The sequence below is a fragment of the Photinus pyralis genome, unplaced genomic scaffold, assembly GCF_008802855.1.
Source record: "Photinus pyralis isolate 1611_PpyrPB1 unplaced genomic scaffold, Ppyr1.3 Ppyr1.4_LG4, whole genome shotgun sequence".
Lineage (NCBI taxonomy): Eukaryota > Metazoa > Arthropoda > Insecta > Coleoptera > Lampyridae > Photinus > Photinus pyralis.
In genome coordinates this window covers 19,262,219-19,406,397 of record NW_022170511.1, presented here as the reverse complement: position 1 = coordinate 19,406,397, position 144,179 = coordinate 19,262,219, and the positions used below count along the sequence as shown (strand labels likewise).

General features: G+C 36.9%; 2 protein-coding genes across 2 annotated transcripts; one reads left to right on the top strand and one right to left on the bottom strand.

Annotated features, from left to right (window-relative positions):
* Positions 1-24,927: 24,927 nt before the first annotated feature.
* Positions 24,928-25,266, bottom strand: LOC116168140. The gene has a single exon (XM_031483809.1). It carries the CDS (start codon positions 25,264-25,266, stop codon positions 24,928-24,930), a length of 339 nt encoding a protein of 112 aa, XP_031339669.1.
* A 28,163-nt stretch (positions 25,267-53,429) lies between these two features.
* Positions 53,430-138,650, top strand: LOC116167896 (potassium voltage-gated channel subfamily KQT member 1-like). Its single transcript, XM_031483490.1, has 11 exons — positions 53,430-53,436; positions 53,731-53,821; positions 69,522-69,648; positions 71,008-71,183; positions 97,361-97,627; positions 113,486-113,725; positions 126,854-127,013; positions 131,130-131,265; positions 131,320-131,476; positions 131,537-131,659; positions 136,581-138,650. Exons 2-11 carry the CDS (start codon positions 53,735-53,737, stop codon positions 136,680-136,682), a joined length of 1,575 nt encoding a protein of 524 aa, XP_031339350.1. The 5' UTR covers positions 53,430-53,436; positions 53,731-53,734; the 3' UTR covers positions 136,683-138,650.
* Positions 138,651-144,179: the final 5,529 nt, after the last annotated feature.

The following is a 144,179-nucleotide window of genomic DNA, read 5'->3' as shown; positions in this document are numbered from 1 at the left end:
AAAGTTATTGTTTCATGTGTGTTGTTTATTATAAACTAACATTTGAACCGCATTAGTTACGACACCTAATGTCGGGACTGACCTCGACTCTCAGCTGTAGGCTTGAATTCTCTGAGATAAAGGACAAGTTACTTATCGCGAGGGCGAGATCCTGCTAACAAAACTCTCCGCTTGAGAATTTATGTGCGATCTATTGCGATTTACTGATTTCCACATATTTTGTCATTAGTTTGATTTGATCAGCAAACCATCCATCAAACAAAAGGGCTTCATTGCACTAAAGATGAGTCACCTGTTCCCCAACCAGTTCTTTGCTTTGAAAGTTGCTTTTAACCTGTTTTTATATCATCTTTGTTATTATCAATCAATTGCAACAAATTATCTTATTGACAACCTGTTGCTCATTCGATATTATTGACTATTAAAATAATTATTTTGTGTTTCTTCCCTACTGTACTTCAGGTAATAGCGCTGTTTATAATTAACGTAAGTGCCCTGCCATAGACTTTTGATCCTAAAGCTGTCTTCGATTGGAAGGGAAGGAAAACTGATATTGTAGGAATTCCTTCCCGTTAATCAATTAATAGCCGATTTTTGTTTCCCAATGTTAATCGCGAAAACGAGTGCGAAAGCGTGCAAGTTCGCCATACTACGATAGATAACAGAGACCTATGCCTAACCCCAAAATTTCAAGTAACAATAGGTGTTAATTGTATTACCAAATTTTGGAATTTTAATCCGGTCAATTAACTGAATATATTTAAGATGAATGTCTCCATTGAAACGTTAAGTTGTAGTTTAATAAATATAAACGTTGTAGTGTACTTAACCCCCAAGTTCTACGCTAACTTCACACTACAAGAACACGGAAATAAAGTCAACCCGGCAACGTGTTTAAAAATGGCCACCCTCTAAAACTAAACAAGATCCCGCTTAAATTTGAAAAGTTGCACGTGATCAAACATCTAAGGCGGTACCCCCTTACGTTAGTTGTAGAAAACGCTTTGACCTGAAGCACGGTAGGGAAGGAACGTAAAATAAAACACTCAGTTGGTTTAATAATGATCGCAATTATTAAGATTGTGAAAGCTCGGAAATTTAAGTCGAAATAAATTATATTGCAAAACTAAACTTTCAAAATGGTAGTTCACCGAATAAACATAGAAATAGGCTGGGAAAAAAAGAACTTGCCAATAAAAAAAACCAGCCGTCAAATTAATATCAAATTGTGTTGCAAAATTAATTGTTTGTAATGATGTGAATGCGTAACATGAAATTATAACATCACAAAAAGTAGCAGGTAAACTTCAAGAGGTAACATATAGGTTAAAAACAAGTTTTGGGAATTATGGGTCAGATAAGCAGGTACCAAGATTCTAAGAAAGGATGAAACACGCAGGATGTGACTCATCTTTGGTGCAATGAAATCGTTTTGTTAAAAGCAAGATGGAAAATTACATGGCCTTGTAGGCAGATTTAACTAAAACCAAGATATGTGGAAATTATTGAATCGCCCCTCATTTATCGCACATAGATTCTAAACTGAAGAGCTTTGATTGGCGTAATCCCGCTCCTGCAAGATGGGTAACCCGCCCCTGGTTTCGGGGTTTCGAGCCTGCTGTTGGATGTCGAAGACAATCACGGAATTAGGTGTCGTAACTCAATTTTGACTACAGTTTTTTACCATCCCCGTGACTGCTTCAATCACGGAGAAAATTGTTAGTAACAAACAAGTCAGTACATACATCAAACGAATGGGTAATTTCCACATATTAAAATAAAATGAAAACATATGAATGTTACTTCAGGGACAAGACCAAGTAATCAACATCAATAAACATAAATTAAGCAAACATTACACCAAAAACGTAAACAATTACTAACAATAGCATAACGTTATCACCTATGTGATTATGCATTGCGGTTAAACCAAGTAAATTTCAAAAACAAAATTTAATACACACAAAAAATATAAAATGTGGCAGACAAAACACAAATACTATATAAAGAAATGCAAAGATTACTACCTGCATTAAAAAAACACAAAATAGCAACAAACATTTATGGAGCGATGCGTTCACCACCGCCATTCAAGACAATATCCCCAACGTAACCCTCGTTCGTGCTTTTTAGATGGTGCAGGCAGCTTTTTCCCCACCTAGAAATTGCATGGTTGCCAACTCTTAAAAATGTATGTATCGTCGCAAGTCGTATATACAGGGAGGAACCTTTCAACGTTATCACTACTTTTTATTTATTTAACTGAGTACACTTAACCGTACTTAATTGTGTTACAGCAAATGATATTAAAATGGATCGTTCTTGGTATTGTTGAAAGCGCGCTTAAATAGCCCGAATTTTAAGACTAGTTCTAGATTTTTACCATAGGAAGGGACCGAGTAATTAATTTTTGAACATTATTAACAGTCCGTCGTGCCGGCTGGGAAAACCATCGGGCCCTTCCACAAATTTCCGAATTTCATAAAAAATTAGGCCGTCGTTTAGAGGGGACCTTCTTGCATCTTTTGGCGGGAACGTGTAAATTTGTACGTTGAATTTTCGCATTTTACGGTACAGTTTAATGTCAAGGTAAGCGTTTGATACGTTTCTTTCCGTTAATTACAAAGGGACTTTTGGGTTGCTCTTCTGCATATTTTTTCTTCGCAGTAGATCTTCGGAACACAAACCAACAGAAAACACGGTGCGCAGTAGGCTTAATAACGACGGATCTGATCACTTTTGAAAAACGATCACGTGATTCTAGTTAATTTCGTTACCTCCCTCGACTTCTTGGCATCGCCAGCTTTCACACGCATTTAACTGGTCGGGTAATCCAAGATCACCCGCCCACATAAAAAATCGAAAACTCAACCCCAACGGAAAGGACCGTTACAACCTATAAATTTTGAACCAAATGACTCACAAACCAATCTAATAATTATAATTACTCCTCAAACAGTTTCAGTACAAAGCTTTTTAGTTACAGCAGTGTATGAAGTTTCATTTACACGCATTTCTAAACAATGTTTACTAACTGCCTCGCTCAGGGTAAAATTTCAATGTCGTCATTGGCTTCTCCCCGTTTCCCTTTGTTTACTGCTAAAGAGAAAACCGCATCGCTCTCATTTAGTTACAGTGCACCATTTGTCACCGGAAATCGGCGCAACAGGTCAATTAGAGATACCAAGGACCAAGGAGTAAGTTTGCAATGTAGCTGAAGAAAATTTATTGGTTAGAATTAGACTAGTCGTAAAATAATAATAGAAAGTTTGGCATTGTTCCACATAATGGCCAACGAAATACTAGCAGAGTCATTGCTCTTTACAGGTAGATAAAAAAATGTCAGGCAAATGTTAAACCGGGAGTTTAATTACGTTTTTAATAAACCGTGATTCAAATTAGCCAACGTCGGACTGCAGTGACATTTCAGTAAATAATCCGGCAAAAGGACACAAAACACAACAGTTTCGTTCATTAAATCCCTCGCGTAGTATTATGGCAACGGTTGGGGGTTAAAAACTGTTTTACGTCATGCCTGAGAAACCAAATTAAGCCTGCGGGAATCAATCAGTCACCCAATCCCGACTACAAACCTTGCGATTAATGTTTTGCCCGCGTTTCTAACTTTAGCCGCATTAAAGACGAACATCCCTATCCGCGCCCGCTGAAAGCGTTACGTAAGTTTCCCGGTATAATTTTCCTATTGAATGAGAACGGAGACGCGATTTCATTTTCGTTCAAAATGGAAAATGAATATACCTACGGTTCTGTTATACGTGTCATTTTCCGTTGCCGGAAAGACTGAAATTTAGTAACGACCTACTTTAAAATTCCATCAAGTCAATTTTGTATACCTACCTTTCTAACTCCATGCACGGTTGTGCCGTTAAGAAACTTTGTTTATTTAACATATGACTTGCATTCTTCTCGCTGAAATAAGAAAATGAACTTTGAGTAATCGTGGAGCGCTATAAAGCCTTTACATCACGTCAAATCGCTGAAAAACTAAAATCGCACTGGAGATAATATTCTGTCTGAAAAATTTTGGTTTGATTGTGCCCTGGAGAAGATAATCGAAAAAAATTTATTCACTGCAATGTTTTCTTGTAGCTTATTCATTAAATCTCTACACGCTTACATTGTCTACCCCCCTAAAATGTACCGTCCTATGGTGAAACGCACAGTTTATTTGAATGTTTGAACGCCCACTCAGATCATGTGGGAAATTTGGTGTGGAATCGGTCCAGAGGTGTGAGCATCAGACAGACCGATGACAGACAAACATTGCTTTCTATATACTTATTTCTTAAAGTAATTAACAAATAATTTTATGAATGTAAATATACAAAGTAAAAAAGACTTTCTGCTTTAGCATAATTACATACTTCATTAACGGAATTTAATTAGACACCTCTACCAAAACTCATAATTACAATATTTCTTTTGAAAAAAAAAAGCTTTTGGTCATACCAAGTTAAATGTTACTGATTTGCGACCGGCCAACCAATCTGGTAATTGGAATTAATTAAAATTTTCATTTATGTAGTGGTGTGTAATTAAAAATCTGATTCTTTTGTATTTTTAATTCTGTGTTAGCTTTGCCATCACGGAAACTCCGTTTTGTGAAATAAATTTTTTCGTTGGTTTTGCATTTTTAGACATTGATAGTATGTGCGTCGCAATTACATCAACTATAACTCTTGCCAGGAAAGATTGCCGGTCACAGAACACTTGATCCCGATCTACAATCTCTGTTTTTCGTAAGGTGCTAGCGACTTCCGGGATAGTATCCTGTCAATGTTGAACGAAAAGACTTTTTGTTCAACATTAGCACGATCCTATTCCAGAAGTCGCTCGCATCTTATAAAAACATAGATTGTAAATCGACACAAGGTGTGCTGTGACCGGCAATCTTTCCTGGCGAGAGTTATAAGTATTTCTCCTAGAACGTTTGATATTCTCGGAATAGTGTAACGGATGTTACTAATTTTCCTTTTCCTCTACTTCTCGAGGGCGCGGTTCCTATGTTACTAATATGCCTCAGCCGCTCGTCGGTCAATAACCCTCTTCTGGCCTCAAAGATAAAGGGTAAAGGGTTAAATGAAAAGTCAAATATCTTTGTTCAAGGTTAACGGTTCTTATTTTTTCTTAAAATATCGCCTCTATGGAGATGGTACTTGGTTCTACACGTAATTTTCGGTCTTTTAAGTATCGCCAAGAAGACGATTCGCGCGGTACCGCACGGTTTGGTTGCACGAAACAAACTAGCGCAGTTTCGCGTCTAAGCTGCCCGTGGAAACACTTTCCGAGCCCGAATGCACTTGTATTTATACCCTCTCTCTTAACTATCTATTGTAATTAAGTTCAGCCGCCTATCCTATCACGACGAAACTTTTATAAGGTTTGCGCAGCTCTTTTACAAGCTTATTTGTTAGTTTGAACTTCGTACTGAACAGACCTATTTACACCAACTCTCCTTGCAGATATGTCATTATACTTTAGTGACTCTTTTAATCACCTTATCCTAAATATACATACATAAAGCAGATTTTATGATCCTTTATATCTACATGTGAAATGAAATTGCATTTCTAATAGCGATTATTACTTTACATATTCGGTCCTCAGTTATCACTGACAAATAGGGTTGAGAGCCACTCAATTTTTATCTTGACTATTCCAGTATGAAATTGAGAAGATACGATGATAGTAATAACAGTAACATCAATTCAGGTACCAAAAGAAATACTTACTGATTTATTCGAAATATCAAATCTAAAAATGAAATTGTCTCCACAATTGGATAGCGTATCCCACAAATACAAAATATTCCACCAAATAACATGACTCAATGAACCAAACCCCCAAACGAGAATGATGGGTTAGTAAATAATTGACTGTATCAATAACAGAAGTTTCCCAAACGGAAAATGAAATACGATCAGTAATTGTTTCGATAGTGAATCGTAACAATCTTACCTTGAATAAAGCTCGCGCTGTAGGGAGCTCTCCTGTAGCGAGTCCGACCCTGTAACGAAAAGAAAATCCACCCACAAATTCAGTGGTACGGTGGTTAACTAATTATTGCCTGAAGGCCATTGCATATTACTTGTGGCCGTAAGCCCAAAATTTAAGAGGCATTTAATTATACGCTTATTACACAGAAGTAACGGAAAGTATTCCTGGCTGGTAAAATTTCTCGAATGAATACAGTTTGTCGGCTGGTTACCTAATTGCCCAAGTGTCCAGATGGTTGTTAACTCCCTGATAGGATCGATACAGGTAGTACGCCCAATTAAATTGATATTCGCACAGAAACACCCTGGTACTTTTAACACTCTCGAGTTGGACTGGTATTGTTCAACAGGAAGGAAAAATAAACCTCTAAAAATACTACAAAAAATCGCCGTATTAAAATTCCAAATGCAAATATATCTTAAGTTAATGAGAGGGCGTAGAAACCAATTAGTTCTAATAAAGATGCTAACAATTATTAAGTTAGATATCCTATGTCTAAAAAGAAAATGCACCAACATAACGAAGCGTCCGCAAAATGCCTTCACTTACCACGTGTAAAAATTCCCATTCAAATCCTCAATAAAGAGATAATTACAAATCGAAGTGAACTCAATTTCGAAATCACAATTAAAGGATGAAGATAGAACAGCTTCTTATATAAAAGTACAACCGAACGAAAAGTTTAACGGAAAAGAAGCAATGGAAGTTTTCGCCGTCATTTCTGCGCCGAAATATTGTGTGGTTATTTTCCATCACTAGATGGAGTCGCTATCAAATCGCTTCAAATGTTACAGGTGTTCTTCGACAAGTAGTAAACCGTAAACAATAATAATGCTTCGTAATGGATAAAATAAATCGTTACAATATTTTCCATTTTTTTTCCAGGAAATGTGATGATGATATCTCCGAAATGAAACGTTGCATTGAAAATCTCTCAACGGTGCTTTGTAGTTCAAAAAGTGTCAACGAGGAAGGGATTTTTGTTTTCTTGTATCTGTTCAAATAACATCAGAAAAAAATAAAAACAAAATCGGCGGTTTTTTGGCATACTTTTTAAAATCGTAATATTCATACTAATAACTCTTTAATTGCACTTCTTTTCCCTATTTTGACCATCTCCATACCTTCTATGGTTTCCGAGATCTGCATAATAGGCATCCATATCTTGGACACAATGGATATTGAGGAAAAGTTAATTAAAGGTGAAATCCCAATAGCACATTTCCATTTTTCAGATTTTGAGTGAGTTCCGCTTGCGATAACATCCTCTAAAGCACCTCATTACATTCTTGAAGACTAATGGATTAATGGAAAATCTTGATAATAAATGTAATAAGCTGGTCGTTAAACGGTTTGCGGTAAACAAGGCGTTTAACTCGACACACAAATGCTGACAGCTTCTGAACCACTCTTCTACACAAATCTTGATGACAAACAACATTAACTCGATGAATGAAAACACGTATTGTCGGTGGCTATTCAGACGGTACGAACTTTTAACTTTGATAATAAGAGAACACAAGGCCTCAAGGCGTACTAAAATTGCTTCCTTTACTTCAACGCAGAGCTGGGTACTGCGCTCCAAGTGGAAAAAGCGCTTGGGAGCGAGCGAGCACTTTTCGGGGCGGCCGTTTGGTGCTTGATACACGAGCGTTTACTGAAAGTGCTCGGTGTTCGAGCGCTTTTTTCTGCCCGCGAGCGGTTTTTCTGCTCATGAGCGTTTATTTCCACTCGCAAGCTCTTTTTTCGCTCGCGAGCTCTTTTTCCACTCGCGAGTGCTTTTCCCGTTCCCGAGCGCTTTTTTCGCTCATCAGCGTTTTTAACCTCACTCAAGCGCTGAAAGATTAAGCGCCGCTCGCAAGGGTTTGTCCGCTCATGAGCACTTTTCCCCCGCGCTCGCAATAAACAGCTCGAGCAGTTTTAGGAGTGCTCGGAAGTCGCAAGCGGTTTCGCATTGCAAAACAACTCCGATGCTCGCGAGCACTTTTGAGAAAATTAGAGCGCTCGTCGCTCGAGCGGTTTTAAGAACACTCTACCCAGCTCTGCTTCAACGTGACTAACTTTTTCCGAATACGGGCAACGGGGGGCGTTGAATTTCTCATCTACCTTTCTTCCGTACAGAAAATGACGAACTGCGCTCGGAACTGCGCCTTTACTCAGCCAAATAGGGCGGTATTTAACGAAACACCCTAAACTCAAAACTTTCTTTGGTTTTTTACAAATAAAGGGCCAATCATAATTAGCCATGATAACTCCAACTTGGAGAGAACGCGTCTCCCATTATCTCTTCTAACAACGATAAAAAGACACGTGCGTTAATTAAATCTCGTCCAATAACGAAAACCCTTATCGCAAACGACAAGATGTGCCTATATTTTTTAAAACTAAAAATAACATTACAGAAATACAAATTCAAATGAAATAAACCAATTCGGTGCTCATTTGTGAATAACCGCTTCCGATTTACTCTACTAAATTGAAATACTATACAGGGTGTCCCGTCATTTCTTAGATGTTTAAGCCAAAATAACGTCTACCATAGGTTTTTTAAATTCAAAGTTGGTTTATTTTACTCAAATTGGTATCTCAGTGTTTGTTTCTGCTTTTAGAAAATTTGTAAACACATAATTCTTGTTTAAATTTTGTCGCTTTGTAAATGTTTAATTTAGATGTAACATCTGCTCAAATTTGCGTGTTTTATAAGAGGTTTTATTTGGTCGTTGCGATGAGGAGTTTTGTCGCTAGACGAAATTTAATGGAAATTATGCGGTGGACGGTTTGAGAGCGTGCACATTTCTTTACGCTACATTTTTCGGGCAGTCAGTCTATGTGTGTGTATAAACGTAATTCGTCAGTATTGTAATGAAGTGTCCAGAAGAAGTTAAGCAATCTTAATAAAAGATTTGTTATTAAATCGTCAAGTAGCAACAGTTTTTGAAACGTTCCGGAAAGTCGCCAAATTTTATCATCTAGTTAAACAAGCCAGATTTTGTCATCAAGCTCAGTGTCACCAGGAAAGAGCAAAGTTCTCGAAGCGTTCAGCGTTTGTGTGTCAGTTTTAGTGCGCCTGAATATCGCAAAATTGTTACGACCAGATTGTCTGGCTTATTTAATAACTGTAAGTAATTAAGATTTTTTTAATATTGTAATTGTCTGTGGAACGCACATGTGCGAGGTATGTGTTAAACAAGCTATAAATGCTTTTCTTTCTTGCCCCAGTTAATTTCTTTTATGTTTTGCGGAATAAAATTTTGTCTTTCTTAAAAACGGTGTGTTTAAACGAACCCAAAGTGCGACCCAAATAGAGTTTTCATTTCAGATTTTTCTATTCGTGCTTAAGGATTATGACGGGTGTTAATGAGAACTTCTGTAGTTAGTTCTTTGAAATTTTCGAGGCTACTAAGTCCCCCAAATTATTCACGTCTACGTGGAAAATAATCACAATTCTAAACTTAGGGTGGCTAGGTAGGTGTTATGTGGGTGGCTTAGTGACCGTTTGCCATCGCACATGGCAATTTATTGGGTGTATCGTCTCAATCTAAAACAGAAAAAGATAGTGCGGAATTAGCTGCAATTTCCCACTAAAACACGAAAACAAATCAAAAATATTAAATAGCACGACATATGTTGCTAACTACAGTTAACAGTTACAAATTTTTATTTGTCGCAACATAACTTTCTACCAGTGTTCCGAACTTTCATAATAGCAGCTTGCTGATGAAATCCTCTATAATGTGTAACAAAACTAGAGCGGTTGTTCCGTAAGCACTTTAGGCTTTCCTTCAAGAGGATTATTTGATTTCGGTACACGGCATTTCGCAAAAACGTACCTTAAGCGCAATTACCTGTGGAAATTTGACGTAATCTCATTCCGCTTCTGCCTCCTATAGTTGTTAACATATTTAGGGAGGGTTCCGATGTGTAATTTCAGTCGCTTCCAACCCTTTTCGCTCTACCATCAGTTTTCAGGATTATGTATTAATTGGCGTATCCGTATCATAGATTTATTTTGTTAGCGGAAATGTAGGTAATTAAGTTTTAGATTTTTGGAACTTGCAAATTTCGAAATGATGTACACGTGCCGGTGATTAATTCTAATTTCTATGTTTCGCTCAAATTTCGTAGGTAGGTACCTAGTGTGAGCGCTTGAAAGCGCTGATTTATGTTGTAGACCTACCCGAAACCACAAATTGTGAACCCTTATTACCGAAGGGTGGCGTGATGGTGATAAAATCGTTCCATTAATATACAGCAATTTTTTACAGGCAACATTATGAATTGTAGATTTAGGGTAGCGATCCAGACAGATTACTCTATTCAGTCGGAGGGGTTTTAATTGTGCTTTTGGTAGGTAAAATGTCAATACCTTTAATAGCGAATATGTTTTCCTCTAGAAGTGGCAAGTAATTTACAACCTATTTTGATTTGCAATCTGTCACATTAAAACGATTCGTTTATAGTCCTCCGCCGGTGCAACCGGTTTAAATAATGATTACCTATCACTGATAATGATTAGGATTGTATCATTTTTGGTAGTCAAAATCGATTTGTTGATAACAAGGAAGCAGATACTGGATTGAAATCATTTCTTCGAATCAGGTAGGTATTGTAAAAGCCTTGACTGTGAGCCACTCAAATCTAAGATCCGTAACCTCTTTAAACTCATTGCTTAAGACTCATGTTGTGCTGATTTGTTCATCCATTCACACGTTTTGTTGCGCCCATACGCGAAATGTTGATGAGATAAGCGCGAGTTCACGGACCGCCAACAGAATCCAATATCTTACAGAGAGAGTGGTCGTGACTACACGGACCGCTAACAAGGGTTTGCAGGTCATTAGAAATGGTAGAGGACGTTAACGAAAAAGGATTGGGCAGTGTGTCAAGCACCTCTGCAGATGGACCTTTAGAAGCATGTCGAGAAATAAATTACAACATCGATTCTAGAATCCACCACTAATTAAAAAGAAGAGGAAGGAGAAACAACTATTAAAAGTACAATTACAACCAAACTTGAAGAGCGAAGAAGATAAATAGATCCTAACCGTAGAAGCGTCTTTGGTAAATCAAGACATCTTTGAGGTTTTTTGTTTGTTTTCTCCGCCACAGTATGGTGACTATGGTGAATCTGGAACCGAACCTAAAGATGAAAGAGAGGGGCTACGTGTATTAGGTCGCATTCATTCTTCAACCAATGTTGAAGTCAAAACTCGAGTCACACTCGAAGCAAGCTATTTATATGCGAAGTGTAACGGGAGCTAGCTAACGCCTTCAAATCGCTATTGTAATACTAAGAAATGGCCTGTTCGATTTTTAATAGCACACATGGTTAGTCACGATTTTAATTAGATTGCGGTGGTTTGAACGATTTTAAGGGTGGTTTAAGGGTTTAAAAAAACCTGGTTCGTCCTTGTCTCATTCTTTAGCATGTTTCTCCAAAATTTTGTTGCTCTGATATTTTTTGGGTCACTGGCCGATTAATTGCGTTGAAAAAGGTGGCAGCGTCAGTCTGGCAGGAGATAAGCAGAATTAATGGGTTACACGTTTCGTTTCTTATGAGTTGGATCCATTTCGTGACGCATTCTGACAACCGCTTAAGCAGAGGGGTCCAGCAAAACTTGCAGGAGAGTACGAACGACGATTAGCCGCCATTTTCCAAGCACTGAAAGCGCATCTAGCTACAGAAGAGTCGCGTTAATAATCAAAAAGAAGGAAAATCGTGTTACAGCAAAATTAAATAAATCTAGCGGGCGCAAAGTAATAGTTTCAGTGTCTACAATTAAGTAAACGGACTGTAGTTTAATATTTAATAAATTATGACGTAATCTGGTCGTCAACTTCAACTGTTTTGTTCGTGGTTTAATGAACTTTCGTTATCAAATTTATGTTCGACGGGAGCTTCAATGGTGAGGTACGTGGTTAGCAATTTCTGAGGAAAAACCAATTCGCCTTTTTTAAACGAGTGCCAGATTTTTCTATTCAATGAGTTCCAAGAGGTATGATCGTTCTGCAATCGAGCCGGAGGCGCAGAAATGTTCGATATCATGTAAAATAAGGTAAAAGCATCTTTCTTATAGTTGTGTATTTAATTTATTACCGTAAATTTATGGATAAAAAGGTTTAAATTACTCTCTTTTTGAATAGTTAAAAAGAGGAACCCTTAAAGAACTCAGTTAGGTTATTTATGGATCCATCACGGGATCGGTAGCTAAAAGAGAATCAAATGAATATATAAATGAAAGGAGAAGTTGTTTTTTTCAAATTTATTCAATAATGTTGTGTAAACTACGTCATGCGGCCGTTTTATTTGCTTTCAGCAGCTATAGTAACGTTGGGTCACTCTGTATATGTTTAATTTCGATCATGGTATTTAAGTTTGAAGTCAATGTGACTTTGTTTAAGAATTATTTGTTGCTTAGTTTTGTTTAAACAATCGTGTAGTATTTTGATGTTATTTTATTGTGCATGTAGAAAGATTACGAACACTTAGAAATAAAATTTAAATCCGGCCATTGCGATAAGAAACTTGTTATTGCTGCGTAAGATAATTAGTTTGAAGATAAGGAGGTTTCGCCGGTAAGGAAACACGGTTTTTTTTGTGGACGTTGAAACGTAGCCACTTATTATTTTGCAGCATTTGAGCTATAACATTTTGCAGAAGTTAGTTCAGTGGCTTTAAGACATTTTTATTAATCCGTTTAAAGTGTATGTTTAAGTCGAATTAAAAAATTGAAGTTTACGTCGGAGTACTGTGTGTATCGGGTAGCTACCGCCTTTCTTTAAGGTTTTCGAGTATCACTTACGATGAGTTTTTTCCTACCATCAAAGAGCCAATCTGTAATTGCAAGGAACCCAGAGTCATCTAAATCGCAATTTAAATGCAATCAAAGAAGTGAAGTTCCGAAGAATCATCTGGTGTTTGTGTTGGTGCGTCATTTATTTAAAATCCATGTTACGACCGGATAATTAGGATTTTTAACACTGAGGTAATAATGTTTCAATCGATCGCTTGTTGCGTGGTATATGTACTCTGAGCCTGAGTGCCTACTTTTATTTCAGCGTTACTGATTGATTCTGTATAACAAATTTGTTTCATCTTTAAAGGTTCTATGTAGTGTTTATCGAGTCAAAATTATGACCCAGGAGATAAGAGTTTTCATGTTTAATTTTTCTGTTGGGTCATGCCAGGAATTTTTGAGACGGTTCAATTTAATAAAAGTAAGTTCTTATCGAGATTTTTCGTACTAGCGGATACTGGACGTGCCCTGGAAAAATTATAATCATTTCGTATAAAAGATTTTGTTAGCACCTGTGTTTAATTAAGCCGGTTGGACATATAGAGCGAATTTGATAGCTTTGTTGATTTTTTTTAGAACTGTCACCAAGGATGTTTCGGTGATTTCATTTCAACTAAAAAAGGCAGTTGTTCACTTTCTTAAAAGAGGGTGTTTACAAGCGAAGTTGTTACATTTCGGGAGTTACAAAAGCTTGATCGTACTATTAAATTTTGACAGTTCTCGTTCTTATCTTACAAACCAAGAAGCTATAATAGAGCCCGACGTGCATTCCTCATCGAATAAGAGCCTCTTTCGAAAATATGTCTTCGCAAAATTTGTAACGATTTACGTTCTCCATTACTAAGGATTTATTATTGTTAACGGTATATTTACTTGTTGAAAGATCCTCGCTAGGATCCTCGTAACATTTGAATAGATGGCTGCCTCTATTGTTGGAACGCAATTTTACCACGCAGTAGTTGTAGCTTGTTCACTTTCATTTTCCTCTTTCTTTCGTGAGCCGTAACAAAGTGGATTTCGTTTGAACAAACAGCTGAGGCGTTAGTTAGAACGCGTGGAAATCTAATTGCCATCATCCATATTGATTAATTTTTGGATTCTGGAATAATTATTGAACGGGTTCTCCTTTAACTCCGTACAGAGGATATAATTGCGTTTTTTTCTTCCTTATTGCGAGTATCGCCGTTTGCATTTCATTGTCTGATGCCACTAAAAATTACTCTGCGAAATTTGCCCCCAGATTCTTAGGACCATTTACTGTTCGCCGTAAAATTGGGTAGTTAACAGATTCTAAGGGAAAATCTTCTGGCACTTAGCAAGATCTCAAACCTTACATTGAACCCTATGATCACAGTTAGACGTTCTTGGATTGTTCGTTTGTTGGCGGTTTTGCTTCAAAGATTTTGACGTATTCTTTTTACGAGATTCGACTTTAATATTTATTTATGCTCCATATCTCTTTCTTTCGTTTTCTCCTTATTCTTCTGGTGGTTTGGTTGGATACAGGAGATGATCTCCGGATCGGAGCAACAACATCGGTTAGGGCATTTTTCCTGGTCATTTTCTCTTTCTTTTGTCTTTATCTTGTTTAGTGTGTAGGGGAAAGGTTTCCTGTGATTTTTAAGTAGGGAGAGAGGGGAGTTTTTCGGTTTCCTTGATCTTTGGGCAGCATTTGAGGGTGCTGGATCCTTTTTTTCACCCAAAACGTTTTCGTTTCGTGGTAGTTAGAGAAGTATTGTGTTGCAATACGTTTTGGTTTGGTGTTTTGGTAGTGTCAAAATACATAAAATGTGCAGGGTAATCTAAAAAAATATCTTGTTGAATTGTCTTCACTGTTGTAATTCTGGGGAAATTTGTTCCATATTTGCTACCAAAATCGACCTCGTAGCACCAATAATAAGGTTGCCAATAGTGCCAATTTTAGAACACACTGTATAGTGCTGTTTTTCTGAGCAAATTTGGCAAAACTGTTGTTTATTCTGCTTTGAAAGCAGTATTTTTCTTCGATTTCCTATATCGTTTTGCACATTATAAGTTAGTTGGCGTGGAAGTTTCCGACCAACCCCAATATTAAGGTGTTGGGAGTATTTCTAAATAAAATTAATTAATTAAAGTTAGTTGGCGTTAGACGGTTAACCGTAACACAAACTTTTAAATTCAAGTTTCAATGGTCTTCCCTTATTTAACAATTAAGAGTTGGTATTACTTTTTAAAAAACATCTACAAATCGATAAAACTGTTTGAATAAGATCAGTTGTAAGTGGGCCGTAACTTCCAGGAAATGAAATGAAAAATATTTATTTTTATACAACAGTCATAGAAAATAAATCAGTACAAGTACTAAAGATCCATTAATACTGTCTCGAGTGCGGTACCTTGAGAGTAATATAGTTACCATCATCAATCTTGGGAAATATTGTACGTTCTCTTAAGGAACTTAAGGTATCAATGGAACACAATACCTACATCTATAATTGGCGCAAGGATTTATTACTAAAATATCTTCCGGTATCCTTAGCTTTGCTTTCCTTCAGAAACTTTGCAAGACTTCTAGAATGACTTAAAATTTTCATTCTTATTCGCCACAGTTGCAGAGAACACTTTTGAAATTTGTTCCGTCTGTCATGTGCAATTCTATGCAGAGCAGGAAATTTACTTTCCCAAACTAAGTAACTTATTAAACTTATTTATAATGGAAAACCTACTTCCGTAACTCCAGCTACCACGCCATACAGCAAGTTTAACTGGAACACACGTTAAGTGGTAATACAACGAAGCGATTCGGTTTAATGAACGTTTTTATCGCCGGCAGAAAAGCTGTCGAAGCCTTCTCTTTCCACGTCAACCTTTGTTAGGGTTTTTTTGATCGGTTCCGCAAATAACTATTAATTGATTTACGATACGCTCGTTGTACGAATCGAATTTTTGTAGGAGCCTTCACGAAACTGTTAGACAAATGAACGTTGGATTCGAACAAAATATAATGAAACGGTAATTTACACTTCTTAAAGTGCTTTGAAACCGAAATTTATTGTCCTCTTTAACATTGGATGTATGGAGAAGACACTGATGGTAAAGTTTAAAAGCACCTGTTCCGCCTTAACGTCTAACCAAAGATCAACTTCAAAAGTTATTTTTGAACGTCGGACGGAAAGGTTCACTTACAACGCAGGTAGAAACATGAGTAGTAAGAGAAATATCTGAGCCGAATAGTCGCATCAGTTATATCTGCATTAGCATTTGACGTAGAGCACGAGGCGATATATGGAAACGCTGCTGATTAAAGCCCAGAGAAGCGCCAAGAAACTGCCAAAAAGTCTTATGCCTTCTTAATTAGGTTCACCAATATCAGATAAACAAGTAATCAGATAAACGGGTTGGCAGATAACAGCTTAAATGAGAAACAGACTCTGGTTATCTGTTTACTTGTTTACCTGTTTATCTGTTTACCTGTTTATCTAATTGCGGTGAATCGGTTTAGGAAGGCATAAAATACAGACAGCTTCACCTAATCCATAGTTGCTCTTGGAATTCCTCTGTACTGTAATCGGCGTTTCCATATATCGCCCCGTGTCCTGCGTCAAATGCTAATTCAGAAAAAAAAATAAAAAATGAAAATTTACGTTACAAAAAAATCTTATTAACTTCTCTATACAATTGAAATTCCCCAGTTTAAATCAACAAAATAATGATTACTGAATCTTAAAACATGTTTCCATAAATAAATTGATATTCCGGACAAAAATTCGCACGTATAGGGCCAAGTACAAGTAAAACATGTGAGGCAACTTTGACCTTGCATCAATTATACGTCGACGCCAAGAAGTGAGCACAGTTCTCGCATTCACAACCTGCAAATAAACAAAGGAAAACTTCCCAAGCCGCAGAGCTCGGTATATAATTAATTGACTAATGCCTGAAGGGTCTCGCTCTACTCGTAATATGCTTGTATACCAGGTACGTTAAATAATCGGCTAACCCCTCCAGAAGGAACAACATTCGCGTATCAAACTCGATCATAACTTAACCGAGATGTCAAAAATATTAAATAGGTACTAAAGTTAACAAATCACTTGAATGTGATATCATTTAACGCAGAAGGGGCAGAATAGTTATTAATTAATACGCTAAAGGGTTACGGAAGAGACACACTTGTACGTCAACAGAATTGTAGATAAAGCATCTCCAAAAATTAAGCTGGTTCTTACAGTTGAAATAAATTTGAATTTGAACTAACATTAAAACTAATCATTGAAACCCTAGAAGGTATCAAAGCTAGAGCTATAGGGATAATTATTATAGATGAAGCAATAATTGTCATTGTCATATAACAGATAACAGCCAAATCTAAACAAAAGGTACACTTGAATTGCGGAAAATACAAATGGTGGTACTTAGATAATCCAGAAAAAAACGCAATTAAATCCTCCCTATTGGAGTTTTTAGATGAATCCCTCCTAATTATTCCAAAATCGCTTCCGGCGTGGTTTAAGTCCGGTAATCACTGATCTGACCTGCGCTACAACTTATTTGTGAAAATGAGTAGCAATGCTAAACTCAACCTTCCAAAATTGCCACCGACACTTGACGATGCTGGCCTTCATTCCCTACGAGTGTACCTCTAAATCCAAGAGTGGATAGGAAACTCTGGAACCCCTCGAATGGGGTTGCAAACGAGATTTTGATTTTTGACTACGGAATTCGGGTCGAATCTCAAAGACAAATCCTGAACTGTTTGAGGGAAATCAATGGTAAATTGATCAAAAAAACCTGTAGTTCCAATAATTTGCATGAAATCTAGTTTTGTTGCTCAATTTAAGGGGGGGATAATGCTGTGTAAACAATATCGGTTTGGGATGTTGAGGTTTAGGTCCAGGCACTTGGGATGATACCTAATTATTAATCAAATGCTCATTTCAACTCATTAAGGGCCGGTTGTACAAAGGCAGTTTAAACCTCCCTTGGAATTAACCAGTGGATTATGGTCTAAGATTGGTTGAAATTTGATAAAACGTCAAATTTCAACCAATCATATGTCTTAATCCATTGCGTTAATCTAAACGAGGTTTAAACTGCATTTGTGCAACCGGCCCTTGAACAATTTCGTGAGATTATTTACGAATAAATACAGGACGATTTTGCGTATCTGTTTGTTGATTTATTTCACTGTAAAAGAAAGAGTTTTTTTTCAATTATGGTTCAGAAAAATTTCTGTTATCAAATTGTTGTGCTCATGCATTTGTGACAGCTTCGACTTAATTTATTAGGCGTAGCGTTTAGTTTATAAAGGATTAATGCAAGTTTCTAGATATAAGGGGGATTTTTAATCAGAAAAAGAACGTTTGTTTTCATAGAGTTGTTACAGTTTAGATAAGATGATTCCGAGTAAAGTTTGGCGTACGTGCCAGAGTACGCGTCCTGTCGCAAGTTGTTGATTGGTTCGTTTCCATCGAAGGGGGGAAGTCCGTGTAAATACAGGAGCCGAGTTGTTCTTTTAAGAAGGTTTTTTGTCAAGTTCGAGGACTTTTTGCCAGTTTCGAGGCTGAGTTGCGGCATTTTAGAAGAAAGTGCATCAAATTCGAGGCCCAGCTGCGTTTCTTTGAAGAAGTCATTTGTCAATTGTAAGGTCAGTCTGCCGACCTTTTTATAGAAAGAACTTGTCGTCACGCTTCAAGGGCAAGTTTGATTTGTTTTGAACTTTGAGAAGACACTCGTATCGACGTTTAGTATGGCAGAAATACTTGCCTCGTTTCGTTGTTAAACAATTTCGTCCAAGGGAATTGAGTGTGTACTGGGATTAGCAGTTTCATTGAAGATGCAAGTTAAATAAGTGTTTTAATTTCAGAATTCTTGAAGTGTTTTCTTAATATGTTCTGCAGTTTTTGAAATATTTTGCTCAAATTTGAATATAAGTCAATGGTAGTGACAATCTACAGGGTGTTGTTCTTCAGGGGTGATGTTCCATTTTCTACCCTTGAACTTTTTTTCGGTGCGCCACTGGTAGATTGTAAAATAAGAATTTAATTTTCGGATTTGTTTAAAAAATTTTTTGTATTTTGTAATGTTTTCGTATTTGCGACCGTTATAAGGTAAACAATATAGATCACTTTTCGCTATAAATGAATGAAGTAAAAATTTTAAAATGGTTCAATAGGCCCTGGATTTATTGGGATAATTTCTTGGTTTTATTAGTCTTGACAGTTCGCATTTGAGATTATATCTTGTGTTTGCATGTGTACGGTGAAATTATAACATCCTGTATATCGGTAACGAAGAGTTTGCAGATGTATATTCATATGAACTTTTAGTCATAAAATCAGCCAAAGAATTAGCCCCTTCCGTATTTACATCATGTTTAAAGACACCTTGTATATTAGGCTGTACATACTTGTTCAAAATAAGGCGTTTCATTTTTTTAAATACTGATAAGAATTTTATACTTCCTAACATCACTGACTGTAATCTCCTAATGACCCTCAACCAATGTGCTCAAATTCCATGTTCCGATCGCTTAAGGTATAGCAACCCTCCCTTCAAAAATGATTAATAGTGACGATGGCTTAGATGAAGTTTAGAATCGATAAAAACGACATTGTCGGGATTCAGTAAATCTAGATTTTAAACTAACCCTTGAACCCGACAATTAAAACCCTAAAAGAAAATCAAAGGTAACCCCTCTTTCTTGATAAACTAAAATGTACATAACCCTTAAATAAGAGGGGTGATTATAGATGAATGCAACAATCGTCGATTGAGATTGTAATACGAAAAATATCAGCCGAAACCTAAAGAAAAGGTACCCTTCAATAACGGAAAAGGCAAATACCGGTACTTACGATAACAAGAAAAAAACGCAATTATATCCTCCATATTGGGGTTTTTAGGCGAATCCGTTCACTAATTATTCCACAATCCCCAATTTAATGAATTCAATTGCCAGAGATTAATAAAATATGGATGATGGCAATTAAAATTCCATGCGTTCTCAACTAACGCCTCAGCTGTTGGTTAATGAAGTGTCACCCAATACGGTTCTCGACAGAAAGGAAGTGAAAACCGAAACGCAGTGCGCCCTAAAATTGCGTAGTTCAAATTCCAACCATGGGTGGAGTCATCTATTCAAAAGTTACGAGTATGTCTTAGAATTAGGTATGTCTTAAAAATGTTAACGAAACGGAACGAAATATGAACGAAATTTTCTGAGTGTAATTTTCACCTAATCTGATCCTCATTGGTCGGTATTTACAAAATAATAGCATGCCAAATACCTTTAGTATAGTTTGATTTTCTGTGCATTTTAAAGGGAGGTCTCTACTGTCACTGTTTTGTTCGACATTTTGGATTAAAATCTTGGGATTTGAGAAGGGTATCAAAATGGTTATCATATAATCTCCAGTACTTTGAGTTATAAGAGCTGAAACGAAGGAATATCAGAGACTTGTTATAGTCTCTGAGGAATATGCACTTCAGTTCAATTCGTCTTACATGAACATCAATGCTGTTAACCAAAAGCAATGCACTAACCAAACTTGGAATATAAGCTATGAACGGTTGCTGAATACGCTCCACTTAGATTCAATTACCTACCTACTTTCATAGTTTGAATTTCAATTAACGCTTCACGCTACTCCGTCCACCTCGGGGCGTAGATTTGTGTACATGAATACTTGGCTCTACTGCAGTATCTCTTCATGATGCGAGTTGTGTAAATTTTATGGTAGAAACATAATCAAAATACACGAGACGGACTTCCTCTTTCGAAATGCGATGAACTGACTAAATTTGCCTACATACGTCAGCATTTCCCTTCTGGGATATCGTCGTCGTTACCATTGAAGCTATACACAAAGACTTGTGCATTCGTCGGCACTAACATTATTTGATTTCAAACATTTTACCTTTCATCTAATGTGAATTACCAACTTTATAAATTATTCAACCGAAGTAGATAAAGTGTTAGATACTTGTTTGAATTTATAACTGTTCAAAGCATCACCAAGATACCCCTGATTTTAAACTCGCATTTGTTAAGATAAAGCGATAATTGTTTCAACATTGACGACTCGAGATTCAAAGATGAGAATCTGGCATTTAGGATTCAAATTTCCAACTTCTATCCAAAGAGACTATAACGGGAGCTCGTTAAGGGATTGTATTTGATTGTAATTGTACTCCATTTTCTTATTTTGTATGAAAATATGGCACTGACTTTGTAACTACGTTTGAAAGCTTGGGGCGCCATTGAGTCGTGAGGTATTGCGTCGTTGGTTCGGATTACAAGGAGATGCAGTCGTAGTTAGCGCGAGAAATGCTAACTCAACGGGAAATTACTCCACGTTGAGTTAAGTTGTTGCTGTCAAAGAATTTGATTGCACATAAAAATTAGTTTTTATTGGTGGAGAATGTTTGTGTCCCGGAATGGGTGTCACTCAAAAAGGATAAGTATTGGGAAGTCATGAGGTATTCCGCGATCAACTTTGAGCTAAGTGAAATCAGCCACCTGACTGCGCTAGAAAAGTTTGGTGGTAACCTTCATATTCAAGTGATAAACCTATTACGCTAAATCTGAACCATATTATAAACTATTACATTAATAATATAGACTGGTTCACTTTTCGAAGTTTTTCTGTGCTAGGAGCATTTCAGACAACATTTGGCCAACAAGGCTTTTTTTTACTAATTCGTACCTGCTGAACACGAATATCGATGTTGGCATATCGAAATCTGAACAAGGAGTTCAGAATTCAAGATGGCGGCCAATTTCCGAAAATGTTGATCTTTTCACCTTTGCGACCAATTTTTTCGATCTAAAAATGGATTATAATGTTATTCCTGACGGAGGTACGGCACGATAATAATAGTTAACAAATGTTTAAACAATGATTCCATAGTTTTTCCAACGTCAAAGTGCGTAAAAGTGGATAATTTTTTCATAGTACCTACTGTATGGCTACTGTTTAAATTTGTTCATATCGTGTAATTATTATATTATACGAACAATAATGTAAAGGTTTAACCCACAAACAATGAAACTGCGTCACTTTAAATAAAGTTTATTTGCGAGACTGGGAATATCATTGCGAAATACAAATAGCGGGAGCATTTAAACAGGCGAAATTAATCGTAATATTTCAAAGATAAATGGAATTATAAAAAGTTAATGCCAATGTCGCACTTCTGAGGCGGTTGATTGTGGGCAAATGATTTTTTTTATATTCTATGGACATTTACCGTCTAATTACATAATTTTGAATTGAACTTTAAGGAACCATTCATTTTACAAGACCGAGGAGTATTTTTCAGTCACCCATGTAATTGAAGCGTTAAAACGATGTAGCTTACTTTCGTCAAGCCAGAAGATGACGGAGTCGAAACTAGTCGCTCAGTCAAATTTCAACTTTGGTTTGGTGTTTTCATTAGTCAACTGGACTACGATTTAATTCACCTCATTTCGGGTAGAGTAACAAAATGGATATCTCCCTTTCAAGAAAATGGCCGTTTTTTAGTGATGGGGCACTTTAAGGGGTAAGTAAATAAACAGAATTGCACATTCACAGCTCCCTGACGTTTTAAAAATCGGGGACTGATCTTGAAGTTTGTGCTAATTAAGCGCGCTGCATTTGACACTAGACCCAATCTAATCAGACGAGGTTTGCTGCAACACATCTGATCAGCTACCGGTATTTATACTCACTCAAATGGCCGAGCTGAAATTTCCAAATTCGGTTGTTACATGGAATTTCGGATCAATCGCAAAAGGCGGAACAAACTGCACGGCCTTGCAGCTCAACATTGGGAAGCTAAAATCTGTTAGTCCCCTGTTTCCCCATGCGAGGACTGTCGGATGTTACAAAAATAATCCACATATCTCTATCGGAACAATTTGGAACTTTACAACTGTATGTTCGGCACCCGGTTTTCTTTATTGGTGGTCAAACGGCTCCACAAATCAAAACATTACTTTATCTTCTATTTCCCACTCCTAGAAGAAACAAATAAATCCGGAAGTCACGGTTTTCTAGTAACGAAGCGCCCAATTACTCGTCCATATATCGGGTGGTCACCAAAGTTGACTTCCTCCCTCAATGTTCGGTGCGTTCACCAACTCGCTACCACGAAGAGATTTTTGATGGGTGCCGTTCGATACGCCGCCGCAATTCCTATTGACATTTGGCGCTGTAGTCGTGTCTTGAGTGCTACTCCCCATACCTCACAGCTGTACAGCACCACGTTGTCGACTGCTGCTGAGAGCACCCTCCCTCTGCTTTCGCGCGGATCTCCGCAGTTCCAGAAGAGCCGCTTATTCTGTGCAGTCGTGCGGCTGGATTTTTCTATGGCTCTCTCAACATGCATGATGCACTTGAGATTTTTATGTATCCTCAACCCGAGGTATCGATGTGCCCTGTCCCGGCTACCTCCACCGCCACCTGGGGTAATCTCCTCCTCCCGGCTAACAGTGCCGCTTGGGTTTTTGCCTCCACTAATTTGGAGACCATGATCCTCCATCCAGTTTTGGATTTTGCCCGCCGCCTGATTTGTATCTTCCGCTGCCCAAGCGAGGCTTCTGTTGCAACTCACTATCGTCAAGTCCTCCGCGTATGCGCCACCAGGCAGTTAGACAACTATGAACAAATTTTATTATATTTTGAGGCACCCCCTCCCGATTGAGCGCCTGTAGTATGATTCGCGTGGGGATTGTGTTGAACGCATTACGGACGTATAGTGAGGACACCCCCGCCACCTCCCTAGCTCTCCACGTTCCCCCCATTGCCTTGTCAGCGATTGAATGTATCTTCTGGAGGGCGTCCTTGGTACCTTTCCCTTTCCGAAGGCCGTATTGCTTGCTCGATAGTACGAGGATTCCATTGAGTCTCCTGATTGAGATCCACTCGAGGAGCTTCCCTATATGACCTATAAGTGCTATTGGTCTCGTGGATCCCGGGTGATTCTTGGGTATTAAAACTACCGACGCTTTCTCCCGTGGTCATCACTAAGGTGAATGTTGGTCTCAGCATACCTGGCGCCTCGCGTGCGAGCAGCGCGACGAACTCCGGGAGGAAGTGGTCTGGTCCTGGCGCCTTCTTTCTGGACATTATCTTCGCCGCTTCTCTTATCTCCTCGTCGGGGACCACCTCAGCTGTCAACACAATCTCAATCAACAATCTCTTCCTCGGAACCGACGACTTTCTGCCTCCGCCCTAGTTTTCCGGATATAATTTTATATGCCTTGCCCCAAACGTCGTTGTCTAGGTCTGCGCAGAGCTTTTCAATATTTTTTTACTGCGTTCGATGGCGGTCTTAAATTCTTTCCTGCGGGCTCTGTACTATTGCTTGGTTCGCTGTCTGTCACCATCCGCCCTCCTGGCCGATCTGGCGACCTCTCTGATCTCTCCTTGCTTTGATGCATAGGCGTCTGGTCTCCGCTACTTCCCTGGTCCACCAGTACGTGCCCTTTCGTACATAGCCGGGCTTCAGGCATGACCTCCTCCGCCAGGCGGCGCATCACCCGATCCAGATCCTGCTGTGTCTGCGGCCTCTACGCCGTGGCCCTCAGGATGCTCCCCAGCTTCTCTTCGTCAATTTTGTCGGCCTTTCACCTGGTCCCGGTTTTTTCAGGTTTTTTACGGTATTCCGCGGTTCTCCAGCATCCAGGTTATATATGTGTGATCGCTGAGGGTCTCCTCCTCTTCGACTGTCCAGTCGCAAATGTCGCGAGCTATAGAGTTTCTGTCTCCCCTCTCGAATGTGTGGCGATTGCCCTCGTTCACAACGACGAGGTCCATCATTTCCACATCCGAGCCGCGCCTGTTCGTTGCAGGAGCTCCCCAAGAAGTGGATGCGGCATTTAGATCACCTGCCAGTATAACTCGGCCCCCGCTCACTCCTGTCATTTCTCGAGTCACCCCCTCTAGATCGCTCCTCAACTCTTCGAGAGAAAGAAAAGACACAAAGTATATCACTTAACTAGGTTGTTCTACAGTTTCGGTATTAGCGGGGCGCTACCTCCTACGTGTTGCTTAGGGACTAGCCTGCTGGCTCACCTGCCTTGTTGCGCCTGTCATAAGGGCACGACATCGTCCAAGGCTAGTGACCTTCTGCTTCGCACATACCTTCATTTTTTGTTATTCTGACACTTGTTCTTCAGATGTCCCGCTTCTTCACAGTTGAAGCAGCGTTTCTCTCTGGGCACATCTTCCCTGCACTTGTGGCCGTCTTCCTGTATTTCCCAGCACTTTCTGCATTTGATTATTTCCACCCTCTTACTCAATCTGCATGAGGCTACACCCACCCAGACCCGTTTCAACGTGTTTAGCTGGGCCGCTGCCGTTTTGTCTGCATATATGGTGGCTATTCTGATGTGCCCCTCCGCCACTTTCAAGGGTTCAAAGTCGACTTTGCCGGCTGCGCCCAGGACTCCAAGCACCGCCTCTTTCACTTCCTTGTCCTGCATTAGCTGGTCAATATCTCTTAAGGTGAAAGATCACCCTCTCTCCTCTTCTTCATTATCCTCGTCTCTCTCTGTAATGACGGCCTCCAGCCTGATTAACTTTCTGACGAACTCGGGGTACCTTCTGTTCTCTCTCTTCCTTCTCGGTACCCATGACCACATTCTCGCTGTCACTCTACCCCTCTCGGCATTCTCCTCCCTTGGCGGTATTCTCCACCACTCTCGTCCGCTGAGCGGGCTTCAACTATCAGAGCCTGTAACTCCACTCTTCTGATCTCGTCTGCCTTCATTTCTCTTTTGCACATTCCCTCTTCTCCTTTCCCTGTTTTCCTTCTGCGTCGGCGCTGCCTCCAACTGTGCCTTGCATTTCGATAAACTTCCTCACGTCTTCACTAGCGAGTTGCGACAATGCACTCCTTAATTTCATTGTTATCTCTTTAATGTCTTTGGCTGTGTTTTTACAGATCTTGCGGTCCAATTTCACCACTTTAACCTGCACCATATGGATCAACTGCAACACCTTTTCGTTGAGTGCCCTTGTATTTACGCCTTTAGGCGGGGGCAGACCCTCCGTCAGTAATAACCACTGCTTTTTTGGGGTTCCTATGCCATCCTTTCTCCTTTCTTCCTCCGGCCAATTGAGTTCCACCTGGCCAACATTACGCGGGGAGGTCGATTTCGCGCACTGGATTAGCCCACAACAATAGCTCCGCTTAAGGGGTGCGACAACCCCATCGAGTGGGGTGTCCCTGGACGCGGCTTCGCGAGACCGACCCAACGCCATCATAACGAACCCTCTACGATTTCCCGTTTGGGTTCTATGTCCCTATCTGTTGTTATCGCGCCGATCACGCGCTGTTTACTTAATACGAGAAAAATAGGGCGCGTTTCAAATGCAACCTCCCCCTCGAATGTGGTGTCAAACGATGCGTAATAAGGAGAACTACCCTATTGCCCAACCTATCGCCCTTCAAGTGGTTATCACACCAAAACTTATTCGGTTATCGCCGGCCTACCCCTGGAGCGATAAAGTTGACCCGGTGCGGGTTCGGCTCGTCTTGGCAAGGGCTTTATTATGCTACTATCTTCTACCTTGTAACTGTTTTCCTTCCGGCAGTCGGCGCCCACGTGCTCACAGCTCTCGTTTAATTTTGCCCTTAAACTTTAAAAAATCACAACTTGTTTTTGGTCCGATTTTAACGGGTTAACTTTTAAAATGCACCTCTCACTAGGTCGCTGCTTCCTGTACTGTAGGGGTCTATCAAACCGACACTGAAAACGTTGACACCCTATACTTACCGTTGGCAACTCTGACAAAAATCTACAAGCAGAGCCACCTACATTTCAAGTCGAAACGATGGACGTTTCGCGGCACCTTTGAATTTGGATGGCAGTCGGCTCGATACGGATGGCACGAATGAACTCCTACGTTATGCAATCGATTCTTATATGTGGTGGAACGTGAGACATAATCGGGAAGGGAATTGAATAAAAGACAGAAATTTAGTGCGTAATAAATGACAAGAACAAATAAATATATTACGCACTCAACAAGACTATGCCAGGGAAACCTTCTACGGGACAAAAACCCCGGCATAGGCCACACAAATACATGAAATAAATCACCTACAGCAATAAAATGCATGAAGAAAATACACATAAATAAAACATTGTATGATAAAAATCAGACAATCAAAACAAATGCAATTAAACAAGTTCATCAAATCAAAATAACACAAGACATCAGTGGAAAACATGATAAGTCAATTCAGTACAAAAACACATCAAAATACCTGTACGATCAATTGAGATAACACAATTCGTAAAATAATGAGGAAGGGGTTTAAAGAAAATCTTTTTAACACGTTTTTGTATTTGTCTGTTGCGGCTATCGATTTCGACCTAACTGGTCATCTTCAGCCCGAGTCGTACAATAATAAATTGGCATGTACATAGGAAACATCAAAATGGTGTGGCTCTACTCCAGCCTTCAGTTAACATAATTTTATTTAACATGCTCAAGCAAAACATATTTTAAATAGTGTAAATGTAGTAAATGTTAATGAGAGGGCCTCTACTCGCATTGCTAAGATACTAAGAACTGAAATCCGCACGAGACGAGTAGGCAACAGATACAGCGAACAATCAAACTGTATTAGGTACTTCCCTCACGGAATAGTTACGGATCAACCGAACATAGCAACATCGCACAGATAATCAACTCCTCGTGAATAACAGAAATAAATACTCGTACTTAACTAAACAAAACAATGGCATAATCACCCGTACAGTATAACAAACACGATTGATCTAACGGTACTCAAAAACAAAAGCATGGGGTACGTCATATTTATATCGCAGTTTATGCAAAATCAGCAAAATGTAAATACACCTTCAAAACACCCCCATCAAAATAATCAAGAATAAAAAAACCGGGAAAGCGTGATGCCCTCCGTCGACCTCGTCATTCTCCCCTAGCTTCCTTACAAAAATCCCCTAGTATTCGGCATCTGCGCAAAGCGGTCGATTGGTTATATACAGAGCATATCATATTTTTGTTTCAGATGTAAAGGTGTGTTGCCTAACCATAAGGGTGGATTATCACAGTACTTTCAAAAAGTTTTTAAAATCAAACACTCACAAAACACACTTTAAAGGCCGTAAGTAACCTTACCTAACCCTTAACCCTTAACCCAACTTAAACCTCACTTAACCTAAACCTAACCTAACGTAATCTAACCTAAACCTAATCTAATCTAACCTAACCTTAACCTAAACCTAACCTAAACCTATCCTAACCTTACTTAAATCTAACCTAACCTCCGAGGCCTTTCCGACGATACCTCTCACGCCTTCCTACGACTTTCCGTTACCGAAATTCGCATTTTAGCGACGACGAGCGCCGCGCCCCGTCGTCACTTTCAGTTGACTAATGTAAACAAACTAAACTACTAATCCTTAAAGAAAGAGTAGGGCATTAGTCTCAAAAAATCTTAATATAATAGTCGTCCATCATCTACTAGAGGCAGAAGCGCACACGACAGTCGAGGGCCATCAAACGCATTTCAAAATGGGTATTACAAGCTTGTTCTGGGAAAATAAGGATGTTAAGATAACAATTTATTCAATAACCTTTAGTTCATTCTTTACCATTCATTGCTTGTTAGTTCAAATATGGAAGCTTTACAGTTGAATGAAGTATTTGACCATCCAGCCCTCTCAAACTGGAGAGGATAACGATCTCTTCACGACGAGAGGAAATATTCTATTTATTTCGAGATTCTTTCTCAGTCTAACCGAGACCGATGTCAATCGAAATCTAAATGAAGTGTAAATAACACGCTCATGAATTCTGTTTATTTTTCGTTAATGAAGTTTTATAACGTCAGAATTTGTTGACGTTCGCTCTGCGGTTCTCGTTTACAGAGTTCTTTTAATAAATATAAAATTTAATTTGCAGCTCGCGGTGTCAGTTATGAGGGACAGAAGGGCTCATGAACTTTTTTTTCAATTTCATTGTTCCGAACGACTTCATCGACACATTCACGGGCAAAGTTATCTTGAAGTGCGCATTCACATTTACATGACGGTTAACATATTCAAATTTAAAAAGCAGCTCAAAAAAGATTTTTACCTGTTGTCGGAGAAAAGTTTGTATGCATTATTCAGGATCGTAAATTCATCCCGAACCGGTTTCTATGGAATAACTTTGTGCAGTGAAAACAACGTTTCTGTCCTACAAAGCTTTTTACATGACGTTTAAGTGAAATTATTTTTTTCTCCCAGAAACTTCTCGTAACCATTCGTCTTCTTTACACTCGTTTTGATATTAAACAACTCATCCATCATTTTTTTTATTTATTTATTCATGGTTTTAATTACGCGTGCAGTGGTTAGCGTAAAATAGAATGGTGCTTTTTGTAATTAAAAAAGAACAGCCACTGAGTTCATTAATTGTGGGATTAAGCTGTCAACAAGTATAAGCCTCGAGTGTCACATCCACTGTGTGCTGTGTAAAAATATAATTCACTTAGTAGACACATCGTTATTCCGTACGCCTTTAGCTGAAATGCTGATCCTGTCTAACTAAATTGCTATAATACCGCTCCCAATGGTTTTTTTTCATAGTAAAGATTGGGGGTAATATTGAAACGCTTTCACAAATGTTCGTTACCTTCGGAACCACTGTTACCGTTTTCGGAAGTATCAAAGCATTTATTCTTAAATGGTAGTATGCACAGACTTGCGCGGGCGCCATGATACGCCAGCCCGAAGGGACTTGGAAAGTGATTCGAATCCAGACAGCCAATCTCAGGCGCATGTGGAAGGGTAAAACCCAGCTTAATCTTACAAAGCCTGTTTGAGCATATACCCCTCACGCAGGCGGTCGATAAATAAAATAAGAAATCTTAAAATTACTTAGTTTTTTTAAACAATCTGGTCGTGAACGTTTTGCGTAATTCAGGCGCACTTATCAGACATCGCCGGCAGTTTCAAAAAACTTAACTAACTAAAAACTAGATGCCTCAAACTGGCTTGGCAAATAAGATGAGATACATTTTCGGTGGCTGCTCGAATGGTAGAAACTTTTAACTTTTAATAGCCGTTAGCCGGAAATGGAACCGACCGACATCATCGAGGTTTTGTTTGATTCGGATTCCTGGTGCTACAAGACGTGTATTTCCCTAAAAAAAGTGGGTGGCATTTTTTACCCCCAATTCAATAACTCCCTTACTAACGTGGGGGTAGTAAAAAGTGAACTGCGTCTTCAACAAAACAAATCGGGCCCACTGCCCGTAATTTAGCGTGAACAAATGAACACGCTTTTTACCATCGCAAAAACTAACAGCAGCAGTCGCATCGTTTTTACGTTGATTCCAATATTTAAACACCGCTTCCATCTCCTTCCGCAAGATTTTTCAAATCTACCGCCAATTACAATCAAACTTGATAATCTCCGAAGGAACGCATCTCCACTTTCCTCAGAACTAGATACACATCGTAAGGTCCGCTATCTCTTAACAGCCATAAAACACGTGTGATAATTAAATTTCGTCTGATAATCGACACTTTATTTTGCAAATGCGATAACATTTAATGGGTTTAGGCTATATAATATTTTGTAACAAAAAAAATTAGTTACCGGGTCAAACCAGGCTTTCCATGCTGGCGAAATGATTAGAAATTGGGGAAAAATAATTAAAACAGCTGAATTTTTCCGCGGGGGTTGAAAGGGGTGGAAACTGGTATTTTGCAATTTGTTGCAAAACTATTATTCTTAGGCGAAAATGTTCAACATAAAAGTTATAGAGAATAAAAAAATGAACAACTCTTGTATCTGCACTATTTACACATAACCTCCAATTTTCCTAGAAAAACCGGAAAAACCTTTTTTTAAATTTTTATTCTGAGTTTTACGACAAAAAGTCGTAGGGGTTTGAAATTTGGAGTAAAGATAGCTTGTTGTATGATAAAAGAGAAGACAATTTTTTTGGGCCCGTAAAGTTGAACCGTTTCCGAGATCTCACGATTTCTGAAAAAAACCTCTTTTTCAAGGGGATGAAAAATCTACTTTTTTTCATCGTGCAAAGGGGCGCAGGGTAGCAAAATTTTCGGGAAGACATATTTTAATAAACAAAAATTAAAAAATATTATTCCTATAGTAAAAATTCGAGAAAATCGCCAAAAACTGGAAAAACAGTTTTAAGATATATACGGTTTTTGACATGATAAATCAACGTGTTGGATTTTAATAAAGATTTTTTCGAAATATGTCTTGCTTCTCTTTAATGTTTGCTTAAATATTCTCTTTTGTTATCTTATGTCAACTGTTTTAGTTAAAACATCTTTACTATTTCTTTTTTCTGCATTTTTACCGCAATAAAAGGAATTCGAAATAGAATCTAAATATCTTCCTGATTATTGAACAATTTGTTTTTGTTCACTGACTCATCTTCCTGCCCGTTCTATAGCTGATGCAATTGCGTTAGGCCTGTTGATAAACTTGCAAAATCTGCAATAAGAACGTTAGTTTTACCGGCCAAAGCAAATGATAATGAGATGTAAAATCTGGAATAAACTTCGTGACTATTTTATTCATAATTCTGGTAAAAAACAGTTTTTCCGGTTTTTCTGAGAAAATTGGAGGTTATGTGAAAATAGTGTAGATACAAAAGTTTTTTAATTTGTATAACTTTTACATTAAAGATTTCCGTCTAAAATTAATAATTTTGCCACAATTTGCAAAACACCACTTTCCACCCCTTTCAACCCCCGAGATTTCACCCGCGGAAAAATTCAGCTGTTTTAATTATTTTTTCCCAATGTCTAATCATTTCACCTGCCTGAAAAACCCGGTTTCGCCCGGTAACTAATTTTTGTTGAAAAACAATTCTAAAACAAAAAATAGGCACTAAGATAACAAATTCAAGTAAAATAAACCAACCTTGTGCTTATTCGTAGATAGTCCCTTAAATATTCTAGAATGTTTGTGCTGCATGGGTTGTTCCCCTTCGTAGGTGTCCTGTTCCTTTACCAACTCGTTCCGACGGTCTCCCAGGTCTTCAACGCCCCTTCTAGGCCCTTTCAAATCAGAATGTTCCGCATGAACCACAGGGTGCTTGCAGCCATCCTCAATGCTTTGTTTTGGACGATCTGCATTCTTGCGACGTGTGATGCTACGGCCTGGCCCCACACGGAATAATTGAGCGGCTCTGAAGAGCTAGAATCTCATCCCCCGAACTAAAACTGGAACGAACAAAATTACGAGTTTTCGAGTTTTACCGGAATGGCGCCAATTGAAGCCTTGCCTTGGGCGCCTACATATCATGCGACGGCCCTGAGTGTGATGTCCTTTGCCTTCGGCAGACAGAATAACAACGGCGAGAGCAGGGATCCTTGGGGTACTTCGGCAGTCTCTATGCGCCTCTCGTAGCGGATGCGAAAGCGTCTGTTTCTGAGTTTGATGGTAAGATCTGGACCGTGGCTAAGGGGAGGGGGCTAGGGGGGCGCTCCCTAGCTTCTTCCACAGCAGTCCATTGTGCCAGAACTAGCTGAACGCCTTTGCGACGCCCAAAAAGACTGAAACCGTGCACTGATTGCGGTTGAAACCATCTATCGCGTATTCTACCTGCCCGAGTGGCCCTTCCGAAATTCGAATTACACGTCTCTTTTCCGATTGGTCCTGCAGTCTCCTCAGAACTACAACTTCCGCTATTGTGGGCGGTAGTTTTGTGGGAACGTGGTGGACTGGCCCGGTTTCTGTTACACAATAAAGTGCCGCAGCCGTAACATTGCATTCATAATGAGAGTGCCAGTCACGGCGAGTTCCTCGGGTTGGTTGTTTTGATGGTATCGGAAAGTTCTTCCTCGGTCATGGGCCGCATCCCTTCTTCAATCCAATAGTTCTCCGACTCCGTGCAGCGGGGGCGATTTTGCAGACTCTTCCAGAAAGAGTAATAGCAGGCGGTTATCTAAGTACTCGTTTCTTGCGGTCTTGGCCCCCTGAAGTTTTCGGCTCACTCTAGCGGATGAGACGAACACTAGAAGCGCGTTCTGCATCGATTATTCTCCGGAATCATGTTTCGGATCCAACCCGAACGACGGTCATACTCTCTACGCTCTCGAAACTATCTCGTGGCGTGCGAGTTTCTTAAACTCACCGCGGGCTTTTTTGTAACACGACGCGTATTCTTATCTTTTTAACACTCACCTTCTCACTTTTTGTAATTTTACAAACACGCTTTCAAAATGGTTGCTAATTGGCTTAATTGGATATCAAATATCTCACCCTTAAATTTCTGATTCAGACAGTGACGGTCAAGATCAAAAATCCTTAAACTCCAAACGGTCATTTACCAAATTTTGAAAAACACTCAAAATGAATTTTGGGCGTGAATCAATAAAATTATTCTCTCTTTTCGTAGTTAAAGGGTTCGAATGAACACACAACTTGCGAAATGTTATACCAATAAATTTTATTTTATCGGAACACATGAAATTAACAATCATAGTCCTGTTAAAATACAATTGGACCGCAATACTTAAAATTACTTACAGTTTTGGAGTCAAAATATCTAATTACAGTTCGAACACATAAAACACTAATTAATTTAACGGAATCAAATGCAACTGCCAACACGTGACACAAAGAACTTGGTTTTACAACTTTATTTCCCCGAGACAGTTGTAGTAGTGTTAATCCTTATCTTTCGTTGACACCAAAAACTCATTGACAACTTGAATTTGCCGTCCGCGTTCCGTACAAATTAAAGAAAACAAACTCGGCCTTGGATAAATAATTCTCGAACTTGATAACAATTGTCCCAGATATTTAAACGGTTTCCCCACTTAATTTGTCTACAGATTCATCAACCCATAACAACTGCATAGAGACGAAAAAACTAATACGACGAACTTAACCGCCGACACGCAGATTGTCACGCCACAATATTTCTTAGAATTTCCATATCTAAACACAGTTCTATAAACTAATACCATTTTTTTCTCAGTGATTAAAATACCGCTTTATCTAATTACCTTTATCTTTTCTATCGAAATCGAAAAGCCTAAGAAATCTTATCCAAGCCGTTACAAACGTATTAACGAGCATATTGGTAACGAATCAAATTGAGCTACAAAATTTCTTAATTTAAACGATTTCAAAAAATACTCTATCGTTTATAAAGAAAGTAAACAAACGAGACCTTGACTACAGGCTCGATTCGCAAAATTGTTTTGTGTTAATTCGTAACTAGACCAATTTGATGATATTAATATATATATATATATATAATCGAAAATTCCCTTATACCTTTCGGTGTTGGGATATGATATTAATTAATAATTAAATATCCGAATTCATTCCAAAACGACAACGTCCCAGACTGACATTGTTCACACAGCAATATGTATTCCAAAAAACTAAAAACTGATGGCGTGCGTGAAACTTAACTTGACTTCCGATTGTAATCAACTTTCCATCAGATAAAATTGTGAAATCCTACTCGTGGGGAAACAACAAGTGATTCTTGCTAATGAGACGCACCCTCTCGTGCATGTTTCTCGAAATTTCTAACATCATTTTGTTTTGCCAACTCATTCCACATGAAAATATTCACGTTTTATTATTTGCAACTAAATGTGTATTGTCGGAGGACGTGACCTTTCAAAATTAATAACGATAGAAAGCATAAAAATATGTGAGCCATGCCAGTTTACAATAAGAATGCCCCTACATTAATAACATTGTTACGTTTCCGAATTACCATACTAAAAAAATAGATGTGCCTGGGGAAATTGTGCGATATAACGCATAAATTATCCTGGCACCATTATACGTTATACCGGCTATCTTCACGGGATTCACGATTAGAACACCTTCACACGCAATATTAAAAACAACAGATCCTAGCGATTTTCTCGCAATTATATCTGCATAAATTACAATCAAGAAGCACGAAACTTAGACAACGGAGAACCGCTTGGGAAAGATTAGTTCTTCATTGTTACCGTGATAAAACTTATCCTTGGCCTTTGGATTCCGTGTGGGAAAATAATAAGAAGCGGGAATAAAATATGTTACGGGTCATAAGGTGACATTGCGTAGATATCTTAAAGGTAACATTCCATTATTTCTAAAAGTGGTTGATTAATTCACGTTTTAGAGAAACCGTATTGGCATAGACGCGATTAAAGTCACGCAAATTCACGATCGATCACTCCTGTATATTACGTTATTGATGGAATTGGGGTGCACAAATGCACTAATTCCCCATCAAAGGTTTTATCGGAGAACAATAAGTCGTCGCGTACAGTTTCAATCGTTTAATCACCTCCGCAGGTACGGTTGTCTTATAAAGGGAACAGAAGATTTAGGTAAGAGCTGAAGATTATCCGTAATTATCTGCCAGTCAACCACTCCGGTTTTAAAAGACATCCAAGTAAATCCCCTATGCGACGTGAAATTTATTGGTATTTAACGGTTACTGGCGGTTGGCTGAAAAGTTTTCAAATGTCGTCTACTTGTTTGCACAATTGGTACCTACTTCACAATGAATTGATACACGTTTTATCGTCTCTTGTGAAAAAGTGTTCGTCCATAAAACGCTGTTCCCTCGAGGAGCTCTTTTCCATTGTAAATTTGTTTCTATTTCTGTAAAACTGCTATATCTATTTATTCTTTAGTCGCTTCCATTCCATCTCACCACTTACTGAATTAGGAGAACTAAATGTAAGACGATCAATGAATGTCAACACAACATACACCTAAGTGAAATAAAGAAATAATAAATTATAAACTATTGGATATTCAGCCCTGTGGTGTATAACAAACGAACGTATTGGATTGGCGTATTTTGAAGTCTGAATTTACCTCGAGAAAGTAAGCATTCCCGAGCGATTTCAGAAAAACGTTATTTTGCGTTATTTACTATGGGCAAAATAACGTTTTATGAAGCTCCTTACGGGTAACATCAAATGGTAAATAAAGGTTGTGTTTGATCAGCATTAAGTCCCATGGTAAATAAGTAACTACCCGCAATCATTCCTCTTTTATCATTCCCAGGTGCCCCATAAAATTCCCTGGTTTGAGCTTGTGCTCTATACAGTGTTAGAGCGTTACTCGTTGCCTCTACCTTATAACAGATGTCGGCTAGGCTATGTGCAAAATTGCTAATGTACCGCTTCATACTAATAGTAGGCACATTAAGAATGTGCGAGTTTTGAGAAGATATAGAAGTCAATCGTCCAATTCCGTAGGTTCCAGTTTTGCATATCACTGCAGCTACAGATTAGATAAAAATGAGTGATTAGTGAAAAGGAGACGTTGGCCGTGAAAGTTGCGATGGTTCCGTTTTGGCATTGGCAATATAGGAAGAGAGACGAGCATCAGTCGCTCTTGCGGTTAGTCGTCTGCGAGAACTTTTAATGGCGACGGTAGAGTACAAGTTAAAAAGGGTATCCTAAGCAGACTTACTCCCGAAGCATAAAGATCGTATATTGCGTACGCACAATCACGATTGTGAAAGAGTAACCAAGAAACAGATTGTTTGACGAAATAGCGTTGTGACGCGGATATAACGGTAGGTGCTGCTTTAACTCAAACTCACCGCATGAAAAATTGAAAGTTTGAGATCTTCCACAGCGGTCGATTTGTTTACGGAATTATAATCTTCGATACCTCATTGCACTTACTATAGGGTTGAGCGGCACCCAGCTTCTTTAAATACCTTCCCTGTATAAAACTGGGAAGATGCAGGTGAAATATCAGTGAAAGTAAATTACCGAAAGATAGTTCCTCATTATGATGATAATTTGCAAAATATCAGTGAAAGTAAATTACCGAAAGATAGTTCCTCATTATGATGATAATTTGCACAGGAACGCCCTTGTAGTTGTTACACCTTCAAACTGGGACAGGTATTTTTTAGCGTGGGGTAAGAAAAAACCCTCTAAAAGTACTGCATAAAACACCCATCTCTATATCCCAATAGCACCTGGCTCTCATCCACGAGAGGGTGTGGAAACCAATTAATAACGAGTAACGATTGTGAATTAATTAATTTACGTCGACTCAACCGTCAGATATTATAGTAAAGGCGCCAAGATAACGCCATCAAAATGGCAGATTACTCACCACGTCTGAAATTCCCCATTATGAGATAAGTGTAATTCGAAATATAACCCTCTTCGAAGTCACAAAACTACAGGTGAATCTTCAAAGATAGAAAAGTTTCTTATTTAATATACAATCCACACCATTAGTGGCTTTCGACCAGCATGCCGAACGAAAAGTTAGTAAAAAAGAGAAAGTGAAAGGAAGTTCCCAGTCTCTGCGCGTCAAGTCTGTAGGTAGTGTCTTCTATCAAACCACTTTAGATGTTACGGGGGTTCTCCAACAAGTAATCATACCGTGAACAATAATAAGGCTACGTAATGAAGAAAATAAATCGTTACGGGGAATGAATATGGTTAATCACTGAGGTAGTATCTATTTGTGTTGGTGGAGACCCGCGAAACAATTTACCTACGTTAGTCGTATGTATTTCGGTAGGCGCTAATTCTTCGCAACGCATCCGATTTCTGCAAAAACTGCAATTACTGTAAATTAAATTCTTTGGTGACTAAGTACGTTTGGCTGCTTTCGGCGTAAACGAATTAATACAGGCATTTGCAGTATTGAAAAAATTTCAAATAAAATCGCGTTAAACCCCCCGAAAGCCATCGACATCGTAAGTTCGAACTTGTCCATTAAGTAATATCTTTGACCCTATGGAATGCTGAGATCACCGAACCATGGGTGTAAAACTATTTAATCTGGGACGAAATGAGCATCCAATTGTCAACATTCGATTTCCTGTAAAGAAACTGCACGTACCAACCAACGCCGACCTTGTCCTAGGGGAATTTTCTACTCGGCAGGAATGTTTGGATCTCGACGACATTTCCTAATGAACGGACTGTGCTTTTTCGGGGAATTTTTCGAAAGAAAGAAAATTCCCCTCCCTTATGTCATGGTTTTGTCCGTCTCTTCCTCGTCTAACTCAAGAACGAAAAGAGACAGCGATTTCAAACTTTCGCCAATCGATTTCTACGAGTTCAAGGATCGGCGCTATTGAACATGAGCCGAATCAAAAGTCTGATTTTCGAATACGAGCGGAGTGAGAAAAAATTCCTCCACTGAAAATCATACGCGATTCTTTGTATTTTGTTTGTATTTTGTTTTTCAAAAAACCGTAAGTTATTACGATAATGTGTAAGGAATCTAAAGTAGAAAATTAAGATTCCTAATTTTTAAATGTGTATTTGAACGAAATTTAACCGTGAGAAAGTCTTTGGTTTTTGAGTTAACTGGATATTTATTATCGTCATATCAGAGTTTCAGTTTATGGGCCATATTCCCAGTTTACTTGTGCATTACTAGTAAGAATGTTAAAATTTCAGATAAATGTATACCAACCTACGGGGTAAGTTTCGTGTATTTTTTTAAACATATTCAATCATTTAGTAAAATCTTGAGCGCAATCTATATTTCGATAAATTACCTACCAGTTATAACTTACGCACCTCTACTCCCACCGCGTACGGGCTTCTCGTTAACGAATTTGTTTAACAACGAAACAAGGTAACTAACTCTGCCACCAACTTACACGTAGGCACGCGGATCTTCTCAAATTTCAACAATAAAATCAAACTTGTCCACAAAATTAACAGACGGTTTCTTCAAAGGACGGCAACTCGGCCTCGAACTTGTTGAAAACCTTTTCTCTTACGAGCGGCACCCCTGCCTCGCATTTCGCATAAAAAGCTTCTTCTAACGAACCCATCCCGACCTTGAACTTGGCGTAAGGGCAGGGGCGGGTACTCCGGTATTTAAACGGATTTCCCTCTTCCAACAACTCGAAAATGTCTTAACCAATTAAGGACCCTTGGTAACTCGAGAAGCCAATCAACAACTTGCGACAGGACGCGTATTTTGTCACGTACCCAAATTTTTACTCGGAATTATCTTATCTAAATATAACCTTTTTACGAAAACAAACAGTTTTTTTTCTGATTAAAAAGCCACCTTACCAATTACATTAATATTTTATAAAAATAACGAAAACCCAATAAATCAAAATCGGAGCTGTCACAAATAAATTAACAAAACAAATTGATAACGGAAATTGAGATAAAATTTTTCTTTTAGAATGAAATAAATAAACAATACAGATGCGCAAAATCGTTTTTTTTTTTTTTATTCGTAACTAATACCACGAAATTGATTAAATGAGTTGTAATGAGCGTGTAATTACTAATTGAAAACACCCGCATCCGCATCCCAAGTGCCTAGACCTAAACTTCAATGTGTCTACCGAGTACCGTCATCGATTTTTATTGATTGGTGATGACTCCATGACCTACTACAGTAAAAAAATTAAAAAAATATATAGGTTGGGAAGTAATCAGGAAAAAGAATGCAATACCAGCATTTGGTCAAATCTCAGAAACAGTAATCCAAAAAATTTTTGTACTGGCACTTTTTGCAACAGATAATAAGGATTTGGCGATTAAGGCCGTTGACTTTGGACACAAAAAAGGTAAACATTGCGAAAATTCGTGCGGTTTCGGGAGTTTTGAGCTAGCGCCAGGTCACTCGAAAAACCTCGAAATATTGAAACTGTTTTTTTTTTGCAAATTTGGCCCAATTTTTATGTCCAATAGTTCCCGGGATCCAAAAATGGGCATTTTTTTTTAGAAAAAAGGTAAAACTTGCCTATTTTAAATATGTTTACGTACAATCCAGTGGCGTAGTACAAAAAATTGTTGGAAAAAAATGTAAGATATACAGGGTTTTGCATTAAAAGTATACCAACTTTCTCTCAGAAACGGTGGTCCTACGCTACTGAATTCTACCTAAAAATATAATATTCCCTTTATCTAACATTTCGAGTGCATGAAGAAAAATTGTGGTGCAGATGAATTGATAGTTTAATTTCGGTAATTGTTTAACAAATGTACGCGACGTGCATAGGACCAACTTGTGAAAATAAGTGCAGTAACTCCATTTAAAAAGATACACAGAGATGCATTCTTTTAAAATATCACCCTGTATATAATCTAAGATCTGAGATATGGTATTAGCATGCAGAGAATAAACTACGGGAAACCTTCAAAGTAGGTTGCCGATTCCTATCTTCATTTATACAAAAAGAAAAACTCGTTGCCGCTTAGTGGCAAAAACTAATCAAGTTGGTCGTGAATTTTCCCTCGCTTTTCCGCTATTATAATACAGCATTATATTCCTTTGGAGTTATACATTTATCGAGTTGGAAACAAACTAAGAGAGTAGGTATGTAATGATACAGCCTGCCATTGTCTTAAAGTTACTCCACTCAACGAGATGAAAGCATTGGAATAGCATTAGACATTTAACGTTTGCAAAGTGGGAGTTTTACATAACTTCGTTGTACAGTGTATTATGTAGAAACTTTACTTGAAAGCGAAAGAGAAGATTATGGTTTAAAATCAAGCTCATAATAAAAGTAATTGCCATCTTATGGTTGTGTCGTACAATTAATTAGGTTTGTAATTATCCGATTAACGCTTTTTTTAGTAATATTGTCTGTAGTGAAGCAGTTAATGAACTTAAGAGTCAGTGTCAGGAATTTTTTATACTGTTGTATAAATTACGGACTATTTGGTATCGGCACCTATAATAATGATGGGTCACTCTGTATGTGATTACTTACTTTTAACATTAAATGTTGGTCGCTAATTTGGAATAAAAACAACGTCGATCATATCATTTGAATTTGAAGTCATTGTTAATTTAGAATTATTTATTTAATGAAAGAATGGGATATCGTTTTATTGTTGTTATATTTGCGTGTAGAGTTTTGTAAAAGTTTATCTGATGTTATTTCCGGTCGTTGCGATAAGAAGTTTATCGCTCCGCAAAATCTAATTGAAGTTCAAGATAAGCACGCGTTTTCGCCGTATTGAACACAGGTGCGCAGATTATTGTTCGCATTAATTTGTTAAGGCAGGAGAAGTAGAAGTGAGGAAAGGGAATACTGTGTTAAATAGAGGAGAAACAAGGCTTTTTACTTGGTGGGCGTTGTGTGTGTTTGGCAATTTGCCGTTATCGATGCTTTTTGAAGACAGTCAGTCTTGTTTAACTGTAAAATTTTGTGGAAGAGTAGAGAATATTTATAGATTGAAGTCGTCGGAACAAAAGTGAATGTTTAAGTTGAGTGTTCAGTCTCTGTCTTTAAAAAGAAGTTAGTCAGAGTGTTGTGTTTATCAAGTAGTGATCGCTTATGTTGAAGCCTTTCTCCTCGTTAAAGGGAGTTTTTCCACCATCAAAGAGCCACTATTATATCTGTAATTTAAATTAAAATCTTGTTCTTTAACTGTAATATTATTTTAAACATGAATATTCTAACAATTCCCATGTCAATGATTAAAATACATGCAATACAAACGGATTCAGTTTGCCCAAATTTAAGAACACACAAATACCGATTTTCCTTAATAATTTTTTTAAACTTCAATCAATTATAAGTTACCACGATTTTATATCTTTTAATTCGACATAAATAGATGACTATTACTGTACCTCGCAAAAGAATGTCCTTCGATACTTTTGATACAAAACTGAGCTCAGAACGGTCTCGTTACAACGATAATGTTGCGGAAAATGAACTAATGGAATAGTAGTTTGGAACTTCCGTTGGCGAACTTCTTCGTTTTCGGTAAATCAAATGTTCTCTCGACGTAGTTTTTTGGAACGGTTAATCTCAGTTTATATAATATTACCACGACTGATCGTTGTTAATGTGTTTTATAACGGTTCTAAATGTATTTTGTATTACCGTAAGTTGAGAAATGTCCACCACACAAGATTCTACTTTTTAGTTACTTTATTTTTTTAATGCTTTTGCAATCTCTTTTTTGTTATTGTTGCATACTCGCCGGAATAACTTGGAAATAAACGCAAACAATAGTCAGGCTTGTGGCGGGTGTTACCTCATTTAACTCATGGAACTCTGTTCCTAGAAAAATACCACAAATTGATTTTATAATGCTCGAAAAGTGGCAACTTTCACCCGCACGAGAAGTTTTTCGCTGCTCGAAACGTAATCCAAGACTTTCAATCTGAGCCACACAATGGATTGCGCGAGTGGTCCAGAACCGAATACCTTTCACGTTTTTTCTATTGCAAACTCCACGGTTAACGCTACCGTGACTCAGAACCGAATGCCCAGAAATTGTTCCCAAAATAATCCCTTCCCAACCTTTGTTGATTAATTAACGTTTTTTTTTCAAAATGGCGTCTAACTCCAGTTAGGTTTCCATATAATTCCCAAAGAAAAGTTGAAGAGTAGTAGTTTGGTAGTAGGAAAACTATTAAATGTCCGTCAATCTCCACCACTGAATTTTATTAAATTTAATAGGGCACTTGTTTGTACTTTTTAATATAAGAGGCAACAGTAGAGTGAAATTTAATTAAATACGTCAATAACAAAAACAATCAAACCAAATTCAAATCAGGATTGTCCCTTCATAATCACACGAGAGTAGCTCTAGGGACCTCATTGATTATAAGGAAGGAAAACCTTCCAGGAAATGCATCGTGGATCTATAACATTCTAACTACGTACACAAAACCTACAAGATATCCTAAATTGTATCAACACCCTGTACATTAATCTTTAATGACTTTACTGACACCTGTGGAAAGGTCCACTTTAACTACCTACGTATTAAAACCACAACATGCCTTAATGCTCGACCGATTGGCGTAAAAAAATCAAATTACTTAACAAATTGTTTTTTAAATGGTTTTAGATATCTCTACAAGTGGGGGTCAATAATAATTTCTCTGAACTATCGACAAAATTGTATATTTGTGACACTAAACAGAAACACAATTACCTCTCCGTAAACGACTTGCCAGTCGAAAATGAATAATGCCGTGTCACTATTAACCTCAGTAAATTACGCCTCATTTAAGTAATATAAATGGGAGCGCGAGACAAAAGGCGATCAATTGAAAATTGCCTTGTTTTTGAACAATGAGATATTGAGACAATAACACTGTACCTATAAATTTACAATCAATACTAATCGCATTTTAATGATACCATTCAGATGGTACCTAACGCTTTTGTTTCACGTGGCGCACACAGGTTCTCGTCCTTTCTTTCAAATTTCGTGAAGCGGTTAAAATTAAGAAGGAAGAACAAAATTAACGTAATTTAGAGAATATTATAATAACGATCGTTAATATGAAACCCAATTTCCTTCAAGACCCAGGAAATTAAGGTGTGTAGGTTTTTAGATCATCAGTTTTAATTATGCCTCTTCGTTTGTAATTATGGAGTAATTGCACTCACTTTAGATTTAATTAAACTCTATTACTCTCCATGAGCTTAAAAAGCAGCGACCAATTTGAGTGGGACTACAATTGAAAGGCAACAAATTACTTTAGTATACTAGCGGTATAACGGAAATTCTTGAAAGATACTGCATTTTTTCATACCAAGGTGCCACTTGGTACAGTTGTTCCTTAGAGCCATTTAAACGATTTGACCCGAAGAACACGTGACATTTTCCGTGTGGGTAGATTTTAGAGGGGGTGGGGGTGATTTATTGTAACATATTTTTTTAAAACTAAATATGGCCTAGAGACAAGATCTGGGTGTCGATTTCGTATGATTTTAACCCGAGGAATTCAATGGTAGCGCCAGAAATGTAATCCGGATACCGGAAGTCCGTGAAAAGCCGCCATTTTTAGAAAATGACAGGACTTTTGATCGAATTATATTTTTAAGGCACACCGGGTCGTGTAAGGTGTCTAGACTTATGTGTTTGGGCTCAGAGAATTCATTTTTGATAACAAAAATAACCTACTGGCATCGGAACTGCATGAGAGGCTTCCGTACTGCACTTTATGAAGACGTCGCACGCGGTGAAACCCAAGATAATCCAAAGTTTTAATATATAAACTTATATTATGTTATTTAATAAAAATACACATTAACAAAACATAAGATATATTAAAACATGGGGTAAAAAATGTATAGGCCTATGAAGAATCACCAAGTACATCGCTGACCTCCTCTGAGATTGCGTTATCACCACTGAAAAGGAATTTTACATATAAATATTAAAGGTTCGGTAGTAAATTATATCGAAAGTATACAATATTCTTACCCTTTGTTTGAGCAATCTCCCATACATTTTTGGCATGCAGGGGAACATGGTAATCCGTGTCGCCGCAGCACGAGGTGGAGGAGCACATAAGGAGAGCGGCGTATGTCGCTGACCATATCTGGGGATGTGCAAACCAGGTGATGAGAAGGTCTACAAGTCCAGAAGGATGGGGATGGACTCATGAAGCCAAATGCAGGAAGGTTCTGTAGTCCAAGCTGCCACAAGTATGGAAGGCAGTCCGTGTTCTGGACAGGTGTGCCTGCGCGACAGGCTGCGAGACCCATCGGTGCAGCTGCCGGCGACACGGATTGCCATGAGATTACTCAAACAAAGGGTAAGAATATTGTATACTTTCGGATATATTTACTACCGAACCTTTAATATTTATACTGAGTGAATATTCCCAAAATGAACATAGGGAATTAACCTGGCAAAAGGGGTTTTTGTAGATAGTTGCTCCCCATGTTAACTTAGAGGGTTGATCATGACACCAATCGAAAGAAGATTTTTTTCCTCGTCTAATGATATACGAATTAGTTCATTTTCAGGTGTATTTCTCACTATATTATCAAAAACTCGAGAAATCCACTTACCAAAATCATGTTTAGCCATGACTAAGACAAAAAGCAGATTCAAACGTCGAAATCAATATCAGTTTATGATAACTGGCATTAATTTTTGTGTAAAATGCGGTTCACTGAAGGAACAGTATTTATAATAAACAACGTTTACATCAGCGGAAATATTTACTCTAGTAGGGGAATGGGGGGCAAAACCGGGTAGTGAGGCAAAACCGGGTAGTGAGGCAAAACCGGGTACCCTGCTTTTCGCGGTAATGTGATGCTGCCATCTTCTAAATAAAATAGTAACTTAACTGTGTCACGTTGACAGTAGTACACTATATGAATTGGAGTCATACAGATCAGAGCATATGGTGTATATTGTGAAAATTGTGTTTTTAAAGGTGAGTGATCTTATTTTCACTCCTTTTTATACCGTTAACAATTAACTAAAGGAGTGCGTAATCGCATTTATATTGTTAAAACACATTTAAGTAGGATGTGATAGGTAGTTTTAATGCAAAACCTGCGACATTTTTCGCTTATAATTTTTTACACGCGATATCAAATAAAAATGGATGCATCGGGGCAGAACCGGATGGGGCAAAACCGTATAGTACCCGGTTGTGCCCCATTAGGAAATTTGAATTTCTACACCGATTCTATCCACAATTTTTGTATCTTAATTTTACTACTTTTTACAGCAATCAGTTATTGTTTCACAATGTACCCTTACACGAAGGCTGCACAGGTTGGCTAGACGAAGATATAGACAGTTTTGAATGCATGGACTGTGAATAAACGATGTCCGGTTTTGCCCCATAATCCATACGGTTCTGCCCCGTGGGTAGGGGCAAAACCGTATTCTGCAAGTGAATATATATCATTTTTTTTCTTTATTGAATGAATTTATTTTCATAGTTAGTAAGTATTATATCATTTTATAATAAGTGTATATGATTACAACAAAGTTTTGAGTGGAAAACGTGTACCATTAATATTCAGGAGCGCTATTCCCTTAGATACCCGATTTTGCCCCCCATTCCCCTTCGCGATATTTATTTTCCGTGCATGTGAAAACCTATTTCAATTCGAAATTTCCATGGATTAACATGATTTTGATAATTGGGTTTATTGCCGAATTTTTGATAAAATAATGAGAAATACACCTGAAAATAAGCTAATTCGTATATCATTAGATGAGCTCCTTTTGATTGGTGTCATTACAAACCCTCTAAGTGAACATGGGGAGCAACGATCTGCAAAAAACGTTGTTAATTTCCTACGTTCGGTTTTAAAATATTCACCCGGTATGTGAAATTCCTTTTCAGTGGTGATAACGCAATCTCAGAGGAGATCAGCGATGTACTTATAGTGATCCTTCATAGGCTTATAAATTTTTTACCCCATGTTTTAATATATATGCTTTGTTAATGTGTATTTTTATTAAATAAAATATTACCAATTTATATAGGTATTAAAACTTTGGAATATCTTGGGTTTCACCGCGTGCGACGTCTTCAAAAAGTGCAGTAGGAAAGCCTCTAATGCAGTTCCGATGCCAGTAGGTTATTTTTGTTATCATAAATGAATTCCCTGGCCCCAAAAACATAACTCTAGACACCGTACACGACCCGGTGTGCCTTAGAAATATAATTCGATCAAAAGTCTTGTCATTTTCTAAAAATGGCGGCTTTTCACGGACTTCCTGTACCCGGATTACATTTCTGGCGCTACCATTGGATTCCTCGGGTTAAAATCATACGAAATCGACACTCAGATCTCGTCTCTAGGCCATATTTAGTTTTAAAAAAAATGTTACTATAAATCACCCCCACCCCCTCTAAAATCTACCCACACGGAAAATGTCACGTGTTCTTCGGGCCAAATCGTCTAAATGGCTCTAAGGAACAGATGTACCAAGTGGCACCTTGGTATAAGAAAATGCAGTATCTTTTGGTATACCGCTAGTACTACTTCATCTAAACGTGCTTTCTAAAAAAGCGCTAATGTATAGGAAATTTGTTTAAGGAAACAATCTACTAGATAATATTTGGATTAAACTGTAGGAGATCGAGAAGTGCTTCAGAGAACTGAGAATAGTATTCACGAATTATCTTAGAAATTGGTCATTATATTTGCATATTTGACAAGAAAAACTGACGGAGAAGGTCTCGGAGTTTCGCAAGCCACAGATAATCCAATAGAGAAACGAAAATCTCCAGGTTCTACCACGGACGGTCACTGGCGAAAAACAGGGAAACAATAACAACTTCCCAAAACGGGAACGAAAACAAGAATTAATTAACAGCATCTACACTGGAAAACGACACAAAGGAAAGCAAACCTGTAAACTGTAATGAAAAGTGTGAAATTAACGGTGCGGCGAAGTTATTGGATTACGCTCAAAACTAAAACTTCTTTAATTAATTTATTGCTCGGCTCTCTGACATCGTAAAAATCTGGAACACGACTTAAACATCTTGATAATTTATCGCGCTTCCAATGACACTAAACACAGCGTAACCAGATGCCGTTTGCGCTGCAATTATTTATTTATTTATTTATTTATTTAACCAGAAACCATACAGAATAAAAATTCCAATTACATGGCACTGGGGCTCTGAACAAATATTAGGGCTTAAGATCTAATTTTATTTATTATTGAATTTAGGGGATCGTGAAAAAAGTCGATATCATTAACTGAGGATAACTTATTTAAAGTGATCAAGATCTTAATAAGTGGGGAAGTTGTGTTGTTAACTACAAAAATAGTATTATTTTGCCTCAGCTTAACAAATGGTACCTTAAGCTTAATTTCTTGCAGTAATTCGGAAGAGTATAACAAGTTGTGTAAAATTTTGAAGACAAAAATTGTGGAGGCAATGTACCGTCGGGTTTCTAACCTCGTTATATCTAAGCCGAAAGTACTATTTAAGTAATTAAGCTGGGTACCGTAAGAGATCAAATGTGGATAATTTTGGGTTGACCTAAAAAACATTACTCGGATGAACTTTTTCTGCACTTTTTCGATCATGTCTGAGTATTTGAGAGTTTGAGGAGACCAGATACATGCAGCATACTCAAGCTTGGATCTAATAAACGCATTATATAAGGTTAGCATTGTCTGTATATTCGTGAAATTGAGTGTATTTCTGATAACGAAACCAAGAAGTTTGTAACACTCATTTGTTAGGTATTCAATGTGTAAGTTGAAGTTAAGGTTGTTATTGAAAAACACGCCCAGGTCCTTAACGGAGGTGACTCGTAGCAAGACCTTTCCATTCATCTTATAGTCAAAAAGTAAGGGATTCTTCGATCTAGTAAAAGTAAGGACTTTACACTTATTGATATTTAGTTTTAGTTTATTTTTGATAGTAAAAGTAAGGACTTTACACTTATTGATATTTAGTTTTAGTTTATTTTTGATACACCACTTAATTACTGAGTTAATGTCCTCTTGAATATTTAAACAGTCACTTGGGGATTGGACTTTATTAAAAAGTTTTAGGTCGTCCGCAAATAGTAGTGCTTTCGAGTTTTTTTATCACTCGCGGTAAATCATTTATGTATAAGAGAAACAGAAAAGGACCAAGAAGTGTTCCCTGGGGAACGCCTGATGAGGGATAAAATTCGGCTGAATACACACCATTGAATTTCACTCTTGTTTTACGGAGAGATAAATAAGATTTCAAGAATTTGACGGTCGGATTACTTACGCAATTTAAAACAAGTTTACGGAGCAAGACTTGATGGGATACTGTGTCAAATGCCTTCGCAAAATCTGTATAAACACAGTCCACCTGGGCTCTCTCATCCAAGGTTGCTGCTGAGAAATGCGTAAACTGCATTAAATTGGTAATCGTTGATTTGTTCCGCGTGAAACCGTGCTGTTGATCTGCAATTATACTGCTGAGATGGGAATAAAGTCTAGTATAGATCACTCTTTCGAAAATTTTCGCTATTGCTGGTATAATTGCAATTGGGCGATAATTCTCAACTAATTTTCGGCTTCCACTTTTGTGAATTGGTGTTATTCTGGTGCATTTCCAAGCTTCAGGGAATGTACATGTTTGCAAAGCTAAATTAAATAGATGTAGTAAGGGGGTTAGCAATAAAGATGCACATGCTTTCACGATGTAGGGTGGGATTCCATCTTCGCCTATAGCCGACCTCTGTTTCAATTTTTTAATTGCTTCCAGTATCTCGGATTCATGTAACTGAGTCAAGTGCAATTTGGATAGCACCAGGTCCGATTCCACGTCATCTTCCGGGTCATCGTTCCTCTCCATAGTGTAGACTGACTCGAAGAAGGATGCAAAGGCGTCCGCAATGCTTCTGGCGTCCGTTAACGAGGTGTCTTTGTACTCAAAAACTCCAGGTAGTTGACTATTCTTCCTCAACGACTTGATGTAGTTCCAGAATTTATTGGAATTCTTCCGCAGATCCATTTCAATTTGATTAATGTACCTCTTATGAGCAATGCGGATCATTCTTTTGAGTTCTTTTCTGGCTTCAATGAAGTCTTCCGATTGGCCCTGTAACCGAAACTTAAATATTACATCAACGTGTAATTATACTTATTTAATTATCCGTATCAAAACGCGCCCAGTAGCGTAGCGTTACAGTCAAAGTGGCCAACTAATTCTGTATCTGCTTTTGTGACAAGAAGAAAAGTCATCTACAAGGTGTGCCATAGCAAATTTACCCCCCCCCCCCAAACTCGGCAAAAAGCCTAAATCAGGTTGATTTTGTATACCGAGGGATGCCAATTTTTAGGCAAAAATAATCCTTGCAAGGTAGCGGTTACGACCGCCCACATATTTCTAAATGGGACGAAACGGTCAAATGAAATGACCCATAATTTGGAAGGGATTTTCGTTACTTACCAAACCGTTTCCATTATTGTTTTAAATCGGTGATTTAGTTACGGACCAATCACGCTTAGTTTCACAATTTAAAAATTAATATAAGTCCCAAAAAGGTTTAAACTAATGCTCGGGATGATCACAAGTAACTTCCGTACCGGGTGACCCAATAAGACTGTTCCTCGGCCATATGTCGAGAACCGTTCGTCGTATGACTTAGGGGTAAAAAAAATATTGGGTAAATCGGTCATGAAGAATCGCTGGAAAATGGCTACCAGAGAGCGTAGCTGCCATCTAAAATTTTAAAATTGTATAACAGTTTGTTTCGTTTGGTCGTGTCCAGTGTGCCAATCTTCATTTGTGTAAAAATTTCATCTTAATTAATTATAAGGATCTTCACACATTGAAGTAAATATTTTCTAATTGTTACCCAATTTTGGAGACGTTTTTGGTTCTCGTGGTAATATTTTTGGAGTTTCGCCAAGCGGATTTTGGAAGCACATTGGTCATCGGCTTGATACTTTGGCTCGTTTACGATCTTTAGAGGTTTGTACATCTTGTTTTGTTATTCCCAGCCCTTATTGGTAAACTATTATTTTTAGCCGATTTTTACTACCTACCAATTTGTACATTTTTCGTCTCGTCCATCATTGTGAGGGAAACGCATAGCTTTACCATCGACATCAACCCGTATAAGGAGGAGCCCTGCGCCCCATTCATCGCAGAGCCATCACCGATCATCCCCTACAAGTGCGTCCCTGTCGTTCTCTGCGTGGCGTCACCAACCCCAATTGTGGAACGGTATTCTACAACGAAAGGTCAGCTGTTTATTACTTGAACCTTCCCGACTACTTTGCAACGAACCATCGAATCCTGCATCCACGTAGAGACACCCTTGCCATTTTGTTCCCTTCCTCTCCTTACTTCCTTTCAGTTCCTTTGTTTTGTTGTAATTCGTGTTTTAATTTCAACAATTTATCACTGAACACTGGTCACGTAAAGAAAAAAAAAACGATAAGTAAAATAAAAACATCGTTGTGCTGTTATTGGTTATGTATTACTTTAAAACCGACAACCCTTCTGGTTGGTCGGACGATTAGAACTACTTTTTTTGGTTGTGCCTACTGCACCGAATTATTATTTTTGTACGTTTATGATTGTTAGGCAGTTATCAAGGTAGCCTGTTGTTTTCTTTTTGGTTCTTAAAAAGGTAGAATGCCCGAGGTGAGGTACGTTTTTAGTAGCCCGTGAAAGAAAGGCCTTTGTTTTACCCCCGCACTAATTATTTTTGATTTTCATTTTAAACGCTCTAGACCCCAAGCGTGAGGATCTAGCGGCACTTGCTACTGCAAGAGTTTATTTTATTTTCATTATTTGTACGTTTGGAACTTTGATCTAAAATTTTTATTAACCGTTCAAGATACAGCGATCCCTTGATATTATAGATATACAGATCTTTAAATTCTATGCATAGCAGCAACTAATTTAATAAACGACCAGTTCACCCCCAATAGTTCTTTTTTTTTGGATTTACAGGTATGTTGTTGTGTGTCCTTTTATCTTTCAGGTTCTGCGTTTCCTGTAGGTATCTTCTTGCATTTCCAAACGTAGTGGCGCTACCCTAGTCAATCAGAACCACGCGAATATATCTCTGAAATCTGAACCGCCTCGCTCCTGCATCAGAGCTAGACCGGAGCAATACCGGCATTTCTTTTTGCGCCCAAATGAAACCGTTATAATTGTATTTTCCTTAAATTTCGCATAATAAACTAAACATTCTTTTTTCACATTTTTAAAGAGAACCAGTTTATCTATCATTTTCATAAAAACAAAAACTCAGTTATTTCAAAAACAAAGATGGTGTGGGGCGTTCAATTGTTTTCGCAATAACCTGCTTTAACTTCTTAACCGTTTGACCGATTGTAACAAATTTGGTATTGTTGAAAAGAACATTCTTTGGCGAATAAGAATCAACCAAAATATAGTTAATTTAGTTGAAATCCTTCCGCCAGGGGGCTAGATTTGACACTATGACCAAAAATCCTAAAAAAATCAAAAAAATCAAATGGAATGATATAACTTTTTCTTTATGAAAAAGTAGCCAAATAACATCCAAAGAGGCCAGTGAAAACCGTTTTTCAAAATCTCGTTCCTAACCTCAAATATTGGAAAAATAAGATTAATTAATAAATAAAAATGCTTAAATTGGAAAAGCACCCTACACTTTTAGGTTGGCCTTGGAAAGCTAAACAAATGAAACTCGATGCATTATAAAATAATAACAGCCGTAATTCGTAAATTATTCTGCTGTGTTTACATTCAGAAAGTGCAGTTTTTTGAATTTGTAATCTTTTCTAAAATGCCGATTTCTAACCAAGAAGCATTTAATATGCTGGCGATATATTTTGAGTGTTTTCAAAATGCGACCATCGCTGCCCGCATCTTCTATTTGCATTATCCGAATCGACCACGAACCATCGCCGCCAGCATATTAAATGCTTCTTGCTTAGAAACCGGCATTTTAGAAAAGATTACAAATTAAAAAAACCCCACTCTCTGAATGTAAACACAGCAGAATAATTCACAAATTACGGCTGTTATTATTTTATAATGCATCGTGTTTCATTTGTTTAATTTTCCAAGGCCTACCTAAAAGTGTAGGGTGCTTTCCCAAACAAACACGGGAAATACGTCAAAAGTAAATTTAAGTTACAAGCATTACTATTAATTAATTAACTAAAATCTCATTTTCCCAATATTTGAGGTTAGGAATGAGATTTTGAAAAATGGTTTTCACTGGCCTCTTTGGATGTTATTTGGCTACTTTTTCATAAAGAAAAAGGCATATCATTCCATTTGATTTTTTTATTTGTTTAGGATTTCGGGTCATAATGTCAAAACTAGCCCCTGGCGGAGAAGGATTCAACTAAATTAACTATATTTTGGTTGATTCTTATTGCCCAAGGAATGTTCTTTTCAACGATACCAAATTTGTTACAATCGGTCAAAGGGTTAAGCAGTTAAAGCAGGTTATTGCAAAAACAATTGAACGCCCCACACCATCTTTGTTTTTGAAATAACTGTGTTTTTGGTTTTACAAAAATGATAAACTGGTGTGGTACACTTTAAAAATGTGAAAAAAGAATGTTTAGTTTATTATGCGAAATTTAAAGAAAATGCAATTTTAATATTTAAGATGACAGTTAATTAATTAATTAATTAATTAATTTTACAAACTATAACCGATTTACCCAATAATTTTTTTACTCCTCTAAGTAATACGATGAACGGTTCCCGAGATATGGCCGAGGAACAGTCTTATTGGGTCACCCGGTACAATAGACCTTATTTTATTATAATTCGATCAAAAGTCTGTCATTTTCTAAAAATGGCGGCTTTTCACGGACTTCCTGTGTCCGGATTACATTTCTGGCGCTACCATTGAATTCCTCGGGTTAAAATCATACGAAATCGACACTCAGATCTCGTCTCTAGGCCATATTTAGCTTTTAAAAAAATGTTACAATAAATCACCCCCACCCCCTCTAAAATCAACCCACACGGAAAATGTCAAGTGTTCTTCGGGCCAAATCGTCTAAATGGCTCTAAAGAACAGCTGTACCAAGTGGCACCTTGGTATAACAAAATGCAGTATCTTTTGGTATACCGCTAGTACTAAGGGTCTTCGAACATGAAAATCACGAATCTGAAAAGATTAACGATTATCGATGTCATAATACTTAGAATATTAAATAAAATCACTATAAAATATTCGATTTTGAACTGAAATATATACTATTAAATCCGTTTGTTAGAAGAAATCAATACTGCCTATTTTCTTCTTTGAAAAATTAGTGGATCTGGAAACAAGCATTTATATCAGTTTTCTAAATAGCTCATAAAATGGAGACCATCCTTGAATTGGTTTACAATAGTGGGAGATCATTAAATTTATTAATTTCCTTTTGGAATTCTCAAGTTATTGTCGTACCGTCTTTGTGTTATCCGATCGTCATGTTTACAATGGTACCCGGCACAAGATGGTATACACCTCGTGACTGATTACGTATAATACAAAATAACAATGTAGCTGTGTTGTTATCCGCATTGCGATCGAACATAATATTTTACGCGGTTTAAATAAAGGGTATAATTTAAGTTTACGTTTTACATCCCCTTTTAGACGTCGAAGGTTGTATTGTGTATGAGCGCAGCGACATTTTTACGCCCCCTTAAATAGCCATACCGTTACATTAAAACCCCATTTGCCATAAAATATCTTGTAAATCCTTATTTTGTTGGCGGATAATAGCACTGTATCTTTCTTTTTGTTTCAGGTTTATGCTAGTCCTCGTGTGCCTCATATTTAGTGTTCTTTCTACAATCGACACGTATGCAAATTTCGCAAACGAAACACTTTTTTGGATGGTAAGTTCATTTACGTTATATTTATCGATCGCGCGCTAATTATGCGGTTTGAGCGAGCCGGAGGAGCGTAATTTGTTTATGGCCGCATTTCGAAATAAACTTCCATACCGGCATTGCTTGATTGTCGTAATAAATGAGATTAGGTCAGAGCTTTACTCTGCGATCATTTGCATAATCCTATTTTTATGTTCAGCTCATTTTTAAGGCGTTGAGAGAGATTTGTGATGTGACGTAAATACCTATCGATATAGGACAAGTATTGGAAGTCTTATATACTCGCCGAGATACTCGCACGACCAACGACTATTGAGGATGTAATTTCGGTTTTCCTTTAAATAGAAACAAGAGCTTACTGCAAAAGCTCTCTACTTTACAATTCCCTTCTAACACCTTTTTGTTTGTGGACGTAGCGGGTGTTATTTGCGAAAGGGTCGAGCGAGAACATGATGTTTGTACAATAAAACGTGAGCTGTATATTAATAATTGGGCAGAATAAAACACAGACTAGCTTAGTTATTTCAAATTATCAAATACAGTTAAAAGGCTCAAAGCCTCGCTTTCTTTTGTCTAATCAAAATGTGCTAATTATTATCCCAAACTGGAAACATACATTGGATTTCTGAGGAAGGGAACCAAAAGATTATAATTTTAGGTAGGTACAACTGAATAAACACTTACCTTTCTATGTGTTTTAAAATGGTAGCATTCAGTTTCATTCTGGTTTCGAACAAGTTCCAAAAAAAGAAACATAGCATTTACCACGAGCAGAATCTGTTCAGAAAACTTAAATAAAAAATCAGTGGATATTTGATATTTTTGGCATCTTCTTGAGGATATTTAATGCTGTTTTCGCTGATATTGGGTGGTGTTGTCTTTGTAACAGTTGTTGCTGGTTTCAACTGTTCAACTACTACGTAGGCCACACCCCCCAATATCTGGAAAAAATGAATTAAATATGAAAAAAGTTCTGGCCCGAATGACGAAACTGATAAATTTGTCAACCTTGTTCCACTTGTTCTGCGACCTGGTTCATGGCATGGTGCTCATTAGGCAATGCAATGTTCGTAAATAAGACCAGCTTGCAGTTTAATTTCTCACTGGCAATACGACATCAAGAATGCCTCCAATCTTTGAATATAACCCAATGCTGTATAACGAGTACTTGAGTTGGCGCTGCATTCTCTCAAACCCACTGAATAAACAGCCAAATATCTCAATGTAAATTGAATAAATAAGAGCTTGAGGATCTTCTGCGGCGGTTCGTTCGGGGCAAATGATCTTCAGAATCTTCATTACACTTACCAAGGTTGAGCGCCACTCAATTTCGATCTTATCTCTCTCCCCGTATAAAATTGTAAAGATACGAGGGGATCAAAAAGAGTACAAGTCAATTCAAGTACCAAAATATATACTTTATTTTTACTCAGGTATATCAAATCAAACTCCACGATGGTATAATAGCGCACACAAAAATATTCAAATATCAAAACTATAAATTACGTCACACAAAAAAATCTTAGCTACTTGACTGTACCATTGAAATCTCCCAGTTTGATTCCCCCCCCCCCCCCCCCCCCCCGATTGAATTTGTTTACTGAATTCTAACACCTCAATCCTAATCCCTAAGAAAGGCAACGAATACCTTGTGACCTAAGAGAGACTGCGCAACTCAATATTTAAATTCAAAACTTTCCCTCCCAAACTAACTGAATCCCATGGCACGTTATCGTCTAGACAAAGCTACTTAGCCTGAATAACAAAATAATAGGACTACTTATTACTACATATTAAATGCTTCTTGGTTAGAAATCGGCATTTTAGAAAATATTACAAATTGAAAAACTGCACTTTCTGAATGTAAACACAGCAGAATAATTTACAAATTACGGCTGTTGTTATTTTATAATGCATCGTGTTTCAATTGTTTAATTTTCCAAGGCCTACCTAAAATTGTAGGGTGCTTTTCATTCGCGCCATCGACGAATACCGGAAATACGTAAAAAGTAAATTTAAGATGCAATTTAAGCATTTTTATTTTAATTAATTAATTTCATTTTTCCAATATTTGAGGTTAGGAACGAGATTTGTAAAAACGGTCTTCGCTGGCCTCTTTGGCTGTTATTTGGCTACTTTGTCATAAAGAAAAAATCAAAACTAGCCCCCTGGCGGAGAAGGATTCGACTAAATTAACTATATTTTGATTCTTATTGTCCAAGGAATATTCTTTTCAACGATACCAAATTTGTTACAATCGGTCAAACGGTTAAGAAGTTAAAGCAGGTTATTACAAAAACAATTGAACGCCCCACGCCATCTTTATTTTTGAAATAACTGAGTTTTTGTTTTTACGAAAATAATAGATAAACTGGTTCTCTTTAAAAATGTGAAAAAATGTTTAGTTTATTATGCGAAATTTAAAGAAAATGCAATTTTAAAATTTAAGATGGCCGTTGGTCATTTTTAGAACTTGAAAATATTTTCCAGGGATTCTTCATAAAGTTTGTAAAATGAGTAAAGTTTCGATTTCGGATTAGCGCTTTATTAACGCACGCCATCAGTTTATATACCTTTGCCGTTCTAACACATAATAATTGTGGTAGAAGGCAAGTGGGTAGCCAGTTTCGTCACCGCGGGTGGTGAACTAAGAAGGACGCTCTACGTTAAAGGAATTTTAAATGCAAATACATGCACCAAAAAAAGATATCAATAGGTAAGTCATGCTTTGGCGCGGCTCGAGATACGTCACTGCATTGCGCTTTTAAATGGACGTTTCCCGAGCCGCGCCAAAGCATGACTTACCTATTGATATCTCTTTTTGGTGCATGCATTTCTATTTAAAATTCTTTTAACGTAGAGCGTCCGTCTTAGTTCACCACCCGCGGTGACAAAACTGGCTACCCACTTACCTTCTACCACAGTTATTATGTGTTAGAACGGCAAAGATATATAAACTAATGGTGTGCGTTAATTAAGCGCTAATCCGAAATCGAAACTTACTCATTTTACAAACTATAACCGATTTATCCAATAATTTTTTTACCCCTAAGTCATACGACGAACGGTTCCCGAGATATGACCCAGGAACAGTCTTAATGGGTCACTCGGTACAACTCCGACCACCATGCACATGTTTTTTGTTCCTTACTCCTTATGAAATTATCACCATATAAATCAGAAGACCGTACGTGGGAGTTTATGGTTCGTAATTTGTTTAGCATATTAACTACAGAAATCCAATAAAAGGATTACCATCAAACGGAAACCTTACTCATTGCCATGCATTCACGAACCATAGAGATTAGTAGAGTCGAAGTACTTGCATTTTTCACAAGACGCCTAAACTAATATTCTCAATTTTCGCAATACCGTTTTTAAATTCCAGGCCAGACAAAAACCAAAGCTGCTTATTACGTTCCGTTATGTTAGACATTAAGGTCAAGGTTAGACTATAATCGAGCAACTTTGTTTCATTGATTTTTATGTGTACAGAATGACCTGTTCCGAGTATTCGAATTAAACATTCAAGGAACGACAGTAATTTATTGGTCGGCAGCACTTACAGGCGCGATAAAATCATGTCAAGTGTTACGCCGCCGTCGAAATTATTTTAATTAACATTAAATATTTAACTGGAATAAAGCAATCTAACCTTAAAACTAGAGCTTGTTGCTTTTCCCCCGGAGAAATAATCCCCGAAAGCGTAGACCCGAAATGTGTTTAAATAATTAATTCACAGCAACAATTTTTACAGTACATCCTTCGGTCGGCGCATTCGGGAGTTAAGTAATTTTTTTCGGTGAATTTAATTTTGAATTTTCAAGGAGGTAGATTACGTGACGTACTTCTTTGACGGAAGTAATCAAATTGGGGTTAGTGCGCGAAACCTAACTATATAGGGTAATCCCAAACTAAATTTAAACTTCCAAATGTCACTATCATGAACTGAAAGCGCCTTTGGGGTGTACAAATTTCAGGTGAGGTCTGAAAGGTTTTCGATTCCCGTAATTAAGTTTTTACAACTCAAAGGCACCTAAGGAGATTACATATACCTGCTGGTTTATTGGTATATATTTAGCTGCATGTACTTTGTTCTGTTCCCATTGAATGCATAAACAATTGAGAAAACCGTCATAATTTCTAGCTTACTTTGAGAACCGTTCATTTCTGTTTTCATGCTGTATAAATTAAATATGTAATTAGAGAAATTTTCCGAAACCATTCCCTTCTTCTGCTCAGGCACAATTTGTATGCATAGAATAATAGATTTGAATCGTATGAAAATAACATTGCGGCTGTTAATATAAATTGCTTCGAATTCTCAAATATCCATTTTAATAAAGAAATTATACACCTCCAGATTTATCACGAATCGTCATTATTTCTCAAGGGTAAGATTTAAGGAACAAATGTAAAGGTTTAGGTACGTAGGAGGTAGTGAGAATTGTAACGGTCTCTTAAAGATGCTTTAAAATATATTATAAATACCAAGAATTTGTAAAGAATCTTTTCATATATTTTTTCTTTATTTTTAAATGCGAGAGGATGTACCGAAAACAGAGCAAGTATACCCAATATCCTATCCAAACAGGTGTCGTCATTCTTGACCCAGTTCTCGAGAAAAAAATTGGGAACAGAAACGGGACTTTTTGGTTAGCATTTTGGTGAAGACAGTCAGTCTGGTGGTTGTAAAGTTTTTATATAAGATATTGTATTACGTCGTTAAAAAAGTGAATGTTGTATCCACCACCAAAAAAACCACTTTGCAATTGAACTTCGTTTACATCCCTGTTTACATCCAAAATCAAGCGCGGAATCAAGTCAAACATAACAAATGAAGATTGTGAAGCAACATCAGTTGGTGTTTGTGTTTTTGTTGTGTTTTAAAGAAAATCGCAGTTATGACCGGATGATTAAATAATTAAAACTTTATTTAAATTTAATTTGTTTCAATCGCATGTCCGTGATATTTGTTATTAGACCCTGAGTGCCTTTGTTTCTTACAGATTTCTTAATTGTTTTTCTGTCGAATAAATTTGTTTCATCTGTCCTTTGTGTTTATTCAATCCCCAATAACCTAGGATATAAGAGCTCTCAAGATACATTTTTCTATTCGTACCTAGGCTGCCGAGTTTCTCCAATTAATATTTATCCATATCGAGATTTTCGTCGTGGCGAATGCTAGGCCTGCCCTGGAAAAATTATAATTATTTTGTGTAAATGTTGTTAGTACCGAGTTTAGTTGAGCAAGCTGGATAGGTGTTTATGTAGACGGTTTAGTGCCCGTTTGCCACTGCACATAGCAGTCTATACAGTGTGTCCCAGGTAGAACGCACCATAGGGAAACGCCAATGTGTTTGTTCGCTAAAGATCCACGAGGCCTCTGAAATTATCATTCAGCGTCCTACTCCAATCTCTTTCTAGCATCAGGCAAGCGCAATAACGCTAACTTCAAATACATATCAAATGTCTCGTGGCTCCTTCAAAAATACATTAAATCTGGTTTGCCTATGGTCCATTCAACCTGGGACAAACGATATATTTATTACGGAAATACTAGCGAGCGTATTTCATAGCTCATAAATTATAAGAATAATTGGATGCCGTGACAAAATACACAGAATAACAAGTGTGCCTATTGCTTTATGTGGTTTTAGGAAGTGGATATTTTTGGTAAAGAAAGCGTTCAGGGGGTAGTCAACCACATTCGTTGATAGGAGAAAGATATCTAAACGTTAAGTTTAGACGCATTTTATCAATTATATTCAGGTAGCACGTACTATCGAAATACTCCACTACAAGGTAAATTCTTTTCAATTAAAGTTAATTAATTGAATTAGAGATATAATATTTGCAAGTAGCTATAATCCTATCTGTATATGGTCTGATATGAATAAATGCAGCAGATGGGGGCGTTGGTCAGGGACAGACTTAATAAATTAAAGTTAGGGGTTACAAATTTGAGTATGTGCTTTTTTCATAATGAAAATTACGCCGCGCATTTGGCTATCGATTATTTTTTATTGGAAACGGAACTAAGTTTGCTAATTACGCAAGCTGCTAGTAAATTATATTAACTTAGCATTAACTATGCATTGAAGTATTTCAAAGAAAGTTGCACTGGTTTGAGGTGGGTTTTAAAATGTTTACTACGGTTGACGTTAAGGTCAAGTAGTGCTTTAAATATTGGTTCTGTAAGAAGTCCGCGTCCCCGTAGTTAATAGGTGCTGAGTACTGTCATTTATGCGTTCGCTCGTTAGATCGAAATTAAACGCGGCACACGGAGCCCTCCTAAATCGGTGGCAGAAAACTCGGAACAATTGTCTAAGTTTGAAAAAACCTAACACGTTTAAAGGCACCCAGGTGTTTTGCCATCACGATAAGTTCTTTTATGCATTTATAAAGTTTGGTAGAAATTTGACTATAACCTGTTCAGATTATTTTATTCAGATGATGAGCTACGAAAAATGCAATCCCTTGAGTCTAAAGTTTTCCAAATGACAAAAGCTCGAAACTCTTCAATTAATTGCGCCGGTATAAGAAGTCATTTGAGTATTATGGAACTCCCGTACGCTTTCTAATTGTCTAGGGAGATTGATTCTTCAATAGCGCATTTATTGTAAAATGTTTGTGTGGATTGTAAATGAAAAAGAGTTTATTTCCAAAATGTTAAGTATAGAATAAACCTAATTAACTCTTACGATGTCTTTAATTTACCTTGAATCTGTGTTACTGCTGTAACTCAAAATACTGCAAGATACAACGTAAAAATCTACGATCACACTATCATCTAGGTCTAGGAGGTCTCAATCTGAAGAAGGTGAGTGGTGTAATAATCAACGTAATTATCCGTCCCTCTAGAGTACACAACTCTCTTTTCTTTCTCCACCTTATGAAATATATCATAAAGCCAGAGAAGCTCTAAAGAGCCACAGCAGATGTAAGAGCAGCGGTTCCAGACTCTTCCACATAAAACCAGGGAATATCACATCCGGTCCTGCCTTCTTAAATGGGTTTAACGTGTTCATCGCCCATCTCAGGGATCGCTCAGTAACAACCTGGGGAGCTTCTTTTCGGGCAATTGACCTTGCACTGGCCCGGTTAGCTCCTTTTGGTTAGCCGAAGCTGCGTAGTCCCCAGGACCCAATTTTGACTACTTTTACAAATACTTTCCTTTTGGGGTGAACTAGTAAACAAGGTGCATGTATGCTCCGCAACCACTCCAACACAGCACAAATTTCTCTGAATTACTCCAATCCGTGACAAAATTAAAGTATTTTAAATTCATTTAATCAATGCTAAATGAAAAGAATTTCTTTTCATACAGTTTTAGATTCATTTAATAATGGCCTACGATGTGCTACTATAGTGCTCCTCGAAGATTGCCGTTACGATATTTTAAGTGTAAAGCCACCCAAGACTTTTTTAAAAAATACATATACACGAATCGTTAGTACATTTGTGTACTAAAAGATCTAAAAGATTGCGACCTAACGTTTTCCCGAGCAAAATGAAGTAACTTTAAATTTATAATCTTAATATTTCTTTTTTTATATATATAACTCGGCATCCGCAAGGTTGACTTAAAATTAGGTCAGATGGGCAATACAGCAGCCTTGGCCACTTCTCCAATATTTCAATTCTGATTAACACCTAACATAATTCCGGCACCAACAAAAAAAAATATCATGGAAACTCTAATCTGGATCGCACTTACATACATATGAGCTCAGAGTCATATTTACACATACCACGCATGCAAGCGATCGATGAACGATTAATTAAAAAAATATTAATTACTTACAGTTTTCAAATAATCCTGGTCGTTATCTGCTATTTTCTAGCGCATAAAGAAACAAAACACTCGCTGACAAACTCAAAATTTCCTCTTTTCTATTACACTAACTGGCTTTGTTGAATTCCATGACTAAATCTTGTGGCTTTTGGGGCGTGAACTTTCAACAAAAAGAGATTCTTGTAGAGAGGCCTCACTGTGCAATAAGCTGCTTGGTTGACACACACACTCGAACTTAATTTTTCCGAATTCGGATGAAACGCTTTAAATTTCTCAAGATCTTTATTAACTCACTTCTTTCTTCCATAAACAAACTTCACTATCGAAAAGACGAACGCCGTCTTAACATCTAACAGGCTGACTGCCCGAAATAGTGTTTAAAACGTGATACTGTCGGACCACCACCCAAAAAGCTTCCGATATATGGCAAAATGCAAAAAAGTCATATTTTAAACGTCCACCACCAACGAAGCCTCGTTTATCGTTATATTTTCGTCTATAAAGCATCTCTTCCACTTAAAAAAACTCCTTTAAGATTTCGTAAACAAACGCCAGTTTCAAACTAGCACCAAGAACACTCGTTTCAAACACCTTTGTTTTCTTATCAGCGATAAACATGTGCTTATCTTGAAACTAAGTAACTTTCATCTTACGCAGCGCAGTAACAGCTATTTTTACCGCATTGACCTTTCAATAAAATGCGCAAATACGATCAGATAGCAAACATGATCTAAAATAAACAATTACAAAAGCGAAACAAACAAATTACGCCTTTATACTAATTCTAAAGAAAAAAACACTGAAATTCAAATGCACTCCATCCTTAATCAAAATAGCTGACTAGAATTAACTTTAAGAATTGAAATTACTAACATCCAGCACGGTCCATCTTTATTGCAAGTGCCGAACAGTGTGTGATTGCTTTTAATGAAATCATGGGAGGGGACACTTTCACGTAAAACGTTGGAGTCGCAATATCGAGCACCAAGCAGCACTAACTTACCACTAACGATCGTACCTGAGTTTTTTGGTCAAATTATTTTAAGTGGGTAGGGCTGAATTTGTTTCATGAACGTATAGTATTACATTAGTTAGTTCAGAATCCGTGGAAACTGCACTAAGCTGGCGTGCAAGTTCTTAATTTAGTGGAATCTTTAACAGCCGTTTAGGATTGGTAGTAAAAAAGATACTAACCAATGAAAATTAGGCATTGCCATTGCCGGTGTGAAAAATGACTTCGTAATTAAAGAGGCGGTCGTTCAGCTTTGAAAAATTGAACAGAATGAATCTCTCAACGAGCGAGAAGAGATCATAGGTCATAGGATTACTATTATGTGAGAAACCGAAGAGGAAATATAAAATTCTTTAAGTCTAGAGTTGCAAACTTAAATAAAGATCTCCTTTGAATACGTAAGTCAATGTGCACTGACTATTTGTCGAATTTTGAGTGGGTAGGAAAATTAAATGCAATTTTTCAGGCCAATCTCACAATAATTTTGCAGAGTATAAAACGCATTATTAAAAGAAGCCCTATTCATAATTTTACCGGTGACAGAAACCCAACATAAACTCTAAATTGAAATAATATTTATAGCGCATAATAAAATAATCTAGACAGGAAGAATTAAACATTGTAAACGAGAGAAACTAATTTAGAGCTGACAACACTTGAGCGGTAGAGAGGTAAAGTCAGGAGATAATTTGATATTTAAATAAACCGCACACTCTTTGAATGCTCCAAGCCGTACTCAAAACGAAACAAGCTCTAAAAGACGTAGATTTATCATTGAGGAAAAGAACGCGAGCTAACGTTAATTCGATAAAGAAGGAATGGAAGCAGAGAAATCAAATTGGCCCTCCCTGCTATTTCTCAACGCTTTGTTGGAATACATCACGTCAAGATCTACTTAAAGGTAAACTGTAAATTGACATGAGGATTTCGGCTTGTTTACGTTGAGATGAACCGTGGAGAGGGTGGTAACATTTCAAAGTTCAAAGTTAGTTTAATATTAAACATATTGACAGATTGTCTACTTCAAAGGTACGTCTACGTATTATATGCATAAAGATGAAATTAATATGATAATAATGAATAAATCGTTTTTGTCCGTCCATACGTATGCTCATAGGAACCTCGTACGAATTTTTTAACTTCTGAAAAGATATCACCAATTTTTGTTGGTTAAGAAACTTGTTCTACAAATCTCTGAATAATGTGCTTTCTAACACTTGGACCACACGTACTTTTAAATTTAATTTTTAGCATTCTATTATTTTATTACTGCTTGAAATACTTGGCCGGTCAGATGTCAGCAAATTATTGTCTTATGAGCATTTCATTTTCTGCCACGCCGTGTGTTATTTTTTATGGCACTCGTCTACGGTTCTTGCCAACAAATCTCTATGGAAAACCGCGTTTTGTGGTACAATATACTATTACAGGTTTGTAAAGGTCTGCACGTAAAACAAAAGACATACGTGATACAGTGGAAAACGCTTACACTTTTTCCTCAAATACTAACAAATTATACGATGAAAAACTACCTCTTGTATTGCCCCTAGCTTTTAAACTAATAAATCTAAATTATGAAAGTTTCCTCTAAGGGTGTAGTGACAAATTCCGCCAAATCAAAAGACGTGTTCAAAGTGAATATTTTCCAACCGCTTTTTAAGCCAAAGTCAGTAATTAATTTTCTTTAGGAACTTAGGAAGATATCTACAGATGTCCTTTGGTAAAAATTCTGTTCGTAGCAGGAGTCTGAATTTGGAAGGGTGCGTTCTGCAAATCTGTAACAGATAATAACGCAACAAACAAATTAAAGGGGGTAGTGAATCACGCTGCACATAAAATATTGCGAAATATCAATGATAACGTCTGACACGGAGGCAATCGGATATAAAAACTGTAATTAATATACAATAAGAATCAATAATTCGAATGACTTTACACTAGCAAAAGCAAAATTTTGTTATAAACGCATAAACGTGACGTTAAATTCAAGACCAATACTTTACGATGCACAATTAACTAAATTTCCATCCAATAGCAGTAAAATATGATTAATTCGAAATGTAAACAAGCTAATATAAGCAAATTCTTCGGAGTAAACTAACAACGAAATCAAAACAAGCATAAATTATGTACAACTCTTGTGCAGATAAAGCGAAATAGCTTAGTAAATGGATGGATTGTAAGGTATTAGCATGATATCGATTTTTACTTTCTTAGTAGATGATTAATGGGCAGGGGGCTCTTTACACATAAATATTTAAAGGCCGCCCAGCATAGATTCAAAATCCTACGACACTCCATTTCGCAAATATTTAAATTGAAAGCTTTGACATCACCAATGGATATGTCCCGTCCTGATGTTCCACTTGTATTGCCTTTTATGAGTACCCTTTCCGACACTTTGTTGTCCAGGTATTTTCTTCGACTTTACCAATAGATATGTCACGTCCAGTCGACTCATTTTGCTTTTTAGAGGACTTCCCTTCGACAAACCGTTTTCGAGATATTCGTTCTTAAAGTTGCAGTTCTAAGAACTATTTTGAAATCTCTAGGTATAAATTTGGATTTGGTATTAATTCAGACAGAATGAAGTAGATTCACGTGGTTAATGCAAATTAATGTGGTCGGTAATGTAGGAACTCCATCTTTCGCATGACGCGCCAAAACCAATCCTCGATAAGATCGACGTAAAAGGTAATCCAAAAGAAAGAACGACGGGAAACAATAAGAAAACTGCGAGGGAAATTAAACGTAAGCATTGAGTATTGACAGACACCAAGAAGAAAGAAAGAAACCACTCCATAAATAAATATGGTAAAGCCAAAACACTAATCCCATTAAAGGTAGACGCGAAGTCAGAAAAGTAACGGCGTACGAAAAGAAGCATTTGCATCTAACCAATGCGAAAGCAGAACCTTTACTGAAGAGGAAGAAGTACAGCGAATGCGTAAGGCCAAATTAAAGGAGAAAGATAGCATTAAGTATAGACAGCTACAAAGCGTGCACTCTAGCAACAAGACAAAGAAGCACTCGAACGGCCTCGGGCGGCGACACAAAGAACTAAAATAATAAGAAATCTCTATTAAAACTAGTGAATTAAAAAGAAGATGGCGTAAGGATATCAAATAAAACGCCGAATTTAAATTCTGGTCACAAAACAACGAGTTCATCTCAATGCTGAGCGCGCCGTATTGTTCTTTTGTACTTTCTATAGAAACTGTTTTGTACTATCTATCGAAATACTCACTACTCTTTCTCTGGATTGTCGGGAGACAACTAATTACCATTGTAATCTGTCTCATTTTAATTTATCTTCGATGCAAAATTCTAAGAAAACCAATAAACTAATATGTGCAGATGTAAAGAAAACTATCCCATTATGTTAGGACACATCTATAAGATGCAGTCTACTAAATATAATCGCCTATTTTTCATTTATACTATCTGTTAACATATAAAGCGAGCAATTCACCTTTCATTTGTTCGGGGGTTATTGTTTGAGTCCGAAAGGTTACTGTCCAGGCATTATTTATCCGAGGGTTATTGTCTCACAGTGGTGCACCTAGTTAAGGGATAGGGTGTAAGTTGCCCGGGGGTTTGTGTCTTGTAGAGAACTTCGCTTTTTTGTCGATTAACCGTGATCTCTGGGCCATCAGGGCCGGATTTAGCATGGGGTCATGTGGGCCCGAACCCATAGCCGAAAATTCTTAGGGGCAGCAAGAAACCAAATTAGTGAAATACTTCTACAACACTATCGTGGGAAAATAACATAACATCTTAAGAAATTGAAGTTGGAATGTTATGCACACTCTTCTCAACTTAAAAGTAATCATGAGATATGGAGTAACATTGTATTAACTGTGAGTAACTTTGTATTAATATTGTAGAAAATTTAGGGCTTCTTCCGAAAATTTTTGTTGTTGCAAACGCTTAATTAAGGTGCCCTCTAGCCATTTTTATCAGTTTCATGATGGTACCTAGGGCGCTTAATAACGTCACGTAACCGTTAGATTCTCTGAACTTTCTGAAACACGATTCAGTGGTTACATTTACATAACGTATATTATTAAAGGTAAAATTAGATATAGCCCCATGATCAACTCCTGTTGATGTAATGATGCGGAAATATTAATAAAAAAGAGTACATTTCTTTAAAGATTATTTGTTCACCGATTGTCATGGTCCGAAAGAAAGATAGCGTGGTGCGCTTCTGTATCGATTTTCGTAGTCAACGAAGTCACTATTAATGATGCCTATCCGTTACCGTTCATAAATGGGATTTTGGACCGCCTGCGTCAAGTCCGCTGTATCTCCAGCATCGACTTGAAACAAGGGTATTGGCAGATATCGCTGACCAAAACCAGTTGACCCATCAACGCTTTCACCATAGCCGGCCGAGGACTTTTCCACTTTAAAAGTTATGCCCTTTGGGTTACATTCCACACCAGCCACGTTCCAGCGTCTCTTAGACCGTGTGATTGGGCCGGAAATGGAGCCCCGAGTGTTCACCTAGCTAGACGACATCATCGTGCCGGGGATCACGTTCAACCACACTGAGAAAATATGAGGGAAATTTCCCACCGTCTCCGTTGGGCCAGTCTCAAAATCAATCCCGAAAAATGTCATTTTTTCCGCCCGTCACGGAAACATCTGGCCACGTTGTGAGCAATGGCGGTCTCCAAACCTAAGCCGCCATAGAACAATTACCGACTCCGCACAACACCAAAGCCGTCAGGAGATTTCTTCGGGTAGCATCCTGGTACCGCCGTTTTGTCTCGAATTTTTCAAACATCGTAGCCCCATTGACCAAACTCCTCCGAAAACGCGAAAGATGAAGGTGGAGTGAAGATCATGCCGTATTTTCTCCAGGCTACTCAAATTTTTCCCGTGAACTTGTTTTCCCGAATACTTTCCACGGTCAACAAGAACCTACGAATCCCGATACTCATACCGACGTGATCTCCGAAATTTCAGAGCACCGTACCCGTCTAGATAATCTCCAGGATGTGTTTCAATTGGTTGCAAGGACCGTTTTCCAAGCAGGCAAACCATTACATTTTCCGACACCGAGAATTGACACCACATTAGGGGACTTGGTTCTCCGAAAAGATGATCCCCTATCCAAAGCTTCCATGGCGACCAGCTTTGCCAAACACCCGGTATCTCGAAGTGTTTTAAGTTGGCCGCTTCGATACTAAGGTGTTTCTGAATCTACTTATTTGCTGTAGGAGACGAGGAGTGCGTTTTCATTTTTGTTTAATTGTTTATTTATCGCCGGTACCGCAAGTTCCTGTAGGAATATTTAAATTTGCAGATATCGGAAAAATATGGGATCGATATCAGACTTCAAGTTTTTTAAGCGCGTTTCTTTTGAAATAAAGTCCAGCTCAAACGGGCGGGTTTTTCTGTAACTGTAATTAATTACTACTAATTATACTTACGTGCTTTGCTGGATGGAAGTTTCGGAAAACGGAGTTCTAATTGACACCCATTGTTTCTTGGAATTTAAATGCAATCGGCAAGGTCGAGATAGCACGCTGCTATTTGTAAACGCACGGCCTTCGAGTCGTAAACAACTTTTCCATCCTGGTTTTTCGTATACCGTTAGAAAACTGAAATCGATTAATCGGAAATTAACGAACCAAAAACTTAATAAGATTGATCCCTCTTCTTCTCTGGCAAAAGAGCTTTCGGCGGCGATAAAAACAATTTAAATATTCCTACAGAAATGGTTGCAAAACTGAAAAATTCACTACTTAACTTACTTGCGTTATCGGCGGTGAACAAATAATTAAACAAAAAAAACACACAAAAAACTCACTCCTCATCGCCTAGAGCAAATAAGTAAATTCAGAAACTACTTAGTAACGAAGCGGCCAACTTAAAACGCTTCTAGATACCGGGTGTTCAGCAAAGCTGGTCGACTACACAAATATACGGTGTGATTATAACTTGGGGTTTGAACTTCAGAGCAGAAAACAGGTGCTTCGTTACATAGGTTACGGTAGACCAGTTTTGTTATCATTCCTGGCTGTTTCGGTGGGATGGGCCATGGTGCCATATTGGTAATGGGAAGGTAGTGGTATCAATTGTGAATGTGCGCAATGGCGACGGTTTTATGATTGAAATTATTAATTTTAGTCTAAATAAACTTGTCTTAAAATTAATATTGCGCGCCTGGGTGCTCAGTGTGACCCATAGAAAAGTACAGAATGTTGAAACATACGCAGAATTTTAGTACTACGAGTACAACTTATCAAAATAAATAAGACTACGATAACTAGATTTTAAAACACAAAGTAATTGCTGTATTTTCACAATCACTGCTTACAATTTTTATTTTACAAATAATCACTCGGTTTGCTCAAATTAACAAGAGATTCAAAATTACTGGGTTCAAAAACACACATGAAAAAAATTTTAAAAAATTACAAAGACCTTAAATCTAGAATCAAACTTTCTCCAACGCTACCCAAACCAAATTTATTGTTCATTAAACAACCCCGCCAGACGGAAATTGAGAAGAAATGTGACCTACTTCTTAAGCACTTGTATGATTTTTACGGTATGCCAATTGTTGAATTGAGACGATAATTGCAAAAGGTTTGCAGGCTTTGTAATCAGTTCGTTAATACTACTGCATTAGAGTGTAATTTCTACAAAGCAAACTTCAGTATCACTATTACATTAACACCCATACATCCTCGCCTACAAACCAAAAATAGATTTTAGTGACACAATAACCTAAAGGTAGTTAACAATTCTCGAGTGTCACAGGTGTTGAGGTAATGTGACAATAAGTCATTAATATCGACGTTTTACTTGAATAATTATTGTTGTACTAAGCACTTTTACACAGAAATAGGATTCAATTATCGTATTTTCTTTCTTTTCAGGAAATATGTCTAGTAGTTTTCTTCGGAGTCGAATATATCGTACGATTATGGTCGGCGGGGTGTAGGTCGAAATACATGGGATTTTGGGGTCGTCTTCGTTTCATTCGGAAACCCATCTGTATTATTGGTAAGTACCGGCTTCTCTTTATTAATTCTAAAAACAAACGGTGCTTTTGCGTTTGTTGGTTGCGGAGAAGGTTAGCCGTTTCTAAGTGAATGTGGTTTGTGTAACTTTCATAAATGTTATTAAAGAGGTCCATTAGGAATTCCATTTCGCATAAATAAATTAACAGATAAGTTAGTAAATGTTTGATGTGATATCAAAATTTGTAGTAAACAGACGCCATTATACACGCTCTGAAATCGTCATTAAGGCCTTAAGTTTCCTGTCATTAGTTTTCTGTGTAATTAATAGTTATCGACCCTTTTATGGCGGCCACCTGTTTCTTTAGTATCTGTATATAAGATCTCCTTCCAACTTCCGAGTGAAAACGATATGGGGAAAAAAGCTATGTTCTTATTTATGTCAATGTACCGGATGATGTCGGCTAAGAATTACGATTATTAAAAGATTAAACAAAATTTTGCATTTGTACTATTCCTAGTCCCTGCCCGCCTCGATATCTGCTGTTTTCACTTTAAAGGCATCTACTATGATCACTCGAAGATTATTCTCCGCCGCTCAGATAACTCACCACTTTTTAAAAATGACTCAGGAAGGCAGGAGTAAACGTGACTTCAACGCAATTTAAACTTTGAACATTTGTTTGCACCTGTCTAGGCCCAAGAGTTTCAGAAGCCTTCAAACAACCAGTGCAAAACCTCGAAGTGCGTGTCTTTACGATTTTCAGCGATTACAAGCATTCAATAAAAAGTCGGGAAAATGCAGTCTTAAGCAAGTATGGTACTTGGATCTCACATTTCTCTACGGACATTAAATACACCAGCGGCGCCGAAAATATCCCTGTAGTTGCAGCATCACGAATATGCAACGTCACTTCTACCATAGATTACACTACTTTGGATCAAGCCCAAGAGGTCCACGCTCAATCACAAAAGTATAGACTGTTGCAAAGTATACGTTTTCATATTCCTCATCTGTTATCAAACTAGCAAAGGAAATCGGCTTTACATAGGTACCCAAGTCCTTCAGGAAAATCATCATTTCTGTAACCAATAGCCTGTCCCATCCTGGAATAGAATGCAGAAAGGTGTTAGCCAAGAATTAGAATATAAAAGCAATGAATTTAATAATTATATACTTGATCACAACAATTTATCCCCATATGAATTAAGTCTACTATTAACCAAGGTAAATGCTTTGATTATTCTGACTCTAGTTTCTCGGTTTAATAGACAGAGATAAAGATGCTAATGTTTTACAATGCCGTTTAATTAGAAACGTGGCCAAAGTATTTTTTTTATCGTACCAGGGTACGTAAGCCTTATTACTAGGATAGTCATCTGAAAATTGTTTTTGTTTCAGATTTAATTGTCGTAGTCGCGTCGGTCGTAGTTCTAACAGTTGGTTCAAATGGTCAGGTATTCGCCACCTCCGCCATTCGAGGTATTCGATTTTTACAAATACTGCGAATGCTGCACGTTGATAGACAAGGAGGAACGTGGCGTTTGCTTGGCTCCGTTGTATTTATTCATCGACAGGTGAGTGTTGATTATTTTTCTTGAGGTAGTTGTTTTTATGCAGACCAGAACTTGAATTATATCAAACTTTAAATAGGAACTTTCAAGTTGTACAGTGTACACCCTAAACATATCGGAAATAATGATTTAAGCAACGCAATTGTTTTTGTTGTATTGCCATTGTATAATTGTGTTATATTATGGTATAATGTATAAGCAATTGTGGTATAAGTAACTAGATATCCTCGAACTCCAGTCGAGAACCGGCTGGGAACTTTCTTTACGAAATGGGATAATTCGAAGTACCAAAAAGAGAAGTCTGAGAAGTGCAGTGCAAGCACTCAACTCAACTCAACAATATTATAATTTATACTCAGTGACATGGAAATTGCAACACCAAGAAGGAGTTGGAATTTTTTGACCAAACTTGGCAGAAACGTTTAGCTACTAAAAGGTAACAATTGATTAAAATTTCATTCATATGGATCAAGTGGTAATGGCTTATTTGACAGTTCTTTCATTTTTTTCTAGTATTCTTATATCGTGTACGTTTTGCGAGATTTTGTTCAGTTCTTATTGTTTTCGCTGTTAATCGTTTCTTTTGAGGCTGTGAACATGCCTAGATACCTACGTCAAAGTGGAAATTACCGCGAATTAAGAGAAGTTGACAGGTGTCGTATTGTTGGTTTGGGCGGAGGTGGTTTTTCGTTCACAAAAATTGCAAGTCACCTTAACCGAAGTCAATCCACCATACCATGATTCGTTGCAATCGGGCATGGATTTGGGAAGGGGCAGGATCGTCGTAGAGAGGAAAGGGAGGGGGCAGGAAAGGGTGGGGGGCGAAAAAGAACAATTGAAGTGCGGGATCGCCATCTTTGACTTATGGCAACAAGAAACCGATTCTCTAGTACCAGGTCAATTGCCGACCAATTGTTAGCTAACGAAGGTCGTCCTGTAACACATCGAACGGTTTACCGCAGAATCAGAGCTTACGACTTGCAATCCTATCGGCCACATCTTTTGTTACCATTAACAGCTCAACACCGCCAGCAGCGTTTGGATAGGTGTAGGTTGCGACTGCACTGGAACCTAGAGTGGCATAGGGTGGTTTTCAGTGATGAATCCCGATTTTGTTTGGGTATGCATGATGGCCGTATGAAGGGCAGCCGAAGACGTGGGGAACGTCGCAATGTTGAATTTTCTGTTATGAGGCATGTGCACTAAGCTGTGGGGACTATGGTATGGAGTACTATAACTTATGGGAGTAGGGCTCGTTTGTTATTCATTCGAGGTAATATGACCCCCCCAGCGATATGTGGATGACGTGATAGAACCCGATATTCTTCCATCTCTTCAGCAGTTGGAAGACCCACTTTTCCAGCAGGATAATGCCCCTCCCCACATTGAAAGACGTTCTATGGACTTATTTGCACATGATAATGTCAATTTCTTGCCATAGCCACCCAGATCTCCCAGTATATCGCCTATCGAGCAAGTTTGGGACATTATGAAGAGAAGACTGATGAACTTACCGCATCCTCCGCAGACGCTGCAAGCTCTACACAATGAATTAGAGGTTACTCACAGTTGCTTGGGACACAATACCTCAAGAGGAAATCGGCCGTCTGCTAAAATCGATGCTACGAAGCGTGAGGGAGTGCGTAACCAATAGGGAGGGACTACTATTATTATTAATAAAAATATGTTTATATTTCATCCTTTTTCTTTTAAATTTTAATCAATTGTTACCTTTTAGTAGCTAAACGTTTCTGCCAAGTTTGGTCAAAAAATTCCAACTCCTTCTTGGTGTTGCAATTTCCATGTCACTGAGTATATGAGAAAAATCTAAACTCAGGGTTGTTCTCGTCAAATTCCTCCCTGCCGTTGGGCGACCATTGTAACGGTTTCTTGCGTTATAATGAAAATTGCTACCTACTATCCCCTTTACTATAGTAATTCGTAAAAGTAAAATGAACCAAGCTGGATGATTCTCGTGACTTATCAGTGAATTCAAACTTAAATTATTTTCCTCTAGATTGGCCCACGTATGTATACAGTTTAACTTTAATTTCTTTTTGTTTTTTGAAACCGGAGTAGATGACCTCTTTAAGAGTTCGCCTTTGACATTTAACTGATATAAATCCGAATTTGTACCACCCCTACAGTAAACGGTTCTGTTTTGAATACAAAAAAATGGTTACCTTAAGCACCCAAAGCTAAGGACTACCCAGAGGACTACCCCTTGGTCGTTTAACCGTGAAGTGCAAATTAGCTCCACTAGGTTGATTTAAATAGTTGAAAAGGACAGCCGATGCAAAATCAAGGTATATCTTTCACCAAACCATATTTTCATTTAAACCTTTACGCGTTCGTATTTACTGTAATAGTTTTGCACGTTATTCCAAGGAAATGAGGGTCGCCAAGTATTAATTCGATTATTAGAGCTGCACATCAATATATTATAAAATACCCTGTAATAAATTACGGGTGGTCACTTTAACTACGCTAACGGCTCGCGGCTCCACAAGAAATTTTTTAACATAAATCAGGTACACCCTGAGCTAAATTACAGATGGATGACTTAACTTCACTCACGACTCATCGCGAATTGCCTTTCCGAACTCCCAACTTTCCACTACTCAATTCAACGTGGAGTAATTTCCCGCTGATCTTACAAAACCCAAGCCACATAGCAGTCTAGATAACAACTGCAATTTAAACAAGAACCAAGACGTTTTCGCGACACTGTGCCACTTTTTTGTGAAACTTTTAATCCCACAAACAGAATTAATCTAGTTGCGTTTGTTTCTGAGATACAGGGTGAAAACGAGAGGTTTAACTTTTTGGGATGTTACCACCCATATAAGATAGAAAAAAGGTACAAACTGCCTATTCTAAATATTTTTACACAAAATCCAGTGGTGTAGTATGTTTGGGCCACCTTTTCTGAAATTTGACCCAACGTTGATATTTTTTATATGCAACATCCTATATACATTAACGTCAATTTTTGCATTCTTTTTCCTGATTACATTGATGTATCACAACCTATATTTTGGTTTAATTTTAGCCATGAACCAAAAATGAAACCCATATTTTTTAGGGTTTTGAAATAGTGGGCCATGGATTTATGAAGATGTTTTTTTTATTGTATTCATGTCATCTAAAAATTTTGAAAAATATGGTGTATAATATATCATTATATACAAAAACACAGGTTGATACATCAGTATAATCAGGAAAACGATAAATGTAAATAATTGACTGTGAAATATACATTTAAAAAATACCAACATTGGGTTAAATCTCAGAAAAGGTGGTCCAAAACATTTTTTGGCTACGCCACTGGATTCTACGTAAAAATATCTAAAAGTAACAGGCTTTACATTTTTTCCCAAATCCCAAAAAGTCAAACTTTTCGTTTTCACCCTGTATCTCAGAAACAAACTAGCTAGATTGATTCTGTTTGTGGCATTAAAAGTGGTACGGGGTCGCGAAAATCCCAAGTCTCTATCATTAAAAACAACTGAAATATACACCGCAGTCTCAACTAAAATAGGACACACGGTACAAAATCGAACAAATTTAAGTAAAATTCGAATCAAATAGTCACGGACCACTTACTTTTTATGAAGCAACTTTCTACTGAATTGCTCATTATTATTAAATTGTAATTGAGGTACCCTCAACATAATGTACGTCCCCTAAATTCCAAAATTAGCCTTTCTTCTTTAGTTTTTGTTTTAAACGACCTAAAAAGATGGATCTCTACAGTATTACCCTTACAATAATCTCAACTATAACGCTTTGGTCCGACACTTAACATTCCAATGCGTAGAAAATAATAAGAGAATTACTAAATTCTTAGTTGGTGAATCCCTACAATATCAAAAAAGAAAACTTTTAAAGGAGGATGAAAACCTGTATGCCAAACTTGCTTAGACTTGGTGTTTTTATGATAACAAGTTTTCAGACGTTCGATTTCAATTCTATTTTTTGCGGGCTGAGGAGTGCTGAAAAAAGGCTAATGAAGGCACGCAAATTAAGGCTTTTGGGGGTTTAATTCTTAAACGAAACGTGTAACGGGGGCCCTTTAATGGCGTTAATTTTTTTCGAATTATTAATAGTCAGTAAGTTCTTAATAAAATTGGGGATCTGTAATTTTTCGGGTCACTGGTTTCCTTGTGCGTTGACCGATTAATCATAATAATAATAAAGATCTTCATTATGATTATACGGTATACCTATAACCAATAGTAACCTTAAATTGACTATAAGGCGAGGTTGATGAAGCGGCAAACTCGTTTCCTGTTCTTCCACCTAACCCATGAATTCGGTAGCATTAAAGAAAAAAATAGAAATATATAAATCTCATATCGATGATAACATTAAAAAAAGATAATAAATAACTAAAAATGAAAACAAAAATACACTCTTCACTCGTAAAATCCTTACACTCAAATATCTTAGATCTGCTCTGCATTCAGTTTTTCCTTGACAGAAGAAAGGCATTATACATCTATACAGGGCCCTTTCGTGGTATGAATTTTGAATGAATTTTTTTCAAAATCTGATAGGGCATAGGTACCCGAAAACCTATTCAAAGACGTGGCACCCATCTATGTAACTTTTATGGTTGCTGAGAAAAAAAATTAAAGAAAAAATCCAAATTTCACCACTGCTTTGGGGTGCTTCCCAAAAGTAACACGTTGGACCCTCGGTTTATTTGGAAAAAGTGCATGTCCTGATCCCCTCTATCACCCAATTTTTTCACATGCGGTCATGTAACACCCTGTATACCTTCACAATGTAAAAGAGCGCTTGAATGTTTCCATTGGGTATGGAGGTGGAGGTTATCTTGCCATCTACCCGTACTTGCTCCCTATCGTGTTTGCGACCAAGGAGAATTGCAGATGACTTTCCTGGATTGATTTGAACGTAATCTCTCTCTGATATTGGTATATGTGGCTTAGGAAAGTAAATGGTGACAGTATGACGGGCGGTAAATGGTAATACTATCTTAATTTGTTAACACGTGTCCAAAACAATCCGGTCAAGATTACGTATGATGATATTAACTACCAGTATCCAAAAACATCGATCGAAATCTTGTAGCTAAATAGGAAGCTAAATTACCAATAAGAATTGCGACGTAGATACGTTTACGCCATTTAAATTCTAGACATTCCTGCTCGGCGAAAATCTTTAGCGGTGATTGCATACGTTCACCCTTTAATTAGAGAATTATTTCCCCTACGTACAGATAGATCTAAGCTCTCTCGCTCGGGATTATTTAATCGTAAAACGTGCGAATTCGCGTTTGCAAAGACGACTTGATTGCAAATGCCTACGGCTCGTTATGTTCTTTCATAGTTGAAGTGATAATCCTAGATAGATTCCGATGAAGCTCGCCCATTATCACTTTTATGGCGTGAAAGGTTTACTGCCTTTGATAATACGAAACGTATTGGGAGTACAAAATTGAAACGAATATTGAACACAAATAGCAGGCTTCCCTAATAAAGCTATGCACGTTCGCGTACCCAAAGGTCTATGATTTTATGTAAAACTCTCATGCAATGCTGACTACCCATACGTTTTGGTAGCACTAACAACGATCAGTACTGATTCTTCAGTGTCCATTGCTTAATAGCTTGCTTTATTGTACAAATCTTCATCATTAGAATTAGTGCGAACTACATCAGAGGATATCGCGAGTGGAAAATCTTCTCAGTTTTCTTAAGCACTGACTAATTAGCAAATTGAAGCGTTGTTTTTACGTAATGCTCTAGAAGTTCTTCATTGATTTTAATTAGAAACTAGAAAATGATAAAGTGGCAAAATTCACTTGTATCTACAAAATGTTACTTGCGGCCCTTTCTACAACAATCTTAAAAACACACATCCGTTTCCTCTATCCAGGTTATCACTTCATAACATGTTCCGTAACCCAGGCATTGCGGATTATTATGGGCCACGTGAATTATCCTCCTTATTCCAAGATGTCCCGGAAAAACGCTAGCGCATTTTTTTTCAAGCACGCCGCGGCCGTGGTTATAGAGCTGAAAGAGTAGAGTGAAAACTCATGTGGTTCTATATTTGCCATCTTCTATAATTCTTATTCTGGCGGTTGAACTTATTTTGTAGATCCTGACGCTAGTTATTTGGAGGGGTTCTGCATTTTATCCGAGAGTGGAGGTTATATACGAAGTATGTCCGGAAAGAATTGCGATTGATCTTTACCTGGATACAAGAGGGCCCGTAGATCACTATATAGTTTACAGAGGAAGCAGTAGTGAGGACCGTCAGTGAAACGAGGTGACTAGCGGCAGTTGGCTCCGAAACTTTGGAGTGAGTAAATCAAGATTTTGGTGAGCCCTATCTAAACCTGTCGTGGAAAACGTAAGAAAGTGAAAATGCTTTTGGGGCAGCGTTATTCGATCACGTTTCAAACCTGACAAAACTCCTACAAAGACTTTTGGTATGATTTGTGAGTCTTATAAAGACCTTGGTATGTCACGAACAAAAGTTTTTGGGTGGCAAAAAAAGTTCAAGGGTACAAGAGAAGAGGTTGAAGATATGGACGCGCTGGACAATCCTAAACAAGCCGATCTGACGATAAAATACGTGATCTTTAGAACACTGACCGTCGTCTAAATGTGCGACTGATTGCTCAATAACTCAATTTTTCTAAAACGATTGTTCACGATATAGAGACATGTCGTGTGTGGCACTGTGGCAGTTTCAGAAGACATGGTTGAACGTTTGCAAGAGAGGATCCATATCTTTTAGACAAAACTCCTGAATCAAAGCGACAGTGTGCGGAGTGGCACACCAACCGGTTTCCAAAGCTAAAGAGAGCAGTGATGAGCAAGTCGGGCGTAAAATCTATGCTGATTGTTTTTTTTCGACGCCAAAGGGTTAGTACACAAGGATTTTGTACCTGTTGGTCAATCTGTCAATGGTAGCCACCCTAGAGCTCTGACCAGTGCCCAGTGACTCTTTTTTTTGTTCCCCCGCATCAAGAGAGACCTGAAAGGACGGCGTTTCGAGTCGAATCAAGTGGTTCAAGACGCATCGATTAGGTGCCTGAATAATGGTCGATTGCAGAGTTTCAGGGTGGGCCTATGAAAATTGTAAAAATCACTGGCAGCGTTATAGTGATCCCCAAGGGGCCCATTTTGAAAGATGCTGAGTCACTATACGAAAATGCGAATATTTTTTTATGTTGAGACTAATCCCGATATATTCCGAACACACCTCGTACTTTTGTTTTACACTTTTACGTGAGCACAGCCATTTTGACTAATTCACCTGGTCATCGTGTACCTTCTGTATAGGTTTCTGCTGTCACCATTTTGTCCTGCAGCCACTGGGGCAACGAAAAATTAACAATATTGGGATGCTCCCTTCCGAAGGGCCGGATCAACGACAACTTCCGTAAACCGTTATCGTCATCATTGGTTAACCATCTGTCCCATTAAGGAGATATGTACCTATCTGCATTTCTTATAATCTCTGTCGATATAAAATCGAGTTGGAGTAGGTACACTACATTCTTTCCGAAGTAGTATACAATTGAGACTCGTAAACTACACTAAGGCGGATTACACGTAGATCAAGGTCCTTCAGACATTAATTGATTAATTGGATATCGAGTTCTTCGATTTTCTAGGACTGATGGACGGAACGTTGGAGTTGAGCTCAGTGCTGGCGTCAACGCCCTACATTACTTCAGGCAATTTATACTTATTCTTATATTGTTACTTGTACTTAGCGTTATCGCTACGAATTTTTGCTCAAAATATCATTTTACTTCTTGAGATTCGTTGCGAGATTATCCGATCATTATTAAATCAGGGGATTTATCAATTTGACGAATTAATCGGGGAGTTATATATTTGAATTTTAACGTTATCTTGTGGAATCTATGGGAATATATTGTACCGTGATATTGGGCCTGTCGCTCTCACAACTGTTGCAGGAACCCATTTTTATTGACCGCTGTAAGTCCTACTATACACTGTGTGTGAGCGAAGCAAAATCAGGATGGATTTGATCCCAGTGTATTCGTAGATACAGGATGAAAAGCATGTATGGTGAAGTATATTTCTAACCTCACTTCACCATACATGCTTTTCATCCTGCACAATTCTACAAATATTCAGATATAACGTATCGCCTGATGACACACTAGTTAAAATGGAGCAATTCATCAACAGGTTTTGCCATTTCCCCGACGAAATTGGTGATAATTGAGATTTTTGCCTAAATTTAGGGTTGAATTCAAAGATCTCCCTTTAGAATTACTTACACTTTAGGCATACTTAACTTAGTAGGTAATATTTTGGTATTCAAAGAAATATGAAAACTAAGTGGTAATTAGTAAAGTGTAGCGTAAGTAATTATCTTTGAATTCTACCCTTAGGTATCATCCCAAAGTGATTCTTTTTTCCAGTTGGGGAGATCTATATCTATCAAACGAACTTGCGAGGGCCCCAGTACCGAGATCTCTTTCGCTTATAAGGGCGGACGGATGAAAAAACGCTTATAAGGGCGCATTTTATTTTTTGATAAATGGTGATACCAGTCGCTAATATTTTGTGCAGAATAGATAGTTGCTGATTTGTTGGTATACCCAATGGAAACAAAGCTTTAATTTTTACACCAACATATATGACCCTTTGGTCATTTGCTGGAATACATAATGGCATCGATGTTTAATTTTAACACAGTCATAATATGATTGTAACTACTAGAAAAACAATTGTGGCACTAGTTATCAAGTGTTCAAAAACTATAGTTTTAGGTTAATTATTGGAATAATAATTGATATTCATGTACGATTTATACACCGATCAAAGAAACTTTTTCGCAAAGTTTTTATGCAGGGTGTTAAATTTGAGTCGCACCTGAAAAAGTGGGGTGATATAGGGGACCAAACACGTTTTTTAAATGTTTCGTTTTTGAGATGTAAATTTTCTTCCGAAATTGCTTCCCCAAGATGGCGGACCACAAACTGAGTCCAGAAAATAATTCTGATTTCGACAACATTTGGTATGTGATGTTTAATAATTAACATGAAAATTAGTAATCTGCAATTAGTTTTTGAAAATTACAAAAAATTCCGATTGAAATTTCTTGACTGTTTAATTACACAGTGATCAGAATTTCAATATCATGCCATTCTCGATACGTTTTCGATGGTTTTCGTGAAAAAAAAACACATTGTTTCCCTCTATAACCCGATTTTTGTTGGCACAATTCAAATGAAACTCGCTATAGTATTAGGTGCTTAAGATACAGTGATATTTATTAATAATAATAATAATAATAATAATAATAACAAAGAAACACCATAAATACAAGTAACGCAACATGCACTACAAAGACAGGTCCATCCAATAAAGTTACACGCCCTAGCACATTTAAAAAACACAAAACTCCTTCTTCACAGAAACACACCACATTTTCACACCCACTCGTATTCAACCGAAACGCAAAAACCTTAACAGAACTACAGGCTCACAACATACTAAAATATCTCCAGCAAAAACCCAAGCAACCTCTCAAATACAACCTCAAGAACAAAGAAACACCATAAATACAACTAACGCAACATGCACTACAAAGACAGGTCCACCCAATAAAATTACACGCCCTAGCACAGTTAAAAAACACATAACTCCTTCTTCACAGAAACACACCACATTTTCACAACCCACTCGTATTCAACCGCAACGCAAAAACCTTAACAGAACTACAGGCTCACAACATACTAAAATATCTCCACCTAAAACCCAAGCAACTTCACAAATACAACCTCAAGAACAAAGAAACATCATAAATACAAGTAACGCAACATGCACTACAAAGACATGTCCACCCAATAAAGTTACACGCCCTAGCACAATTAAAAAACACAAAACTCCTTCTTCACATAAACACACCACGTTATCACAACCCACTCGTATTCAACCCAAACGCAGAAACCTATACAGCACTACTAGCTCACAAAATACTGTAATATCTCCATCAATAACCCAAGCAACCTCACAAATACAACCTCAAGAGCAAAGAAACACCATAAACACAAGAAACGCAACATGTACTACAAAGACAGGTCCATCCAATAAAGTTACACGCCCTAGCACAGTTAAAAAACACAATACTCCTTCTTCTCAGAAACAACCCACTCGTATACAACCGAAACGCAAAAACCTTAACACAGGCTCACAAAATACTGCAATATCTCCACCAAAAACCCAAGCAACCTCACAAATACGACCTCAGGAACAAAGAAACACCATAAATACAATTAAAAAACACAAAACTCCTTCTTCACAGAAACACACCACGTTATCACAACCCACTCGTATTCAACCCAAACGCAAAGCCAAAGAAACACTTACACAATAAACTCCATTTAATAAAATTACAGGAATTATTATAATGATTTTTTTGTTTTGTTTTCCTCTTTCCTGATAGCGTTGGCTATTGTGCCCATCAATAGGTATGTTGGTAAGTACGAATTACATTATCCCTAGATGTCCAATGTACGTGTGTGATTTTTTTTTTTTTTTTTAATGACCCTACATAACTTCACCAGACACAGACACAGACACTAATCGTTACTTGATTTTAATCCGTGCGATTAGTTAACCAGGCTAGACCTGAGTTCTCACAAGAAACACCGATAATAATAATAATAAAATATGAAGTTACACTCCCCAGTAAAACAGACATAACAAACTTTTGGAAAAATATGTGGAGCCATGAAAGTAAACACAATGATAAAGCATACTGGATCGAAGAAGAAGAACAAATACATGGGGATATTAAAGAACAAGAAGATTACATAGTAACGGAAAAAGAGTTAAAACAAACAATTAAACAACTACCAAACTGGAAAGGTCCTGGTAAAGATAACATACATAACTTTTGGTACAAACGATTCACGATCCTACACAAACACTTAACAGCACAGATAAACAAAGTCATCCAAAATCCTACAGAATTTGCCACATTCCTCACTCAAGGCATTACATACATCACACCAAAAAACGCTGAAACACAAAACCCAGCCAACTACAGACCCATAACGTGCTTACCTACCTTATATAAAATAATCACAGCCACACTATGCAGGAAAATAGACACACACCTCACAAACAACCACATAATAGCCGAAGAACAAAAAGGATACCGAAAACACAGCCAAGGATGCAAAGAACAACTAGTAATAGACTCGGTCATCATGAGACAGGCAACAACAGATAAACGTAACATATGCACATGTTATATAGACTACAGGAAAGCGTTTGATACCGTACCACACAGCTGGCTAAACAAAATCATGAACATATACAAAATAAATCCAACACTACATCACTTCCTCAAAACAATCATGCAAACTTGGAACACACAAATACTTCTTGCAACAAACACAGAACAAATAATAACAGAGACGGTAAGAATCAAGAGAGGGATATTTCAGGGCGACTCTCTAAGTGCGTTATGGTTCTGCATGTGTCTGAACCCACTCTCTAACATACTGAACAGAACTAACTACGGCTTCAAGATAAAACACGATAAACAAGAAGGACACAAAATCACCCATTTGCTGTACATTGATGACATAAAAATATACGCTGCAACAAAATCACAACTGACACAACTGGTAAAAATAATAGAAACATTTACAAAAGACATTAATATGGAATTTGGGATCGAAAAATGTAAAGCCATGCACATAGAAAGAGGGAAATTAACCGAAGAAAGCGAACCAGAAACTTTAAACAACGAAATACTAACAAACATGCAGATAAATGAAACATACAAATATTTAGGCATAAATCAAAGCACGACCATTAAACACACATTAATCAAACAACAACTAAAGGATGAATACAAGAAAAGACTCAACCAAATCCTAAAAACAGGGCTTAATTCAAAAAATCTGTTCAAAGCTATAAACACATACGCAATCCCTACTCTTACATACTCGTTTGGAATTATAAAATGGACAGATACAGACCTGGAAAACATAAACATCTTATCACGAGCACAACTTACTAAATATAGAAAACTACATCCTAACTCGGCAAAAGAACGCATCACCATTAGCAGACGAGAAGGAGGAAGAGGTTTAATAGACATAGCTGAACTACACTCAACACAAATACAACACTTAAGACAATACTTCCACAATCAAGAACACCCCATTCATACAGTAATTACACGAGCAGACAAAGGCTACACACCCCTCAACCTTCACGACACAAACATCACACATCCACACTATCAAACAACACAAGACAAAAAGGAACAATGGTTACACAAACAACTACAAGGTAGACACCCACACATACTACAAGACGAACACATCAACACGCTACAAAGTTACAAGTGGCTACAAGACGGGATCATACAACCAGAAACAGAAGGTTTTCTAATCGCAATTCAGGACCAAGTCATAGCAACACGAAATTACAGAAAATATATTCTAAAAGAAGACATGGAAAATGACAACTGCAGAAAATGTCATATAGGAAAAGAAACAATAGACCACATCACCAGTGGTTGTAAAATACTAGCAGGAAAGGAATATACAAACAGACACAATCTTGTAGCAGGCATAATACATCAGGCACTAATACAGAAACACAACACCAATATTGAAACACAACCCTACTACACATACACACCGACAACAGTCATAGAAAACCAAGACATAAAAATATATTGGGATCGAACCATACACACTGACAAAACAATTACACACAATCGCCCAGACATCACATACACAGACAAGCATAACAAAACAACATACCTAATCGACATCAGCATACCAAACGACGACAACATTCACAAAAAACACCAAGAAAAAATTAAAAAATATACACCCCTCGCACAAGAAGTCCAAAGAATATGGAAACAGGATAAAGTCTTAATACTTCCCTTTATAATATCTGTTACAGGTCTCACACACATCACATTTACACCAAACCTAGACAACTACAACTACCACCACGTACACACACACTAGCACAAAAATCCGTCATCCTCAAAACATGCAATATAGTGCGATCTTTTCTACACTGGCCATAAAAATAGCAATAGGTATCAGTGGTACTTGGTGTTGACACCCGTCCACTGACATAACTCCACAAAAGTGTGAAATTTAAAATAATAATAATAATAATAATAATAACCAGGTCATTAATACACGCAACTATAAAAAACACATACATAAAGACAAAACAGTGACAAACGATTCTTGTCGACTCTGTTCACAAACATCAGAAACAATCCAACATATAATATCGGCATGCACACGACTTGCACAAACTGAATACAAACATCGACACGATCAGGTAGCTAAAATCATACATCAAAAATTAGCACTTAAACACAATCTCATAACAGATAAGACACCATACTACAAATACACACCACAGATCATACTTGAAAACAACACACACAAATTATATTGGGACAGGACACTACTCACAGACAAAACTATCCACAATAATAGACCAGATATTACACTTATAGATAAAACGCAAAAATGCATTTGTATTATAGACATTGCCATACCCAACACTAACAACTTAACTAAAACACATGCAGAAAAACACCGCAAATACACCGATATAGCTATCGAGCTTAAGACGCAATGGAGAATGAAATCTACTGTTATAGTTCCCATTATTCTTAGTGCTACCGGAGTTATACCAAAGACAATACACCACAATTTACAACTATTAGGTTTGGACAAAAACACATACAAACATTTACAAAAAGCAGTCATTATCAACACATGCCATATTGTTCGTAAATTTCTAAACATAACACAAGATACTACATACAGAAATGATCCACAACGTATACATGTAAACAACAGCACTCCCTCACAACACGGTACACAACATACTGTAATATCTCCACCTCTAACCCAAACAAACACACAAATACAACTTACCGAACAAACAAGTACAACAAATGATACAACATATACTACATTCAGAGATTCACCTCTGAAGCAAACCACATTATCACGACCCATTAGTATTCAACCCAAACGCAAAAGCCTAAACAGCACTTTAGACTCACAACATGACACACAACATACTGTAATATCTCCACCCTTAACTCAACCAACCACACAAACACAACTTCCTGAACAAACAAACGCAATAAATACAAGTAACGCAACATGCACTACAAAGACGCCCTCACCCAATAAAGTTACACGGCCTAGCACAGCTAAAAAACACAATACTCTTTCCTCTCAGAAACACACCTCGTTATCACAACCCACTAGTACTCAACGCAAACGCAGCAACCTTAACAGCACTAGAGGCTCACAAAATACCGTAATGTCTCCACCAATAATGCGAGCAACAACACAAACACAACCTCTAGAACAAAGAAACACCATAAATACAAGTAACGCAACTTGCACTACAAAGACAGGTCCACCCAATAAAGTTACACGTCCTAGCACAGTTAAAAAACACAAAACTCCTTCTTCACAGAAACACACCACATTATCACAACCCACTCGTATTCAACCGAAACGCGAAAACCTTAACAGAACTACACGCTCACAACATACTGTAATATCTCCACCAAAAACCCAAGCAACCACACAAATACAACCTCAAGAACAAAGAAACACCATAAATACAAGTAACGCAACTTGCACTACAAAGACAGGTCCACCCAATAAAGTTACACGCCCTAGCACACTTAAAAAACACATAACTCCTTCTTCACAGAAACACACCACATTGTCACAACCCACTCGTATACAACCGAAGCGCAAAAACCTTAACAGCACCACAGGCTCACAAAATACTGCAATATCTCCACCAAAAACCCAAACAACCTCACAAATACGACCTCAGGAACAAAGAAACACCATAAATACAATTAAAAAACACAAAACTCCTTCTTCACATAAACACACCACGTTATCACAACCCACTCGTATTCAACCCAAACGCAAAGCCAAAGAAACACTTACACAATAAACTCTATTTAATAAAATTACAGGAATTATTATAATGATATTTTTGTTTTGTTTTCTTCTTTCCTGATAGCGTTGACTATTGTGGCCATTAATAGCTATGTTGGTAAGTATGAATTACATACTATCCGTAGATTTCCAATGCGAGTTTATTTTATTTTTTTTTTTTTTTTAGAACCCTACATAACTTCACCAGACACAGACACTAATCGTTACTTGATTTTAATCCGTGCGATTAGTTAACCAGGCTAGACCTGAGTTCTCACAAGAAACACCGACAATAATAATAATAATAATAATAAGCAGACATAGGAATTTACGTGTATTGTTTTGCCCTATGTCTACTTTTAAATGACAAAATCCCTTCTGAAAGGCGCCTAATTTTATCAATCCTAAATAACTTCTTAAAACAAATAAGATCTGGCTATCATACTAATTAATTTGAATATTGTAAGAAAAACAATGCATTTAAAATCCCTATGTCTTCGTCATAATTAATATAACGGTAGATAAATTCCATCTTTCACTGAGCAACGTGTCAATTAATCTAAAACTTTTCCTTATATATAAAAATGTTCAGCCCGATTCAGACGTAATTGTAGAAGTTATGATTGTACCCCTTTCTACGGGCCTCTGAATCCTCAAAATCTGTTCTACCCTTATTATCTGTCATTGTAGAATTATTTCTTAATTTTTTCAAGATTTTTCAGCTTGCTACAAACATAATTGCAGAAGTTATAATTCTGCTCCTATCGCTGAAGGGTTGCGTTGTAAACTTGTAAAGGGTCTCTTTGCAGAAGTTGTTACGTTTGTCATGAATTTTTGTGACCATTTTTTATAAACTTATAAGGAAATAACGAATAAACTAGATTTATCTGAGTTACTTAAATTCATAAATTGGTATAATTTAGCTGGCCATTGTAATATTTGCGAATACGAATCCGAATCCCAAGCTAACGTCAGCGCCATTAATTTAATTGGTTGATTATGTCAACTAGCTACGCTGTGACTCGTTCATTTTTAAAAGGTTTTTCTAATGCATCTTGATGGCGGATATCGTGCCTGTCGGCGTAAACGCAAACTACATTTTTAAAATAGATTCCATTAAATCAACTCTTTTCCGGTGAGGTATGAAATTAAAGAACGCCCTTTCAATTTTTGCCACAAAAGCACTATCATGACAAGCGCGGAAATGGGTTATTCAATTAAAGTGAAATCGATAATCGGGCAATTTTTGTCCGTGTGTGTGTAGCGTGTAAATGTCACTCTCGTTACTACATTCGAACTGATAAAATTGGGAGTTTTTAAATTCGCGACTGATCGACTTGTTGTAGGTCATAGCGACTGGGGTAAATGAGGAAGCATTGTAGCGACGGCAACTAAATCCTCTTATGCATGCAGTCTCCGGATTTTGCTCGTTATGGAAATGCGCTTACCGATTTTAGTGCAACAGAAATTCAATGGTGATTGCGGATAATTTTTGTTTTATTAAGGTTACCTATCGATAACAACCAAACGGAAATTAGACGTAGAGCTAAGGTAATTTCCTGTGGAAAACAGGCGAATAACCCAGAAGTAGATCGTTAGTCGGTGACTGCACAAAAACTTAGTTTTTTTCGCAATTCGATTAGTCTTTTACTTCCAAACACTTCGTTTAGCAACACAACGAGGAGCAGTGTTTTATTTCAAGCAATTCTCCACGTACAGGTGCCACTACAAATATTAATCAGCTAGAAGTAATTAATACCATCAACAATTTAATATAAGTAATGTGTCATCAACAGCGACCAAATAAGACATTAATTCGGTAATGCATATACAGTGTGTCCCAAATCGGGTGGGATTGCATGGGTAACTTTGTTATTATTAAAGATAGAGAATTGGTTAAATGGGCAATGTTTTGCAGTTTTGGATGCTTATTTAAAATTCCCTTATGGAAATTCAAAATGTCGCATAGGTTCGACGTAAATTCAAAAAAACTAAAATTGGTCATTTCCTTGAATGTCTTATATCAAAGCTGCAAAACATTGCCCATTTAACCAATTCTCTATCCTTAATAATAACAAAGTTACCCATGCAATCCCACCCGATCTGGGACACACTGTATATTCGAAAGTAATTCGAATTGTCGCACTGACACCGGTACTGCAATAACTACGACAGAGCTGGGTTGCTAAAATGGCAGATGGTGAAGTGGGGAATACACATTCGTCGTTTCTTCTGATCATCAAAATTGAAGCGAGTTATTAAATCAACAAGAAATATTTTATTCCAATTTAAAAATGCCGCTTCTTTTTATTTAATGGTAGTTACAAAATGCAGAAAAATACTACTGGAAATACTGAAGTCACAAAAAGTGACCAAAAACGCTACGAAAGCACAATATACTGCTGTGCAATGGCGTGCGGTGAACTTATCACCTACAACACCTAGCTCAAACAAAACAAAATTGAAACTTTTTTATCATTTCTCCTCGTACACTTTCGGCAAGTGCTACCAAGAAAAATCCCAATATTGAATAGTTCGGGAGACTCACTGGCCTCGATTGTAAAGAATTGTCTCCAATTTTGATCAACACCAGAAATAAATCTGACATAAACACCCTATCCGGGTCGCACAATGGGTTCAAATAAACACACAATTGATTGACAACGACAATTTATTCCGAAATACATTAAATGAAATTTAAAACAAAATTCCTGAAATAAAGGGAAGCTGACAAAGCGTATTTTTACAAATGACGTTCGAAAATGAAAAAAGATTTTAAATTACTTACAGATTTTTTTTAATGATCCTAATAATCTGGTCGTGAATGGTTTGCGATATTCAGACGCACTTGATAAACAAGTGAAATAGATTCTCAACGGCTACTCTCTGATTGCATTCATTTTTATGCTTATCTACTGTATGTCAGGAAATTTTCGTTTTCAAGGCAGTGGCAGGAAAACTATACCGAACTAGTTTTTCGGCCCCCTGCTCCTTTACCAGTCTATTAATAAAATATTACTACAAAGTTTTATATGGTTAGAAACGTTATACTTAAAACGACTATTTCAGACTCGGAAATTAAATTTTCCTTCGTCAGAAATACGTCATTTTCCTGACTTTTATGTAAATAACTATTTTACAAATAACGGCGCGGTTTGACCAAGTTACCAGGGGACTCAAAATTCACTGGGTTCATAAATACACGTGACAAAATTAATAAAAACAGTTACAAACACCGTAAATCTACCATGAAACTCTAACTTTCCGAAACACAGCACCTATACAAAATCTTATCAACATAAATTTAATGTGCATCAAACACCAAAGACGAAAAAGTCTATTCAAACGTCAAAAAACAGTGATTGAGCTGAAAATTTTCGACCAAAACTAACAATATCTTTTAACACACCTGCCCATTTTATACAAAAATTAAGCCTAACAAATAATCTCTAACACCTGCACATTGTAACAACTTAAAATGTCTCACCAAATTAAATAAATGCAATAATTTGGCATTATCTGGCCCACATGTTAAACAAAAACGTACCATCTGTGGCGTAATCAGGCTTTCCAAGGTTTTTAAACGAGGTAAAAGATGACAGAGTGTTCTATTTAAAAAAGTGAGATTTTTTAATATGAACTTTGGATCTACAAAGAAAACACCCTGTCAATTTATTTGTAATTGTTTCATAGTAAATGTAATATTTATTTGGCTTTTACTTTCCTGAGGATAATAGTCTGAATCAAAATTTAAGTAGTAATTTTGACAATAAACGCACGCTTGCAAATGCGAAAACTATAAGTTCTTCGTAGGTATATGAACGATTATAATAAAAAAGTCGTACAGTTAGACGTAGAATTGCAAAATCCATTTAAATACAGGGGGTTTCTGTAAAAAAATGTACTTATTTAGCGCCCTACTTTGTGAACACGCCGTGTATAATTCAAAATATTTTTAAAATGTGGAAAACATTCAATCAGATTATAATACAAGAGCACTCGTTGACTCACCCTATACTGTATGCTCCTAAGACATTAAACAGAATGAATCCAAGCATTTGCCAGTTGTCGTCGACCCCTAAAAAGCTTGCGTCCTGATTTTCGTATGAAATAGACTGCTTGGATCGAAAAAAAATTGCCGACGAGACACTCAAATTTTCAAAACCTAACTTGATATTGGATTCGCACGCAAAATTTTAGTTTGTGTAATTTCTTTGTTTTTGAAAAAGATCGTTCACGCCACAAACCGCATCGTTTTGAATTAGTTAATGAAGACCAAATAGATGTGCGAAATGATTTAAATTGTATGAAATTTGCAGGTGTTTTCTTTGTGTTAAATTGTTTATATTTTACCATTTTGATAGAAAATGGACAAGTGTGATTAAAGTTTGTGTTTTTCATCAGAATTTTTGTTGCCCGGCCGATAATATAGAAAAATTAATTATGTATTTTTAAGTTGAAGAATAAATAAAAGTAATTTTTAGCTTAGCCTGATGATGGGTTCATAAAAAACAAGAAAACAATAAAATATTCGTGGTTCTTTTTTATACATTCTTTAGATATAAAAGTTCATCTAGATCCGAATTTAAAAAAACATACGTTCAAGGGTTTTCAAGAGGAATCTTTCAAATTCGTCGTGAGAGTTTAGTGTTTTTAAAAGCCTTTAAGAGCATGCTGTAGTTATTTATTATATTAGACGATAAAGGGATATTTTAGCCATTAAGTGAATTAACTCTCACAAGATGGTTAGTTTCCCTTTATGGCCGTGTATAATACAAAACTTTATTATACTCGTATAACGGAAGCTATATAAATCACTATAAAGCTGACAGTATACGAATTTTGAAGAGCATTTAAGAGCTCTAATGGTCTAAGCTCTTTAAAAGCCTTAAAAAGTGTGTAACAATCGCCAATTGTATTTAAAGGTTTCCAAAAGCCTTTTCCTTTCCCGATTTTCTTTCTTATTAGTCTTCAAAATCGGTTTCAGCAGCCATCTACTAATAGACTTCATCACCCTTCACTAATCTCATGTTTTAAAAAGCAATGACCAAAAACCTCCACTAGAACCCTCGGCGTCATTTGTTCTCAGGTTTCGCCACGAAACGGGTCCAACTTGTCAAAAATGGTCACGTATAATCCATTAATTCTACCTTATCTCCCGGCAAACTGGCGCAACCAACTTTTCTCACGTAATTAATCGGACAATACCGTTTCCGGAAACCGTTGACCCAAAAAACAACATATCGACCATATTTTAGTAGAACCTGCCCTATACTGAGACCACTCTGGTCATCTTATAATATTCAATGCTAAAACTCATGCCTAATCAGTCTCAAGAAATTAGCCTCTAATCCCTTAATTTGAAGAAATCGCCCTGAAGAACGTTCCAACTACCAAAATCTAATTAAAATTCATCGATAGATCGTAGATGCCGAAAAAAAACTACAGCTCAAAACTTACAAAGAAAAATATAACATAATCTTCCCTAAACTCTTACGATTTGCCACTATTAAAAGGTATTACTGTTTCAGTAAGATCGGAGCAAACATAAAAAATTACTTCTGCACATGCGCTCACGTAGCTTTTCACATATTTAATTATATAATCAATCGATTTGGCCTTATTGAAAGGCGCTACTTAAATTTCATCATGATCGGTCCATAAATAAGAAAGTTAATGCTCCGGAAAAGTAATAGAAAAAATTAAAAAAATTCTGCATCGGCTGCGAATCGAACCTGGGCCGCCCGCTTGGCAGCTACCCTAACAATTAGACGACGACGGCTTTAATAGATATGGATGGACAGATTATTTATAGAAGCCTTTTTTGTGTCAGTTTTCTTGCAAAACCAGGCATAATCAAATGGTCAAAATTTCTTGATAAATCTGAGGGACGGATTTGAAAAATACCAGCAATTAGACTCCGATTGTGACAAAGTTCAGGGTCGTAAACTATACTTCTTCTTTGATATAAATGTAGAAAACTGTTAGAACTGTATAATTAAAATATATAAAACAGTAGCGTAGGTAATCGTACAAAGTACGCACTTCAAAACAGTTTTTTGTGTATAAAGGACTTAATTATAACCTTTACTACACAACCGTTTCTTGCCTCAGTATTCAAAGACCATCATTAAACACTCAGTAAGGCAATTCTCCAACAATTTTAACTCCACTTCTTATACAACGCAGTTTCTACGCTCTTCCGTTACTATTCAATTACCCACATAAATCCTAAATTCATATTCAAAGATTTTACCAGACGACGACGCGACGTATCCCTAAAACCCACAATCGGAAAAATGAGGTTTTTCTTACCGCTTGCTTTACCCAACAACGGAACTAATAGGTTTTTTTCCCTTACAGTAATAACTTTTCGTAGACGTTGAAGTGGAGGGAATTGCAGCGGATATCTTGGTGCATAAAGGAGGGGATATCGCGCAGAAAGCTTTTAAAAGCGTCAAGCTTTCGGTGGATAACATGGTTTTAACGTGCAATGTAAAATTTGGGCGGCAGATTTGAATTATAAACAAGCTCAAATGGACTGTTTGTAAACGAAAGCGCAGGCATCGTAAATCAGCAGAGTGAGTGTAATCGAACATGCACTAGGGTGGTGCTGCCGCCACGGCGCGGCGTTTTCGTGTAATTACCGTGGCTGGCTGCAGGTGTTTCAAAAATCGAACATTTTACCTACACCGCGTCAAGTATCGGGGTACCTATTAAAAGACTAAAGAACTAAAATTCAATTGTTAAGCAGATGATGAAAGCTTTACTGACGCATTTGGTGCTTTTGTTATGGTTCTTGGTGTCTGTTAGGTAGTACCTCAACGGCATAATATATGCTTCACTATGTCCAGATATGGTGTTACATCTGGGCTGTATGATCGATGTGGTAACTCTCGAAAGCCGGTAATAGCTAGCCTTCTGAACTCTGCAACAGATCAGTTTTTGTTCCTCATGAGCTCTGTCGTTTTTCTATAAGGGCCTTCGTACTTCCATCTTCAACCGGTCATATGACAACCATTTTTCTTAAATATATGGTCAAGCGGACCAAACCAAACGAAACCTTCGGGCTTAGGTTTTTCTTATTCTTTCAATTTTTTCGGTTTTGTAGACCTTTTATATTCTCTCTGTTCTTAGCATTTTTCAGATTTATCACATTCTAGCATTTTCATGTTCTTTTATTCTAGTTTTCCTTTGGTATTAAGATTCTTTCAAATCTTTCATGCTTTCAGTTTTAGATTTTTTTTGGTTTTTCAGTTTTTCCAGTTTCCACTGGATTCTTTTGTTGTTTTTTTATAGTTCTTCCCATATCAGAACTTTAAGATGTTTAGGATTCTCGGAATTCTGCTTACATCTTTGAGATTGTTAATATTTCTAAAGGTCTTTTTCTCTGGTTCTTCAGATTTCCAAGACCTTTCGATGGTTTTGTTACCCATATGATTTTCTTAAATTTTTCGGTTTCTTCAAATCAGAGGCTGCTCATATTCCTAATTTTCTTCGAATTTTTTGATTACTCCAATATTTATCTATACATTCGTTTGATTTTTCATATTTTCCAACTTGATTCTTATGATTCTGCGGATTCTTCCGTCTCTTCGAACTCTGTATTGCTTTATTTCTTTCATTTCTTCAAGTTCTGTCAATTGTACTCGTTAGGCTCTTTGAATGCTTTACTTCAAACCCACCAGATCCTTTAAGATCCTTCAGAATTTTCCTTTCATCTTGAAATTATTCAAATTCATTGGATTCTTAAGAATCTTCCGATTCTTAAACTCGACCGATGCTTCAGATCGTTTCAGTTCCATCAGATTCGTAAAATTCTTGGGATTCTACATTTCTACCGGTTCTTCAAATTGTTGATACACTTTAAATTCTTCACCTGCTGCATCGCGTCTACGTTGGAACTATAAGAGCTAAAATTAGTTTACTTGGGTTTTTTAAAAGTTTTTGAAATTTTCTGATTTATAATTTCCTAAATAAATTCTTTATCAAGGGAACGACTTTGGGTGTTTGGTCACAATTGCTGGCAGTTTTGAATGTTTTAAATTTTACATTTTATTTAAATTGTGTACATTTTTTGTTTTTTTTTTAATTATTAGGAATTTTATTTTATCTTCAAATGTTAGTGTCTTTAATATTTCTGAATTTTTGAAATGTGTTTTTTTGTTATTTCGTATTTCGTAACTTAGTTCCTTGGCCACAATTTCATTTGAATTTTTTTTATTTTTCTACATTTTTTGGTTTCTAAATTTTATATAACTAGATACATACTAATTTACAATTAATTTACTACAAGTAACTCATTATACATTTTAGAAGTTTTTATTTGGATGTTTGGTTAAACCAATTTTATAGTGGTTTTCTTTTATTTTTCCATTTTTTTGGATTTGTTTTACTTTTTTTCTAAATTTTAACTTTAATCTACCCAATTTATTGCAGTGACTTGTTCCAAATTGGTGGAATTTTTTCTTGTCTACTGTTTTTGTAATTTTTGTGTACACATCTTTTATAATTTTTAGTAATTGTAAATGTTTTTAAAGTGCGAGTGTCTGTTTTTAATTTTACACAATTTTTGCAACTTTCGTAATTGGTTTGTTCATTTTTTAATTCTCTTCGTACGCTTACCGAGTTTTCTAATCTTGCTGGTTTCCCTGCTTTTTCATGTTTGCATTTTTAATTATTTTTAATTTTTCGATTTTGAATTTTTTAGTTTTGTATATTTTTGTACGCCGTTTCTTTTTATAAATTTGTGTACCTAATTTCTAGTGACTTCCCCCGTGCAGAAACTAATTTTTATACATTTTTTGATGCGTTCGAATTCTTGCAGGTGCCATTTCTCTCATTTTTTTTTTGACACATAAAAGAAATAAAAGAAAATTCCTGAAAGAAAAAAAGGCTTACAAAGTTTGTTTGGACATAATTGACCCTACGCAGACGGTCGACAAATAAAATAACAAATCTTAAATTACTTTTTTTCTTCATAATACAAATAATCTGGTCGTACAAGGATTGCGATATTCAGGCTCACTTAAACTGACAAAAAGGCTCGCGGACAGCTTCAAAAAACTTCACTTGTTTTTGATAACACTGAACGTGTTGATAAAATCTGACTTGTTGAATAAGATGTCAAATTTTTTGTAGCTGTTCGGGCGGTAGAAACTTTTAACTTTTAAAAAGAAGAAAACCTTAAAAAAGCCTCGTTGCGCACTAAAACTGCTTGATTTTTAAACTCGACAAAATTTGTTTCGTAATCGGACAGCACGTGTTAAAGTTTTTAAACCACTTTAGTTAACTTGCTTCTGCACAAATTTATTTTAAAGAGTGATTAATTGCGTTTTCAAGTAAACAAATACGACTGACTGCCCGCGCTCTTTAACCGTCGCAAAACTCAACGGCAGAAACAGCAGCAGCTTCGTTTTTACTCCAGTATTTTGGAGAACGCCACTTCTACCATAAAATTAACTGCTTCTTTATGAATTTTCAAGTAAATCACCAATCACAGCAGAACACGCCAAACTTCGAAACACCTGAATTTTCCCGTTATCCGCAAAAGAACACGTGCGTTAATTAGATTTTGCCAGATAAAACTCCATATCGCAAACACCCAGATGTACCCTTTTTTTTAATTAACGCAAATTTGACCAGATGTATCATCTTATATAAATTGAAAAATTTACAACAGCGATAAAACTAACACTAAGATTCCACAATCTAACAAATTTCTCAGAGGAAAAACAAACACTGAAATGAAAATTCCAATAAAACAAACCAAATCTGTGGTTTCTCGTAAATAACCCACCGGATTGCACTCAAAAAATTGAAGTAATTCTCATATACAAGGTGTCCCGTCATTATTTTTGCCGTTTAACCAGAAATAACGTCCAAATGACGTTGTTGACACACCAATATACAAAATCGAAGAAATTTAGGACCATAATGGAACGTAACTTTACGCGTCGTAGAAACCCAAATTTCCATTCAAATATTTAATTTACGGATAAGGCCGCATTTCACGGCAGGTTGTTATTGTTGTATTCAAAACGTATGGTGGTACGGTGGAGGCATTTTCAAAACTGTACATTAAATTTAATAATAAATATTTGGATGATTTTTTCTCTAAGTAGGGATCTTCTTCATCAACAGATCAGACGCAAACATTGCAAAAAAATAGTTCAGAATAACTAAAAGGGTCAAGGTCGGAACGGATATACCCATCCTTCTTGGCGCTTCTTATGATTTCCGAGGAAAGAAATGAGAAAGGAAATATCATTCTGGGGCCCTCGTTTCACCCTGTATAATAACACTCATGCTTTCTACTATCAAAAACGTCACAAGGACGATATATAAGTAAGTAGGGTGTCATATACCGTTTAGTGATTTGTTTGGTTGAACAACAAGGTCAAAAATTTAGAGAGAAAAAAAAGCTGCACGACAACTTTTCTTAATTGACAAAACTCCCAAAGGTTGACGAATAAAAAATCAATACATTTTTTTTTATTTCACGCGATTGCACAAAATTACGCAATCAGTCGGTAGACGAAACAATTATTATCTGTCCACAATAGTAACATGCGGTGGCCGGACTTAGGTCACGGTGAAGTTTGCGACTTGGTCGCGCCGGCGGCGATCCGGACGCAGTGATGTATTGCATTGGTTGTTATGTGGGTGGCCAGGCCTGCGACCAGCGACAGCGACTGACTTGGCTATTTTATTCCGTTTGTATTAATCAATCAATATTCGTATATTCGTGAGAGGCGATAAAAATGTCACCATAGCCAGTCTATGCGTAAATGCTTTACAAAGGTTAGCAATAAAGAATTTACATTACAATATATATGTACAACGGACTACTAGCTAAATTTTGCAAGAAGGGTTCGCAATGCGGTAAATAATTAATGTGACGACAATTTCAGTTGCAAAATCACCCGGTTAGCGTAGTTGCTTGTTCATTAGAAATATAATTTCACTAAACTAAATGTTGCAAAATTGATTTTCTTATAATTAGAAAGTTTCTGTGCGTGATGGCCGACTATATCCATCCGAATTTGATATAATTCAAGTGTGTTGGCTAGGGCAAAGCTGATCGATGGATGTAATTCTAAACTTAATGTAATTAACGTGACGTAAGTTTTATTATTGATAGTCGTAATCACTAATGTTCGTTTTTCTGTTTCAGGAATTAATTACAACGTTGTACATCGGTTTCTTAGGCCTTATCTTTAGCAGTTACTTCGTGTATTTAGCGGAAAAGGATGCGGGAGAAGGAACGTCGGGGGACGGAAAGAATAAGGGCGACTTTTCGAGTTACGCCGATGCCTTATGGTGGGGCGTGATAACAGTGACAACAATAGGTTATGGTGATACAGTTCCAAAGACGTGGATGGGCAAAATAGTCGCGTCGTGTTTTAGCGTTTTTGCCATCTCGTTTTTTGCGCTTCCAGCTGTAAGTGCTTTTATAAATCGCATTATGTAATCCATTAATTACGGGTACGAATTGATTTTCTGTTCTTTGTGCTATACCAAATTAAAGTATATCAAACGTCCCCTCTGTTTTGATATAAGTACGCTAATATACATTGAACATGTTTTGAAGATGGCTGACACAAATACTAGCATTTTAATTAATTCATCGATTTTGAGCTTCGTGTTGATAAATTCAAATGCGGAAAATGGAAGTTGTCCGTCATGTACAACTCAACCACCTCATTTTCGAACATTTTGGTGCACAAAATATCCATTTACTGTAGGTAGAGCGAATATGACATTAGGCATTGTTATAGTATTTTACATTATTAGCCAGGTAAGTGAGTTTTTACTGGCGATAGGAGAAGGCGAGACTGGCGAGCTGTTAGGCGAGCCTGTCATCTCCTAGAGCCAGTAAAAACTATTACCTGGCGTATAATGTACAATATTTTATTTGTTACTCATTTGTAAACAATAGTAAACGTAAATAATTAGTTCTTAAATTGATCTTGAAGAAATGTCTACAATATCATGTGATCCATGTAACAGAGACGTCGCATTAATTCTGGCCAATGAAATTACTAGATTACTAACTTGTAAAATTTTTACAGGTCTGCTGTCAGTTTTACAAGTCAGTAGCGTTTAAACATGCCGTTTACTCGTTTGCGTTTTGTCTTGTTAATCAACGTTTACAACTGAGTAACAAATAAAAGTATTTATACAGGTAATGCCGTACTAGGTCACTGGTCCAGTAGTTACGAAAGCTCAATACACTGCAAGGTTGATCATCGCAGCAATAAGGGTTCTCAAACTGTCGAGCGCAGTAGTAGGTAGGTAAAGATAAGTTTATTCGTAAACAGCAATTAATGTACAATTCAAAATTTTCAACTGATTTCACGCACAAACATAAAACACAAAAGACGGGTTTAATCGCAATCGTTTGTGTCGAATTAAGGATCAGCACAACCCACTATACACACACACTTTTTGAATAATTGTGTCCCTAATCTTAAGTATAATATTAATTAAATTTTATTCAATGTGAATATTTCTGTAAATTATTGTTCAATAGCAAAATATGGTTGTGCATGTTGGTGCGATACGCAAAGCGTCACTGCATATTCGCCAAACATAGGTATTGCTGTGTGCACTGATCCGGCCAGAAAGACCGCACACAAAATACCAAAACAAAAACCTAGCTAGCTCTTTACCTTTACTTATTAACACGGCACAAAACTTCTCCCCAGCACAGAGGAGAAATTCGACTTCTAACATATAGTGGGTCAAACCCAAGGATGCTATAACTCTCGCCAGGAAAGATTGCCGGTCACAGCACACCTTATGTCGATCTACAATCTATGTTTTTCTTAAGATGCGAGCGATTTCCGGAATAGGATCGTGCCAATATTGAACTAAAAGTCTTTTTGTTCAACATTGACGCTTGCATCTTTAGAAAAACATAGATTGTAGGCCGGGATCAAGTGTACTGTGACAGGCAATCATTCCTGGCGAGACGTTTATATAATATAAGGATTGCTCGATCAAAGGTCGAACTACAACCCCCCACATATCAGTAATAACAATCTTGAACATAACAAACTTAGCTTTAAATACAAAATATCAGTACATATGTACGCTCTTTACTAAGGTAAATGATACACAAGTGAATCAACTCTCCTCAAACCAGACACCATTTTTTAAAAAAACGACGCCCCTTTTTGGTACGTGCGCTTTTGTTGCATGAAGGCGCTTCTGAAAATCGCTTGCTACTTGTGGCGCTGCAAATCGCACCGTGTGAAGGGGTCACGCTACCAGCCGCTTCAAAAAACGCCTGGTAAGAAGGGGCTCTAAACAGCTTCAACACAAATAATCCAAAGCGAAATAAATTCTTCAACGAAACGTAATACTGCGTAAACTCAAAACTCAAAAAAACTGTTTTAATTTGGCCGCACTATGGCCCTAAACTTAACATAAAGCTGATTTCAAATCTTCATCGAAACGTAACTTTTCTCTGATTGTGGCTAAAAAGCTGATTTAAATTTTCAAGGAAACGTAGTTGTGCGTTGACTGTGGCAAAAAGCGACGCTTTTCTTGTTAACGTCCTATTTACGACAAAACCCTTTCGCAAATCAAAATTATAACAACCATAAACCATAACAATAACCATAGCTAGGCCTGATGATCGAATTTCGCCGAAATCGATCGCCACAGAAAATATAAAATAAGCGTTATAACAAATTCGATTTTATTTACCAGTTATAACAACCAATCATACACAGTTGACAACAAAGCCTATCCCCTTAACGTACGTTAATAGACCAATGACGATGATTCCTTCGAGAGTTATACTTAAAAAACCTTTTCAGCTAATCAACCGACAGACCGACTGACCGAACAGCCAAAGTGAATATATGAGCGCTACTTTTTTTCAAAAACGCGCCAACAAATTACACAAAAGTTGATCAATTTTACCGCGCAGTGCGTATAGATTTTTATTTTCTTTCTGCCGAGAGCCGTATCAGGTTCCACTTCATTAAAAACCAACAGCTGAGGCGTTAGTGAGAACGCGTAGAATTTCAATTGTCATCATCCATATTTTATTAATCTCTGGCAATTGGATTCATTAATTTGGGGATTCCGGAAATATTGTTAGGACGGATTCACCTACAAACTTCAATAGGGATGATATAATTTGTGTTTTTTGCTAAAAGTGTAAGTACCACCATTTGCATTTCTTTAGGTTGTCAGGCTGTCATCTGCTATACCACAATTTTCCATCGATAATTGTTGCTCCATCTCTCTTACATAAGAAGTATGTACATTTTATCATATCAACGAAGAGGGTTACTTTTATTTTCTTTTAGGGTTTCAATTTTTAGTTTTAATGTTAGTTCTAATTTAATCCAAATGTAACGACCAGCTAAGTTCGGAGACGCTTTACCTACAATTCTGTTGACGTACGAGTGTGTAACCATGGGTTAAATTCACCGTTGCCTTCGAGTCTCAATACCTTTGATATATCTTCCGGTGGTGGAGCGCGCGCAACAATCACGGCGATCGCTGCTTCTGTATGGGAACCACAAAATATTCTTAATGCTTTTATGCTCCTACATCCAAAAAAGTGTAGGTACTCTGTAATAATATGTAATGACAACTAGTAAAAAAAATCCCCCCTTAACCATGCAGAAGTACGCCACTGGCCCCCAATTACGCAGATTGGTAGCAAACTTTTTATAATTTTGGATGCTTTCTTTACAGAAATTTTATGTTGAAGTTATATTCAGTATTCCAGATCAAATTTCCACCCTGTACTGTGCCGTTCTTTGATTACGTTCTTTAGAGTATTTTCCTCAAAGTGAAAAATCGCAATTGGCTGCACTTTGTCGTCCGTCCGTCCGTCACACGTACTTCTTCTACACCACTGAACCGATGTGGGCGATGTGGGGCTCGTTTGAAAGGGCTTGGTCCAAGTATTCCGTGGGTACCGATATTTTTTGGTTTTGAGTGTCAAAAATTTGGCCTACGATACTTACAGGCCGGAGCGCTCGAAAAAGTCACGTGACGTTAGGAGTCATATGAAATACATTACGGCTTATGGAAAATCCGTGCGCGGCTCCACTATTTATTTTTTTACTCCGGATCCGTTCAACATAGAGCCACGAAATTTCAATGAGAGCTTGTCATTAGTACACACAATCAAATTATGGTGTTCGTTAATTTTTAATAACACAAAAAATAATTAATTTTTAGGTTTAAAGTATTGAATATAAAACGATGTTAGTAAATCCGCGTTTTTCTATCTTTACATCATCATATTACTTTTTCTAGGAACTATATCATTATAATCCTTTCGGTGTCTTAAACTAGAATGATATCCGCCTCCAATTATGCGTATATATTATATCTTATATCTTCGTTTATATGAATTTTGCAGTACATAAAGTATTTTAGTTATACCTTCTCGTGTTAAAGTGAAATGGGAAATTTGCCTTGTCCGCCTAAGAGGCCTGGTAAGTATCGTAGGCTTTCATCTTCATTCTATGAATAAATAAAAATAACCTTTTGAATAAGGAAGTTTTAAAAAATAGCATTTTCTATCCAACTTACAGCAGTTTTAGTAAAAAGTACAGCTTGTAAGGAATAGGCAGTGCCGTTTTTTTTTTCGTTTTCAGAAGTAACTGTTGTGTCGTTTTCTAAATCTTAGAATATTTCAATACTTATATTTAACATCGCCTCATCTTCTGCTAAATTACACGACGAAACAAAATCTTTGATGCAAAATACTCCTCTTGAATCTCACAAACACAATTTGGAAATCGATTACTAACAATTATTTGAAACATAATAATTCCTTTGCGCGTTCACTTATTCTGAAATCGCGCTATTTACTTCAGCTGCTGAAAAAAAGGAAACAAGAGACCATTTCTTAAAAATTCCTTCAGAAGAACATTTTTGTGTCCTTTGGTCACAATTCATTCATTCATTATAGCAATAACAAAAAAGTTTCTCGCATGTTGAATTTTTCTCTGCGCGGATAATAAATGCGCGATTTTGTAGGGCCTGTTAAAACTATACTAATATCAGATAAGGCATCATATACGCATAATTGGAGGCGCATATCATTCTAGTTTAAGACACCGAAAGGATTATAACGATATAGTTCCTAGAAAAAGAAATATGATGATGTAAAGATAGAAAAACGCGGATTTACTAACATCGTTTTATCATCAATACTTTAAACCTAAAAATTAATTATTTTTAGTGTTATTAAAAATTAACGAACACCATAATTTGATTGTGTGTACTATTGACAAGCTCTCATTGAAATTTCGTGGCTCTATGTTGAACGGATCCGGAGTAAAAAAATAAATAGTGGAGCCGCGCACGGATTTTCCATAAGCCGTAATGTATTTCATATGACTCCTAACGTCACGTGACTTTTTCGAGCGCTCCGGCCTGTAAGTATCGTAGGCCTCGGTTTAACGCATGGGCCATGCACACTGCGAACCTTGTTCTTGGATAAAGACATCATTTGAATATGCTAACACTAGAACATGCACGACGGCGGCAAGCGGCGACATTACATTTGATATGGTACTGGCTATGCCCAGTTTCAATTTTATGAAATTCGATTCATAAATGACGGAGAGGCCAAATGAAGTGTGTTTATCAATTGAGTGGACTTAAAGTCGACATTTATATGAATGTTGAATCGATTAGACCCAACTTTTGACATTGCGTATTATGTGGCCAGAGCTATACCCAGTTTGAATTTCATGCAATTTGGTTCATAACTAACGGAGATATAAAAAAAGTCTTCCTTATTTATTAGCTTTATTTTTGCGACTAAACAATCATGCGACAGAAAAGCGCAAGTCCGCGAATAGTCTTAGATTTTAGGGAACGGCGGAATACTTGTGGCAGTTGAAGTACAGCATTTTTTGTCCCTTCTCATTTATGATTTAATTCCATTGTACGATAAACAAAGGAACAAAAAATACAAGTGCCTACAATGGAATAAAACAAATTCATTCTTCCCATTCCACTTCAACCTTCATGTAATTTCTTCCTACTCTACTTCAGGTCGTTATTTATGACCGTAACGCTTACGTATTCGAAGATTTCTTTGTGCCTAAACATAAAGGCGCGTTTACATTAATGAACAGTTTAAGCTGTGTTCAAATATCTACTGTTTACTTAAAAGTCCCTGCACTAAGGAATAGGTAAATTTACACCTTAACATGCCTAAACCAATTATGATCACGAGTGTATCAACTACAAAACTAAAGAGACATCGTGTAAACAAACTGAAACTTATAGGTACCATTGTTTATTCATTAACCTATACGGAGTTATTGACAAGTTTGCTAACGGTCGCGTAATTTTATCTCGCGACATTCTTGTCGTCACTACGACAGTTACCTTGCCTGTATCACCGATTTGTACGGTAATCTGCGCTTATATCCATTCAGTTCAGTAGTGAGTAGAGGAATAATTACTATGCAAGCTCCACTGAAGTGAAAGTGAAAAATCGGGGCATTTGGAAATGAACAAATTGTTACGTTCACTTTGAGCAAATGTAACAAAATTACCTTGCACGTTAAGCTCAGGAAAAGTAGAGGTAGACGAATCAAAATGGAAATATAGTAAACCGGATAGGAACCGGAGACGAAAGAATACTTACCGAAAGGGGCTATAATGGCTAAATGACTATTCAAACAAATATAGTAATTTCAATTCGTATCAAGGAGTCGTCAAAAATAAAAATATTAGCTTTTTAACAACCTTTCGGTCTCAGAAAGGGCGCTTTTCTGCCTTATCCGTACCAGATAAAAGCACAAGCAAAAAAAACAAGAGGGATAGTGAATAGCGCGGCATATAAATATTGCGCTAGTCATGTCTCACGTTTGACACTAATCAGGTAATTCGAATACTAAAATCGTAATTAACACTCAATAAGAGCTAATAATCAATTTACGTTAACTAAACAAAAGAAAAATTTGAATCGACAACGAATCGTCGGTACAAATCGGTGATATAAAACATAAACGTGACGTTAACGTCGAGAAAACTACTTTACTAAATTTCTATACAACAGTGATCAAAATAATTCAAAATGTAAATAAACACTTCTAACGTAATCAAACTAACACGATTGAATCTTCGTAACGACACAAGTATAACGGAGACCAGATCGTAGTGTGAGTAAGATGAAATCTTCGTGGCGACAAAAAGGTATTGTACGTAGAGTCAGAAATATCGAAGCGATACACAAAAGCAATAATCACTAAAAGGTTTCGTAATACTTGTAGATGGCGGGTCCATGTAATATCCAAGGCGTCGATGGAGACGGCAATAATCGAATAGATGTAGTAAAGGAAAGAATAAGCCAGCAATAAAAAAGGTCTAAAAATTGGGTAAATACCGTAATGTGCCTTAGAACTTGTACATATGTATGCAATACGCGTTTCAATAAAGCATAGAAAACAAATCACAAGAGAAAAACTTCACCAAAATATAATACGGCCTTTTAAAAGGGTATGACGCAAAATCTAAGAAAAAATATGGCGTACATTCTTTACAAGCAAACGATCGAATTTGTTCTGTACAGGGAATTGTTGTAGTAGTATGCGCTCAGAAGAAAATATTAACCACGGAAACCTCTTCATGACCTCTAGCGGGAAAATAAAGAACCACAGTAAATAAAACCTAAATACTCAACCAACTACATCACAACTAAACAGGTTTACAAAGGAAATATGGCGTAAGAATATCGAACATAAATTTGGAATTTAAAATTGTTAAGAAAAAATACGTTACAAAATGTACCAGGTTCTGAATTCAATGTAGTTCATTCAATCACAATTCGATTTTCGTGTACCTCTGCCGTTTGTGGAAAAGTCGATGTCGAAACAACCACATCTAACTTCACAATACTACCAGAAAGATTGCAAATAAATCTCGGAACGAATAGTATACCTAATTTAAGCTTCTAGTAAATGGTTGATTTGAATTATTGAAATCTGTGTGTTACTCTTTGACGTGAGTTAAGCTATTGCGTATCCAAAATCATGATGTTCAAAATCCAACTAATGACTTTCAAAATTTAAATAAAAATTGGTATATTTGCTAAAGAGAAATTATCCAGTAATTACTATCTGAATTAATAGAATAAAGGAAACATTAAATAATATAATTTCGCTATTGAACTCATGTAAACGTGGATGTAATACTATAACTTGAAAATAAAATGAAAAAGTAATTAATTTCTAGATCTTCCCCATAGAAAGATAGAATACAGTCGAATCTATGGGAAAGGTCTAGAAATTAATTGCTTTGGTGTAGCACACGCCCCCATTTTGAGAATTAACTGCATTATGCTTAATTCTGTTGGAAATAAAACTACCGAAACTGAAAACCCTGTAAAGGAACCACATATCAACCCCATTCAAAACCCGAAATTCAAAACACTTCCATGCCAACAATAGGGTTATTCATAAGAAAATAGTGCGACAACGGTAGATTCAAACTTTGCATGGCGAAATTCTAGAAAAAACTCAACCAGATAACATATGATTAAGAGAAATTGGTCGTACTTACGTATGCATCCATTTTAGGTTCAATTTATAGCCTCCAACATGAGAAAAAAATGTATCTTAATCCAAAAAATGCGGTTAATCGCCAGAAATAATACTTGTACTTGCAAATTTTGCAATTACACCGTCATTGAAAAGTTTAGCGGTGCAGACATGTGCTCTTAAGTACGCAAAAAAAGGAAGTGAAAATATAATCCCACATGATCATCCAATTCGCATTAATAAATGGGTACCACGAACTAAACAATAGACAATTGAAAACCACGGTGACCTTCAAACAAAAATTACAATGATATTCAACCAATAATAATTTATATGTACTTGTGAAATTATTACAACCCGCATTTTTATACCTTGAAGGTGTGCCAGACGGCCATCAAATTTCGCTGTCTAAAAGGGGCGCCTTCTCACGAATTATTTCCTGAGATGCTGTTTTTGAAATTAAAACGTGCATAGCTTTTATATATGACAACCAATTGGTCTCAGATTTTGCATACGCATGCGTTTAGGGGTGCTAAGTTAAACTTTAGGAAATGGGATTGGGGGGGGGGGGGGGGTAAACACATGTTCTACCTTCATGGTATTCTAATGAAAGGTCTCATCGAGATAAATTGGTTTGTACAAAACTATAACTTTCTATGCGACTCTTTTTCGAGATCAGTGCGACGGTGCGGGGGGGGGGGGGGGGGGGGTTAAAAATTAATTTTATCTCATTGTATTCTAATTAAAGGTCTCAACGAAAGGAACCGTTTTCTACCAACTACTACCCTGCTGTCTGTCCTCTTATCAAAGTACGGGCTGTAGGGGGAGTGGAACTAGTTTTGTCCTTCATGGTACTCTAATGAAAGGTCTCAACGAAAGGAATTAATTTCTACCAACCATAGCCCTCCTCCTCGACCTCTTATTGTGATCGGGTATATTCCGTTATACCTCAAGAACGGATTGTTGGAAGAGGGTACTCCAAAGGGCGATTGAAACGTCTGCAAGAAATATATCCATTGGTGATGTCAAAACAAAAGCTATTTCGGTTAAAAAATGCGCTTTATCTGCACAAGAGTTGTGCACAATTTATACTTGTTCGTTTAGCATGGATTAACCTTTATTTAATAACATATGAATTTAGATTTAGCATTTGATGCGTCTTTTGCGTTTGTAAGTGAAAGTAACTACTGGCTATACTCGCAATTTTTCCCAGTGATCACTACGGATAGGTGACTTGACATTGCTGGGTCGACACGAATTCACGCAATACGCACTAAAACCCACCCTTGGAATTCGACACGACCTTTATCTTAGCCCGACGAGAATCCTTATCATTCATCTTGACACGCACTCGCTTATGACTTCATATTTTTCACATCTCTCTTGATACTCGCCCGGTCTAACGCGTTCTTGCCGCGCTTCCAACTTAGCACCCGTGTGACTTGAGCCAAGTGCTCTCGCTACCTTCTACGAACTAACCCCCCCCCCCAACTATCTTTAATCACAAAAAATGCGCCCCAAATTAACAGCTAATCAGTGCCGCCAATTTTACCAATCTGATCTTTAGAAAAGCAATTTGCCAGACATATCTACTGCCAGAAACCACGTTCAGTTCTCATGCCCTGAATAATATCTGATCTGAATTAGCCGTACAATCATGTATACCCCATTAATTTCGCATTATGTCGCGACAAGCTGGGGCAGAGAATTTTCCTGCAGACATCAATCTTGTGCAACTCCATGATTAACTACTTGTATAGGACGTCACCTTTCCCATCATTTATGTACGGGGGGTGTATGTATTTGTTGAACTAAGTAAACATTGACGTTTATTGTATTTATTACCAAATCGGTCAATGGGGAGGGGAGCATGAAACATCATAGTCTAGGTAAAGCTATGTTTGTTTAATCCATTCCTGAAGATACTTGTTTATTGCGGTCTAAAATTATTTCACAACGCAGGGAAAACCGAAATAATAAATGTTGCTCGGCGAACGAACAAATTTCTTTGCCAAACACTTATTGGAATTCATACTGAAGCTAAGTTAAATACATGTATCATGAAGTAGTATTTTTATGCATTTCTAAACTACTTACGATAACAATAGTAAAACGTAAATTTAATTTAGCTTTCTTGCGCACGGAGCATGAAACAAAGTAATTGTCCGTCCATAAGTCCTTTGATAGAATGAGAATCATTCCCGTCACACGACTGAAACTGGCGCAGGAAGGACGACGTTATGTATGTATTCTAGGGGACTTATCTTGATCCATCGATACATGCGTAGAAAGGATACGGCTTTGTTAGCAACACACACTAATTCTCTATTTAAAAAAGAAACGCCATTTTTTATCATTAGTAGTGTTTGATGCGTGTCTCCCGCTGTTCAATCATAGACGATCCGTACTGGTTAGTTATATTTTTATAATGTGCTCTCCGCTAGTTTATACCTACATAGACGTCCCATAACAGCACGTGTAAGTAGTCACATAGTTTGCTATTCTTGAAACTCAAATTAAGCAAATTAAGTTCTTACAATAAACTGGTGAAAGTTTCAAACTTGTTTCATGTTTCAGTGCAGGCACGCCAACGAACCTTTCTGCCTGTATAATAATTTTACACACGTTTAAACAAGTAAGCCTGTACTGGAACCTCGATAGTTAGTCTGTTCGAAACCTCCCTTCTGATACTTGCATGCGTAGTATTAATTGTAACGTCCAACGAATTATTATTATCATCATTATTTAATTAGGGCGATTTTCAGTTTTGAAATAGGTATACGAACTTTTCCTTGATACTCTTTGTTTTGGATCGATCCAGAGCCCGCGTTCTAAATGAAAGCACTTGAAATAATAGGTGTATACTTCAAAAAGTATAAGGCAACAGGTTATATTATCTGTGACCATAGACTTAATGACACGCTTTCCCTTTAAAACTTACAAATCAATTGCTTCATTCTACTAGTTATCAGGCATACGACAACATTAGAAAATTAAATTTTCAACTTTCAATACGTAAAGGAAGAATGCGCCTGAAGTACTCTTGTTGCATTTACCATTTCCGTTTAGTACGAAAACTTTTGTTGAACCAAAATTCCATTGCGATACTTCTTAAAATATGCACGACACTTTTCCCGTACGTGGAAAGGCGCAACAAATAAAATGTACATTTCGGCAAGCAATACGGTCTATCTACACGATATTACCGAATCCGAAGGTAGATTAAAAAACCCTTAGGATATTAAATTAAATTTTCCATTATCGGAACCAAATTCGAAGTTATAAAAGGGAAATTGAAATAAACAGGAAAGATGGCAAAAGTTGCGATATTATCGAAATTTGTGAAATTGAAACTGTTTCCACGGGAAATCTTATAATTTATTTAAAGTGTATTATTTAAATTGCTTTAATGGAAAAATATTCGCGATGAAAATTGTGTTTACTCAATTTTTTGTTCACTTTTTCCGTCTAAGTTCATGTATTGATCACACTCCTCTTGAACAGAAGGTGCCTTTTTGTGCGACGGAGATTTGGGTAATTGGTTATTCGTTAATTTGAAGAGTGGTGTGTTCCAACTTATAACTGGTTGAAAGACAGTTTTTTATTTACTGTGTGGGAATTGGAGATCACTCAGAGACTGTCAGAAATGTCATCTGTCACCTAACCTGTAAAGTAAATAACGTAGTAAAGATGATTTATTATTTTTGATTACGTTGTGATTAGGTTCATCCACTTTTTAAAAAAAAGGAAGAACTAGGAACTAAATTTTTAATAGAAGAACTCTGGTTTGATGTTCAGTGAATTAGAACAAGAACGTCACTTTGTGCAGAAACTCAAAGTTTTGTGCAACCTGCTGTTTCATTCCAAACGTTGCGCTTATATAGCTCCGGTTATATTTCGATAAGAACGTTACGTGCATTACGGATAATATGATAGCGGTTTAGTCTGTTTTTTCTAATTCAACAGCGATAGTAATTTACCTCTCGCTATAATTTTAAATAAACTCATGTCCTCACCTTTAATCTACTGCTTAAAATGTCGCTGGCGTAATGAGTAATAATTAAGTTTACTATGTTGCTGTGGTCCCACGTTGGGCGCCAAATAAATAATGCTGTGGCCTACATTGGGCGCCAAATGAAGAATGGTGTGTGCAAGGGCGTGCGGTCAACTACACCGCACACAAAACACCTGACCAGCTAGCTCAAATAAATAAAAAATCATCCGGTATAAGCAAAATCCTAATAATGAATCGAAATTAATAATTTAGTAGACTCAGTAGCCTCGATCAGTTTCCGAAAATTCCAAGAAATCAATTACACAAATTTTGTCTAACAAATTCAAGTAAACAATGACAATAAACATAGACAATAAACAATGGCAGCGAGACAGCTGCCTTAGACTAACAAACAACGTTTAATTTCGTATTTAACAGAACACCACTCAAACTCCTTATCGCACATGACCAGATAGCACTTAAATGTATCCTTAATTTTAAATGACGCAATTGTCACATCTTACAATTTAAATAAACAAATTTACACGAAAGATAAAATTTAAACAAGACATTGTGCAATTAAAGACAATTCTAAAATGGAAAACTAAACACTAAAATAACAATTCTGATTAAATAAACTAATTCTATACTTATTTGTAATAAAATCTTCCAGATTTAAATGAAATTAAAACGTTGGCATATACAGGGTAACCAGTTATTTTCTTGGGTATTATTTCGGCTACGTGACGTTTACACTATATAAATAGAAATTCTTTTTTTTTTTTCAATTGAACCCGTTTCAGACTGAAGGATCCGAAATAATCGAGGGGTCCGAAGAATAACTGTATGAATCTTAATCTCTATCTTACACTCCAACGAATTTGAAGAAACAAACAAACCTGAGAAACTGAAGAATCGAGAGACTTTTGCGCATTCGAAGAAATGAAAGGATTTAATGACGCGAATAATCAAAACGAAAGAATTAGGCACTTATATATCTTGTTTTAATGGCAATGAACAACATTGTTTCTTGGTAGGTATACAGGGTGAAAGTTTGGTCTGGAACACTGAATTCGAAGAAATGAAACAACAACGCTCTAAAATTATAACAAGTTTGCCATCTATCTATGCACTTTGAATTTGTGCAGTGGCGTAATGCCAACCACTATTTTTCACTATATATCAATCTAGGGTAATCTATTTTGAATATAGCAGCCTAAAATATGTGCTCCTTAAGAATATGTAATAAAAAATAGTGATTGCTAAAAAATATATATGTGCCCCTTGACTCAGCAGACGTACACCACTGTATGTAGTTTTAAAAATATATCAATAGATAGAATTGTGTCTCGTCCACACCTTTCACTTTCCCTTTTTCAGCACCTTACTTTCACTTTACTGCTATCCTGGGATTTGAACATTTGAAGTTATGACTCCACCAGCCGGTTCAAACCCCTTATTTTTATTTGTATCTTATCTAAAAGCCTTACGACTTAATCATAATCCATATTACGATACTGCAATTAATGCTAACCTAAACAAAATCGTTTCAATCCATCTCAACTGCCTTTAAATAATATTTTTTAAATTGCATTTATAATTCCACTAAGCTCTTTTTACAGACGCATGTAACGGGTTACATACATAACGATTCAAAAGCATTCGTCGGCAGCTTAGATAGCTGTTGATTTTTACTCCCACGACAATTCAGTTACACAAAAACCATATGATATCAATGCCAAAGTACAAAATTTAAAATAAACTTATAAGGAAATTAGCAAACACCTACACAAAATTTAATTTTTAAAATAGAATTTTTGGAAAGCCCAAGATGGCTCCTTTTACAAGACTAGTATGAACTTGTTGAAGCTTGTTTAGACAAATTACTCCGCACGCAGATGGTCAACAAATAAATAAGGAAATTACGTACAGTTTTTTTTCTTTTAATAATCCTAATAATCTGGTCGCTCTGCGATAAACAAGGTGCCCTTAACTACACACACAAACGCTGATAGATTCTAAATCGCACAAACCGTTTTAAACTTCGCACACAACTTTTGTCAACTTGCTTCTGCACAAAATTTCAAACTACGTTTTCAACTAATCAAAGCGGGCGGTTAGTCCGAACAAGAATAGCGCAAAAAACGTACACGATTTTTCAACCGTCGCGAACCACCCAGTCCTGTTTTTAGTTGATTCCAGTATTTAACGAAATACTACAAGAAAATAATCTCCTTCCTCAGGACAATTAGACTTGATAACACCAGCACAAGATGTTCATTTTCGTTGAAATTAATTTACTTTCGTTTGATATCAAAAGTTCTTATCGCAAGCACTTAAACCTTTTATACAGTACGCGTCTTATTTAAATTGAACTAATTACACAATTACTATTAATTCTAACGTGGAAAAGCAACTGCGGAAATACAAATTCGAATGAAATAAATCAATGCTGTGCTTATTCGTAAACAAACCCCGCAGATTTACTTTATTAAATTGAAAATTGTCACATACAGGGTGTTCCGTCATTATTTTTGGTGCTTAAAACGAAATTACGTCTACCAGATGTTGTTCACACAACAGTATACGCAAGATAAAAATTAAATAACCTAATTAATTACGTATAGAGTATAAAAACTAGTATTAAAGTCTACATATATAATATGTTCTTGAACAACCATAGCGCATTTTCGAGATTTTTCACCACAACTTGATTAATGCTTAATGAATCTTGGTGGTAGTTATTTTCAAGTTCGCAAAAGCTTTTCTCATACACAATAAAGCTATGTCAAAATGTCTTGTGTTGAAATATCTTTTTCTAACCAAGGGATGCCTTATTATTTCGACTCGGCCAAGTTGAAATTTTAATAAGAAACTAATCTTCCTCTTAGAACTACCCTAAAACGATATCAAGAAAATTCCTTGACCTTGGCTTTCAGTACAGGCTTCAACTAATTTCTGAAATAATGGAACAAGTCCTTCCACTAACAAAGTAGAATTTCCTATTCCTACTCGCTATGTTAGACCTGCGATTGAAAATCTAGTTATATTGATCTCACAGTTCCATTAGGAGAAACCAATTCATTTTTTTGCGAGATGATTAAAGTTATTCATTACGTTTGTTCCTGCATTTTTGTAAAAATTAAAAAAGTATCTACACGCTATAAAAAAATCAATTTTCTAAATCTATCTTAAGCGTGACAAGGGAACGGAAGGAAATGTGGATTTTAATATTCCTCGCGGCGTACAATTCGTTCCGCATGAAAAGCTATTACTCGAGTATTGAAAGAGTCCTGTATTTGCACTCCTATTCGAAAATAGGCGATAATGTACTACCGTAGTCATAGTAATATACGTCCTTTTCCGAACCACATGATTTATTCAGATGATGCGTAAAGTAGCTAACAAACAATTTTTTGGTTTGTTGGGATGCTCACTTTTATGTTTCCCATTATATGTTTTTGTACTTCTGTTTGTGCACACAGGAAATGTCAATTTGATCTGTAATAAATTTCGCAGATACTGAAGGAAACAACATATACGCTTCCTTTGCAGGTGTCCACGAAATTTTGTTCATTAGGCCTCTCATAAACGAGCTCCAAATATTCAGATTTAGATTAGTGTAAAAAAAAACTTTGTGTCAGCTGTCTCCAAATTGCGCCGTTTGTGCTTCCATTTCAGTGAAAAATGTATTATTCATGGCGTAGGTACACAATTTCATCAAACTAACATTACCGAATCCTGAAAATATCTAATTCTTTTACAGGGCATTCTGGGATCCGGCTTCGCTTTGAAAGTTCAACAAAAGCAACGTCAGAAGCATTTCAACCGACAAATTCCTGCCGCCGCTATGTTAATTCAGTGTCTTTGGCGATGCTACGCCGCCGATAAGAGTTTCAATTCAACGGCGACCTGGCAAATATACTTGAGAGATACCAATAGCAATAATTCAAATCAATCATCTTCCGCCTTAGCGAACTTGTCATCTAATCTCCCTCTGTCAAAGGTAAGCACGCTTTATCATATGTTACTAATACTAAGTAGGCATTTGTTAGATGCTTATAACATTGTATGGTTAGGTACTATACCACATTACGATTAGGAGAGTCTATAATAAACTGCATCTTGAACTAACTAACTGCCTGAGTGAAATATTTAGATTCATGTTCAAAGCTAAAAGGAATATTTCAAGAATGTGCATTTGTAGTGTGCTTAATTAACAGCATTGGGCGGGATGCTTTGTTGAAATATTGCACTGCATCAAAGACATGCGTGTAGGAATTTTACTACAGCTTTCAATAATTAACTATCTTCAATTTAATCCAATACTATGTTACCGTTAAAGTTGAATAAGTCCAGGAAAATACAACGAATTAATGAGAACTTTATTGACAATGTGTCTATTAATTTACTTTACATCAAACTTTGAACTCGAATCGCAAATTAGGCAGGTGAAATAATTCAATATTCAACGCCTTCTCTCAACCAAAAATTAGTGAAATGTAACTGCTGTTACAATGCTACAGTTGGAATGCTGATTTAAAATAATGTAAAATTTTTGCAGAGTTCACGAACATCGTTATACTTTAAACTTCTCCCTCTCTCTCTCGCTCTCCCTCTCCCGCTTGAGTTTCCGCCTCCGCTCTTGCTTCCGCTGTCTCAAAATGCTGCCTTCGGGTGCTAGGGATGGGCGATCACTGTTTTCACCTATCGATAAGTATCGGGTACTTACCTATCGATATATTTTACTTATCGATATGCCGATAATTATCGAAATATCGATGGTTATCGATATATCGATACCTATCGATATATCGATAGTTATCGATATGTCGATAGTTATCGATATATCGATAGTTATCGATTTGTCTATCGATATATCGATAGTTATCGATATTTCGATAGTTATCGATATATGAATACTATCGATAGGTATCGATATATCGATATGTCGATAGTTATCGATATGTCGATAGTTATCGCTAGGGATGGGCGATAACTGTTTTCACCTATCGATATAAGTATCGGGTACTTACCTTATCGATATATTTTACTTATCGATATGCCGATAATTATCGAAATATCGATGGTTATCGATACACCGATAACTATCGAAAGATCGATAACTGCCGCTATATCGATAAGTATCGGTATATCGATAGTTCTCGTTATGGCGATAGTTTTTAATATATAGGTATCGATATAATATTACCGATAATTTTTTTGAAAGCGTGTCTAAAAACTGCATGAGTTTACTTTTATATTTTAGCGACAGAGCCCGACAAGACAAGAGGGCTCTTTTAACAAAATATGAAAATAACCGAATGCAGTTCTTGCAACTTTAATGGAGTTACCATATTAACTGTGCAATTATCGCAGGGCTCTTTAGCTTTCTACAATGCAATTACCGCTGTAATTAAGCGGTAATTGCACGCCTCATTTGAGAGAAATATTCGACGTATCGATAGTTATCGACAGGGATAGTTATCTTATCGAGTTTTATTAATAAAATCCATTTTCCGGTTTATTCTCGTGTAAAGTGACTATTAATAGTTACTCGACGTTTCTTTGCTACCTTTATCAAGAGTTTTTTGTTAGATTTCGTAAATGTCAATCAATTGAAACTGTATATCTAAATTTGAAGTGTTCTTAGCTTTTTCTGTTTTTTTGTGACTGGTCCTCTGTAACCATCAATCAGATACCGATACATAGGCTATGATTACACCCTTTGATTGTCTTCTTTATTTTATCTAAAGAGTAGCCATTTTGATGCAACATTTTGTTCAAGTTTTTGAAATGCTTCTTTTTTTGAGCAATCGTCAGTAAGACGAAAAGATCTATTTTCTAAAGATTTTATTACTGCGTTTATTTGGCATGGATGATGATGTGACGTAGCGCTTCTCTTGAGAAAGGGAGCAAAGTTAAGTTTCCGAAACGTCGAGCAACTAAAAATAGTAAATTTACACGAGAGTAAACCCGAAAATGGATTTTATTAATAAAAATAGTAGTGCTCGTTGAAATCTCAACAATAACATAATTTTATCGTACCAATAGTTATCGACATATCGATATATCAATAGTTATCGACATATCGATATATCAATAGTTATCGACATATCGATATATCAATAGTTATCGACATATCGATATATCGATAGATATCGACATATCGATATATCGATAGTATCGACATATCGATATATCAATAGTTATCGACATATCGATATATCGATAGTTATCGACATATCGATAGTTATCGACATATCGATAGGTATCGATATATCGATTATCGACGATATCGATAGATTATCGATATATCGATTTTTTTAGCTCTACCTATTGTTATTCGATATATCGATAACTATCGATACCTATCGATATATCGAAAAAAATTCCCATGCCTATTCGGGTCTACGGGTGTTAGATAAATTATTCTCCTTCTATTTTCCTTTCGATTACGTTTTTGATTATACGGGGTGGTACATATAAGTATGTCGAAAAAATTGGGTCGTAGAGGGGATTCAAAACAAGCACTTTTTCCAAATAAACTGAGGACCCAGTTTATTTCGTTTGGGAGCCACCCAAAAAAAAAGGTGAAATTTACAAAAAAAATACTTCTACTGCAATTCTTGGTCGCACAACGAAAATGGAGAAAATTCCACGAAGTTTACTTGAGTTAAGGGCCAAATTGTCTTTAAAATCTCTTTTCAAACAAAAGTTATACTCATTTGAAGATTGGTCCTTCGGCCTGAAAAGTGTCCCCCGCCTACTATAGAGGATTATCTAATTTCGCTTGTAGTTAGTTGAAAATGTCGCAAATAACATTATTTAAGCTTAAATTTGGTATGTAGGGGTTTTTCATGTTCGCGCCCCCCTTTAGTGCTGCGCCTTTTTGTGGTAGGAGTTATGAGAATTTTTTGCAAAATCGGGAAGGACATACCCGAAAACCTTTTCAACGGCGTAGGACCAGTTATTGTAACTCTTATGGTTGCTGAAAAAAAATTCGTTGGATGTACTGTTCCATCTCTAGTGAAACGTGTTCTTTAGTGAAGGAGGTAATGAAGACGTGTTCATTAATGTCTTCATTACCTCCTTCGCTGAGAAAAAATTTGAAGAAGAAATTAAAATTTCGACACTTTGCTGCTAAACGAAACGCATTGGACCTTCGGTTTATTTGGAAAAAGTGTGCTTGTTTTGATCCCCTCTACTACCCAATTTTTTTACATACTTACATGTAACACCCTGTATGTACCGGGTGACCCAATAAGACTGTTCCTCGGCCATATCCCGGGAACTTGTAAACACAGCAGAATAATTTACAAATTACGACTGTTATTATTTTATAATGCATCGTGTTTCATTTGTTTAATTTTCCAAGGCCTACCTAAATGTGTAGGGTGCTTTTCCAAACAATCTTTCGCGCCATCGACAAATACCGGAAATACATCAAAAGTAAATTTAAGGTACAATTTAAGCATTTGAATTAATTAATTAATTAATCTCATTTTCCCAATATTTGAGCACAGATTTAAATATACCAATCTGTGATTTGAGGTTAGGAACGAGATTTTGAAAAACGGTTTTCACTGGCCTCTTTGGATGTTATTTGGGTACTTTTTCATAAAGAAAAAGTCATATCATTTCATTTGATTTGTTTAGGATTTTGGATCACATTGTCAAAACTAGCCCCCTGGCGAAGAAGGATTTAACTAAATTAAGTATATTTTGGTTGATTCCTATTCCTCAGGAATGCTCTTTTCAACGATACCAAATTTGTTCAAATCGGTAAGACGGTTAAAAAGTTTAAGCAGGTTATGGCAAAAACAATTGAACACCATCTTTGTTTTGGAATAACTGAGTTTCTGTTTTTACGAAAAAGATAGATAAACTGGTTCTCTTTAAAAATGTGAAAAACGAATGTTTAGTTTATTATGCGAAATTGAAAGAAAATGCAATTTTAAAATTTAAGATGGCAGTTACACGCTCTGGTGGTCACTTTTAGAACTTGAAAATATTTTCTAGCGATTCTTCATAACGGATTTACCTAATAATTTTTAGCTTCCTAGCATGTGCTAGGTAGCTATTGCGATAGCCGTTTTTTGAACATTTCAAAATTTCATCAAATGTCGACGTTTTAGACCATTTTAAGCAACTTTTAAAGAATAAAAATTTTTTCCGTCTGTATGTACGTACGTACGTACGTTTGTTGGCAATTTTCTGAGAAAACGGCTCGACGGATTTTGTTGAAATTTTGTATATATGTTTTAGGCATACCGAACAGAAAAATAACGGGCCGGATTTTTGAAAAAAAATTTTGGAGCGCCGTAACGGCATCGAACTTTTTTTTTCAAATAGCAACCTAAAATTTTTATTCTATTATTTGGAAGACCTTATTTTCCTGTGTACAACCTACAAAAAATTGGGCCGGGTTATATTATCAAAAAACGGAGAAAAAAATTGTCAAAGTCAAAAAATTGTGTTGCATATGTGCAAAACGCAACGATCTTGTTTCTGAAGCAATTTAAACGAAATTTCTATGGTAAGTCCCTTTAATAAAAGCAAACAAAATTCATGCGCAAAAATCGTGTTGCGCATGCGCAGAAATGCAATTTTCTTATTTATGGAACAATTAAAACGAAATTTGGATGGTAGGTCCTCCTAATAAAAGAAAACAAAATGCATGCGCAAAAAATCGAGTTGCGCATGTGCAACATCCAACTTTCTTATTTATGGAGCAATTTTAACGAAAATTGGATGGTAGGTCCTCCTAATAAAAGAAAACAAAATGCATGCGCAAAAAATAGTGTTGCGCATGTGCAACATTCAACTTTCTTATTTAAGGAGCAATTTTAACGAAATTTGGATGGTAGGTCTCTCTAATAAAAGCAGTGCGTACATATGTTGGCAATTTTTGGTTTCAGCTAGGAAGCTATTCTGTCAAGAATTTGACACCTGGTTTACGAACGGTTCTCTAGATATGGCCGAAGAACAGTCTTATTGGGCCACCCGGTACAGTGCGTCCCAGGTAGAACGTACCATAGGGAAACGGCAATGTACTTTTTCACGAACGATCTACGAGGCCTTTGAAATTAGCGTTTAACGTATTACTCCGATCTCTTTCTAGCATGAGGTAAGGGCAATAACGTACGTTCGGCGCTAACTTCAAATACATATCAAAAGGCTCCTTGATTCTTCCCAAAAAAATGCATTAATGCTGTTTCCCTATGGTGCGTTCTCCCTGGGAGTTGGGACACAGGTATATCGTCTCCTGTCTGTCGATTCTGTCTAAAGGCTGCCTGTTCTTCTTCTAATAATGGTTCTAATATGTTACCTTAATCGTTTCTCTAGAATTCTTGTGTATAATTTAAAACTAGTTTGGGCTAAACAATAAACACATTGGCCTGTACTTTTCGCATTGTGATTGCAGTCCTTTCTTGTAAATTAGCACTAGTAAATTGTTTTCCCAATCCCTCGGTATTTTCTGCTCTTCCCATCCTTGTCTGCAGAGTTTCCAGAACCAATCTCCCTCTTGGCTCGTTGTTCCGCATTAATTTGTTGTATTACGTCTTCTTCCGGATTTACTGTCGCATTGTACTTACCTTTGTAGTAGTTTTTCCATGTTTCTAGGATTTCCTTTGTTCGTTTTGATTATTTTGTATAACCTTTCCTGTAGTTCTTCTTCGGGAGATCTCTCACTAATCTTTCTTCAGCCTGTCTTTTCTTATGGTGTTTCTTCCTTCTCTCTTTCTATGTCGGCTTCTTCTCCAATTTCGTTTCAATATTTCCGTCTTCTTTTCCCATTTTCCAAATTCCACTTGTATGGGTCTAATTTTTCCTGTACGGTATTTACCCAATCTTCTTGTTTCTACTGTTTCTTTTTCCATCTCAATGATTATTCCCATATCTCTTATGAGCACTCTTGTTTTTTCTGATAGTTGTAGTTCACGGTCCTCTTCTTGGTCATCAAATCCGTGTATTGTTATGTTCCTTTTCTTGATTTCTATATGCATTTCTTCTATCTGCCTCTCGTGTTTGTGTATTCTTTAGTTTCAGGTATTGTTTTCTTTAGTGAGTTTCTCATTCACTGCTTTGGTTGCTTGTATTTACTTTTGGAACCCATCTAGTTTTTTTTCCGTACGTTGGTCTCTTTCCTCCACCTGTGTATCTGTCATTACGACAATATGAAGAAGCCGATTCTTTAAAGTTTTCTGGATATTAATTAAATGGTCACACTTTACTTTTTTGCCCTTAAAAGCACGGCAATGAGCTGATCATACAAATACAAGAACCGTGCGATTATCTTATTTTGCAGTATTAATGAATTCAACATTCCGGAACATTCGACTGACGGGTTGTTTTGCTAGCTATTTCCAGAAGAAATTAATTCACCCTTTTAAATTGTTCTCAGCAACAAGTTTATTCAGGTTCCCTCATATTCACATGAAATTCCTCTCTAATAAGATCAGGAGTCCCAGATCCGGCACCGCAAAAGGAAAATAGCAGGCGTACATTCTCATAATATATCATTTACGGAAACAAACGCAAAAAAGAAATAAAAAAACATGTCAAAGTGTACAATATTAAACCAAGTAATCGAGGTAAACGCAGTTACTTAAACAAATTATGAAAAATAGGATAAAAGTGACGGCAAATTACTTTTTGTTATAAGTTTGGACGTTGGCTCAAGGTCGTGACCTTGGATATTGGGCGAAGGTCATGGGTTTTAGTTTTGGATCAAGGTCGATTCCTGGAAATCTGTGGGATTTTTTTGTTTTTGGCGTTCGGTCGTACCTGACGAAACAGGCTGCGGTAAAGGAGATTCCCCCGGTTACATAGCTAAGACATGGTCATGTTGTTTTATGGTGCAAGGTTGTATCCGGAGTTTCCATGACAGATGAATACTTTAGGAGATAGCGTTGAGATGCCAGAAGAGCTTTCCTGCATATCGCAGATTGTAAACATCAGATTAATGTTCGCATGCGCAATCAAATTATAATAATCACAGACATATCTCATATTGTAAACATTAGATGTGCGCATGCGCAGTCAGTGCCAACTTCCTTATTTCCAATTTAGTAATAAGTTGATATTGTAGGCATCTGATCCAGTATTTCCAAATATTTGTCTCATTTAAACTTGATGGAATCTTTTAAACTCTTTGAAAATTGTGTGCACATAATGATTTTAATTTAATCATCCGCTCAAATACAACCCTTTCTTTCGAGACGAAACCGATGTTTTATCAATGTTATAATTAATGAAAGTTAGTCGCACACCTTATCAAAATATTATCCTGAACCGGATTCGCCTTTTACAAAATCTGTGAGTCCAATTTGCACGCCAAATTAAATCGCTGGCGGCAATACAAACTGTTTAATCAAATAAAGGCCACACGAAGTTCATCGACAAGGCGTATTTACATAGCGGGGTAAAATTCCATTTACGCTGTTTTCTCTAGGTATAATATTTCAAACGGCACCCACCTTCCGTTCCCTTCACGCAACCGTTTTTTCCATTTATACATATTTAATGGAACAACGTCTGTTTTTTGTAGGGACTTGTATTGAATACTCATTCAGTCAATAAACATTCAGGAAAAAACCGCGATCGCACGAAAAGGGATTTTAGTGGGTACACACGACTATAATTTTGAGGTATTGGAAAAGCAATAAATATCTGGAAAAGGTGAGGTAAGGTAAGGGTGAAGATAACGTCCAATGCAAACGATCCATATATTTCGTTTATGTTGAAATAATGTATCAAAAGATACTGAAAGGTTTCGGGAGTTGGAGGGATTTAATTTTTCATACGGTTTCCACTTGAAGTATTGGAAACGCGTAATTTGTATTGAATATCAAATACTTTCCATTCACCTTTCAAAGATTCAAACGATGACGCTGACGTTCAATACAATACAATCAACTCTTTTGATAATATTTTATTGTTATCCCTTGAAAATGTGCAGACGAAGTAGAAATTTGTCCCTTACTCATTGGCTTAATAGTAATACTGTCTTTTATTTGTAAAAAGTCGGGTGGTCGACTGAACTTCGCTGGCTCGACACGAATTTAAATAACAGATAATGAAATCCGCCCTTCGTTCGCGGCTCTACGCCATCTTTTCTAACACACCCTTCGCTAAACTTCAGGTTAGCGACTGAACTGTGCTGACCGCTTCACGGTAATTTTCTCTCGCGGTTCAACGCGACTAACACATCATATAACACCACCCTGCGGTAATTTATAGGTGGGTAACCTAACTTCGCCTACGGTTCAACGCGCATTCTAATACTCTCGCGGTACGACGCGAATTCTCCCACGGCATCATCTCAATTGCCTAACGTCTCCCTCCGAACAATCAAATTCCCACTAATTTTCCTTTTGATTGATACCCATTCTATGATGCGCAACTTTTTCCACCAATAAAAATTAATGTTTCCGTCCAATTAGAAACCTTGACACTAGTAGTTTACTCTCCGCGTGGACTGATTTCTACCTAGCAAGCTTGATAACGACGAATGGAATCCTTCCGTAATTTTAGCTAATCTCGTAATCTCCCATTTATTCTCAGCACCTCCAGCTTTCACACGCATTTAAAAAATCACGACCACTCGCCCACATACAAAATCAAGGCACTACTCGCATCCTACCTCTGGTTAATCTTCATATTTCTTAATCAAATTGGGGGTGGTTTCTAAATATGTCATTATATATATTAATGTGCTCCGGCTAGCTGTCAGTCTTTGATTCTCTTCTGGTCTGTATGAAAACGGTAAAAGTATAATTAATCTTTATTAAATTATGAAACGGTTCTTACTTCTTTAGATGCAATAGAATAACATATTAGGAAATGAGGTTTGACGCGGAACGACCCTGGAAAGCAAACGAGTAGAAAACATTCATTCGCAAAAACACACTCCTCATTGATATGAAATATTCAACAAACTCACTGTATAATGAATAATTGTGAGGTACTAACTAAAAGCAAATTAATTGTTTTTTCATTGACACCCTGTATTATAAAAACAAACTGTACTACGTTAATACATTCTACGGCACTCGGTGTCCACCAAAACCAAGCTTATACAAAATTAAATAGCAGTAGAGAATAAATTCTCTTCAGTTATACAGGGTGGCACACCGAAAACGAAACAGACTGAATAACTCGTAAGGCAAAAAAACTCAAAAGCCCATCGACTTTTAGTTAGAAGGGGGACATCTTTTGCTTAAATATTTACACCCCTTCCGTTAACCCCCGAAGCAGGGTTTCCGCTCTTTCCATAATTTTAAATTGAACGTTCGGTCGAGTGACACATCATTGGAAAGGGCTCTTCATTTCCTACACGACGATGGTTTATTTTTCAAATTTTAGCGAGTCGTTTGAAGAATACAGGATGTCAAATGACAATCATTCAAATGGATACTCAAGCTTTTGCGTGACTGAACACGTTCATATGAAATATTAGCTACTTATACAAAACCATGAAGAACATATAGGTACCATGAGAAAACCTGATGGTAAAATACTGATACTTATTTCAGTGAATCATACGTACTTATGGACTATGGTACATAGTTTGTTGCATTTACCTGAGTGTATCTTCCAAATTAGTAGCTCGAATTTGAAAACTAAACTATAAGCGTGTAGGAAATTAAGAGCCCTTTCCAATGCTGTGTCACTCGACCCAAGGTTTAATTTAAAATTATTTAAGGAGTGGGAACCCTGCTTAGACTGCGATGGGTGTACAATTTTAAGTATATTATATCCCCCTTCCAACCAAAATCGACGTGCTTTTGGATTTTTTCCAAAAACTATTTCCTTGCGAGTTGTTCAGTCTATTTCGTTTGCGTCGTGCCATTCTGTATTTAAATAAATACATTACGACGTTAGTTCAATTGTATAATGAGGTTGACAACTAATGGTCACACGCGATAGAACAATTGTTCATAAATACCTTTAATATTTGTGCGCCAAAATCTCTAGATGCGGTTTTCAACCAGAACAGAAATTATCTTCCCCCCAGTGATACGATTTTGCACGGACCGATTATAGAATCCACTAAGGTGCTCCGGCGTCTAAATTGGAAACTTTGTTTTCTTTCTTGGAAATGCTGCGAAAATCTTCGTCCACAGCGCGAAGGTGGCTTGATGGGTATGGTTTCTCGCTTATGGCTCAATTTCTTTCTTCGAGATCCATCTAATGAACCAGTTAACTTGAAAAATGCCAAACGTGTTCTGCAAAAACGACCAGCACAGATTTAGTATGATCGTATGATACACTTCTGGCCACTTACTAAAATAATCCATGGCTACCAATATGCATCGTTTTCCAGTTTTGTTTCGAGGAAATTGTGCAGCAATATCAGCAGCGATCATCTCGAACAGGGATTCAACCAAATACTGCTTTCTCAGTCCCCGACTTCGAGTCTTTTATCCCTTGCTACCAACACACGTGACGCATCCTCGGCAATACTTCCATACAGTTTTAGACCCAATAAATCGTTCTCTATTCTTGGCTTACGCTAGTGCTTATAAATTGTAGGCTCAGCTACGAGTTAAATATTTTGCTCACGGCAGACGAACCGAAAAAGATTGTGGGAGAAATCTAAGGTTTGAAAACACTCGGACGGGATTTATACTTCCATAGGAGCTGCACATCTCCCTAGCTGGGCGATTCGCTATTTGTATTAGGTCAGAATGGAACCAACGAAATTTTTGAGCGTCCCCTTTAACCAATATCAGTTCAGCATCTTTTGTTTGCACTGTGGTTTTCATCTCGGCTAAACAAAACCGCCGCGTCCGTGAGGTTCCTTGCTACCTTGGTAACAACCCAAGCGTTCTAGATGCGTAGGTTTATCGTTAATTATTTGACCCGTATTTACTATACCTATTATTACAACGTAGACCTGCAATTCGGAAAACAAATGAAATGCAAAGCGGGCTCCCGTTACACACTAGAGTCTGAAACACTCCACCTAATCACTTTATGCTTGAGGTTTCAGGAAGGTCTAAAATTTCAAGTTGTCGCTTTCAATTTGTGTGTTGTAGGTTCTAGGTCTCAGGCTAGGTTTCGTGCGTTAGGTTTTAAAATTCAGGATTGATTATGGTTTCGGACCTCGGGTTTTAGGCAAGCCGCTTTCGGGTCTAGTTTAAAGTATTCTGTCTTAGGGTTCAGACTTCTACGTAAAAATTTTAGGCTTAAACTGTAAAATGTAGTCTCAAATTACAGGTCTTCAGGTTTCTTGCGTTAGGTTTAAGGATTCAGGGTTGATTAATGTTTCAGGCTTCAGGTTACATAGGTACCACTGTAGGTTTCAGGCTTTAGGTTTAAAACACTATGGTTTAGGATACGGATTTCAGGGTAAATATTGTAGGTTTTAAATGTCAAATTGTAGTACTTCAATTCTAAGTTCTAGGTTTCAAGCATCAAGTTTCTTGCGTTAGATTTCAGGATTCATTCAGTACTGTTTGAGTAACGCGAAGGAAACTCGAATTTGCATACTAATTTTGGACAATTTCCAAGCGTTGTTGTAACGTGATAATGATAATGATAATGAAATGGTAAACCAAAAGTCACTTATTTGAATCTTTGCCCGCCAGAATATAGCAAGTACTTCATATACATTCAATGAAAAGTAACGTTCAAATTTCGTTTCTTGCTCACGGCCTGCAACGAAAATCTGATCTAATACGCTAAATACAAATTTGTTACATAGCATGTTGTGTTGTTACATAACAGTTACGTTTAGGTTATATAACACCAGCTGCATTATATCTTTTACTTCTAAGATGCAGTGCATGTTAAAATGTTACATAACAGTTTGTTGGGAACAGATATCACTCATGTTAAAAATGTTATACAACTGTTATGTAGGGAAAGAATTGTTTTATTACATTTAGTATGTTACAGTTAAGTTTATGTGACGTAACAGTCGATATAATAACTGCAATGTTACGTGTTTGCTGGAATTTTGCCCTCCACCGTGGAGGAAGCCGTCACATCGGTCATCGAGTTATCAACAACTATTTCTACGCTGTAGTGATCAACTGCACTAGAAATTGCATCGATCCGTTCAGCCGCTTCGCTTGTGGTTTCGATCCCGTTTTATTAGCAATTGTGTGATATTTCCTCAAACTCCTTTTACTATGTTTCTAGCGCACTTTAGGAGGTTTGTTGCTACGAGATAATCCATCAGACGTACCTACTTAAATAATGGAGTGGAACTGTGTGGGGAACACAATACCACCTAGAAACTATTCCTTGTCCGCAGCTCGCTAATTTTTATTATAATAATCGCAAAAGCATCGCATGAATTATGGTGTACCAGAAAGTCTCTTTGTTTCAATTTAACCCTCTTATAATGCCAAAGGCATCTCTCAAATTTAATAATCTTCGCTGAATGTTTTGTTTCGTATTCTCGCCAAGAAAAGTTTCAATATAGAATAAACTTATTTGTTTTGTGTAACATACAAACGCAAACTGTTAACAAATCTCGCTCACTCATTCTTGAAATATTGGTTAACCGACCGCAGTTCGCCTTTTAATAGTTATAAGTCTAGTTTTCTTAATTTACAACCGTCATAAGTTAATGTTAAACAACATTTCGTTTAGGGTAAAAAGTGACAATCCGAAAAATAGCAGTTTGAGAAGTTTTAACAACAGGAAACGTTTCTATGCTTAGAGTGGAACCAAAGCTTCTATTATTAGTATATCTTTTTGATGTCTTGCTTTGGGTGTTTTCAGATTTGTGTCATGACCGAATTCATGAAATGCACTCAAAAGACGACGCAATGTGTGCAATACCAATGACAAATGACAAGAAACCTTTACTGCAGTCAGTCGAGTACAATTGGCAAATGACATGGCTTTGGTTCTCCCCCTAACATTGTAGAAGCGTTTTTTTGTTACAATAGTTATAACAATATGCATGTTAAACGGCACTTAAAAGTCGCCTCACCAAGTGTTTTAGCTAGCCACTCATCAGGTAAAATTAGCACGTGTTTTTCAGAATTGGAATTGACGAAGTGCATTTGGTAGATGCGCATATACGTTATTTATGTATGTTAAATAGTTATAGTTCTTTAGATGCAGTGTTCAGTGTTTCGATGTTTTAAGTTTGCATGGGTTGGGTCAGTCCCTTGTATTGCAGGTCGCTAAAAAGGCATCAGTTCTTAAAAGGCGAAAATCGAAGAACAGAATGGATACGCCTGGAACTCCACAGGGAGACGCTCCCGCTCCGTCACCGTGCGATCCATCAACGGACGTCGTTTACTATATAGAAGAACCAAAAGCAGGTGAATGAATTGTGGAATTACTGAGCCGTTAATTTATCTCTTAAATCCCTTATATCTCCTAAGTCTCTTAGATTCCTAGATCCTTTAGGGACATTAGATCCCTTAGATGCTTAGGTCCCTTAGATCCTTTATTAAGATCCCTTATATACCTTAGATTCCTTAGACCCCGCAGATCCCTTACATCCCCTAGATCATTTAGGGCCCTTAGATTCCTTATATGTTTTAGATGCTTAGGCGTTTTAGATCTCTTAGATTGTTTAAACCCTTTAGATTCTTAGATCCCTATGATCTGTTAGATCCCCTTGTTTCCTTAGATGCCTTAGATTCCTTATATGAGTTAGATCCCATACATCCCTTACATCCCTAAGATCCCTTAGATCCACTTGATGGCGTAGAGACTTAAGAACCCTTAGATCCTTTAGATATCTTAGATCCCTGAGATCTCTTAGATCCTTTAAATTCTTAGATCTCTAAGGTTCCTTAGGCTCCTAAGATCCCTTAGACTCACTTGATCTCTTAGATCCCTAGATCTTTTAGGTTCCTTACATCCCTTAGGTCCTTTAGATTCTTAGACCCCTAAGATTTTACGATCCAATTGATCCCTAAGAACCTTAGATTCCTTATACCCTTTAGATCCCGTAGATCCCTTTAATCCCTAGGTTCTTTAGATTCCTTATATCCTTTAGATTCTTAGATCTCTAAGATTTCTTTGATCTTTAGATCCTTTAAATCTATGAGATCTCTAAAGATCCCTGATATCCCTTAGGTCCCCTATATCCCCTTGATCCTTGGATCCCTTAGATCTGTTAGGTCCTTTACATCTCTAAGATCCCCTTGATCTCTTAGGTAGATTAGATCCCTTACATCCCTAAGATCCCCTTGATAACTTAGAGACTTTAGACCCCTTCGATTCTTTAGATCCCTTACACCCCCTTGATGCATCCCTAAATCATTTAGGGCCCTTAGATTCCTTATATGTTTTAGATCCCTTAGATTCTTTAGACCGCTTAGATTCTTAGATCCCTTAGATCTGTTAGATCCCCTTGTTCCCTTAGATGCCTTCGATACCTTAGATTCCTTATATCCGTTAGGTCCCATAGATCCCTTACATCTCTAAGATCCCTTAGATCTACTTGATGGCTTAGAGACTTAAGAAACCTTAGATCCCTTAAATCCATTAGATCACTTAGGTTCCTTATATCCTTTAGATCTGTTAGATCCCTGAGATCTCTTAGATCCTTTAAATTCTTAAATCGTTAAGGTTCCTTAGACTCCTAAGATCCCTTAGACTCGCTTGATCTCTTAGATCCCTAGATCTTCTCTTTCATTCCTTTCGCCCTTTCATCCTTATTATCGTGCTCATCCCATTCATCTATTTCATCTCTTTTATGCTTAAATTTTGTTTATCTGTTCCATTTTGTTCCTGGACATCTTTATTCCCGACCCCTCTGAATTCTGATTGATTTGATTCGTGAGACGTTTGATAACTGTGATCGAATTTTTGTGGGTTTGATTCTTTTGACCGTCTTTATCCCTTTGACTTTTCAACTCGTTTCATTCAGTTTGATCCCTCTGATTCCTTTGATTAATTCGATCCCTTTCATTTGTTTGGTCCCTTTGACCACCTTTTTCTTTTGATCTCTTTAAGGCATTGATTATTTCTTCCTTTTGTGCCCCTTTAATCTTTTTGCTTTTTATATCCCTTTCATTTCTTAATCCTTTTGATGTCTCTGCTCCCTTTTGATCTTTTTGATCCATGTCACCTTTTTGATCTCCTTTGCTCTACGGGATGCATTTGATTCGTTTCGATGCTTTTATCCAGTTGATTTCTTTAAACGCATCTACTCTCTCTTTTCATTCCTTTCATCTTTTGGGTTCCTTATATCTCTGTGCTCTCTTTGGTACTTTTGTTTCTTTTCACCTCTTGATCTTTTTGATCCGATTAGCCCCTCTAACCTCGTTAATCTACTGGATCCATTTGAAACTTTACACCCCTTTAGGCACATTTATCCCTTTGGTTCATTGAAACACTTGTCCTTTGACCCATAATCCCTTTGACCCCCTTGTTCCCATTGCCCCATTTGATATCTTTGATATCCCGTCTATTCTTTTGATCCTTCTTTCTGATCGTTCTGATCCATTTGATCTATTTGATCCATGTGATCTATTTGATTCTTTTAAATGCGTTGATATTTTCTTACCTGTTTATTCCTTTTATGTCTCTAGTCGCTTTTATCCCTTTTATTCCTTGATACTTGATTTTTCGTTCCCTTTCATCCTATTGTTCCTTTTGATACTTTTGATTGTTTTGATCCTTTTCATTCCTATGATCTCGTTGGTCGCCATTATCCTATTAATCCCTTTGATTCCTTTATCTTCCATAACTCCTTTTACTCCTGACCTGCTTTGATGCTTTTGAATCATTTGATCTCTTTGTTCCGTTTGATTCATTTAGCCGCTTTATCTCTATAAACCTCTGATTTTTAATCCTGCCGTCCCTTCGGTCCCTTGGATCCGTTTCATCTAAATGATCTCCCTGGCCATATTTCTCCCTTTAATTATTTCTTCATTAATTCCTCTTCTTTAATTCCTTTCACCGCTTCAGTTCCTTTCATTTGTTTGATTCCGAACGATTTTATCCCTTTAGCCTATATGTGTCTATTGAACCGTTTGATCTCTTTGATTTCTTTTATGCGTCGTTGTGATTCATTCTATCCCTTTTCTTTCCATTCATTTTATCCCTTTATGATCCGTTGGGTTGTTTACCTTCCTATCATCCCGTTGGTCTTTTGGATGCCTTGGATCGCTTTGATGCAATCTTTGATGTGTTTGATCCCCTTGGTCCTCATGATCTACTTCGTATACTTGATGTGCTTGACCCTAAATTCTTCTGATCTACCTTTTTTATCGTTTTGATTCCTTTTCCTGTCCTATCCTTGGAACCCCATTGAATTTCCCGATCGTCATGATCTCTTTTTTTCCGTTTGATTTTTTTGAACCCTTTGATCTCTATGAGAGTCTTGGCCCCCTTGATTCCTTTGATCAATGATCCATTTAACCTTTTTAGTCCTTTTGATCCTTGATCCATTAACATGATCACATTATTCCTCTGGATTCCGTAATCCCCTTCATTCACTTGATCCCCTGAATCTATAAAGAAATATGTATGCCTTCAGGATCACATTATTCGTTTGTAGTGAAGTACAAGTAATACTTACATATTTATCTCTAGAGAAATAGAATTTTCATCGATTTGCATTGCTATGTTTTAATTGGCACCGAATTTTTTGAGTAAGGGAAATGAAATATGCTTTTATATACGGTGATATTAATTTAGAAGTAGACATAGGGATTTGCGTGTATTGTTTTTCCCTAAGTCTAATTTTAAATTACAAAATCTCTTCTGAATTGGTATAGCTGCCGAATTTAATATCTCTTCATTATAACCTAAAAGCATATAGGTACTACTCTTTATTCTCACTTTTATAAGTAATACCTACCTACCAACCAACCTATCTAAAAAGCAAGGCTATTAGCAGAAAGATATGAACTCTTTTAGCAAGGTGCTTAAAACTTTTGCTGAAACAGTGACATTTTAAAAGGAGCATAAAATATTTATCACTCCGTTTGCATTAAGCATTTAGAATGCACTAAAACAATGCAATGCAATTATAAAATCCAGAATGGCAGTGCAGAATGCGCGCGCAGTTATTTCGGTTGCATAAAATTAGGCGTCTTTCAGAAGAGATTTTGTCATTTAAACGTAGACATAGGGAAAAACAAAACACGCAAATCCCTATGTCTACTTCTAAATGAATATCACTGTATAATTAAACTAATACACGCATAGCATTTTTCTTCATATCGGCACAAAAGTAGGGGTAAAAAGGATTTTCTGTTAAAATTAACGAAAATTGCATTTTTCTTCGTCACTTTGCAAACACAAAACGATTCTGTCTGTTGTTAACTCAACAACAGCAATTATGTATTGGGTATTATCAATGTACTCACTGTAATATCGTATAATCTAAAAAAAAAATGTTTACCACATCCCACATTGAATTTATATGACCATAATGCGACAAGCCTACATTGGATTTTCTCGTTCCACTGTAGGAACACCAAATAGATTGAGAAGAGGAGATCGAGAAAGTTCAAGAGGTGCAATATTTATGAGCCAAACGAGTACGGTAACCGAGGCGGCAAGCGACGATATTGACGATCTTGACGGGGAATTACCAAGGGTTACGCAGTAAGTCGCGCGTTTTACGTGCGAAACTAAGTCTAAATTTCTCTACATCCCTAGATTAACCGAGGCACATCGAAACGCGATCCGCGCGATACGAAAAATCAAGTATTTCGTCGCCCGAAGGAAGTTTCAGCAGGCCCGCAAGCCGTACGACGTTCGCGACGTCATCGAGCAGTACAGTCAGGGCCACCTCAATATGATGGTGCGAATAAAGGTACGTATGGGGGATTTTGAACGTTGCGAGACGAATTAAATATGCTTGTGCTTAATTTAGGAACTGCAGAGGAGGCTCGATCAAACGCTGGGAAAGCCGGGAAGCTACTTGGCGGGCATCGATAGGGTTGGAAACGTGAAGCCAATGACGGTCGGTGCCAGGTTGTACAGGGTGGAGCAACAGGTGGGAATACCCAAATATTTATGCGGAACGTTAAGTTTATGTTTGATGAGCGTTATGTCCCTTCCTTCCTTTCCAAACAAAACAAGATTTTAATTAGGTCGTTCAGGGTTTGGTTCCGTAGGTATATAAATTAGAAAGCTATTTTTTCAGAGTTGCCTTTAGCTCATTTACTTTTACATATTGAAAACCAATTTATGCCAAATTAATGATTACGAATTCATGCTAAACGTATTGACTAAGTATATAGTAATTTTGTTCTCATTTTTTACTTTCCCGTATCATGCAAATTTTCTGCTCTTATGGTTTTCGAGTTATTTACATTTTTTGAAAGAGATACCGCCGGGTTCGTGAGTAAGTTACTCGTCCATAGATCTCCTTGCAGGCTGGGATGCCGCCAAATATTGTTTGCAGCTTTGTTAGTGGGCAAGCGGCAACCACAGTTTACTTAGTTGAGTTCTATGCGACTGTCGACATCCGACTGCACGCCCCCCGTCACAGGACGCCAGAGTGCGATTAACCTACCTATAGGATTTTCCAGATATTGGCTGGCACTATTTACAAACAACCAACAAAATTGCAAGTGGGTGATTAAATCGCCTTTGCGTAAACATAAAAAATTAAATAGCATACATTTATCTTCAATAGTTCGTAATTAAAGCAAATTGTAACGCGGAAAGCGACATTATTTCAACATGATAGAACAATTGTTCATAAATACTTTTAATGTTTATACACCAGGAGTTCTAGATCCTTTCTGGTTACGACTTTCAATCCGAATAAATTTAGTCCTCCCTTCAACTGAGCTGTGCAGGGACCGGCTATATAATCCTCGCTAAGACATTTTCTTCGATTTGGAATGGAAATTCACTGTGCACGGACCGACTATAGAATTACGCGGTGGGTACTTGCTTGTTTTGTTTCTTGGAAATGCTGGGAAAAATGATGGCTCACTTTTGGCTTAATTTAGATCTTTGAGATCTACCCAGTGGACGGTTTAACTTGAAAAATGCTCTGCGAAAATGACTAGCGCAGAATTGGCACTGCGATTTTCACTCATATTTTTTGGGTCCCCGTCCGTCGACCTTATTTACACCTTTTCTTACTACGCTGAATTGTATAAATACCTACTTTGAGCTATTATTATTATTATCGGTCACGATAGACGCATCCCCGCCCCCTCTCCTTGCTCTTATTTTAATTACACTGACCCCCTTTCATTTACTCATCCCGAATATGCATAAGTAATGCATATTAATTTACTCTACTTACATCTGAAATTCCCGGTTAGATTCCTTACGGTTAAATAAAAAACCAACTTGTTATAGTTGCGTATCTCTATTTATACTATGTATTTCACTGAGCTATAACATTGTCTGTGCATACGAAGCCTCGTTACAAGTATGATTTCGATCTTCTGATTCTTTATTACCTAGGTTGACACTTGCACAGAAGGAGTCACCTACTGATCATGATCTTCTAGAGTCGCAGCAGTGATTGCACAAACATCATGCATCTCAGACGAGACTCTTATGGTACACCGTGCTTGCATTACTGTCTGTATTGTAGTGAAGACGACACCCTGTAATGGCCCTTTTTTCAACCCTTGATCGTTGAGCGTCAAACGTGTAACGGTAGTTATATTTCTAGGGTTAAAATATCTAGCTTGTGCGATTGAATTTCTTGAAATTGAAATAATAATGGCAAATTTTTACGAAGAGAGTTTTTACCGTCGGCTAGCTCACGATTATTCCACTTGATTATAATTACCGCCAAACAAGAATAGACCTTATTTTTTTCACTTTTGGTTAATTTGTCGCTTCTTGGAGTGAAATAATGAAATAACCTGGTTGCAAGTAAGTTCGAATTTCCATAATATTTGCAGATATTAAGTAAAAATGATCCGTTAACAAATCTATGCCTTCTATATCCGTCCGCATTAAAAGTGAGATTCAATGTTAAATTTACAGAAAGAAATATCGATACTAAACCTTTCCCTTTCTTTTAAACTGAAGTACCTACCATCCTTTTTGGTGTATACAATAAGAGTCACAAATCTATTATTATAACTTTAATATATAATTCTTCGACTCAGTTAGAAAACTCAATTAAATTTACATTCTAACTAAATACTTAAATTAAACACTCGCTGCGCTCATTGGACAAATACACGTCTAACGCGCCAAAGACAGTCAATTTGCAACTTGTTACATAAAAATAGCTATATAATTACTTAATTTTGCATCTGGCGCTTTTACACGAACCGCCGATGTAGTATCGACAGCCTTTTATATAGGAATAGAGAAGGGTCACTTGTCGGCATCTTCCATAAAGCGCATTTTTCGCAACACCTGCCGCTTTCGCAGGTCGTAATTGGGGGGGGGGGGGGGGGAATAGCGGCATGTAACCAAAAGCAAATTGGTCTACGGCGAACTTACGGCCGGTTGCAGGAAAGCGAATTCTAATCAAAATCCTACATTATTTGCCAAATCTGAGTTTAAACAAGAATTTTGACATTTGATTGGCTGCATACTGCACTATAAAGTCAATCAAATGTCTTAATACCGGATTAAACAACGATCCTGGATTTGGCGAGGGAACGCTGCGGCGGGGACGACATTTCCTGGAGCCAATTTTTCGGGGCGAATATTCCGAAGTCGGATCCGCCAAGGGGGAATTTTGCGAATCGAGTATACCAGCGGCGAATTTTACTGCAGGCGAATATTAAGGGGACGTAAATTGCATTCTAGCTGGCTTACGAACCAGAATAAAATGACACAAACTGCTACCTAATGTGTGTTTCGTTCTGGCACTACTGTGTACCATAAATCAAAAAATAGCAAAAAAAAACAGCACCAAATCGAGGTACAAGAAATTTACAACATAAAATAAGATGTGAAGGTGTCTATGCCTAAAAGTTTGGATAACTCGAAACCCATAAAGCGTTTAAAATTTTTATGATAATGGCAAAAATAGCACAATATGAACTCAAAATTTAGGTATTAGAAGATTTCAAACCTACAGCATAACATATAGGCAAGAAGATAGAGCTCCGGTCTAGATTTTCTCCATGAAAATCACAGTTTTTGGATTTTACAACGACGTTATAGGTAGGTACTTCACCCTCATAAGCATAACATGTTTACCTAATCTTGCCATGCAAATGCACTTATGCTTGCGAGCAACAAACAAAAGGTTGTAGTGTGCTTGACCCCCAGGGTCTACGCTAACTTCACACTACAAGAACTCGGAAATAAACTCAACCCGGCCACGTTTAAAAATGGCCACCCGAATGACTATACTCTCCAAAACTAAACAAGATCCCGCTTAAATTTGAAAAGTGGCACGTGATAAAACATCTAAGGCAGGGCCCGTTACGTTAGTTGTAAACAACGCTTTGACTTGAAGCACAGTAGGGAAGGAACGTTAAATAAAACACTGAAATTGTGAAAAGTTTGTTTAATAATGATCAATTATTATTATGATTGTAAAAGCTCGGAAATTTAAGTCCAAAATAAATTACATTGCAAAAATAAACTTTGAAAATTGTAGTTCACCGAATAAAAATTGAAATAGGCTGGGAAAAAAAGAACTTACTAATAAAAAAAACCAGCCGTCAAATTAATATTAAATTGTGTAGTAAAATTAATTGTTTTGTAATGATGTGAATGCGTAACATAAAATTATAACATCACAAAAAGTAGCAGGTAAACTTCAAGAGGTAACATATAGGTTAAAAACAAGTTTTGGGAATTATGGGTCAGGTAAGCAGGTACCAAGATTCTAAGAAAGGGTGACATACACAGGATGGGACGCAAATTTAACTAAAAGCAAGATGTGGAAATTATTGAATCGCCACTCATTTATCGCACATAGATTCTAAACTGAAGAGTTTTGATTAGCGTAATCTCGCCCCCGCAAGATAGGTAGCGTCGCCCCTCGTTCGGGGTTTCGAGCCTACAGTTGAAAGTCGAAGACAATCACAGAATTAGGTGTCGTAGCTCAATTTTGACTAGTTTTTACCACCCCCGTGATTGCTTCATTCACGGAGAAAATTGTTAGTTACAAACAACAAGTCAATACATACATCAAACGTATCGGTAATTTCCACATATTAAAATAAAATGATCAAAACTTATATGAATGTTCCTTCAGAGACAATACCAAGTAACCAATATCAATAAACATAAATTAAGCAAGCATTACACCAAAAACGTAAACAATTAAAAACAATAGCATAACGGTATCACATATGTGATTATGCATTGCGGTTAATCCAAGTAAATTTCAAAAACAAAGATTCAAACACACAACAAATATAAAATGCGGCATACAAAACACAAATGCGATATCAAGAAATGCAAAAATTACTACCTGCATTAAATAACACAAAATAACAACAAACATTTGTGGAGCGACGCGTTCACGACCGCCATTCAAGACAAGATGATCAACATAGCCCCCGTTCGTGCTTTTTAGATGGCCCAGGCAACTTTTTCCCACCTAGAAATTGCATGGTTGCCAACTCTCAATAATGTATGTATCGTCGCAAGTTGTATATACAGGATGGAACCTTTCAAGGTTTTATACATTTTCTCCGGATGGTTATGAGCCGAAGAGTCCAGGTCCCCCAAGTGTTTCTGTCTCCTAAAATTCATGGAAATTCTTGCAAAACTTCAGGTTTGGTTTTCCGAACAGCAGTCAGGCTTGGCAAGTCCTAAACTGTACGTATCTCACAACCGTCGGGAGTAAATCCTGAAGATGTTGGGTGTGAATGATCTACAAGAATGTGGTGTAATACAAAAAGTATATACTTATTTCCATTCCGTCTGTCCATACTTGTCTCCTCCCCTGGTATGCTTGTTGAAGAGAACCGCACTAGAACGCGTAGATAAGTGGAATAATTTCAGTTTGTATTTTGCAGCTGGGATTAATGGATAAGAAGCTAGACGCGCTCACCTACGTTTTAAATGCTTTAGCACAAAAACAGCAAATATCACCGCAGCCTGTGGAGAACGATGTTTGAAACTGCAGTGTTCCGATAAAGAAACGTACAATTGGAATTTAGTCTACTTACAATAGGTATTTAATAAAAACATTGCGTCGTGTATCAACAATTTTTCTAATTATAAAATGCACCTCCAACAAGAACCAACTGTAAAAAGGGAACACAGCAATAATGAAAATTCACATCAACATATCTATGTGTAGGTACATTTTAAGGTGTGCTACATGTTAATTAATTTAGATTAAATTTTTTGATTTTAAAGAATGTGATACTGTCCTAACATATTCTTGTAACATATCCACCTGTTGTTTAATGGGAGTGTTAAAAGAAACGTAGCCTTTTATATGTCGAAATCCGAACTGCCACGCTTACTGTATGTGAGGTGATTCAATTAATGTTTTGGTAGATATTGACAATACCAGTACGGGTAGCCCTGATGTAGTATAAAGTGGCAGTTCAGGTTGCGACATTTTGGATATTGTATAGAAGTCAATATGAAACGTAAACAAGTCATGGTATTCTAGGGCACACTGTACGTATTGTAAAATAATTATTTCTACTCTAGCATTCATAAATACCTAGGTATAGTGCCTATTTAGACATTTTATAGCTTTCATCATGATCATAAAGTTCCTGTACTAAATCTTAGCGACAGCTTATTTGATATTATAAAGCTTGTGGCGAAATTTTCGCGTGAGCATCTTAAAATATTGTGATTGCTTATAGTACAGATGCTTTATGGGCACCCTTTTTGACTCGCAACGAGTTTGTACTATAACATTATTATCATGAACTATTTAAAGTTAGATATAATCTAAAATTAATCATTGGAGGTAGGGTCCAATTATTTTCCTTAGATGTGTTAAGTCTCTCACATATTTACCTTAGATAGTTGATTTGTGGGATCTTTTTTTAGCAACGCAACGAACAATAGTTTACATTTTACGGCCAATCTAAGGGTTCGTTACGATTTTAGGAATTGAAAGCGCGTTTTCTTGCTGTAACCTGTAAACTAAAACGATTCAGTTTTTGGGTTAAATACGAGTGCCTCTTGTCTGTGATTCACACTTTCTTCAACCACTTTTTGCCGAATTAGACACACATACACAAAAAATTTCCAATGGACCAACGTTAATTTTTCCAGTGGACCCAGCAAGATAAGTATCATTCGTAATGTGTAATCTCAGGACTAAATACATTCCATAATTGGTACAAAAGGTTTATGTCCATAGTTACGTAGGAAACATTATACTCGGTTCTCCATGCAGCTAGTTAGTGTACATATGTTGATATAATAATGAAAACAGCAGCCGAAGTTGGACCAAATTGCTTTGAGCTTAAAATTGAATATATTTGAGTATCATAAAATGGTGAACTTTAATATTTCAAAATCTTATTCTAACAGCAGGCAATATTTTATATCGTTCTTATAACATTGTAGTTTCAATGCGATTTAAATTTGAAAATTTTGGATTGCGTTTTGACATTTAAATTTTAACAACGAAAGTCCAAAATTTGAAAATTTCCCTCCTCGTTATTAATATAGATTTTATAAATACTTCTGGAAGTGCCCTACGTATAACTTTGCATTGCAATCATATGCCGTAGTTGCCTCTACTTATTTCTTTTCTGTTCTAATTTGTTTTACTATTGTCAAATTTTACTTTGTAAATAAAATGACTCATTTAACAGTTGTTCTTAAATGTGACTTTCATATTTTTATAGACTTCATACTGTCACATAATTTTTAGGCGTCTCTTTTAAAACTAGTCTAATTACGTTAATTTTTGAAATGAAGATATGTAAATACATAGTTTTAATTAAAGTATAAAAAAGTAAGGATATTAGGTACGCTCACAAAGTTCGAGTTGAGAACATAATTGATTAATTATCTGAATGTATTGAAAGTTATTCATCATAGGAATTTATTAGGAGTTTCTTGCAATATCATATTATATTATAGAAAGTAATAAAGCTTTACTTTATCTATTATGGTGATATAATTGAATAAATTATTTCCACTTCTTACTAGTGCTTTCTTTCCTTTAAAACCCTGAAACCCGACACTTCTTGTCTGAAAGACCTTTGATTTCGCTAGCCCAATCATCATTTATTTTTTTATGTGCTCCCTAAAAAAAGTAGGTACACACTCAGCCGACAAATGATGGTGCAAGAGCGTCGCGTCGGGAGAAAATAGTCGGTTGCGATTTCGATCGGTCCCGACAAAAATCGAGCCTGTGGACAGGCTTCAATAGAAGCGCACGCGCGCGATCTTTATCGGACGATTCATATCGCACCGATCTTGGTCGTTCCGATGCGGTGGACATCCGGCCTTATGGTGTGATTATTCCATGTTGAAAATATGATTTTTCTAAGAAGGGGTGTTGATATTTCTAAATACAGTACGCTGATAGCATTTTTGAAAAGAAAGAACGTTGGGTATCAGCCAAAAAAATCTAGCGTTTTTTCTAAAGCAGATTTCCATAAATTTCTTACGGAAGCACCCGATGACACGTACTTGGTGAGTCATTAACTAACAAGATTGAAACCGCTCAGAAGATTTTATGTTGAACTCCAGGGAACCCTTCATCATCTTCGTTGCCATCAACAGAACCTGCTATTTCATACCGTACTAATTCAAATCCTCTATCGACTGCTGAGTGTAAAGAATCTGTAAACACCGTGTTTTCCAATTGCCTGTCTAATTCCCGAACTCATTTTTGTAACTTGCAAATTGTACATTTAACTTCTACATTAATAAACAATGGCCCGTATGAATAAAAGTAAGCAAATGCTTATACTTGAAAAATTCAAAGTAAATACTCGTAAGTGCTCCTTCGCACTAGGCGACTTAGCAGCGCTGTTAAGCAGAAGGACAGGACGCAGTGCAGCGCTGCTAAACAAACCAGTATAAAGGGGCACTTACGAGTATTTACTTTAAAGTTTGCAAGTATAAGCATTTGCTTATTTTTATTCATACGGCCCAATAATTTGATTTTTGACACATATCCTACTTGTCGCATGTTACTGTAACTATCACTTGGTTGCTAAGCACGTTGCTATGATACACTTACCGCCCTAGGTTGGTAAGTGCACCTTACCGCCTTGAAAATGAATTAGTAAGTAGCCGACAATCACCGATCGTGCAAAAAGTATTTTTTTAGATGAATGGCGGTAACACTAAAATTCCTCATCCTGGTGTAAATAAAATCTCGGTTTTTACGTTTCCCAAGGACCCTACCGTTCTTAAAGAATGGGTAACAAAATGTTTCACATCCGCCAGCAAACTAAAATGTGCTGCGCCCTCATTGGTCAAAACGGCCAACCGATGAAAGCGTAGCGTCCCTGGCCGCAAACGTTTAAAAGCAGAGCCACGAATTCTGCAAAGTGCACCGCAATTTCTGCTTCAACTGCACTTCAAGAAACAAAAAGCTCTCCACCTGCAGAACCAGGTCGCCTTGCCAGCTCGACCTCGCGCTACACTCCATCATCAGTCAGAAGACCTACATCTACACCTACATCTACATCTACATATTCGGTTATGTGCTTCATATTCGGTTATGTGCTTTGGTGCTGAGTAGACGTGCTCTTCCTGCGCTGTAAATTTAAATTCTCAATAGTAAAAGTGTGATAGTTATTATCATTAATCAAGATGCCTACAACAAGGAGTGGAGAAAGCGGCGGCATCAGTGATATGGACTTACTTGCACAAAAGGTGGTCGATAAACTTTTGGCATCCGATGTTTTAACAGAAAAGTTCATATCTGCAATCTCTGTGTCCATAAAGGAAGAATTATCAACAGCCTTACAAGTTTACGAAGATAAAATTAACGCTCTTAGGCGTGAACTGAAAGAAAAACAAGCTGAAATAGACAACATCCTAGACGCTCATGAGCAATATACGCGTGTTAACAGCATCCGTATTTTCGGTGTAGGTACCTGAAGAGCCTAACGAAAAGGTGTCCGAGGTGGTACGTAACATGTGTCAAGAGAAATTAAATTGTGTTATATCTATATCTGATATTGACATTTGTCATCGTTTACCGTCCGACGGGAAAACTCAAAAACCGATTATTGTAAAATTTGTACGTCGTGACATCAAGAACCAAATCTTTTACAACAAAAAGAAGTTAAAAGGTACGTCTATAGTTATCCGAGAAGATCTCACTCGTCATCTGATGTTGTTATTGAAAGAAGCAGTAAATATATTCGGCAGCAAAAGGGTTTGGACTAGCGATGGAAAAATTTGTGTCAAAACTGATACTGGTATCAAGAGATGCACAACTCGCCAAGAGCTCAACAACCTTGTCAGAAATAAGTGAAGATATGGTTATCGGACGCATGCAGCAATGTTTATGTACACTAAAGCGTAACCTAAGTTTGTAAATGTAAACATTTGATTTCTATCCTTATTGTATACTTCTTTGTGATTGTTTATTTTTTCCTTTCTTTAAATTTTTATTACATCCTATAGGTACTTGATTCTATTTTAGTTATTAATGCGTTTTGCGCACATCAATGTTAGGTCTCTAATTCCTAAATTGCACATTGTTCAAAGCTTCTTGGAAAATGATGATTATGATGTCTTAGCGGTCAGTGAGACTTGGTTGAATGCGAAAATAAGCGATGACTATCTTTGTATTCCTGGCTACAATTTGGTTAGAAATGATCGAGCTCAGGAGAAGAGAGGAGGAGGGGTCTGTATCTATATTAAAAATTCATTTAATTACAGTGTATTAAAAACCAGCAGTAACACATCCCAGCAGGTGTGGTTGAATATTATTATGACTAAATTGTCTCTGGTTGTTGGGGTGGTATATAAATAGCCTGAAGTGAACGGTAAGATATTCTGTGATGAATTTGAGGAGACTTGTTCTGAGTTTTTACTCAAGTTTGACTTCTTCATTTGTTTAGGGGACCTAAATATTAATATTTTAGATACAGCGTCGCATAAAACACGTTATTATTTGAACATGTTAGAATGTGTAGGTTTGGTGCAAATTATTAATGAAGCAACTCGATCTGACACGGCACTCTTAGACCACATTCGATCTGACACGGCACTCTTAGACCACATATTGGTATCCGACATTAATCGTATACGAGAATCTGGCATTGGTGGCACATTATTCGCTGATCATGAAACCATCTTCTGTGAAATCGAACACGATAAAACTGAACCATATAATTTCTACAAAACGGTACGTAATTTTAAAAATGTTAATATGGAGCTGTTTTTTGCAGACATTCAAAGAGTGGCATGGCAAAGGATATTCTACTTGAGGGACGTAGACTCAAAAATAAATTATCTTAATAATCATATACTAAATATAATAAACAAACACGCACCCTTAAAAATAGTTTCAGGAAAAACCAAACCCCAGGCTCCGTGGTTATCTGATAACACGAAATACTTAATGCGTCTAAGGGACAAAGCTTACTGTAAATTCAAGCAAACCAAATCTCCACAGCAGTGGGAATACTATAAAGCGCTTCGTAATCTCACCAACAAAACTGTAAAGTTGGAAAAAAAAGCGTTTGTTGAATTTAAACTTAGAGGAAATGACCCTAAAGTCTTGTGGAGAGAGCTTAAAAAATTAAAAGTTGTTGCCAATAAGAAGAAATTAATTCCTCCGCATCTTCAACGGGCTGATGAGATAAATGATTACTTTGTTGATAGTATTCCCATTGTTGCTGGCGATCAGTTTAATATTGACGACTATTGTGTTTCTTCATCTCAAATTGTGGCCAATTTTGAATTTTCCGTTATCGATGTAGGTACCTACGATTGCCAAGATTATCAATAGTATTAAAACGAAAAGTGCTGGTTGGGATGGACTAAACGTTGACATTATTAAACTATTTTGTCCTAACATTTTGCCGTATGTGGCTCATATAATTAATTATTGCTTACTTACTAACACATTTCTAACCCTTTGGAAGAAGGCAATAGTAATTCCTATCATCAAAGGAGCTAAAGCAGATAAATTCAGCGACTTACGCCCAATCAGTCTACTGCCCGTACTGTCAAAAGTTTTCGAAAAGATAGTGGACGGCCAACTACGTTGTTACTTGACCCAGAATAACATTCTCCCTGACAATCAATCAGGGTTTCGGCCTGGTTATAGCTGCACCACTGCACTACTAAATGTTACGGATGATTTACTGAAAGCTAAGGATGAGAACAAGATGTCCATATTGCTACTCTTGGATTTCAGTAGAGCATTCGATACAATTAATCACCAAACTGCAATTTCCATCTTACGTGCTACAGGTCTTTCTCCTAATGCTACCTCATTACTTCATAGCTACCTAACGGGCAGGTCACAGTGCGTTACTTTAATGGGTAAGTCATCTGGGTACAGGGAACTATCTAGGGGTGTGCCGCAAGGGTATATTCTTGGCCCCTTATTGTTCACTATATATACTTTGTTTTATACATCAGTTCCTAAGACGTGTCTAGTTCACATGTATGCAGACGACATGCAGTTGTACCACTCCTTTAAAAGTGAACATTTACACGAAGCGCTAAATCTGATTCAAAGTGACCTTAAGGCTATTGAAAGGGCTTCATTGGAGCACTCGCTGGTTCTCAATCCTCTAAAATCGGCAGTCATGTTGTTTGGTAACAAGCAGAAAGTCACCGACTTGAAACATTTGATAAAATTCAGAATTGGCGACAAAGCTGTTGCACTAAAGGAGGAAGCAAAGAATTTAGGAATAATGATAGACAATTCGTTTAGATACAACAAATTACTCACTAGCTACATCCAGAGAGCATATGCAAATTTAAAATGTATCTTTCCCCATAGGCACTACTTGTCCCAACGTTTAAAAGCTCAACTCTGTAACGCGCTGGTACTAAGCCACTTTAATTACTGTTCGCACGTCTACGGTCCGTGCATCACTCAGGATATGTCTGCAAGAATACAGCGAGTACACAACTCCTGCATTAGACTAGTATTTGGTCTTAGGAAGTTTGATCTAGTATCTTCCAAACTAAAAGAATTACGCTGGTTCAACATGAGGGATAGGCGACTGTTTACTGCGGCGTGTCTGTATCATAAAATTATCTGGAACAAATCTCCTCCATATTTATACCGCAAAATATCTTTTAGAACCGATGTTCACAACTTAAATTTACGGTTTAGTGGTGGGATTACTCCACCCTCTCATCACACAGAAATGTACAAGAGATCTTTTAGTTATAATATTTTTAAAGTATATTCGTCTGTTCCAGATTTGATTAAGCCCCTTTCTCCGCAGTATTTCAAAATTAAATTGCGTCAAATATTAGCCCATGACTCTGTACGTACGTTGTAGATTGTCATTCATATCTATCTTGTTTAACTTGTCTCTCGCCTCTTTGTCCGCTTTTCTTAGTATATTACTCAATCTCTTTTCATCTCACTCTCATTTAGTTACTCCTATGTGCATTTATTACTATTTCATATTTTCCTTTTTATTATATTACTCAATTATAACCATTACTTGATTATGTTAATTCTAATTGTA

What these genes read in the sequence shown, in the direction of transcription:
- LOC116167896 (XM_031483490.1), top strand. Translation starts at nt 53,735, where the DNA reads ATGCTAGTCCTCGTGTGCCTCATATTTAGTGTTCTTTCTACAATCGAC. An exon ending in TTGTATTTATTCATCGACAG is followed by an intron (nt 71,184 to 97,360) that starts GTGAGTGTTGAT and finishes TTTCTGTTTCAG; the next exon opens with GAATTAATTACAACGTTGTA. An exon ending in ATATGATGGTGCGAATAAAG is followed by an intron (nt 131,477 to 131,536) that starts GTACGTATGGGG and finishes TGCTTAATTTAG; the next exon opens with GAACTGCAGAGGAGGCTCGA.
- LOC116168140 (XM_031483809.1), bottom strand. Translation starts at nt 25,266, where the DNA reads ATGCAGGACAAGGAAGTGAAAGAGGCGGTGCTTGGAGTCCTGGGCGCA.